Source organism: Gymnoscopelus microlampas, assembly GCF_963454915.1.
Source record: "Gymnoscopelus microlampas genome assembly, chromosome: 6".
NCBI lineage: Eukaryota > Metazoa > Chordata > Actinopteri > Myctophiformes > Myctophidae > Gymnoscopelus > Gymnoscopelus microlampas.
The window spans coordinates 21,121,793-21,225,184 of NC_139943.1; the positions used below are offsets into that span (position 1 = coordinate 21,121,793).

The window sequence follows — 103,392 nt, forward strand, 5'->3', positions numbered from 1 at the left end:
AGTTGATTTCATCACATTCAGTAGTATGACTGAATTTTTGACACTGTGTCCCACTTTATATGTGTCCAGATGATTTGTTTAACTAGAATACAATGCACCAAAACAGTCAAATTTATCTTATCTTTTTTTCAGCTGATTCCCAATATTGCTCAGAAGGCACATAACTGATTGAATGTCAACGATGAATCATCAGGCTGTTACACTGTACACTTATTTTGTCATGTGAGGCTCTTTGGTGGTACAAGCAGTGCTAATTGCAATGTTAAGGTGTTGAATTCAGCTCACTTGTGTTACTGCTGGCTGCCCTCATTCCTGTTGCTCTCAACAACAATCAATACATACCAATCTAAATAAAATAAAATAAATACAAATAAAAATGCCTTAAAACATTCTAATAAATAAAACAAATTAAATAAATAAATAAACTCAGTTACTGAGATGGGGAAAAGGGGAACACATTAAGTAAAAACTCAATTCAGGACTCATGAAGTGATTTGTGAGTACATGCAAATTTGAGCATCCAGGGAACATTCATCAAAAGTGATAACCCTGATACAGGGCCAGCCGAGAGGACCAACTCCCTCTATAACTGATGCTTATTAGCATTAAATTACAATGAAGATACATTCAGATAAGAGTCAGTTTGTGACAAATTGACACTTAGCGGATGGTGTAGCAAAACATTAAGCCTGTTTATTGGCCGCATACATGAAGGGATCAAATTGCGGACGCTGCTAAATCCCCCCAGCCAGCCTCTCTCTGGAAATACTGAGCTCCAAATGTAGCCGGCCCACTCTGAAAGGGTGGTCCCCCCCAGCATTATGATCAGAAATGATCTGTGCCGTAGGCACGCCGCTGCAACAAAGACATAATCACAATGTTATCAACGGACAGTTGGGCTTGCAGAGGGGAGAGGGGAGATTTTCGGCCCGGCACAGATTTGGCAGGGTCTTCTGTTATTGAATATTTCCATTGTCAGTGTAACAAAAGTGCCATGATCACTGTTGAAACGCTTACAAAGGAAATGCCATCTTGCAAACAACATGCTGACCCCGGCAGTTTTGAAGTGAAATATGCAATGATTAGAAAAGCACCATTGTTCGTCAGCAATGAGTTTTTTAAAGTAAGCTGCTGCTGGGAGTATTGTGTGTGGCCGGTACATCCCACTGTGCTTCTGTTATGTAGTGGTAACAAAACACAGACACACTAATGCAAATTTTAAAACAATACATGTGAGATGGAAAGGGCTGATGTCTGATTACATTCTGTAAATATCCAGGTTTTTCTACATGTGTGTGAACTTTCAGCAGTGAATATATGATAGGATAATCAAGGTGCGGGTATGGTGTATTTTTACTCAATATTAACAAAGCTATATATTTAGATGATAAAGTCAAGAACAGCTCTTTCAATGTTTATTACAATTCGTAGTAAAATGAGTCATGATTATTCAATGTTTGGTTATGGTGCCTTTTTTATTTTACTAAATATTAACAAAGAGATATATTTGGAGGGTAAAGTCAAGAACTGCTATTTCAATGTTAAATACAATTGGGATCTGTGAGCGCGTGTGCGTGCATGTGTAATGCATGTATACATAATATGTTCTGTATGCGACTGTACGTAATGCATTAACCACATGAACCCTTGCATCCCTATTCTGGGCATGTCATAATAGCAGAACGTTCTGGGAAAATAGATGAACGATTTGCAGAAATAGAAGATCTACAAGCTCACAACACATCGCAGCATGTTTTGAGCTTGTAGATCGACATTTTTGTTTAACTGAAAATAGCCGACGTATGTGGGATTTAAGTGGGTAATATCAATGGTCTTTGTGACTGCCTATGTAGGCCTATACATGGCTGCAGTCTGTCTGTATGAGATCTATATCTATGAATGGCTTTGACAGGGATTTGTTTTGGGCTTATCCTTGCTGTACTCCAGCTGATTACTCATCGTTCTGATGTTAATGGCAGACAGGAGAGATGGGTTCACATTTTAGCCCAGTAAGCTGGCTACTGGGACTGACAGATATGTAGTATAATAGGTTGTGACAGAAAGGGAGTCATTGCTCTTTGACCTGAGAATATGTGTCATGTAGTATATTATGGTTAACGTCTATGGAACTAAAATGTGTTACTGATTTATAAACAGCATTTCAAACAAGTCACGCATGAATACACAAATGATTACATTACAAAGGTTAATTAACATTTAACACAAGGTTGATTAACATTTAACACTTACTGAGTGTCTGGAAATGTTTTATTGTTTAGAGGTTATGAGGCTGTATCATATCCTGCAGGTACTGAAGGGGGAGGTCACCTATAGGATTTTCTGACTAGGGCATCATCAGTGTTTTGAATTTGATGTGACATAGATTTATAGACCCCTTAACAGACGACGTCACACTGATAAGAACCAGTATGCGTGCAACCAGTATGCGTGCAATGAAGCCCATTCTACCAGGTCTCGCTAGGACGCGCCTCACTAGCCAACACACAAGAGGGGGTTGGGGTGCGCTGAAACCAGCGCAGCCCGAAATAACAGGTTGGGAATTGATTGCGTGAAACAATCACCTGCGCATCCAGTCTCAATGTTAGTAAACAAATAATTGGTCTATACACTAACATTAACCTTAAAACAAAATGTGTCATCACTTTCTGTAGTTTTCATCCTCTTTCTATCCCTGTGAGGGCATTTGGTTCTCACAAATGTAGCTGTACAGTACAGTACAGTACAGTACAGTACAGTACAGTAGTGTACGCACGTATGCACGCACACCCACTCTAGAAACACCAATGGATCCTCTGGAAAAATATTATTTTATTATTGAAGTGTATAATTTGTATCAACTGTTACCAAACAGTATAGGGTGTCATGAACAGGAATGAGTGTAATTCTTTCCAAGTACAACCACAGCATCTACTATACAGATAATGATGGAAGAGATCATGGACTCTATCCTTTATCAAACCCTCTATTAGGACAAAAAGATTTTACAAGGATTTCACAGCTGAGCATTTCTTTCCGAGTTTCAAATTGGAAAAAGCAATGTTTGTTAAAAGTGTGTGAAATAAGCAACTTCCATTCGCTTTTGCAATAGTAAGAATAAGTTATAAAACTGTTTGGGACTATATACACGCGCACACACACACACACACACACACACGCACACGCACGCACACACGCACACACTGATATGCCTGCACCAACTAACTCCTGTGAACACAGTACGTAATCAAGTGGAATAGTATTTATTCATCCATTTTCATCCATAATCATATGTATGCCCTTTTATAGCCTACATTGATTCCATAGTCTTTATTCTTTTTTTCCCTTTTTCTTATTTTTTTCTGATAACTTAAACATGTAATTATTTGTTGCTGTTTACAGCAATATACCAAGTTATCTCACCAAGTCAAATAACTTGTATGTGAAAATATGTGAATACTGATGAACAATGCTACAGTAAATGTGATGGTTTAATTCTCCAGATTTTGCAATGGCATTGCTAACAAGAAGCTTGTGTCAATGTCCTGAATAGAAAAAAATACAAAACAATTCTGTGGCATATTCTTTTAAACTGAACCTGTTTAAAACGGATAGCCAGTTTTCTAAAAAACTGAGTAATTTGTTGATTACTTAATCATTTGTAACCCATTGGCTGCAAATAGAGTTGATCATATCTGTGTTTACAGGACAATGAAACAAGATCTTACGTGTGATTAATTAATTTATCTAATAATTATAATATTGATATAACAGAGCACCTCAATGCGGTTCACAAATATGACTAACAAAAATGTACGGTAGTAAAATCTCTGCATTAAAAAAACAACAGGTCATACACTTATTTCCAAAATGCATATAAATAACAAATTTTAGGACAATTTCAAGGTACTTTTACTTGAGTAAACTACATTTCAGAGGAAAATAGTGTACTTTTTACTACAATTATTTGACAGCTTTAGTTGCAAGTCACTTTACAGATTTAAATTATCATTACAAAACCTAATTGAACAATTAAGCCCCGTACTTATTCAAGCCCTGTAGCTATTAAAAAATACTAAATGATCTACAAGCTCACAATGCGTGTGTGACACGTTGTGAGCTTGTAGATCTGCTATTTTCATAAGATTTTGATACATTTTGAAAAGAAAAAGTGAAATGGGACATTCTGCATAATGAGTACTTTTGGTACTTTCATTTATATTTTGATGTCAATTCTTTTGTACTTTTACGCAAGTAAAATGATGAATACAGGACTACTTGTAACAGACTTTTACTTCTAACTACATTGTGGTATTGCTACTTTTACTGAAGTAAAAGATCTGAGTACTTCTTCCATCGCTGTCAGTAACAGACAGGAGGTTGCTCTTTCAACATTATCCCTACGCTGCACTGAGAGGGGGTTGCTCTGGTCAGCATTATGTAATGAACCTAAACCACCACTTAAGCCTACAGTGACATCTCCTTGAGTCCTATTGGACTGGACAGATTATGCTAGTCCTCTACTCTGAATGACAGAAATATCTGTAAATATCATTGGTTTTCATGGTCAAACTTGTGGAGCGGGCGCCTCCAGCGGCTCCAGTGATAAATGGACTCTCCAGTGTTGGCCATGACTGCTGCTGAATTCCTCTGTGGTGGTTCTGGGAGTTTTACAGGGCGGCTTCCTATCAGTGCTAGTGGTCCGTCTAGAGACAGTCTGCGGCCTCTCCTGGTGGGGGCGCTGTTCCACATGTGAGTCCCCATATGGACCTGTAAGAGGGTAATCAATAGTTATAGCTCCTATTTGATGGACCTTTTTAACCAAAGGAAACCATTTTCAGTTCCACAAGTGCATTGGTGACGTTCCGTGTTGAGCTAAATCCAGCTAGAAGATATTGGACAAAAAAGCTTATAACAGACAACACAATGGTGAACAATGAAGAAGAACCAACAACCCAAAACAGAAAAAACAACCAACCAAAAGTATTTTGTTATTCAGGACCAAGTAATTTAAAGGGAGCTAGCTTTTAACCTTTAGATGGCAGCAAACTCACAAGTGCTGAGTTTGCTGCCATCTAAAGGTTAAAATCCTCTAAAGGGCTGGGCTGAGCTTGGTGCACTGTGACGTAAGCAACACAGCTGCACCTAATACAATTAATAAAGGGTGTGTTAGATTTAGATTGACCTCTGAGCAAGTATTGATTTGAAAATACTATTGACTTGTCAGCTGACATTTGGCATGGTCACATTTGCACACCTAAGTCTAACACACCCATTATTAATTGTAGTAGCTGCAGCAGCTGTGTTGCTACATTACAGCGTAACCTTTAGATGCCAGCAAGCAAATACACTTTTTTTCTTAAATGTGTCTACATTTAATATCACAAATAATCCATGAAATATACCTTTAGATTTCCCTTAGTTGTAAAAGCCCGTCCACAGACAGTGCAGGCAAATGGCTTCTCCCCTGTGTGAGTCCTTTCATGTATCTGCAGAGCACTGGAAGATGAGAAGGTCTTCCCACAAGTGTGACAGTAGTGCTGTTTAGGTGTACGTCGAGGTGGTACAGTGGTATGGACCGGGGGCATCAATACTGAAGAGTTCAAAGACATGCTAGAAGTGACCCTATCATTCCCAAAGGAGGTTCCAAGGAAACCATTGACCTCCGTCTTGATGACTGGTGAGCTCATAGACAACACAGAATGATTGGGGTTGGATACATGGTTGGGATTTGAGGGTTCAAAGAGCAGTGATGGCAGGTCCCTCATTTGGTGGGTTAACATGTGCTGCTTGAGGTTTCCTTTTGTAGAAAATCCCCTGCTGCATGTCGTGCAGATAAATGGCCTTTCCTTAGTATGACTTCGATAATGGATGTCCAAAGCACTTTGACAGGCAAAGTTCTTCCCGCATATGTCACAAATTGTGTTCTTAAAGATGCTCCTTTCACGGAGTAGCAAGTTTGGGGTGTCCTTTAGGTGGTTAAATGGTTTTAGGTCAGGGGGCCCAACACTGGTTCCAATGAGCTTCAAAGCGCTTGTGATGACCTGCGGCTGGTGTGGTTCCAAAAAGCCAGCTGTCTTATTATTATTATTTGGAGACAAAACATTATTTGAGGTTAAATCTTGATGAATGGGAAGCTCTAATGGACACTGATCAGACAAAGCTGGTTGTGTGAGGTACATGGGAAAACCTTCTTTGCTGGCTTCCTCATTCCTTTCCATCTTAATCCAATTAGTCTGTGGCTCCACATTTGGCCCTTGGAAGGTGGCATTCTTGTGGTCATCAAATGGACTGTTATCACATGGAGATGGAGACAAACTGCTGGACATGGCATTTAACCTTGAAAAGCCACTCTTTTGTGAGCTCTCTGTGTTATCATTGGAGAAGCTCCTTGGGTCACTCAAGTTCTTTTTGTCCATGAATGCATCGCCACAACCAATTGAGATAGCATATTTTTGGTTTAAAAGTGGGGAATTTGGTAAGTGGCCATCCATATGCATACGGATGTGTTGCTGCAAGACCACAGCATTGGTGAACTTCCTTTGGCAGATGGGGCAGGAGTGCTGGATCCTCATTGGTGGTGTAGCACGGTGAACAGCTTGGTGCGTCTTGAGGTTTCCTTTGGTGGAGAAAGCTCTGCAACACACTCTACAACGATGGGGACGCTCCCCCGTGTGGGTTCGGTAGTGCATTTTAAGGGCACTCTGACAGCTGAGTATGCGGTGGCATATAATGCACTCATTTGGTTCAGATGACTTTGTGTCAATGTTCTCCACAAGTTGCTGGAGTTTTGAGGTCACAGAGGTTCGCAACGGATTGATTCCTTTGAATGAGTTGGATTCAGCACAGGTGGATTGAATGTCACCAGATGCAATATTGGTTGCTTCATCTAGCTTGGTGTTCATCTTGGAGACAAAGTCCAACGGTGGTTTGATATCTTCACATTTAAGGTTCACCATAAGTGAGCCTCCTTCCCCAGTTCTTGCCAAGTCAGATGTCTTTGTGGTTGCATCAAAGTGTTCCCTTTGATTACATGGTGTGGGTATTGATCTAGAGAGATTCTCTTTCTTGATGAGTGAATACAAACTGGTTGATCCCAATAGAGCAAAGTCAGTTAAGGAGGACAGTGATGGCTTACTATCTAACAGGCATGTGGATGTTTTCTCTGGTCGCATGATCATGCCATAAGGAATACCAGTGCTAGTTGGAATATTATCGAGGTGCTCTGGAACAGGGTAAGGGTTCATCTGGATGTGAGGATACCTCTCTTTGTGTCTCTGAAAGTGGACCTTTAAGTTCCCCCTGGTGGAGAACCTGTTTCCACAGATGTTGCATTTGTACGGCCTTTCCCCTGTGTGTGATCGCAAGTGGATTTGCAATGCGCTGTCACTCCCAAATACTTTTGCACAAAATCTACATTTATGTTTGAAGAAAGAGTCTTTGTTAGATGTATTTGGTTCAGAAAGGGGCAGATTTGTTGTCTTCTCTTGGGCCAAAAATGTCAATGCATCCAGGTCTTCAACGATGGCACTCATGCTTGGTATTGAATTGGAATCAGTTTGTTCACTGGTAGAGTTAGGTTGAGATAAGCATGAGCTGTTTGAGGTCTTGCCGACAAAGCTATCACTAAAAGCCAAAGAGGACATTTTGGCTTGGGACAAAACATTGAGTTGGGGATAAGTGCAGCCAGAATGCATGTAATGTTTTTTGTGAAGCAGTTTGCGAGCTGTGGACGTCAATATCTTACCAACACTTGGTGAGGGCTCAAAACTAGACGGCACATCTCCACTGCCAGGATGGTTTTCAGGTAACTGCTCTGCTGCTGTTAGATGCTTGAATTTAGCTATTTTAGCAGACTGGTTAGCCAGGCACTGAGCAATGCCAGAAGCTGCAGCTAGTTGCTGAGACAGGTGAGAACTGAGGAGAGTCAGCTGACCAACGTGTTTTGAAGACGACAGGTCTTGAGTGGAGCTTGAGGGACTCTCTTTTATCTCCAACTTCTGAGAGGCAAACATCAGAACCTGGTGACGAATCTGGTCAATCAGCTGTAGCTGCTGGATCTGCTGGATCTGCAGAGCCAAGAGCTGCTCTACCAGAGAGGAGATGCCAATCTTACCACTCCCACTGCGATAAGCATCCAAATTCATCTGTTGCGAAAATTGAGCCACGGCCACTTTTGTGCTCTGGAGGTTTTCAATGACGACATTGCTGTCTAACCATGAGCACTTTTCCAGTTCAGGAGATTGACCGAGTTGAGGAAATGATGCTGGGAGAGTTGAGGTGCCAAATACAGACTCGGCCCCATGGTCAGAGCCACTGCTTTTACCACTATCATCTTGGCTACTGCTGGTGCTACTGGGACTGTCTAAGCTGCCGTGGCTAGTCTTCCTACGAGAGTAATAAATGAAATCTACATGACCTTCATTTTTGTCTTGTGATAGATTATTGCTGTCTTCCATTTCAAAATCTTCAGCCATATCAGCATGTTCCCCTGTTGGGCTGGGCGGCGAGGAGCCTGCAGGAAATATTTGGCTATAGGAGAGTGGATTGACATTATCACTCACAATCACAACCACTGAATCGTGAGTGCAGTCCGTCTGATGTTGCTGCAGGTCTGCTGATGAGTTAAACTCAGCACAGCATCTGGCGCAGACATAAATACTGTGATCCATGATGGGGGGTGTATCCAAACCCAAATGGCCATCATCTGTAGGAGATAAGGATGATCAATTTACAGTCGTAAATTGGATAAAAAAATAATAAAAAAAGATTAAAATCCTTCGTACACAGTAAATTCAGAGAGTTAATTTAACTCTGAAAGTTACAGGGAAAGTTCTGAGTGAAATACATAATAATTGAGAAATTTTAGCAGGGATTATAATTATTCTAAAGCTACATTATAAAGCAATTTTGATAGGATATAATTATTAGACAACAAATAAACAACAATTTATCTCTTGTCCATCCCAGCCTCTTTATACAACAATATATCAAATAATCATAATGTTTCAGTTCAATATTAATACACTTAAAGGCATTTAAAAATCATAGCCTAACTGACATCACACCTTACTGGAATTAGCCACGTGACATGAATCATGATACAGTCATCATTTCATGCTTTATGCTGTGGAATGTGTAGAAATACCACACAAATAATCTATTAAACACACCTCTATAACATATATATATTCTATCTCATCGCTGAAAACTCAACTGCATAGTTGTAGGCTACTTCAAAACAAGGGTTTTCCAACTTCCAGTCAAAGTTATTTGAAAAACGATGTTCACATCACAGGAAACATTGCAAGTATTTTCTCCCTAATATACGCAGCTTTAGGAATAATTCTAAAACTTACCTCTGTATTCTTCCCCACAGGACAAATCATCAGATTGGATATTATGTTGCGGTTTGGTTTGCTTCCTGCGCGACATGCTTGTACAGTGTACTCTCACATGAGCGCTCGTAGAAAGAGAGAGGGAGGGTGGGAGGAATCGCGCTACATGCTGTAGAGTAGAGCAGTGGTTCTCAACCTGTGGGTTGGGATCCCCAGGGGGCTCCCCACATGATTTTGGGATGACAGATGACTTTTTAATACCTAAAAAAAAGCAAAGTAAAAGACCAGTACTGCATCAAAAGTAATCAACAAACTATACTATAAAAACTGGTCAAACATTGGCCAAATTGTCAAATAATATAAGAGGATTAAAAAAAAAAAAAAAAAGCTGCTATTTTCCACAATGTTTATCTGTGGAACCATGTCAAACTAAATGTAATGCCTCAACTCAAATATGATTATTTTGGGGGGTCCTCAGTTCAAATATGATTATTTTGGGGGATCATGGCCTGAAAAGGTTGAGAACCACTGCTGTAGAGCACCCAATGGGTCACGGACGCATTTTTATGGGTCCCTTTATTTTTTGGTTCCTAAATTTTGTTTTTAATTATCATTATTTCAAAACATTTTCAAAAAACATTCCCAAAAAAGCACAAAAAAAATGTTTGAAGACGCATTGTGAGTTTGTAGATCTGCTATTTTCACTATAGTTTGGGTCCCAGGCACACATCTAATTTCTCTTTTGGGTCTTGAGCTAAAAAGTTTTGGAACCACTGCTGTAGAGTTGTGAACGTTTATCCTCTGTTCTGTCCTGTTCTGTCCTGTCCTGCTCCCCTATCTGTTACCAGAGAGATGGTCAGCTCTTTCTTGTGATCTTTTAATTAATAGCCAACCATTGCACTGTGTGTGTATAGTTTTTAATAATCCACAGCACATTATTGTGTATTCTTTAAACGTTTGAAGCTGTCAGAGAAGCAGTTTTGCTATTTTTACTACCCTTTTACAGAAGATAGACAATAAACAGTGAACAACATTGTGATTTATAGACTGGTGGAGCTGTATAGGCTGAAAGCTGGAGAGATGTAAAGCATGATAATATACACAAATAGGCTAATTCAAAAAGTTCTTTAAATGAGACTTAAAGGCATAAGAGGAAATAAATAACAACATTGATAAAATAGAAGTAAAAAGAGAGGTTTAGGACAAAGAGGTCAAAGTACCAAATATGGTCTTATTTATTCTAACATTATCATCAATACACAGGAGTATCACATTGTGTTGGGCAACGATTCCCAACCCAACCTGTGGGCTGAAACCAATTTGTGGAGATTTTGCAAGTGGTCCCCCAAATAATTGGCAAAACACTAACGAAACGTAAAGGAAATTACCTTGTGTTTTCCTTGCTTAGTACTGTAAATTGCTCTGGATTAAGAGGGTCTGCTATATGCCTAAATTGTAAATTATAAAAGGTTGTGAATCACTGCTGTAGTAGCATTTAAGACTTGTGTGCAGAAGGATGCAAGTTCATATTCCTCTAGAACAGTGTTTCTCAATCTCTTTTGGGCCAGTCCCTTGTATTGTGTATTGTGTTGCCTATGTAATTTACAAAACATCTGGACTGTTAGTATGTGATTATTATTATGCAATATTAATCTACTTCCTAGGGAGTGAAAAAAGCCTGTTAGGTTTATAATTATAATTGTATATGATGTCAGGCCCTGTCACACCAGTCCCCTCTAACAGCACTGAATGACAGGGCTGTCATGGCCCTGTCACAGGCCCTGTCATGTTACCATGGTACATGTTAAATGTTACCCTGTTACCATGTTACCATGTTAGCATGTTACCAGCCCTGTCACAGGGATGTCAGGCCCTGTCACATGACTTTCAGGCCCTGTGACAAGGCCTGACATCCTTGTCACACAGTACTGTGATAGTGGCCTGATGTGACGGGGCCTGACATGCATGCCTGTGACAGGGCCTGCATCCCTGTGAAAGGGCTGTGAAAGGGCCTGACATCCATGTTACAGGGCTGTGGCATGCCGATACTGACCATGATACTGACTGACATCATCAGTATCATGTCAGTATCATGGTCAGTATCATGTCAGTCACAGGGGAGGGAACGCACACCAGCATTGATGAGGTGATGAACCATGGCAGATTTTAATGTTGAGAAGGAGGAAGCCAGTATCATGGTCAGTATTTTGTCAGTATCATGGTCAGTATTGTATCATATCGTATCGTGGTCAGTATCATGTCAGCATCATGTCGGTATTATGTCAGTATCATGTCAGTATCATGGTCAGTATCATGGTCAGTATCATGTCAGTATCATGGTCAGTATCATGTCAGTATCATGTCAGTATCATGTCAGTATCATGTCAGTATCATGGTCAGTATCGTATCGTTGTCAGTATCATGTCAGTATCATGTCAGTATCATGTCAGTATCATGTCAGTATCATGTCAGTATCATGTCAGTATCATGGTCAGTATCATGTCAGTATCATGGTCAGTATCGTATCGTTGTCAGTATCGTGTCAGTATCATGGTCAGTATCAGGTCAGTATCATGGTCAGTATCATATCAGTTCAAAACAGTGGGTTGCGCACATCCAGTTCGTTGCTGGTGCTGGACACAGAGTGACAGTTCCTAAGAATAAAAGTCTGCACAACAGCATTGCTCCTATGTGTTTGGTTTACTTTAAAACACAGAATAAATTACATGGTACATTATTTCGGCCACAGCTGGCCTTCATCAGGATCTGATGAAGGCCAGCATCTGATGAAGGCCAACTGTGGCCGAAACATTGTAGCATGTAATTTTTACCATCTAAGTGTTGTGCTGACTTTTATTCTTTTGAACAGTATCATGTCAGTATCATCATGGTCAGAGTTAATGAAAAAAAATCTTGGATGAAATGAAGAAAATGTGCTCTTGAATATATTAAACTGCAATACAAACTAAAAATAATGTGTATGATAGCCAAAGTCCTACTTTAAGTAGGCTTAAAACATATAGAAAAAGCTGTACTTATTATTTAACTGCCAAGAGTAATACAAAACACCCTGTATTGTTCACCCATGCAACGCTCAGGTCATTTAATGACCTGAGAGAGTGCTACCTTAGCAGGATGGAATTCACCTCCCCCACTTTGAAGTCGGGTGAAGGTGACAATTACAGTCCACCGGATCCTTTGATTCATGGCTGATTCATTTCTGGGCTCTAATGCACAAATACATATCTGTCTGGCTGGGCTCTTGCTCAGGTACAGAGGGGCTGACAGAGTGGGATCCAGGTGCGCTCACTACATCCTATGACTCACCCCCTCTGCCGTCATTAGATATGATGAAGACTTCTCATCGTACACAAACATTCCAGCAGGCCCTGGGGCCTTAGTAACAGACTGAAGGGCCAAAACCACATGGTGAGTCGTGTCAACAATAAAGTCCAGCTTCCTGTTGCCAATACTGGAATATGATATAATATACAGTAAAGGTTTTTTCCTGTAAGGACTGGTCACACTTAACATTACGCTGGGCTTTACATTTGCATGTTAACAACATACAGAGGAACGGTTTACACAGTAAAACTCTCTATATGCTTAATGAAAATCACCCTGGAACAATATGTTCACAGTAAAAGTAGAATTTCAAGTACTCTTCCTAAGTACTGTCTGTCTGTCTGTCTGTCTGTCTGTCTGTCTGGACTAAGACCATTGCAAAGAAAGTGTGTCCTAATCCTGATACACTGTGTATGGACAAAAATTACCATTTCTCTCAAACTGAGCAGAAAAAGAAGTTGCAAGAAATGTGGACTTCAGAAAACATTGCTGGTTCCATATAAAATACCCCTCTATCTTGTCAGTAAATGTAGATTTCATTTTATATTATAGACACATTGACAACTAACAGAGTTTTACAGTAATAAACATGGTACAATAACAGCAGGGCGTCACATACAGTGCAGAGGGATAGTGCAAAACATACTGTGGACAATAGACCATACATGTCACTCTATATGCACGCTCAACATTCTACAGTATGGCTTTGTTGGTTCTTACAGCGTGATGGGTTTCTCCATGGAGAAACGGAGTGTAAATTCAACAGCCTATGTTATGTCTATTGTTTTAAAGAGATGTGTGTCTGGTGATGCCAGATGAGTAATGCAAGACAATTATGCTTAACAGCAAATGTATTGAGTCATTTTGTTTGATTTTATTCCCCTGTCATCGCTTCATGTTCACATGACCCTTTGACCAAGCAGAACAATAAAAAGGATTGTCTGGAAGATGATGGTGTTCAGGTCATTTTTAGCTGATTAAAAATACTATATTGACGAGTAAAAAATGGACTGTGACGTACATGTTTTGTGACAAGTTTTCAAGCTAAAGTACATAACATGTTGACCCTTTCAGAAAAAGAAAACACTAGACTGCAGGGTTACATGGCGGCTTTCCGACATGTCGCCTTTCCGACGTTAACGAACCCTATACCTAACCCTCACCCTAACCCTAACCGCACGCGGAAGCCACTAGTCGGAGCCTAGCCTCTCCTAGTATTTTCATAACTGAGACATACATAATGTAGTTGAGGTAAACTAAGAGGACAAGGGAAGTTAGGCACAGGATTCAATCCTAGACCGAAAGGGATACATGTAAGTCCAAAGATGGATGTCTTCACCATTTTAACATGCACTACCGTAGTCTAAAAAGTTATATTTTACTATTTTACTCAATCACTGCCACAGTAAACTAGAAAGGAGGTTTGGTGTAGCTTCTACGCCCTGCCTCACCTGCATGCATGGAAAAAAACAAACGAAAAAACTTCTAAGGGACTTAGAAGACCATAGAGATGATGTCACCTGACGGCTGTTGATAGATGACACCTTGATCAGGTTCTGTTCCTCCTGTTTATGAAACATCCAAATTGAACCGTCCCTCGCAACATAAATGCCCCGGACAGCCATTGTGTAGCTCGCCTTAGCATAACAACAACACTAAATTTACGGTTTGTCATTTTTGAAGTGTAGACATGAAGTTTGTGGCATAGTAAATCATGCCTTGGAAATGAAGCATAGAGATGGCTCATAGACAGTGACAAACAAGATGTTTCCATTTCAGGAAACTCTGGGTTTTATACTGCGCTGTCAATATTTGATGGCGAGTCTTAAAATCGACCATGTTTACAGCATTAAGCTTGGGATCCATGCGCTGCTGGAGACAGTTGTTAACGTATGGAAACCAAGCTTTTAGGATTTATGAATTAGATGCCACTCAACTGGCCTGGTAGATTTACCTGTCCATATAACAAGCTTTCAATACACATGTTAAACTTTCATATGTATGCATGCAAAAAGGAAACAACTTGTAACTTTTGTTTGCAGTCTCTTATTAGGAATGACCAAAAACCCAGAGAAGTCACATCCTTTGCACAATTGTTTCCTTATATACAGTGTGTGTGTGTATTTTATTTTTTATTTTTTGTAGTCTCTGTACCTTTTGACATGCAGCATCATCTAGTGGTGAAAAACACAGTCAAGTCTAAGGGCATTGTGCATTTTATTGTCATAATGTGGTTGGTTGGTTTACAATGAAGAAATAGACGTATTGCTTGGTGAATTGAAATGAACAGATGATCCAGATGATTACAAGTCAGATGTAAAAAAAGGCACTTTCTTAACTTACACAGCCCGCCATAAAATATGTCTTATTTTCTCTTTTGTACAAATATATACAGTACAAACATTTGTCAAGGAGGTTAACACATAATACGAGTTAACAATGCATGATTGCAAGGGAAGTTTTAAAAACTGAGCATGTATGCAAGTATGAACCTACAATAATTACATTATCGGTCTATGGTTAAAGGGGTTATGTTTTTGTAAGAAACATTTTTTTAGTTAAAAGGTTAAAGTTCTACATTCTGATAGTAATCATTGCTATAGAGTCTTTGGTCAGTAACGGGGGTCTCCCCATCTGTCCAGCACCTCAGTAAATATATTTTCAAGTTATATCAGTTTTAACCAATCAGGACATTTACAAAAATCATTCATCAGCTTCAATTGGCTAGTATTCCAGTTCCAGTTTTGTCTGCTCATTTGTTTTTGTTTCATCATTTCCAATTTCACTTGTTTATCCTGTATGCTGTAAGAGTTCTCTCTCCTGATTGGATAAATCTGATATCCCTATCTGAAAATTCATTTTCTGTTTACTAAAGAGCTTAAAGGAGTAGTTAAAAAAATTACACACCCCATGAAGCCTTGAATTCATGGAGATTTATTTGTTTTTGTCACATTCCTGAGCCAATAATTTGATGACCAGGTCAATAGGAGTCTCAGTAGGAGACTCAAATTATTAGCTAAGGAATGCGACAAAAACAAAAAAATCTCTATGAATTCAAGGCTTCATGGGGTGTGTCATTGATAGAAAATAAGTATTTTTTGGGGTGAACTACTCCTTTAAAGAAATGGGGAGACCCCTTTTGTAGAACAACTTTATAGCAACAAATGGTATCGGAATATATAGAGCTATTTAATATTTATCTTAACAAAAAAATATCACTTACACCCCCTTTAAATAAGATGAGAGATCAGTTTTACTGTAATCACTCGTCTTGTTAATAACAGAAAACATAAAATTGGCTACCACAGCTACTAATTAAATATATAACAATCAAAGAAAGCATACCACACAAAATAAGAATATATAAGATTAAAAAAAGCATGTTGGTGTTTCCTGCTTTGTAAAACCAAGGGGGATGGGAGTTTTTTAAATGACTTCTTCCAGTACACATTCATAAGGCGACACTGTGTACAAAGTCGTTAGACAAAAGTAAGACAAAGTCATCATAGAGTGCTTTCAGTGAGCTACTTCATAACACCTTTCATTTAGTAAGGAAGTTGTTGTGCCAATAGTGAAATTCGAAATATACAGTAGCTCAATACTTCAGAATCAATACGGTATATGGAATGATGCATTTTAAGTTGCGAGAAGGGAGTCATTGTGAGATCGGTTCAACTGATTTAAAGCCGCTGAATTCAGACAATGGCATTAGTTTGGTGAAACATTTGATATTTTCAGTAACATTTATACAACACAAGATGCTTAATATTGACAGCTGTTGCCTATTCTGTTCATACAGCACATACTGCAGGAGAAACGACTAACGTCTATCTACCGCTGATCAATACTATCTGATCCAATACTTCCATTCAAACTAGAATTGGAGTGCAGTTGACAGCTTTTTGGGTCAAAACTGTGTTTCCTCAGTATTGTTGCTGTAATCAAACAGCACCACCTCTCTCTTGGTGGACACTTACTAGTTGAGACTGAACGTTCAAGTCATTTGAAGCAGACGGCGCACTGGATTGGACACTAGATGCACCGCCATCTTTATTGTAGTTCGGACTTTGCTGCAATGACCTCTCTCCCGATGGAGAGAGGTCAGACAAGACAACAGACAAAATGTATGAATCATAATTTTCCGTAAAATTGCTCTCTCTCTAGTCTCTCCATATGTACGTATGTTGGGTCAAAATTAAGCCAAAGCATCATGACCTTTTGAACTTACCCACTGACCCTCCTGTACATAGATAAATAAGAAATAACATTTCCACTGCCTCAGTTATGATGAATGAATGTTGGTAATGCCTGATGGTTCATCAAGTGCTTGGTACTGTATGTCATCTGTCCTGGCTATGTCTGTTTCAGTGGGTGTGTTTAGTCGTGTCTCAGTGGTTGGAGCTTCGGTCATTGGCCACGTCCTGCAGCCTGCGGAGGAGGGCAGAGTGGTTGTCTGGACACACCCTCTTGGGGGATAGCTCCTCCTCCAGAGGCATGCTACGCTTCCTGGGGGGAGTCTCTCCAGTGCGGATCATGCTGTTGATCTCTTGAAGACGCTAGGGGTCAGAGGTCATGAGAGATCGTTTAATGTAGGTTGTTGGTGTGTGTGTGTGTGTGTGTGTGTGTGTCTGCTAGAAATTACAAATGTGAATTTATGCAACTTACATTGGGTGGGCTGCTGCAGATGTAGTAGTAGATTTTGTCTCGAGGGGTGGGTGTGGGAGGTGAGCCAGTCTTGTGAGGTGAGATGTAGATGGAGTGATTGTGTGACAGCAGGAGTCTGCGTGGTGAACCGGACCTCAGGCTGGGGTACGGGCACAGCTTTGGAGACTCCATCTGAGACACGCAAATTAAATCAGTTGAAGCAGTGTGCCAATGTACCACACCCATCACCCTATGCAATATCCATACACACACAGGATATGACTCATAATTAAATCAGGCATGCACGCTCGCACACACACACACACACACACAATCCACCAGCACACGTACCCCTGCAGATGGTGAACTGGGCGAGTAACGAAGGGCAAAGTTGCGCATCTGTTTGATGTAGACCTGGTTGTAGAAGCGGATGAGGTCTCCCCTCTCCTCAATGCCTTCCCCTAGGGAGGCAGAGGATGCAGAGGTGGAGTTGACCTGGGAATTGTTGACGGGAGTGGTGGGGGCACTGCCAGGCTGTGGGACTGGTAGGGTGCTACTGGAACGCATAGGAACTGGGCTGTTGTCTTCACTCACTGGAGATTCAAAATAAAATCAGGTCCTTGTCAATGACAATGAAGAAGACAATGATAGAGGGACCAGTAAATGGATGATGAAGGACAGAAAACAAAGTTATAGTTTTTTTCTTAAAAGAGAGTGGCCTGGCTTTTGTGAGACAGACAGATTCAAAGTTGATATATGATCCTATAGGCTGGGAATGTGCACATGTAGCAACAAAGATCTATATAGTATTTTTTACCCCTTTTTAGTCATTAATGGCTATTAATTCCTCCCACTGCTTGCCAGTGATGTTGCACTCTACTCAGTGGCGTCGTTAGGGGTGGGCTTCGGTGGCTATAGCCACCAATGTTTTGTCCAAAGCCACCAATAAAAAAAAAAAAAAAATTAAAAAATTAAAAGTTTTTTTTTTTTTTTTTAATTATATATCTATCACCCTAACCTAACCCTACCCCTAACCCTAAAACCGAAATAAAGTAACAAAAAACGGGGAAAAAAGCACCCTAATCCGCGAAATCCGCGAAAAAAAACGCGCGCGCGCGCGGGAGGAGGGGCACATGCACGCGCGCTGCGCGCGCGTGCATGTGCCCGTTGCCTGCGGGGCTAAGCCCCCGACCTAGTAGAGACCTAGCGACGCGTCTGACTCTACTGGCTCAACTGCCAATAAGGAGCCCCCATCGGGAGGACGTAGAGCCTTCGTCCTACTCCTCCCGTTCAGTCTGGGGCGGCACCGCTGACAGGTGCCGCCCCAGACTGTAGGAGTATGTGCAATGACAATATAACCCTCCCCGCTTTCAAGAACATGCATCAGGACGTAAGTGCACGCCATGAGGATGGGGCTAGTGTTGTCAATATTACAATTTCCTGAACATATTTAAAGGGAAAACCTTTATTCCATATAGTCAGTGTGGTCCAACAACATACTCTGCGTCTACACAGGTGAAATTATGGAAGTAAACAAATCCATGTTTGTTAATATGGAAAACTCTGCCATTCAACTTATGAACAGATTTCATTACAAAATGTGTCGGTGCGTGTGAGACGTGTGTTCACCTGGTTCTTGGCTGGCATCAGTGGGAGAGCTCTGTCTATTGCCCTCTGTGTTGCCTGAGTTGCGTCTCTTTCTTCCTGAGATCAGCACACTCCTGTACACCTGGGTCATACAGGAACAGCAAATAATGCATCACACACTGACACAGACACATCAATAGACCAATTATTTGTTTACTAACATTGAGACTGGACGCACAGGTGATTGTTTCACGCAATCAATTCCCAACCTGTTGTTTTGGGGTGCGCTGGTTTCAGCACAGAGCACACCCCAACCCCCTCCTGTGTGTTGGCTAGTGAGGCGCGTCCTAGCGAGACCTGACAGAATGGGTTTCATTGCGCGCATACTGGTTGCGCGCACACTGGTTCTTATCATTGTGACGTCGTCTATTAAGGGGTCTATAGTACAGTAACACAGACTCCACACAAAATGCATAAAAACAGATGAATCTCTATACAACACAAACCAAATCTACAATCTAAGTAGTTTCTTCAATGATTTGGGGTTTCACAGATTTGGCTTGCTACTGTACACTGGAGGTAACTGTTGGTTATATCCAGTGATGTAAGTAGGGACAGAGACACGCTGACAGCATCACTAGTGAGTTGCTTATCGTCAGGAGGTAGATGGAAGAGGTGGTCTACACTACAGCAGTGGTTCTCAAAGTCTTGCTCAGGGACATTTCGAGACATACTGTGGACACAGGCACTCTCAACTTTCTGTTATACTTTTTGACAGTTATGTACAGATCAGTTCATGAATATGCATATTTGTCACATAAAAACTTCAGTCAATCAATAAATCAATCAACAAAGGTACTTACAGTGCTGCTGGCCTGAGGCTGTGTACGATAACACTTCATAATGTCCTGGAAGGACTTGTCCTCTTTGGTCACCTAGAGAACATGATGTACATACACATGTATTCAGTTTACCCAGAACATGGAAACTCACCGAGAGCAACCCTATTGCAGACAGAGATAATGTAGAAGCAAGAGAGGCACAAATCAACAATTGGACAGACAGACAGATAGCAGCCCACATGCACATAGACACATCTGTGTGTGTGCGTGCGTGTGCATGCTCACACACACACACACACACACACACACACACACACACACACACACACACACACACACACACACACACACACACACACACACACACACACACACACACACACACACACACACACACACACACACACACACACACACACACACACACACACACACACACACACACACACACACACACACACACACACACACGTGAGATAAGTCATGCCATGATAGAACCCTTTTTACAGCAGACATTTTGACATAGCTGAAGGTAGTCTCATTGTAGCCAGCTGATTAGATTAACAACTATTTTACAACAACTATTTTAGTTATTAAGCACCGCCCCTAAGACAAGAGCAAGTGTGACAGACATGAATTGGACTTCCCGTTACAGCCCAGCCAATCGGCTTACATGAGGAAAACCAGGACATACTGACTTTTGATTCAGACCCTCTGTCGCTGGAACTGATGACGTAGGATGGTGGAACTGACAACATGAGCTTCAGCTGAAAGTAACTTTAACTGTGGGTGTAACTGTAACTGTTAGGGCCTTACTGTGTGCTAGCATGGACAGCTCTTGTACAGTCAACACCTAATCTTCACCTAAATGAAACACACCTACAATGAATGTTATTACCCTCAGATCAAAATGTCTGCTGTGAAAAGGTCCATTATATTCCCTGCTGTGTTGTTTCTTATCCGACAGCCATGAGATGCAGGTACACTTTCTTACTAACAATCTGATATGCAAAGACACAGGCGTACAAAGTGTGCATGCACCTTGGTCATGACATAGATGGCGCACATGAGCAGCTGGTCGAGGTGTCGGTCCATCATCAGTTCGGTGCAGTGCACCAGAGAATACTCAAAACACGTCCATATTTTCCTCCGCAGTTCAGATGAGATGTCCAACTTGACACACAGGTCTCTCAGACGCACGCTGGCCAGGTGGTACACCTGCAGAAGAAAACATATTCCAAAATGTGTATTATTTTTTTATTTTTTTCAACAAGCAAAACTGTTGCACAAAGCCGGCTTTAGGGCTTGAGTGTACATTTCAGATATATACAGTTAGCTTCTTGAATTGTTGGGAGCAGTAGCCTAAAGTGGACCTGTCACAAGAGAGTCAGTCTTGTTAATAAAACAAATGCTCTCCCCTCACACAACAGCATCTGTTGAGCTATTCTTCATCGAGGTACTTAGACTCCAGTTGTTCTTGTACTGTTGCGTAGTAGACAGATTACAGTGTGTGTGTGTAAATGATGTAGATTTCAAGCAAGAGTGGCAAAACTCCATGATAAATCTAAATTAAAATGATGTAGTTGGAAAACTAAAAAAGAATCTGCCAGTGTACAGCTGAGGCATGCAGTATTTCCCATGCTTTGGTTCTCCCTTTCTATTTAGAGTACATTCATAATTGTCTAATGCCATTTGTACGGTATGTCATATGACTTCAACTGAACAGTCTTGTCTTACCTTTCTGAAGAACAGTGAAAGGGAGCCTTTTCTCAGTGGACTGGTGGCTGGCTTCACCTGTTTGGCGATGGCCGGTTGGCTGGTTATGGTGCCAGTCAGAGACTGGGCTGTTATGGTTTGCAGAGTACCACCTTGTACCACTTGGACTGGGATGAAAGTGATGCCTCCACTCTCGTTAGCTATTCCTGCAGGATGTCAAAGGGCATCAAAATGTACATCACAAGCTTTGGTGCAACATTCTAATGAAGATAGTTAAAGGTAGGGTAAGTGATTTTCTTTGGCTAAAATAAGTGTTAAATAGCTCTATATTCTGATAGTACTCATTGCTATAGAGTGTTTGTTCAGTAAAAGGAGTCTCCTTGTCTCTCCAGCTCTTTATAAAACAGAAAATGCATTTTCGTTTTAAGTTTCAGTTTCATTTCCAATTCTATCCAATCACTGGCAATCAGGATAGAGAACTCAATCAGGATATAGATTAAACAAGTGAAATTGGAAGTGATGACACTAAGAAATGAGCAGGCAAAATTTGAACTGGAACACTATAAAAATGAAGCTTAAAAATGGGTACTTTCTCCTGATTGGCTGAGATTTTGACAACACCTACCGGAAAATGTATTTTCTGTTTATTAAAGAGCTGGAGAGACGGGGACACTCCTGTTACTGAACAAACACTCTATAGCAATGATTGCTATCAGAATATAGTGCTTTAACCTTTTAACAAAATACTTTTTGTTTTAACCCAAAAATATCACTTACCCTACCTTTAAATGCCGACTGCTAGTAGGTCTATAAAGGTTCAGTATCTCTTCTTACATTGCAAAATCCTGTGCAAAGATTTAACACTAAAAAGAATTGTAAAAATTGACCAGCAAGGGACATTGTAGGTGTACGACTGACGGTCTGAGATGAACCCTGACGCTCACCTTGTACAGGTATGGTGACTGTCTGGCCGTTATTGGCGGTGACAGTGGCAGTTGCCATGGTGACCACGGTCTGTCCAGCTGGGATGGTGGTAACCAGGCTGGTGTGGCCAGTTCGGGCTGGGATGGTGGTTACTGTGGCTGTGGTGGTGTTGTTGGTGCTGCCGGTGGAGGTGGTGGATGTTGTCCCGTCCACTGGGTCTATAAACAGCCTCCTCCGAGCTGTGCCGGCGGGTGGGGAGCTGTAGCGCCCGAACAGGGTCGTAGGAGAGGGAGACACACCTAGAAAAGTGTGTCATATTTGTTACTTAAGTAAACATATCAATACCCTATTGCAGAATTAGTCTGTTCCAAGTACAAGTTCGGTATTCAAAATTTACTTGAGAAAAAATACAAAAGTTTTCAAATCCTTAGCAGATACAAGCTCGTAGATCGGCTATTTTCAAATGGCCAAAGTATATGTATACTCTGAACTCTGTGGTTTCGAAATAATCAAAATCTACAAAGTAACTAGTAACTAAAGTTTTCAAATAATTATAGTGTAGTGTTATAGAGTAAAAGCAAAAAAAAACCTCAAAATTGTACTTAACTCTCTCAGCGCCAAGCTCCTAGTTATCCCGAGTTTTTTCTGAATGCCCTCAGTGCCAGAACGAGAAATCCAGAGTTTTTACTTAATGTTGTTTTATAGACCGTCACGGTCTGATCTTGAATCCGAAGGGAGCAGTAAAACTGTAGCACAAACGGATACGGAAATAATGGATTTAACGTCATTCCGTTCCCGTCGACTCCATGTTTGTAGTTTTTTTAATCTTTCGCCTGTATCTCTGTTCTTTTTTTTTGTCCATTTTTCCGAGGAGACGCGTGTTTCCAACGGCCTGTAGCGAAGGGGACACTGGCTCCGGATGCAATGTTTTGCTTCCGGAGCAATAGTCAGAGACTATTTAAAACTACTAAAAACACGAAAATCGCTCGAAAATCGCTTGGCACTGGGTGAGTACATTATGACAATACTCTGGCAGTCAAAGAGTTAAGTACAGTACTTGAGTAAATGTACTTAGTTACTTTCCACCACTGGAAAAGGGAACAGGTCAGCTCACGCACGCACGCGCGCACGCACACACACGCGCACGCGCACACGCACCTTTGACAATACTGTTGGTGGTTAGGTCAGGCCCATGGGTGACGGGGGTGAGAGGGGCGCTGCCTGATGTGCTCGAGCCATCACTGTCTTCCAGATGCTGCGGAGGCATCACCTATATCACACCCACACGCACGCGCGCACACACACACACACACACACACACACACACACACACACACACACACACACACACACACACACACACACACACACACACACACACACACACACACACACACACACACACACACACACACACACACACACACACACACACACACACACACACGAAGCATGTTTAGCACTCAATATGTCGCATGCTTTTACCCACTGAGCTACAAAGTGAATGTAGAGTGTGCGATCCAGAAACATTCAGGGTGTAGGGGTGTGGATTTTTTTGACAGACCTCCTGGCAGGTGGGGACATGCTGCTCCTTGGCCTGGCGGAGGCTGTCCCAGAGCGGGGAGCCTCCGGTCCAGGCCAGGCTCTCCAGAACCTGCTCCTCCACCTGGTTCAGGTGCTTCACCACCTCCCGAAACAGACCCTGCTCTGCTCGCACCAGCACCTCTATAACCTGGGTACATACACACGCACACACACAAGCACGCACACACAAAGAAAAGAAAAGAAAATAGATGCATTGCACTGTGTTGTGAGCTTGAGGATCGGCTATTTCCGGCACAGGGCAAAATTCGTACAATGGAGTATAGACAGATTTCTGTGCAGCTAGGGGGCAGAATACAGCCATCTTTACAGCATATCTGGAACCATAGGCTGTTTAACCTCAGTCAACGGATCGGGGCCATAAAAAATAAGAGAAAAAAACATGCTCTTTATTATGGTATGGATAACTGTTGATACCATTTAGCTTATATGGTTGGTACACTATGGAAATGATCTACTGGTCAAAGAATCCTTTGTACCATAGGGTCATTTAAAGGAACTAGGTTGAGCATACAGGTGTGAGGTGAGAACAGGCCTAAGTTTGTGTGTGAAATAACACAAAATAAAAGGTGGTTTGAGTTTAACATAAATCAAATATCTATGGCAAAAGAAACTAACTCTGTCTGCAAAGTAGCATACTTAAACCAATAAAACAATGAACTAGCAGACGGGCCAAGTAGGCTAAACAAACAATGTAACATATTTCCATATAAGTGACTGTGTCACAGCTTATGTGTAGCCTACCCTATGTCCTTCACACATCAGGGGTGATTAACAGTCCTTATTGTACTTGGAAAGAGGGATAAAAAGAGGGTGAAAAAAAACTATGCTTGTTAACTCCTGCAAAATTGGTCAGAGCTGTGTTGGGAGATCAAAGAGAGAAAGAACTACAGTATGTGCATGATGTCACCTTATTAACAGCTTATTAAGTATACCTTAATAACAGGGTAACAGGTGACTAATGCATGTTCCAGTCGAAGCGGTTTTGCCCCCTTGAATTCACACACACCCAATAATGTTTGGGTAAACAAGAAACCCCTCCATAAATCAGGACTTGGGAGTAGTGGGCAGCAGCCGGGGACCAGCTCCAAGCTCTGTGGTCTGTGGCAATGGTCTGTGAGGAAAGCACTCTACAGCGCTTGCACATGTCTCATGTCAGAGTGATTTGTGGTGCGTGTACCTTGTAGAAGTGGTAGGCAGGGAGCTGGAAGATGCTGATGACAGTAGGGAAGTCTCCCGGTGGCCTATAGGAGAAGATGACCACCTCTAGGCAGCACGCCAGCAGGGAGCGATGAAACAGATCCTGTTCCAGAATCCCCTGCAATTCATGCACACACACACACACACACACACACACACACACACACACACACACACACACACACACACACACACACACACACACACACACACACACACACACACACACACACACACACACACACACACACAACAGAAATGAATATCTGAACACCTGCATTCTGAAACTACTGTCCAGGTTGAAATTATCCTTTCGACAAGTGTCACAAACAGTTAAAAGGATTGTGATTGGGGGAAGTTGGGCTTACAGAAAGGTCAGCATCTCCCAGGATTCTCTTCTCTCTCTCAATGATGGCCTCCAATATCTTGTAGTACAGCGCCTCCGCCAGGTGGAAATACTTCATTGCCATGTCTACAGCACAGAGCCCAGGAATAGATGGTTGTATATTAGAGACACTACATTTATCGTCAGTTCATCGCTTTCTTTTCCTTCTTTTTTTTTTCTTTTTGGTCATTATGCCAATTCCCCCCATGTGTATAATCCCTGTCCCTGCCAACCCCTATTGTTTGGTCAGGGGAAGGTGTAGACAACCATATGTTTCCTCACATTTATACACAGAGTTGCCAGCTACTTCTTTTCGCCTGACAGTGAGGAGTTTTTTTTCGGGAGGGCGTATATCTGTCTGTCTGTCTGTCTGTCTGTCTGTCTGTCTGTCTGTCTGTGTGTCTGTGTGTGTGTGTGTGTGTGTGTGTGTGTGTGTGTGTGTGTGTGTGTGTGTGTGTGTGTGTGTGTGTGTACCTTTCCCCATTCCCCTGTTCTCCTCCATTATGTCCTCGTGGTGTTGACTGAAGACCTGGAACATGTCCTTCAGTCTGTCTGAGACGGCCTCACTGGGGTCTCTGGTACAGGCACTGAAAGCAAACGGCTGTCAAAATTACCTCTGATGTCTGACAAAGGTCATGTCTTAGCCCCACTAGTGGCAGTACTCTAAAATCTACCACTTTGGTCTCAAACAACATATGTCAAAAATACTGGCTGGATTGGCATGAACTTCAACTTCATACTCTGTGGAGAATGAACTCTACTGATTTTAGTGACCCCATGCCCTGTCCTCTAGCCAGCATTAAGCCAAAAAGTCAAATTTGCACACAAGACAGTGTGTGCAAAAAAAAATCGAATGGGCATTGCCCTGAAACGTTTTTGTGTGGTGAATGAACATTTGAATGACGCTGAGCACCCTCCGGCCAAAACGGTAACTTTCCATGCAAGATATCTCATCATTAAAAGGTGAACCCATGGCCCTTGCTCTAGAATCTCCTTCAGTGAATATAGAATATGCAACCCCCCAATTCTTCCTTCTAGTAAAAATAACTTTTAAAATGCAGGACTGGACTATTCATTCATCACATTCACCCGCAAACAGTAGTGACAGTAGCCCTTTACTTAAGTAGTGATACTACTGGATGAACGTGTGGTTGAAAAATGTCACTTGCTCTATTAATAACTACTGCAAGCAATGTGCCCTTATGCAAGGCAAAAACCTTTTCATCTACCAACACTACAGTACAAGAGCAGCACCCGATTCTAAACTCCCTCCATACTCTCTCAGGTCATTGCTGTAATGCCAACATGGCTGTTAAAATACTGAGCTGTGTCTGAAAAGAAAGCAACTTAAAATACTGTGCATAGTTGAAAAGACTAGAGTAGAGTGCAGTAGAGAAGAGTAAAGCAGAGTGCAACTTATCATTTCAAACACAACTCAACACATTACAAAATCTAGTCAATATATACATGTATGTACTAGGTCACATGTCTCCTTCAGCCCCCTTTTACACAATAAAATGCTCGGTGTTTATTTAATTCTGATTGTGCACAAATGGACCCTTTTGGTTCCATTTGTACTAGGGTTGCAGCTATTATTCTATCTATCGATCACTTTATCGATCACTTTTACGATTAATTGAATAATCAAGAAGCATACTTTTTTGGATATTCTTCATTTTATATTCTAATAGAATTGTTATAATCATCCAAATCAATTAGTCTGTTTAATCACTTAAGCCCTATATTATACACAACAATTGTGAAAATAGCAGATGACACGCTTTGAGCATATAGATCTGCTATTTGTTTTAAAAGATTTTCTTTTTTTAATGTTTGCCTATAATGACATGCCCAAAATAGGAAAGCAGGTTGAAAGTGGTTAACTTAATGAAATTTCAATTTCTTTCCCAAAAATAATAATAACAATAATAACAGCTATAATTATAATAATAATAATTATTTTTATTTTATAATAGATTAAAATCGATTAGTTTGATTAACTGTTGCACCCCTAATCTGTGCACACTATCAGACTCAGAAATGAACGCTGAGTACCTGAGTATTTCAGTGAGTCTGGCGCTGGGCCCATGTTTGAGTCCGGTGAGCAGGCTGTGGAGTCGTCCTACACTCTGCATGGCGGTGGAGACCGGAGAGGCCAGGCTGTTATCTTGAATGTACTTCCTGCCCGTCAGGGGAGTGGACACCTTCAGGGCCGAGGCCTTGAGGGAGTGGAGAGAACACATATTTTTTGTTGCTGTCGGGTGGAAACCTTGTATGTCCAAAACCGTTCCTTTTTTTTATCATTCTATCAAGATTTTAAAATAGTGAAAATAGCCAATCTACAAGCTCACAGCGTCTCACATCGCAACGTGTTGTGAGCTTACAAGATCTACTGTTTTCACTACTTTTCTGCGACAATCTTGTATGATAAAGTAGGGCATTCATTTACGAAAAAACATAAAAAGTTGAAATATGGAGATATGAGGTTTCTGCCTGACGGCGACAATTTGCTGCGTCAACACATTTTCTACTGGTGCTGTTCATATCTAGTGGTCAGGTAATTTTGTATTAGTTAGCAGTATTTCAAAGTGACACAAAGAAAGACTTTAATGTACTTGTATAACAGAAAAGGTGGGGGGAAACTGTCAGGGATGATGTAAAAATAAGAGCACCCGTGTAGAGTTTGACCGTGTGCTTACACGTAGTTGCCAAACCTTTTTAGAGGTTAGAGGGACTTTCCACTTACACGCATGTCTTTTATGTTTCTTTGAGTGAGTGTAAGTGCTCCTATCATTTTGCCTGTAGCTTTATTCCATAATGTGTGGATGTCAATGTGTTTGCTTACATTCAGGTTACTGTGTATCCTGTAGGCTGAAGAGCCCTGGTTCTCCATCCCCTCACACAGACAGTGACCTGAGGTCCCAATGTCTTCATTGGCCCCCTCCCCTGTAAAGATCCTCTCATCCAGGCTGCCAGTGGCTAGTATGTGTTCCTCATACACACGGCCCAGAGATGCACTGGACATAGAGGAAAACACAAGAGTTCAATTGGAACAAAAGGAGCTAATATTGATTGAAAAATGATGGCCATTTTTGTATAATAATGAAGCCTTTCTTTTTTGACCGTGTAATATGAACTAGGTTTCTTTCCCTTAAAGTCCTCAATAGGTTGTGTAGGCCATCAATAAATGCATCCCAGATAGACAGAACACATGTGTGAACAACACCAAGTTAAGAAATACTACACTCACAAAAGTGACAAAACCTTTCCAAATGATTTATAATCATTGAAGACCTGCTATAATAGCAGATTTATTCAGTAGTGTGAAAATCAACTTCCATGACTTATCCATGCAAAGATGTCTTGCCAACATGGACGCAATTATTCAGATACGTTCAGCAATGTTTTAATGACTAACGAAATGTTTTTGATGCACATTTTTTAAATAAAACCATTACTGGAAAAATGGTCTGTTTATGTAGAGGAGCTGTGAATATACATAACATCTATTGATAGAGGTATGGTTTTGTAATCCTCATATCTTAAAAAAAACTGGAACTCAGAGAAAATGCATTTCTTTTTTTTTTTATAACAGTCACAAAATTCTAGTACGGGTTGAATGGGTTTCATACAACCTAGGCTCTGTAGTAAAAGTAAAGTACTGTAGTGATCCTCAACATTTTTTTTTCAAGGACTCCCAGTTTGACATGTATTAGGCCACGGAACCCCTATCCATTTGGTTCCTAACTATCAAACATTTAGCTGGGGACTCCCTGGACCCCAAACTGAGAAACATTGCTTTAAAGAAGCCCTCAAACCTCTATTCAAACATATCAACATTATGTAGTGATAAGAGATAACATAGAGCTGTCAAATATGACAACTGACACTTACGAACTATCTCCAAAGTTCATAGGATCCAGGAAGCCAGTCAAACTGTCCTCTTTGCCTTTAAGTATCTGTGAAATAAAAGCACATCAATGTCAGTGAGTTTGGTTGCAGAACATGTGTCATCCATCCGTCCCATCAAAATGTTTGAAACGCTTTGAACATTTTTGCCTATAATGTCATGCCCAAAATAGGGATGCCATTGAGAAAGTGTTTGTGGTACACCACCACTGTGTGTGTGTGCGTGTGTGTGTGTGTGTGTGTGTGTGTGTGTGTGTGTGTGTGTGTGTGTGTGTGTGTGTGTGTGTGTGTGTGTGTGTGTGTGTGTGTGTGTGTGTGTGTGTGTGTGTGTGTGTGTGTGTGTGTGTGTGTGTGTGTGTGTGTGTGTGTGTGAGGAAATGCAATTGTGCCTATGTGGTTTCAAATATACAACTGCCTCGGGCTATACTTGTGTATACTCGTGTATGTGGGCGTTAAAGGAAACTAACTAACTGACAGCCAAATGGAACACGTGTTTAGTGTGCATGGCTGCATGTGTGTAGTACCTTTTTATGGAAGAGCTTCTTGACAAAGGGTTTCCAGAAGTGTTCTTTGACTCCTTTGGCCTCCAGCACCAGGCCATCATGAAGTTCACACAGCTGCTCTATGAAACAGTGGGGACCCGGGGCCGGCTTGTAGTCCTTACTGCTGAAATCCTCTGGAAGACCTGGGAAGAGAGACAGGGAGATATTGGCTTTCTTTTGAAAAGGGTTCCAATCATTTTTTACAAGTTAAATTAAGCTCTATTTGGTAAGGGCTGGCCAGTTAAATCAGGCTCAGTTCTAATCTTAAATGAGTTGATTCATTGTAACTCCTATAATCTTCTCTCTAAGGCTGTCCCAAAATACCAGGGTCCAGTTAAAACCCAAAGAAAGAAATGTTGGTCCATTACTGCACTGCAGGTAAATATAGTCAAATGTTACTATGAGACATTATAGTATACATCTTTTCGGGGTGCATTTTTAGTTTATTGAAAATGCAGGACGGTTGAAAGAGCTACAGTATAATGGAGGGGAAACACTGAACATAAATCTCTGGCTCTCTGTACATATCGTTGCAGTCGGGTGGAAATATTGTATGTCCAAAACCAACCATTCCTTTTTTATTAGTGGAAATAATTAATCTACAAGCTCACAATGCATGGCGACGTGTTGTGAGCTTTTACATCTGCTATTTTCACTGCTTATGTTGTACAACACTCTTGTATTATGAAGTAGGGCATTCATTTACAAAAAAATATAAAAAGTTGAAATATGGATATACAAGGTTTCTGCCCGACAGTGACGATATGCTTTCACGGGGGCGGGGGTCTTAACCACGGCACAGCACTTTCCTTTTTAGATGGGCAGTACAATAGGCATGTTTACACAGAGAGGTTAAGGATGTGGCATGGGGTTCTTGAATCTTGAGGTGTAGCCTGTGAGAGGAAATGAGTGCCATAATGAAATAAAGGGCGGCCGCTTGGGAACTGAAAGGTTCCCAGTTCGATCCCGGGCTCCCCCAGAGTTAGTGTCAAAGTGTCCTTGGGCAAGACGCTGAACCCCTAATTGCTCCCGATGAGCATGGTTGCATGGTTTCCTCTGCTGTGTGTGAATGGGTGAATGTAATGCACAATCATAAAGAAAGCGGCTTGGATAATATATAAATGCACCATTTAACTTAATACTCATGAATGCATGTACTATATGTACATGGGGTAGTCATAACACAGATAACATGTTCTACAAGGCATTAACACATTTGTAGGAGTAGATTTATATGCTATGGTGTCACTGGAGAATTTGGTGGAACAAAGAACCTTTGAAAGTAGGGTTGAGCAGATCCTTCCTGGCGTTGCACAGGAGCGCATTGGTGAAGACCAGGTCCAACGCACACAGCAGCAGGTGGTAGGAGTTCACCAGGTCATCACTAATCATAGGGAAGTTACCTAGTGTGTGTGTAGTGATAAGAATTGGAGCAAATAAATGAGAATGGAGAAGTGGATTAAAGAAGAGAAAAGAGAAAAGCAGGGAAGAAAAAACAAATAAAGAAAGTAATATTTTTTTTCTAGATTCAAGAATTATAACATCTTCTGAAGTTGTCACGTACAACAAACATACCAATACTAATCCCAAATACACAGGCAAGTCCTAGCTTATCTAATCACAATGTGTTGCCAAGATAACGTGTACACACTGGACGTTGGCAACGTGTGTGCATGTAATTAATATTTGTTTGTTTTGCTGAGGCTAAGTTACTAAAGGAATAACTTCTGGTGACATGTTTGCAGGCAGACCTAAACAAATGATGTCCAGCTGATGTGCACAAGTCTGTGCATGCCCTCTCATTAGTTCAGCAGCCTCCCTCTCCCTCTCTCGCTGTCTCTCTCTCTTTCTCTACATCCCTCCCCATTTCTTCACTCCATTCATCCATGCTGATCCTAAAATCTCTTTTGGCCCCTTGCTGTTTGCTAAGCACACTGGCCCAAAGCCAGTTTGACTTCAATCACATGCTCTCCATAACCGCAATTGTTCCCTTAACCACAACTTCCTTGTGCCAAGGTATAAAGTCAGATTTGCATGATTTGACCTGATTTGTCTCTTTTATTCTTTCTGAATTATGCCGGGTTCAATTTGCTCTGGGGGATAATCCATGCCTCTGCTTTTGATATCCCTGTTCATTCCTTTGCTTTTAATCAGTGGTGGAGTTATGTTTTATTGTTACTTCTGGTCAGACTGAATTAAATGCATGCATTTCTTTTGGAGAAATGTAGACTGTGTGTTTGATATTTGTTTTTATAATATCACAGTTTAACTTAAGTTTTTAAAAGTTTTCAAAATAGCAGATCTACAAGCTCACAACGCATCATTATTTTTTGCTAATTCTTGTACGAAGAAGTATATAGTTTGTAAGTGGTTAAAAACACTTTTTTACAAATCAAACCCTATTTATTTGCAATTACCATGTTACGCTGGCAATTACGCTTGTACATTATTAAAGGAAGATGAGTTACCTTTAGCATGGACAAACAGAATCCAACAGAAGTTAAAGACCTCAGACACTGTGCATGGATGCCGTCTGCAAAACAAAAATTCACAACAAATTGTCATTTCTGTATAACATTGCTAAAGATTCAATACAATGCAACATACGTTTATGGCAGCCATACACATACAGTATATTGCATAAACGTATAGCATGTGATAAGATAAGGTTTGTGGCAAACTCAGGACAACTGTGTTTTGAAAACTTAACACTTACCTTTGTTTGCGGCTCCTGTGAAGTCGTGGAGGGTCATCTGAGGGGGCCTTGAAGATGACTTTAAATATGGGCACGTACTTCTTGAAAATGACCGCAGACACTGTGAAGTTTCTCTCCAGCTTTTCTGTGCTTTGTCTAAACTCTTGTGGCAGGTTGGCCATGTCCTGCCACTTCTTCATCTTGTTGAAAAATTCAATCAGGCTGGGGTGGGAGAAAAGTGTTAAAAAAGGCAAGCACGATTTTTTTTTTTACACAGAAAAGTTCTTGACATGACATTTGTATGTCATGTCGGTATGACATTTTTGCACACACAGTGAGAGTTAAACTAACATGCACAGGACTCATTGGATTAATGCTACAAAGTGTGACTTGAATTAAAAACCAAACAATAGGCTAATTCACTGATGTGGAACAATGGTACCACAGAATGTTAATTTACCCAGTGTACAAATGTAACCAAATTAAGGACCCTTGTGGGTCCATTTTGGTCAATTTGTACACTCTTAAGAGTTGCATGCAGGGTTTTATTGTTTATGATAGGTTTGAGGGTGATTGCGCCTGTGCCTGTGTATTGTGGATCTACCTCTGTTCTGAGCAGCGCAGGATCTTGGTCAGAGAGACGTAGTTCCCCTCTGACGTGCCCTTGCCAACGGTTGGTACCGAAGACCTGCACGCCACATAGAGGGCACAGGCCAGCCAATGCAGCTCACTCCCCTGTGTGTGTGTGTGTGTGTGTGTGTGTGTGTGTGTGTGTGTGTGTGTGTGTGTGTGTGTGTGTGTGTGTGTGTGTGTGTGTGTGTGTGAGAGAGAGAGAGAGAATAGAGAGAGAGAGAACAGAAGCAAGGGGAAGAGAGGGGGAGATACTTTATCAGCAGGTGCAGGTGGGGGTATCGTCTGACTCACATGAGGTCAAATGGGGTCAGCGTGGCTGCATGTGCACCATGTTGGAAATCCTCCCCTCTAGTGGTCTTTGTTCACCCATATTTATTATTATACAGTATTTACAACACACTCACTGGCAGTCTATTCATGTTAGAATACCAATAACAGGTCTGAACTCTGATCTGAACAGGTCTGACTCTACTGATTCACATGATAACGACTTAAACACTGAGAATGGCTCTCCTAGATGCACGTTACTCATAATAACATGAGCGTAAAGTGATGTAACGAGCAAGAAATACGTATTTAAGTATTCACGTATTTACCTCTAATGTGAAATTTCTACTAATGTTTTCATAGGTCTTCCATGCTTCAGTGCTAGCCTCCTCGTCCATGTTTAAAGCTCGACACAGATCTTCAAATGCAATCCTGGCTTTCTGCAAAAAGTCCTCCTCTTCGCTCATGTTGGATTCTAGAACAACAAGGAACAGGAAGAAACGCAGCGAACGTAAACAAAATAGAATAATAATAATTATTATTATAAAATAGAGGCCCGCGTAATGCGCCTGCTTACAAAATATTCACGTAACAACAGTGTTATTATCGTTGTATAAAAATACAGTCGTGTGTAGTAGTGGCCATTTAAATGTCCTTTGAGTGACAGCCAGCGTTGCCAGGTTATGTGAGAGAAATAAGCAACCGGGTCTATGAAAAGAAGCGACTAGGTCACATGAGCACTTTAGCCTATCTACTCGACTACAACATTATACAAATACATTGGATATATATATAGGCCACATGAGCGCTAACCCTATATACATTGGCTTTGAAAATAGCCGATCTACAAGCTCACAACGCGTCGCAAAAAAAGGGAACATTTAGGAACATTTTCAAATCCACAAAGTCGTGTGTAGCCAGTCTCTGCCACAAAATATTTTCAGAAGGTTGGGTCTACAACAAATATATATTAATTTCACATATAAATGTTTGAGAACCACTGGGTTTAAACACCATTAGTTAACAAGCTCAAATAAGCAACTATACGCTTTAGAAACAAGCCCAGAAAAACGCAACCCGCAACTACCAATATTTACAAGCAACAGAAAAAACAAGCCGAAAGTCGCTTATAATAAGCCGACATGGCAACGCTGGTGACAGCTACTATATTGCGCAGATATTGCGTAGCGGAGTTGCGCTCGAACCTTCTGATGCTTGAGTCAGCGAGAGAGTGACGTCATTTCTGAGCGCATCTCGTTTGCGGAATAGAAGAAAATGAGCTTAAAGCAGACCACGCCCACTAAATGTGCGTTGCAAAACATGAATGGGTGGGCCGCGAGTCATTCAGAGAGGAAGTAGTAGAGTCTAGATCCCATACCCCAGAAGGACGGCTAGCAGCCTGTGTTGCCATGTCTGCTTATTAAGCGACTTGGTCTGGGCTTGTTTCTAAAGTGTAGTTGCTTATTTGGGCTGATTATTAATTAAACCAGTGCTTCTCAAATGTTTTCATGTCATGGATCCCCAAATGAATATGTATTTGTCCCTATAACTATAACCCCCATCTGAAAATGTTTTGTGCCACAGTGCCAGGAAGCCCCACATACCATATTTGTGTCATTAGAAAGATTAAAAGATCTTCCAAATATTACACATTTTATTTCAAGATTTTTTTAAAATAGCAGATCTATAAGCTCAGATCGTGAAAGCTTGTAGGTCGGCTATTTTCATATATATAGTTTATACAGGTTTAAGTGCTCATAACGGCCTAGTGCCCTAGAGTTGCTTCTTTTGAGCTTGTTTTCATAGACATGGTTGTTCGTTTCTCTCACAAAATCTGGCAACACTGTTAGTAGCTCTGTGATTAGCTACTTGGTTGCCAAGCAGCCGCTGGGGTTTTAGGTCATCAGTTGTCCGGCTAATATTATAGTTACAGGCTTTCATTCAATGAGGGTCAACGATTTTGGACAATGGTGTCTCCTCCAAATGTTGAATTTATTTGATGTTGATATTGAATGAATTGCCGTTTACCAACTTGTTGCTAGACAACAAACTAGCCAGTCATAGTGCAATCCCTCCAGGCAATGGGAAGTAAATGACTTCCGGTTGTTTATGTTTTTCACTTTTGTTTTTGAAACTGGATTTTAGTGTGGGTTGTTGGAGTAGCTGGTTAAACTGATACATATAGCGACACATTATATTATAAAGTACGTAGCCTACGTAGTTTTGACCATCAAATCAACAAAGGATGGTGTTTCAATCAAACTTTTAGCAGAGAAATGCCATGGATACTACAAACTATTAGAAAACTACAAAAATACCCCCACACATTATCATTTTATTACTATTTTGACTGTGATTGTTTTTCATAATTAGCCTATAGGTTGTTCTTATTGTATGCAACATAAACTAATCTGTTTATTGCTAAATTAAATACAAAACAAAAACATCAACTTATAAAACAAATGTGTAACAGTTTCTATTCAAAAAACAAATGCTATAGTAAACAAAATTGTATTTCCCCCTTAAATTACATTCACAATATTCAAAATGGTAATAAAAAAATGCATCCTTCATATGGTTAAATTAAGTGGTGTGAAGTCTTTGAGGCTTATTTCCATCTTGAATCTAAATCTACATGTCCACTACAGCATCCTTTACTGCTGTATGATAGGACATGATCTGGTTCCACTACAGAATCCTTTACTGCTGCATGATAGGACATGATCTGATGACACAGAGTATTGCTTTTGAATTGCACCACATACACAGTAGTAAAACATTTAATTCAAAGTACAATGCACACGTCTAAAGTACATTTAGACTTTCACAAGCTGTAACCGCCGAATGCCATTTCAGGACTATCTATTATATACAGTACAGACAACTGCAATCCTGAAATTAAATAAACAACATTATCTGATAAAATACTTATATATATAAAAAAAATAACTATTACATCTGAGGATATACAGTATTCAACAGTTCAAGTGTATGTCTTACAAACAGAACAGAAGGCCAAAGTTATCCTGTGTTTTGTAAACTGCATTCCAAAAATATCCATTGTTTTTAAAGTTGTTTTCGATGTAGTCTCCAATAAATTAACAATATACCGTATACTCCTTTGACAGGGGTGCCCTAGGGGTGCCCTAGGGGTGCCCTACTTGGCCCCCTCTCTACCCTCCACATCAAATGTCTTCAACGAAAATAGTCGTTTTACAAGCTTGATGTTCGCTTATGAAAGGCCCAGTAAACAGACACTAGGGTTTATGTGGTTAAATACTTAAAAAAGGATTTGATGATTTTTAACTTGAATCCTATCATTCCATTTTGAGGGCCATGAAATGAGAAAATCTGACACTAACACTTACCAGTGCATTCTGTGTCTCAAGATCGCTCTCTCTTGGTGCTGTTTACACTACCAGTCTATGTAAAACAATGTGTTTTATGTGCTGTCAGATTTTCATGTGACGTCCCATAACAGAATAATAGGATTCAGGCCAGTTAAAAATCATCTAAGTTGCCCTGTAAATAATCATCAATTAAGTTATTGAACAGCTGCAGGAAGAAAAAAAAAGATTCTGATGTATTCAACATCAGTGAGTGTTAATTTCTGAAATTATTTTAAGACAATATCTGCAGAGAGGAGACAGGTGTGTAGTCATGGTCGGGGTCTTCCATGATGGATTGCAGAGCCTCCAGTCCCTCTACAGACACTGTTAGACTTCCTACCACTGAGCTGCTGTCCTCTGCATCCACCACTAGAGGGAACACAGGAACACAGTTTATTACATTATAGTCCACCTTAATACATACTTATTACATGGTAGTGGTTTATGTAATAGTTTTCTAATTGTGTGTATGCCTGTATCTCATGCTTTTTTACTTTGTAGAAGCTCTCAACAAAGTAAAAAGAGTGATATACAGTTGAGATACAAGCTGAAAAAGTGCACATGAGTGTGTGTATTTGACTGATTGATTGAATAATTTCTTAGACAGAAATGTAGACAGCACGGAGGTAAAGTAAGACATTTAGGCTAAAGGGACAACACAAAAAAGTCCTGGGGACTTGTTTCCATTGTGGCCCCATGTATTCAATTCATCAACACAACATAGAATATGAATACATCAATACATGTCATAAATAAATACTAACAAGTGAAACAACTACTCACCTGTTTCCTAGGCTGTGTTTTCCACTTCCTGTCGATTTCATTGGATATCATTGGTCATCTGACCAGTTTCATGGATTTCATTGGATCAAATCGACAGGAAGTGGAAAACACACAGCCTAGGAAACAGGTGAATATGTAGTGCAAAGGAGAAAAAGGGGTTTCCGAAATCAGAAATATATATAAATAATGTTATTGTTGGATCCAAATACTACATGTGTGACCAGGGGGGAAGAAAGGGAGAGAGGAACATTCAGATAGTAGAGAGTATACACCACTGCAGACATTGACCACCCCCCCCAAAGAAAACTATAAATCAATGACTGTTTGTTGTTTATTTGCATGTTTATGGTTTTGTGTATACTGTATACATGAGAGTGTGTGCACCAACCATTCAGATTGATTTCAATCAGGTCCTGCTGCTTCTCCAAGATGTCAGGGATTCTGAGATAGGCCACGCCCACATCCTCACATTCCCTTTCCTGTTCCTCCTCCTCTGGTGGCTCGCTCACCACGGTGAACCGGATGCTGGTCAATGAAAACAAACCAGAAGCTTGAAAAGACCAATCACGGTGGTTGACTGCTAACTCCATTCAACTGCCAAACCATACATGTTTAATTAACAATGGTATTTGTCGTGCAAAAGCAATAAGATGTCTTTCAAACATAATGGCATTCTTTGTCTTTGCTAGAAAATAACATATTTTGTGAGGAAAAAATGCCTTCTATCTAGAGCTTGCCATATGTTTGGGTCCGATCCCAATTTTGGAGAGTCCTAACCCACCGATTTTCAGAAAACGTTCAAAACTTTCTGATCAATTTGAAAAACGTATACATTTTATTAACCACTTTCAACTTGGCATGGTCAATGCGTTGTTAGCGTTGAATACTTATTTAAAAATCAGGACACATTGACTACATATTTGCGAACACCGATAAAAAAAGTAAAATAATGGCCGATATATCGGTTCTTCCTCCATTACTTACAAATACAGACAACAGCCTAAAAGAACATCTTTCAGAGATGTTGCGATCAGTCAGTGGGCATACTTCTCTTGTCAGACTACTTTCTACAGTACCTGTCCATTTGTGGGTTGCGTCCCTCGAGGACCGCCTTCAACAGCTCTCGTCTCGCCCTGTTATTCTCCACGTCCATGTGAATCACTGTGAAGGAGAAACAACGCACAGCCTGTTGGATCATTGACAGTCAGGACAGGACAAAGCAAACACACACACACACACACACACACACACACACACACACACACACACACACACACACACACACACACACACACACACACACACACACACACACACACACACACACACACACACACACACACACACACACACACACACACACACACACACACACACACACACACACACAGGGTAGACCAGGAAAATTAGCACGGCACTGGTGTGTTTTTAGCCAACATACATACAGTATGTGCTAGGAGGTGAATGGTGTTTCCCAAATATGACAATATATTGATTGGTCAGTAAATTTAGATTTGAATATTATATGCGTTTTAATCAGGGGTTAAATGGGTTGTGTAAAGAAGGGGAACCATGATTCCAAGAGCTTGGAGGGTATGTACGGTAAACATGCATTTCAGGTGAAGGTGCTACTATAATATAATTTGCTATTTTACATCAAAACACACTCTCCCTGTATTGATTCCGTCATAGAACTCCAATACGTCTTTCACTTTTCATCATTAACCTTCAAAGTAGTGGAGTGGTATTCACAGTACAGTATCAATAACTTTCAGATGATAACACTCCCGAAAGGACCATGAGGATTTCTGGTCATAACCGATAACCTGTCTTGGCTCCACAACTAGACACCACAACTACAGGCATAGTGATGATGGGAATCATTAAAGTTGAAACATTCTCAACTTTCCCAACACCCAGTTCTATACTGGTCCTAGCAAAAGACACTCCAAAGGACAAACTTATGAAAACAAACAAGGACAATTGAAGAACACCATACTTTTCTTTTTCTGTTTTATAATGAATCATTATTAAAGTCAACAGCAATATAATATTAAGTAAACATTTACAGACTATGGCATTAAGGATCAATAAGAGTTTCATACATAGCATGACAAATTCTAATATTGTAGTTCAAATGTTTTTTCCTCTCTTCAAGATAGAACCCAAAATTATCTCATCATAGGCATATGCAATAGTTGTTGAAATATTCAATAATACAACTAAAGGCAGAAATCATGGTGTAGTCATGGACTCAGACCTGAATTTCAGCAGCAGACAGCCACGGACATTTACAAAGTCAGCCTACCATGACCCTATCAAGGATTAAAGGACTTATTTCTCAGTACGATTTGGAAAAACGTGTCTATGTATTCGACTGCTGTAATGGGGTCTTTACAAGTCTCCCTAAAGATTGACCAGACAGCTGCAGACAGATTCAGAATACTGCTCCTAGAGTCGACTCCTAACCAATAACAAGAAAGTGGATCATATCACTCCAGTTCTCAGATCTTTACACTGTCTCCTCGTCTGTCAAATAATTGATTTCAAAATACTACTGTTGTAGTCCGGCAGCCAAAGGGCCTTTTTTGGCTGAAGTGGGAAATAAGGTATATAGTATTTTTTATTAGTCAAAAATATTGTCTATATACATACATACATGAAACCACATGCTGACCAGCTGTCAGCATTGAGATTTTGTTTTTATATGGGGGTATTTGTGTGACCATACCTCTCTATTATAAAAAAAATAGACTACTGGAAATGTCTTGGACCCTGAAATGTTGTTTTCCATTTACTTTTAATGTAATCACAAGATAAATAAATGCCTTTCTTGGTAAATGGCAGATTCTGCAGGTGCAGTTCTGCAGCACCTCCAAAACTTAGACTTTGGGGTGCATGGGTGTCTGGACTCAAGATAATTGGTTAACAAATGTAATCAATACTGGTTTGGCATAACGTTTGCTTCCAACTGCTAATCTCTGCTTCTGTGAATAATTTGCCTAATAATAAATATATGGATGTGCACCTACAATTGAATAACTATTATTGGGAGAATAAAAATGATTCAAGCCAGAAGGAGTCAGCGCGGAGCGCCGGCAGTGTACGGTTAGGAGGCAGACTTCAGTTCCAGCCCAGTTCCCTGTTAGTCTTAGTTAACTGGCTTACATCAGATTACATCATTGTTAGCTGTGCTGCATACGAGTTCCAGCTCAATTCTTAAATGCAAAATTGACTGTTATATTTCAAACAACGGAGTTTCCCATATCACCTTTCGGAAGCACTTACCGTTGCTGTAGTGATAGTGGCTGTTCTTGCCTGGTTCAGGTTTGGGCAGGGACATAGGGGTCTCCTCTGAGGGCAGGTCCAGGAGGGAGTACTCCACAAACAAACGTACCACACTGGGGTCCTGGGCCGCCCGGGATTCTGGCCTCAGGCTCAGAGACACTATCTCCACACGCAGGCACTGCGCCGGCTGAGGGAGAGAGGATGGAAGCAGCTCAGTCAAATTTCATTAGCAATCAAACCCAAGTCAAGACAAGTCCCACAAACAAGTCCTACATTTTTGGGTTTGAGTCCCAAACAAGTCATAATGCCATTTGAATTAATAGTAATAAAGACCATTTTTCAACTACAACAGAACGTTGACACTATACTTTTAATTTCCTCCTTGAGGACAGGGTTTAACCCAACTATTGTACTCTTAACATGTAATACAGTGTAGCACTATTAACCATTACAACATAATGAATTTTGTATGTTCAATCTCATGACACTAGGTGTCACTGACGGGATTTCTGACTAATAGCATTACTAGTTAGTTGATGAAGTCAAGTGGAGTGATATGAATTGATGTTTTGTGTGACACTTTTTAAACATATTTTAATATTTAAACTTGTGGGAAGGTATCCAGGATTTTCAAGTAAGAGGGCTGAAGTCCAAGTGAAGTCACGAGTCATTGGTGTTAAAGGGTTAGGCAAGTCTAAAGTTATCAAATTTGTACCTCAAGGCCAAGTAATTCAAGTCTCGAGTCCTAGTCTTGAGCCCACAAGACTTATATTTTAAGCAGAGCCCTATTGGACAACAAAACATTCCTCATCTAGTATAGCAATTTGCTTTATTTCATACTCTGGAATTATTTTCAACTCTGGCACTCAAACTACATGATATTTATACTTGTACTACTGTACATACTTAAAAAGTGCAAGTTGGGGTCGTATGAATATGGTGATTAATTTGTGTATTATCTTGCACTACATTAGCCTTGCCATTGTCACTCTCCTACCAGGCAACAACTTGCTTGGTTTCTTTTAGGTTTTGTTTTTGCACATACACTACACTTTAACACATCCATACATGCAATACACAACTGATACCACTGACTACTCACACTAAGTTGTATATTTTGTAAAGTTTGTTGTTTTTAGTTAAAATAAAATACCATAAGTTACTCCAGTGTGTCGTCTCCCACCTTTGTCATGTAACTAGTTCATGACACTTCATGACACTAGCCACACGGCAGAAACATGTTTTTGACTAGCTGACAATATGGCTCATTTTTGGCAATATTTGTTGCTGACAACTTCTTTGCAACAACTAGCACTATTTCACCAGTTAACCACATTTAGAATAATACCTCTATACAGATCGATCATAACCCTGACAAAACTAAACTAAAACTAAAGTTCAACTTTGTTTTCCAGCACCGAAGATCAACTCCCCTTCCCCTTCTCTTGTGTACTCCCTGGCCACCAGAACCGGCCCTGTGTACACCATGTACAGGGCCTTGATATCACAATACAATAATCCCAGTAACCTTGATTCCATCCTTGTACAATGCCTCGCCTCCTCTCTGAGGTCCGGTCGACTGCGTGAGGTAAATAGAGGCACGGCTTTTGAGTGTGTGCTCTCGCTTCACCCACCTTCCTCCCCGCAGACGCCTGTCCAGGAACAATGCAGTCATCACTGTCAGACTGGATCGATTCGCTCTGATCCTCCCCCTCAGTGGGGGCCCCCTCGATGTCTGGAGGGAGACAGTCAGAGGGACAAGAAGGAAAGGGGGTGGGGGGAGGCAGACAAGGAAGAGATAAGTCACAAAGTATTTATATGTAAAGAGACATGGTTAACACAGGGAGTAGCAGGTACAATGAACCCGGTTCTCTGTAGAAAAGGCAGAACAGAGAGACGGCACTGGAATTGGCAATGAGCTCTGTTTGGAAGGAGTGTCGGTGCAAAAAGCACACTGAGAGAATTGAAACAAAATGGAGTGTGATACATTGATTAGAATAGACAGTCTCTGCTTTAGCCATTAGCACCGGGACAGCTGTTGATATTGACCATTGTGCGTCTGGCGAATAAGATGTGAGCCTCGCCTCACAAGGTCAACGTCATTAACATTTATGAAGTCAGAAACATCTCGGTCTTAAGATTATTGGCAGAATCATTCAATATTTATGGCCGTTCTGGAAATATTGTGAGAAAACAAAAACATTGTCCATTTGCACAAACAAGATCTGTTTCCTAACCCACCCACCGCAGATTCAGGGGAGTACTGCAGAAGACCTGTGTGAAATTGATTTTTACCAGTTTAGTTAAGTGAGAAAGGAAAATGACAGCAAAATGACCAGGGAATTTCAACAACGATAAATAAATCCTGCTGCTTAATTACTGTAGTTAACGACACCTTTAGTTAACCACCTTTCACAAAACATCAAAATGTACTGGCTTACGTACCTTCTTCAATAATATCTTCTGAAATTTCAGAATCATCAGAGTAGGAATGAGCGCTCAGTCCGCTCACACTTGGGATGAGCTGTCCTTCGGAGAAGTGAGTCACATCCTCATCTTCATCCTCTACCTCCTCTTTTTCTTCTGTGCTTGGAGATGCTGGGGATACGTCTGAGCTAACCTGGGTTTTCACAGTGTATTATCACGTAAACCACCCAACACACAAATCTAACTCGTTTTACACAGAAGTTTTGTCAAGTGACACAACTAAGTTATATTGATTCTGACAGATCAAACACAGAATTGATTGATCATCATGAGGGTATATCAATTTGTAATGTTATTGTGATGTTAATTTTAAATTAATAAACTACTAAGTGAAATTTACATTTCAGTTACTCTTTAAATAAATCCTGCCATTCAAGTTCAATATGCCTTTTGAAATAAAGTTTCGCTGAGCTCAATCTTGTCACATTTTCTGCACCGACTCAAGTGCTATAGATTTAAGCCTAATTTATAATTTGTCATACGATAGTGTCACTTTCTGAAAATAACTGCTGTCAAGCTAACAATGCAACGCATTGAAAACAGTTATTTTCAGGGGGCCTCAGTATAACATTTTGCTTTAGTCTTTCAGCTTACCTTGACAGGTGGTAGCTTTGAGTTTCCTTCTTTTTCTAGTGGTACACTGACACTCTCCATACTTCTTTCTGCCACCTAACAGAGAGAACCAGCATGAACCCTGTAAACACCCATGCTGTGTGACCCAAAAATAGTGCATAATGAAGTCATGTGGCGTTATGTGTGAAGTTATGTGTCCAGGTAGCTCAGTCGGTGGAGCACACTACCAATAGCCTAACGATTTCTAAATTGTTTACAGAAATCAACAAATAACGAAAGCTAGTGTCTTCGGAAAGAATATTGCACCTATATTCCTTTCAGAGAACCCAATATTTTATTGTAGCCCCTCATACTGCCCAGGGTAACATGTTTCTTCAAGGTTCATTTGCAGTGTAATCTCACCTGCTCCTCTGTGGCTGTATTGTCAATGAATGTTACTCTCTTAGCAACAGGTTTTTGTTTCGTCTGGGGCTTCAGTCTGGGCTTTGGTAGCGGAGCCTATGATCACAACAGAGTCAGTCAAAAGGACAGGAGAGAATGCCTGTGTTGAACACTATCAACATAAAATAGCTGATGGACGTCTAAGATTTTGGAATCAATGTCCATGTATTAATGTTCCAAGAAGTTAAACTAAACGTTGTCTCATTCATATTTAATTCAGGTCCTCACTCTTACCTTTGCACTCAACATAGCAGGGAGCGAAGCGGAGAGATGAGGAGTTGTCTTGGTTTCCTTCTCCTCCTTCAGTTCAACTTCTTTCATTTTCTTCTCTTCCCTCTTCCCTTCTTTCACATCGTGCTGAGTCTCCTCAGCCTCATTAGTTAACTTGACTGCTTTGTCTCTCGGGATAAACTTGGCCTGTTCTACAGTCATAGTGGAGCCTGGTGGAGGGAGGTACGTAAACTTCCATTTCAGAGTGAGTTCAATATGGCCGACAGAGCGTCCAGATGGGTCGATCAACTCAAACAGACCTGAGGAACAAAAGAGAGGCTGTTAAATCTGGTATAAAACTGGGGTTTTAGTGTCAGGTTTATTGCCCACATTAGCCACTTAACCACATGAACCATAGCCTCCCTGTTCTGGGCAATGGGCATATCATAATAGGCAAACATTTGACGAAAATAGGCGAACAAACATACATTCGGCAACTATAGCAGGTCTATAAGCTCAAAATGTGTGCTGCTGCAATGCATTGTGAGCCTGTAGATCTGCTATTTTCACTGAAGACGTTTGGTGTACATGGACAAAAGGAGGGGATCAAGTACAGACCCCTGTGGGACTCCGGTCAACTAAATATGTATAAGTGGTGAAGCCCTATTTTCAAATATTGTAAACTAAAAAATAAATCAATTCTAACATAGACATATATCTACAAGCTCACAATGCAACATAGACATGTCTTGAAGATATTAGAGGATTTTCAGTTTCACCAATAATGACATACCCAAAATAGGGATGCCAGTTGTGGGGATCAAATCTGTGACTAACAGCTCAATGTAGCCCTCAGGCCACCTTGCCTGGTGAAATGCTAAATCACAATGCTGAATTCAAGTCAGTCAAGCAGTTGTTCTTACCGGTGATGCCCTTGTCATGGGCCAGTGACAGCAGTGGCACCCGGGCCTTGCCCAGGTACATGTCCACCTGCTCCTCCTGGTCATCAAACACGTACAGCTGCAGCGACTTGGCCTTCAGGTAGCCGTCCAGGTCTGCGTCCATGGCTACCGGGTAGGACATATGGTTGTCGAACCGTGGTTCGCAGCAGTCCGGGACGATACAGGTGTCGTGGTCAGGGAAATCGAAGAACTGATAGATCACGTAAGAGCTGGGTGGTCTGCTGCCCTGGACTGGAAGGTTGCAACAGCAATGGATAGTGATGTTGAGCTCATTGCAGCTGCTGCCAGGCAATGCCAGCTGAGGTGTGAGGCTCATGGCTGAGGCCTAAAGATCATGGCACAAATTAAGAGTTTTTACGCAATGCATGGGTGTCATATTATGTACTGTAAGCCAAGACTCCTCCTATATGAATACAGTTACACACATTTGAATTTGGCAGTTACCTGGAACAACCACACTCTTTTATGATTGGATGCCGAGCAGCTCAGCTGGACCTCTACGTTGTGCCTTGTGTGCATTAGAGCACTGTGATATTTTTTTGATCAATTGTTTTGTTGTTTTTTAATTTTTCCCCATTTCCATTTCACCCCATGTGTATAGTCCCCATCACTACCAACTCCTACTGTTGGTCTGGGGAGGGTGTAGGCAAGTAGCCTGGGATCAGACGAATCTGCCAGTGCCCTCTGCGATTTGAGTCTGGCACCGCTCCGTTGTGAATCCATTTCCTGCTCCCGAAGTCTGGGGTGACCAATCAGGGCCCAGTATTCAAATATGGGAGACTGTAATTGGTAGTTGGTTGTAGGTCTAACCAATTGCGTACAGAGCCATTGTTTTGATCCCGCCCCTTGGGGAAAAAAACGTCCTCATAGAAGTACCAGACTCATATCCACGCAGTGATATAGTCTGGCTACGCGAGGCTAGTAGACAAGCACATGTCTCCTCCGATACACATGGAGTCACCAGCTGCTTCTTTTCAACTGACAGTGAGTTTCACTGGGAGGTTGTAACGCATGTGGAGGAACATGCTATTCCTCTCAGTTCCGCTCCCTGTTGAACAGGCGCCCCGGACCAACCTGGAGGAGTCGCTAGTGCAACGACAGAGATCGTCCACCCCTGCTGGGTTCCCACCTACACGAATGCGGCCAATTTAGTTTGTTGGAGCGCCTGGACAAACCATAGACAACATGGAGGAAGCAAACCCCAATCTCGACAGTGGTGTGTAGGTGGTGCGCCACTTGATATTATATAATAATAATGATTATTTCACAGGTTAGGTACGTCTGTTGGTACAGTTACGTCTGTTGGTACAGTGGTCAGTACTTTACAATGTACCTGTTTCTCCTCATTGAGTGCAGTGCTGATATATCCCAGGGCCTTCACTCTTTCCTTATATAGTTGGAGGGCCTGTTCCATGGGTACCCTCAGTCTCGCCCAGTACTCAACAGAACCAAAGGACTGAACCTCACCATATACTCCTGAGACAGAAAGGCAAATATTACTGTACACATAATTCATTTCAGTTACTCCTTCATAAAATAATCAGGGACGATTTAGTGCACATATGTTCCCTTTACATTCCTAGTTAGACAGATTCACCATCTGACAGCTGCACAGTATGATGACAAACGCTGGCCATTGAGAAACTCATCACGGCAATAACTGCTGAGGGAGCTACTTATAGAGTTTTTGCGACAGTCTCAAGAATTAAACCATAAAGAATTCAACAAAACCTAAACTATCCACACCAAGTGACATAACCAAATTTGCAACAGAGGAGGAAGGATGTCTGTCTGTGTTGTACTCACCGACCAGCTGCACAGCACCATAAACTTTGCCGTCTTTCTCCAGTAACTGCTGCAGCTGTAGTTGCCCAGCGGCCACCGTCTGGAAGTCCATTCCCTTGGCCAGATGTAGCTCCACTGTAACCGATCTTGTATGGAGGTACTGAAGGAAGGCATCGTCCACACGCACCACATATTGTGACGTAAACCCATACGCTGGCCGTGAGCCATGCACTACCGGAGTGGCGTGCAGTTCAAAGTCATAGAAGGCATAGGTGCAGAAGGTGGAAGGTTCGCGATCACCGAGAGCTTCCAGGGCCGATGATGAAAGTGTGCCATTGCCTATGTGGATCTCCAGAAGGTTCTCACCGCGTTCCAAATTAACCGTTTCGTCAAACTCATCTGCCACATCCTCGTCTGTGATGTCCGGTTTGAAAACATAGGCTTTGGTGCCGTAGGCAATGTTTTTGAGCTGGGCTAGGAAGGAAGAGGGGAGTACAAAGTTACAATCAAACCTGTAAATGAGACAATTTACGATAAGTCAAGACAGCTAGGCCGGAACAGGAAAGTGGATATTTCAAAAGATTTTGGACATTGTGACTTTTTTCATTATTATTTTTCTCTTCTGCGTTCTAGGAATATTTTGATTTCCCTTGCAAATTGTAGCTAACTGGAATGAAATCTGAAAAATCTGACATATGACTCCAGAGATACATGGACATGCAACACACAAATGGGCGTGGAAATGTATGGGGAGTTGCGTAATTTGTTTTTACGACCTGACCTGTTATAGGCCACAACGTGGAGGGCCTGTTATAGCGGATTTGGAAAATTTGGGGTGGAGGTTCTTCCTTGGCCTACTGGGAATGTGCGTGCAAAGTTTCACACCGATCGGTCGAGCGGCTCACAGTCATACAAAGATAAACTTTGACATACCCTCCAGTTTCTTGATTTTAGCCGCCCTCATGTCAAGCAGCTGAGCCTGCTGGTCCAACCGAAGCTCATACTCAATCCTGGCGCTTTCCAATTTCTGTGTCACAGCTTCAACCTCTGCCTGTTGGGTGAGAGTAGAATGGATTTATTTAAGAATTACACACATGGGTCTGTATAGCCCTTGAGAAACCAGATCACTAACTTATAGAGAGCGACGCCATAGTTTCATGACCAATGAATGTAATGAGACTGTAAGATAAGCAAAATAAGCTTTCAGAAGATGTATTGCACTTATATGTCAACAATGTCAACAATGTCGACCAGGTTTTAAGCCAAAATGGGTCAATATCAAAATGTTAACCTTGTGTGCTGGTGTACTGTACATTAGTCACCTCATTACTGTTAATAACTGGATTTGTCCTACTCAATTGCAATATGTCTTGATTATAATATAATCAATTGCTAATATTATTGGCAAATTTGACAATTTCTGGAAAAGATATGAGCTTTATAGAAGAGATGGTATCCATCCAAACAGCGCACATTGCTTCTGGCAAGGAACTCCCTGAAATCTGTGCAAACTGGCTACCATCTGCTCCATTCCAGGTATGGCTTTAAAGGTCCTCCTTACACACCGGGAACGCTTTTTGCGATTAATTCGCCCGAAGAAATATATTTTTTAAGTGTTGGCTTTGATTACATACACACAGAACGCTATTACGCAGTGATAAAGCAACACATTTTTCAAAACAAGGTTGATTTTTGGTTTTCAACTCAAATAACATTATCAACCTGTATGAATGAGGCATCAACTATATCAATAGTTTGATCCAAAATATCCAGCAAGACATTTTTGGAATGTTTATTTGTCATGCAGCCGGAGTGTAAAGACCTTAACTTTGCACAGCCACCATACCTGTAGTATTTAATATTAGACCAGGATGCACACTCATCTGGGCTACGGGGGAAAATACTGTTGGTATAAGTTTAGGTCCATTGTGATAGCCTCTCTTAATTCTTGTCTGAGAGTTACAATATTCTTATTTCCATGGCGGAGGTAGAGCAGCCGCCTGGGGCCCGGTTCAATCCCCGGCTCCACCTTAAGTGTCCTTAAGTCCTGAGTGCTGAGTGTGTGAATGAGTGAATGTAAGGCACACTCTAAAGTGCTTTGTATAAACGTGTTATAGAAATGCAGACAGCATTTTGGTCAACATTGCTTGTTTTTAAATAGGCTCTACAAAAGGCGGTCGTGGCACAGGGGTAAAGTACCTGTCCACCACCACCGAGGTTTGATTCCACCACGATGCATGTGGCTTGGCCAAGTGTCTATACGAACACAATTGGCCATGTTCAGGGAAGGGAAGGTGGGTGATCCTTGCCGCTGTGCTAGCGACTCCTACGGGCTGGGCCGGCGCCTGTCAGCACTGGCAGGGGGTGTTGAATAGGAGGAGTATGATGGAGGCGCCACCGTACATCCTCACTCCTCACTGGGCAGGTGAGCCAGTAGGGTACAAGAAATGTGTGGGGAGGATTGACCACATTAATTCTAGCATCCCTATTAATAGGCAAACATTTGCCAAAAACTGTAGATCTACAATCTCACAACACGATGCATTTGCCATTTTCGGGAAAGGGATTTGATAAAAATGAGGGGACCAAATATAGACCCCTGGGGAACGCCAGTCAACTAAGTATATAGGGTGTAAGTGGTTAAATGACATTATGACTACATTTGAAGAAAAAAAAGGGGTAAAAATGATTGTCTACTCTAAATTGTAATAAAAAATAAAAAATAATCACACCCAGTTTGATGAGTGTGTGCTGCTATTATTCAGGCAGTACTACTCTATTTGATGTGTGGGCGCTGCTATTCAGGCGGTACTTCTTTATTTGATGTATGGGCACTGGTATTCAGATGGTGCTACTCTATTTGATGTGTGGGTGCTGGTATTCAGATGGTACTACTCTATTTGATGTGTGGGCGCTGGTATTCAGATGGTACAACTCTATTTGATGTGTGGGTGCTAGTACTCTGACGGTACTACTCTATTTGATGTGTGGGCGCTGGTGGACACTCGTGGACCACAGGATCCACTTGGGGAAGGCATTTCTCCAATATGGATCTGAGACTGTGCAATGTTGGACTTCATGTGGCCAGCCTGTGACGTCTATGACGTCAGTCGTATATGTGAAACAAAAGGTACTTCTGTGGCCTACTGGCAGCGTGCATACAAAGTTTGGTGTTGAGTTAAACAGCTGAGTGAAGCAGTTAGCGAGATAAGCTCCGCATGCACGCACGCACACACACACACACACACACACACACACACACACACACACACACACACACACACACACACACACACACACACACACACACACACACACACACACACACACACACACACACACACACACACACACACACACACACACACACACACACACACACACACACAGTCATAGACGGCTAGCCTCTTGCAGAGCCACGCTCTAAAAGAGCTCTATAAATAAACTTGACATGTGTTCCTCTACCTGGTAGTCTTTGTTGATCTTATGCTGAACAATCAGCATGTCTCTGGTCTTTTCCAGCTCCTGGTAGGTCTCGACATACATGGCCTGTAGCTCCCCCATGGAGCGCGCCGTACCTCCCTGCACCTCCTCCTCCACCTGTTCCAGGAAACCCAGCTCGCCACTCTTCTGTGACTTCCGTACCTGTGAGTGAGAGATTCTTGATTATCAATTTAAGATTTCATCAAGTAAAACATTTCTTCCACATGGTCACAAGTCGTATTCCAATCCATGACACTGAGTAAAACTATATGCATCTTAGCCTGCTAAGCCAGGGATAGGCTCCAAAATATTCTACACACAACAGCATGACACAAGAACACACTGAAACGCTTGCAGAAACGCACAGTACACATACAGTGGGACAAGACGTTTTATGCTGCCAATATATTCTGAAACCATAAAGGTTACATTAATAGAGAAAAGGCGACACCATGCCGGACATCTAAACTAAAACATGTATTTACCTTGATCAGCATCAATGCCTCGGTGAGTTCTGCCGCGTCTAACTCGCTCTCCTTAACAACATAGTGTATATAGACAGATTGTTTATTAGATATTATTACATACTGTGATCAATGATTTGAAATTATTTAAAATACAATGTGTGAGAGTTCAGACCTAACCTTAGTGTAGAACGCCAAACGCTCGCATACTTCCTCCAGCTGCTGTTTCTGCTCCAGGAACTGGATCCCAAGCCTCTTGTTTTCTTCTGTCAACTTCTCATTTGTATCTGAAAACAAAAATCACCTAAATAAGAACCCCATAATCAACCCCAACATTTTTATTTCTAAATACAGAAGTGGGAACTGAAACCAAATTAGATAGGGGTACTGTACCTCTTTCAGCCTTGATTTTATCCAGGATTTCATTTTTGTCTGTGAGGTCTGCCTTCAGAGCCACCTCCAGCTGAGCGATCTGGAGCTTCAGCTGCTGCTCTCGTAAACGCCATTTCTGTTCCTGAGATACATCAAAGGCACTAGGAACACACAAATATGTAAAGTTTTACTGGGTTGCAGAAATAAAACTGTGTTGATTGATCAACAACATCAAAGTGATCAATCTAAAATCAAAGAAGATGCAGTATTATTATTGTCCATTTTCCAAGTTCTTTTTAAAATTCAGCTCCACATCATTTTTGTCAAGCAGCCACAGCTAATGAAGAAACTGGACATCCAATATAGCCAATCCGAGTAAAAAAAAACTGATTTACTCACCTGTTAACAAGTTTATCACAATTATCCTTCAGCAGGTCCCGCTCCCTCTCAAGATCATTAATCTGCTCTTGTAACTGTAAAACAAAAGGTGTGAAAATGAATCAGCGAACAGCGAATTGCTATTAGTTGATTAGTTAGTTGTATTGATTGGTTAGGCCTGTATGGTTTGCAGCTGAAGTAATCGTTGATTCAGTGTTTTGAGGTCAGGGCGAAAAGTCACCTCCTCTGTCCGTCTTTGTGAGATTGAGACAGTCTGTAGCTGGCTCTCCAGTCCCAAACTCTTCAGTCGCTCGTCTTTCAGCTGGACTGAAAGCTCATCCACTTTGGCCATCACAGCATCATGACTGGCTTTCATTGTCTTCTGACTCTGGAAATCCCAGTATGGATTTAGATTTGAAACTGACATTTGTGCTATTGACAGAATCACAGATGGATTCTGACTATTGGCTTCATTGATGTCTCACCTCTTGCAATTGGAGGAACCTGCCCTCCAAGACCGTCATGGCATTAGCTTTCTCCGCCAAATGTTTCTGCAGTTTGATCATTTCCACGTTATTATGGATGGTGGATCTGCAAGAGACCACAACGCAATGTGTCTATATATTGATATACTTGATGATTTCTGTCTGTTTCTATGGTATTTGTTTACAGCATGGTGTTAATGACCAAGATGAATGTTGAATGTTTCAAACTTGTACCATGCCTGTATACTGTAAATGGTTGCTTTCCCCAAAATAAAAAAGTTCACTTTGAAACCTTCCATATAATACTTTGGATTAACATACTTTGTAGGCTTATTACACCAGGACAATGCACGTTAATTCTAGAAAAGTTAATTGATGAGGGGCTGAAAAAAAGAATCCTGTGATTATTAAAACTTTCTGGTGCAGACTGCAGAGGTATATGATATGATATGATATCATGCATGATCCAAAATAGAGTATATTGTCTAAATTCATTAGTCTTGTTGTAAATCTTGCAGATCAGTTGAGGATGGTTTGTTTACCTCTGTCCAGTGGTCTGTTGTTCCCTGAGCTGGAGAAGAGATTCTTCATACTCTTTCTCCTTCCTCCTCAGCTTGTCTCTGAGGAACTCTGACTCTCTGATCATGTCTTCTATGTCTCCTCGCTGTCTCTCGATCACATTCTCTCTGTTACACAGGTACACACAGAGAGATATAGGGCTGCATCTATCAATTATCTTCTTAGAGATTATTTTATTGATTAATACAATAATCGATTTAAATATTTTATATCAACAAATCAATATCAATAATTATATTAATCAGTCTGATTAACTGCTTGTAGATCTATTTACGCTACTTTTGAAAGTAATTTGTTTTATTGAAATTATTAATATCTTTCATAATTGATTAATAATAATAATAATGATACATTTTATTTAAATAAGAAAAAGAGGTTGCGCATCAACAATGGGTTTTCTCAGTGGAGTGCTAGACCCAAAGTCAGTATACATATCAAAAAAAGGAATTTTAAAAAAATTCCAAAAAGGTAGCACATCCAAAAATGTCAATTAAATGGAGGACAAATTACTCACATTTCCACTTTTTTATTGGCACACCAAAGCGTTCACTTTATTGGTGTGCCAATAAAAAAGTGGAAATGTGAGTAATTTGTCCTCCATTTAATTGACATTTTTGGATGTGCTACCTTTTTGGAATTTTTTTGAGATACATTTTATTTATAATGCACTTTACATTGGAAACAAATCTCAAAGTGCTACAATCAGGGTAAAATATTTGCATAAAACATGACAACGCTAAAAAGGAATTAAAGAACATTAAAATCACGTGAGAGCATAAAGCCTAGGAGGAAAAACAAATGTAGCAACAAACAAAAAAAGCAGCGCTGCCAAAGGGGGGGTTGGTGTTTCCAGAGCGGAGGTTGCGAGTGGAGGTTTGTGGTTTGAGGAGTTCCTTAAGGTACTGTAGGAGGGAGCGTTACCATGGATGCATTGATGGGTTAATAGGGAGATTTTATATTTATATGACATTGATTAGTTCAACTACTACTACTGTAACTGTTGCACCCCAGAGAGATCGAAAGACTGATAAATAGCACCGACTAAAAGAAGTAGATTTGCAATCTGGTGGACAGACATGTGGATTAATACTGTATGTGAAGAGAAAACATCAACTCTCAGGTTATGGTAATGTCCTACTTACAGGTTGCGTATCTCTGCTCTGGCTTCTTCCAGCAAGCTGTGTCCATATCTAGGCAGCAGGCCTGTAGGAGGTCTTCCACTTTCCTCTACCTCTACATTCCTGGTACCTGCACAGAACAAATTTATTTTTTACATGGGGAGGACGAGGTTTGGATGGCCACCGCACCGTTGTGCTGGAGTACTCCTCTCAATATCTCAATCCCCAGCATCCATATTCTGGGGGTGAACATTCTGCAACGCCTTGTGAGCTTGCAGATCGGATATTTTTGGGGAGGAGATTTGGTTTAGAGGGAAAAAGAAGTGGACCAAGTATAGACCCCTAGCTAGGGGACTCTGTCTGGAATGGATCACCGGTTTAGTGAAGCAATAAGCTATGTCTACTCACTAGTAGTGTTGTCAATGCTCTGTTCAAGGGAAGTCATTTGAATTTGTTCCAGTTGATGACAAATGCATTGTTAACCACTTAAACGTTATATAGTTCCTTGAGCGGAGTCCCCAAGGGGTCTATAGGCCCCATACTTTTTTCCTTCTACACCAAATCTGTTCGCCCATGTTTGCCTATTTTCGCATTCCCAGAGTAGGGATGCTAGGGTTCATGTCATGTGGTTAATATAGAGAAACAACATGCTGTTGTCTGTAAAATATTTGTGTCAAAGGTAGCATATAATGCTCATAAAGAAGTCAGAGTAGCATAGCTGTCTGACTTCAACGTGGTACACACCTCTAGGGGGCATCTGGGACGGAGTGGGCGAGTCATCCCGCTGCCTCTTGAGGCCTGTGTTGATGCGCGACTGGACGCGGCCATAAGGGCCGGCGGGCCTCTTGCTCTGCACCTGGAGCTGCTGCTTGGCTACCAGGAGGCGCTGCTTCAGTCCCTCGTTCTGCTGCTGCAGCGCCCGCACCTTCTCCTGCAGTTCCTCCATCATCTCCTCCATCTCCACGTCCCGGCCCCCTGGGGCGGGCCGCGCCCCACCAGCTACCAGCTGCTCCATACGACGCCTATCCTTGGCCAGCTTCACCAGCTTCGTGGCCAACCTGGAGGTTGGCAGTGTGGGAGGATGGAAGTTAGAATGGAGGAGTAGGACATACTTTTACTGATGCCCATTGTCATGGTGTTATGTTAGCATGAACCCTAACTTGATATAAAAACTAGACAGGGGATATTCCTGAAGAAACTGTGGGCTCAATACCGATATACCGATGATAATGTCAATACTGTGAAGTCAGTACCGCCACTGTGACGCATCAACTTGGGAGAGTTTGGAGATCACCTCAGAGCTAGTCTATGATGTCAGCCCGCCCGGGTGTACATTTTTTGTTTTACAAAGATAAAAATATTTTACATTTTGAACGCAGTTTTCTCACTATTCAGTATTCATATCCATTTTTCTCCTCAAACGCTGGAATCGCTCTAGCTAGTCATACTTCAACCAAAACTATGTTCAAAATGTCAAACATTTTTTACTTTTGAGCCCATTAACAATTTAACGTGATCAGGAATCTATTCCCATGGCATGTAGGAATGGTCTATCTTCAGTGATTTCATTTGGGCTTGAGGGAAGAGGCGTGAGTGAGAGCGCAGGTAACATCATTTGGTTATAGAGTTATATGTGGATTGTGTTTATCTCACCTCTTAATCTTGTCCTCCTGGTTGTGGCCATGCTGCTTGAGGAGCAGGTTCTCCTCATGGAGGCGCAGGAATTTGTCCTCCAGTTCCTCCCTGGACACCCGCGAGATGGCCTGCCTCTCTCTGGCATTTTGATTCACCAGTGACTCTGTCAATAGAGGGGTTTTGAGTAAATGAGGTCTATGCAATACACAGTATTGTACTCACAAGTGGTGCCAAAACAGACTCAAAGATGTAAGAAGAAGAAAATGGAAAAATAGGGAAATTATTGATAATGGCAGGTGCAGATGGCCTGGGTTCCATTACAGGGATTCACTAACCTTGTGCTCCAGCTTGGGAGAAACTCAGGTTAATGTCTTTGACTGGCACATCTGCTGCGGTCTCGTCAACAAACATGGACATGGTTCACTTCACCCTGGGAATGATTTAGTTCACATGTCCTCAATCCAACACAACTGTGGCGTGGGTAGCCTGCACTAAAATCTGTAAGTTGCCTTGCCTATTCTTCTCTTATCTATCACTGTCTCTTAATTCATTGAACACTCTTCTCCAACCTTGCACTTTGCAAATCGCTCTGGATAATCGCGTCTGCAAAACAAAATAATAATAATAAAGCATTCTTTATTTGTAAACAGCGCTGTTCCATCAACTAAACTATTAGTGTTTCTATCATCTTAGGTTGCTGCACACCAGTGTAACGGTCATGCTCATGCATAACGGTACACAGCAGTGTAACGGTCATGTACTGTGCTTGGCTAATGCCTTAGCATTATTTTTCAACAAGTATTAAACAAGCCACAGCTCAAACGAAACATAACAGTTATCTATAACTTACAAAAGAATCGTGTACTATTTTAGACATTAAATGTTTATTTATTTATCACGTTTTCTTACCGTTCTGGGTGCCAGTTATCATCTTACTCCACAACCACAGACTGACTGTAAAAGTCCACAACGACGGTTGCTAGTATAAACAACACATTTCCTGGATTCATCAACGCATGCGCGGTGCTGAATTCTGGGATGTGTAGTTCTTTCCTGACTGATCTGGCACTCTCTCTTTTTATTTTATTCTTTAGTACACAACATTCAGGTAATCAACCAGCACATATAGTTTAAACTAATCTGTCTCTCTGGGCTCTGCAGTAGGGAACCTCTGACACTTTTATTATTGTCTCAGAGCCGACATTATGTTTTCACCCCTGTCCATCCACCTTGTGTGTGTGTGTGTGTGTGTGTGTGTGTGTGTGTGTGTGTGTGTGTGTGTGTGTGTGCGCGCGCGCGCACCCATGGTGTGCGGGCATGTCCGTCTGTGAGCAGCTCCGGCACCAATTATTTGTTTACCAACATTGAGACTGGATGTACAGGTGATTGTTTCACGCAATCAATTCTCAACCTGTTGTTTTGGGGTGTGCTGGCCCAATCCCCTCTTGTGTGGGTTACATGTCGCCTTTGACGTTAACGAACCCTGCTATACCTAACCCTAACCGCACGCGGAAGCCACTAGTCGGAGTAGTGAGATGTCGGAATGGAAGGCGGTTACCCTTGTGTGTTGGTGGCTGGTGAGTTTGAACTTTATATTACTTTGTCCAAACATCAGGCAAATAGCTACACATTGATTGATTGATGTACTTTATTTAGTAAGACATGAGAACATCAGTACATGGAAGTACAAATTCACAATACAAGGTCTACTAAACTGGAAGACTCATAAAAGCACTGAGCTTGTTTAAGATGAGATCCCCATGCACACAAATCACGATGACATATAAGAGACAGACAGATATACACGTACGGAATGTCATACAATCAGCTTACAGGTTGGTATGAAGAGTGAAAAAATATGTACAAGAGAAGAAAAAGAAAAGGGGGGGGGGGGGTGGCAGGGGGGTAGGTTAGGACTTGGGGTACATTATCTCTATAGTCATGTGATGAAGACAGATCTGTCGGATTTTTCATATTCCATCCTGATTGGCTAAGATATGCTTCCAAAGTTTGCAGCAGTAGCCTGTTTTGTACAAAATGCCTCAAATCATGAACACAGCGTCAGATTGCCATGAAACTTTACACGCAAACTTTTGTTAAACACATTTCTTGTTACTACTATTACACAAAATGCCTCACATCATGAATGCAGCGCCCAATTGCTGCTTTGCATGCACATTGCCACTAAGCCAAGGAAGAACCTCCATGCCAAATTGATCAAATCTCCTCATGGTGGTGCTACAACAGCCCACTTCGCGTTTTGGTCTATAACTCTTTAACTGTAGGTCGTACAATCAACATTCTTTTCCCTTGGATTCCTAGGCCCTGTTTGTGCCATATTCCATTTTCTGCCATAGTGTGTTTTCTTCAAAACACACTTTTCGCTCTACTCCTACAGATTTTGTCCAAACCTCACACAAATCAGTACACATTATCTCTGGGGTCATGTAATCAAGATGTGTGTACGGTATAAGTTAGATTTTTCAGATCCCATCCCAAGTGGCTATAACCAAAGTTTGCAGGCCCTGTGTAGGCAACCCGGCCTGGCGGAGACATGTGCTCCGAAGAGCACACTTTTCTAGCGACCTACTGCAAACTGCAGTTAATTATCATTGCAGACAGTTGTTAACCATAATATATATGTTGGAAAAGAAAAGGTATTGTTCACTGCACCTATTCACCTAAATTGTAGAGCAGTCTGTTCAATGTTTCCACATATTCGCTTCTAAAAAATGAATTCCTTAATTTCCTTACCAATAATCATGTTCCTAAGGAGACAATGGGCCAATATATTCAGTGCTCCATCTGGCCTAACTTTACATGTGTAGGCCTATTTATGAAGAGGTTCACTGGTTTACATCCAGGGGAATTTGACAGGCAAACTGTCAGAGATGTCTTGTCTTTCATGAATTGGCAATGGGTCTAATTTAGTTGCCTGCAGTGAGATGAGCTGGCTTCTGGCTGCAGGACAGACAGAATGAGTTCACTACATGTCAGGCAACGGGGCTCTTGGCCTTGCTACATAGCAATCACTGGGCCGTAACAGTCTCTTCTCATGGCTGCTTCTTTAAGCCCTAACCTTTGACCCAGTCCCCCCACCCCCCCCCCCACTCACTCTTTAGCAGGAGCAGGGTTGAGGCGGGTCATGGCAGTTTGGTGCACTGGCGGTTGGCTGGTCGTCGATGAAGTAAAATGTGTGTCTGTCAGTGCTGGACTGTCAGGGAGTCGGCCTGTCGTTGAGTTCCATGATGCCTGCCGACCTTTTGTTCAACAGGCCGTGCCCACCTCCGCACGGAACTGTCAAGCACATGATCAGACGAGCATGGAGAGCCCCCACCCCCTATTTTTTTTTACCTTCTCCTCTCCACCCATTGTAATATAGGGAGATTTCCCCTTTCAAACATCTCCTGGCTGTCTTGTCTTGGCTTTTATTCAATTTATTCAGATGAGTGTCACTGGGGGCAGCGGGTCAGATTCTGTTGCTGAGCAAAAAAATCAGAATGGCTGGTTGTTACAGAGCTCAGGGTAGACAGGAGAGTCATGTCATTTAAGATGGTGTGCCATTTCAATACATTTCAGATGCTGAAATTATAAATATCAGACTTGTTCCCCCATTTCATCCTTCAGGCCCACAGTCAGGTTTCTATTGCCAGGAGCCAGATGTGACAAGACATGGTGGTTTTATTTTTGGGTTAGTATTGTACATGGTTGGGGGTAGGTAGGTGTATGAGTATTCTATCTTTGAATTTCAGCATGACACTAATAGCCTGCCATCCAGAGTACTGAATCCCAGAGCCTCACAGAATTGACACTAGGTGGCACTTGGTTAACACACACTGATGCTTAAATTGTATATTCAGTCGCATGATAGTGTCACATACTGAAAATAACAGATCTGTAAGTTCTGTAAAAGTATACATCAGGCTTGAAATATATCTTCTCTTCTTGCATTCCAACTTGGGGATTGCTTCGGGAACTGTTCATCAGTCGTTTGTAAAGCAACGATGGCACTGTTTTACTGCCAAAGTGATCACATTCTGCTGCTTATACAGAAAGGCCACTATTCTAATCTGGTGTGCAGCAGACCTGCTCAGCAAATGTTTCTGTATACTTTGATGGTAGCAGTGTATAATGTTTCTTGTTGAGTTGTCAGTGTTGAATACAAATTTAGACTATGAAAGGATTGGGCAATCTAAGTTTACAAAATCTTTAGGTCATAATATATCACTCAAGTGAGGAGAACATTGAGTTTTGTTCAAAGTCTAGTCATCAGTTTTACTGTAGTGTGTATAATGCACATACGTGTATACTGTACTGTACATCACAGTTTACCATTGTTAGAATTCACTAAATAAAATATTGAAAAGGGATTGGAGACATAAAATGCAGTATCTGAGTAAAAGAAAAAACACTTTCTCTTGTTCAAAACAAAACACTTGTAAAATCTAGGTGATCCGGTCTTAGATGTATGGTCATCTTTCAAAACTGTTGAGTAATTGCAAGCTGTCCTTTTGTAAGAGTGGAACAAACCTCACACAGAGGGTTAGAATAACAGGATGACCTATACAACACAAAAGACAGATTCACACTGACAATATAGCCTATACAATACATTGTAGGCCTATGCACCTAGTCTAGTCGAAACTTTTACAAACTTACACGCTATTGCTAATCCTATATATAATCTGAAACGTGGGTTCATTTATTGTCAGCTATTTATTTATCCAAAGATGTAAAGTAATTTAGCATACTGTATCATTTCGGGCAATTGACTTTAAGTGAAATGTCAATGTTAACATAAAGAGAGACACAGTAAAATCCTTGTGTTAATTTAACTCTGAGAGTGTAAAACTAAAAGAAATGGAACTTTATCTGTCCATTTGATTCCATTTGTACACTCTCTGAGTTTAACAATTAAAGGGAGCCTCCGCACTCTCAAAACTGCAAAATCAGATTTGAATTTGTGTTTATATAGCAAGCATTCTGTCATAGACTTTCTTCAGGCGTTTATGAAGAAAGTCTATGACCGAAAGCTTGCTATATATATAAAAAACATTTAAGAATCGGAGCTTCAGCACCTCACCACCAAGTCTACTGGCAGATGAGCGGTGTTTTTTTTCACTATTTACACTCTCTGAGTTAAATTGACACTGTGGATTTTACTGTGTAGGAATTCTGTGGGGAGGTAACAGACAATATAGGCCACACCACTCAGAATGATAGAGTGATCTGTCTTCATAGGAGTGATTTCACCTCGGCCAACTCTGCTGTTTAGGGCAATGAATAACACTTCCCTCTAGTCTAAAAGAACAATTAGTATACTCTTGTGTAGCGCATCATGGTGAGAAAGCAGAAGATTTTGTTTGACAGAATCATTTTTCATCCTGATTTTACAGTATAAACGCCAAGTTGATTGAGTAGTTTCTTTGCCCATGTAGGAGTATGCTTAAGAGCATTCCCTGTGTGTGTGTGTGTGTGTGTGTGTGTGTGTGTGTGTGTGTGTGTGTGTGTGTGTGTGTGTGTGTGTGTGTGTGTGTGTGTGTGTGCGCGTGGGTGGATCGCCAAAGGGCGTTATATGATTTATGGACATGGCTGACTGTGCTGTAACAATTTAGAATTACGTCTGATTCCGATTCCCATGAATTGTAACTAGGCCTGTAATTACTGTCTGTGTAGAATTAAGAATCTGTGTAGCATTAGCAATTTGTCAACACGGAAACAACTTATTCCAAACTTTTAATCAAATTAAAATGTCCAAATGTTTTGTTCAAATTGTCATCCCCTGTCCATTGCACAATAATTTTCCATCCATTGTAATCATTTTCATCCAATTTTTAAACAAGCAAAGGTATTAAAAATAGTCATACATATAAATGAATGAGTTTTAGTTTCATATTAGTTATAGTTTAGTATGTATAGTATTGTATACAGTCTACCCCTTTTTAAAAATTGACTTTTGAGCAAAACTCATCACTTCCCTTCTTTGTTCTACTGACAGACTTCTTTTCACTCAGCAAAAAGTAGGCAGCAACAAAACTATTCTGCTTTTGTTATTTTTAGGAGCTTGAAATGAATGCTTGAAATGGGATGTGTCTGACACAGTGCTGAAAGACAATGAAAAGAGAGATTTGACAGTGATGATATAACTAAAAGTGGTTTCAGCAGCTCCCTGCATTTTAAAATCTATTTATTTCTGAAGTCTAGACAGACGAGGGAATGTACACACACACACACACACACACACACACACACACACACACACACACACACACACACACACACACACACACACACACACACACACAAATACACACACAAATACATATGCAGTATATATATATATTATATACCGTATATGCATACAGTATATATCTATCTATATACGTGCGTGCGTGCGTGCGTGCATACACATACACATACAGTATACAAATGCATTCTCACGCACACACGCATGTGCATATACAAACACGTGTGCTTTGAAAAATGTGTCAGCACACAGACAGACAGATGAACACACACACACACACACACACACACACACACACACACACACACACACACACACACACACACACACACACACACACACACACACACACACACACACACACACACACACACACACACACACACACACACACACACACACACACACACCAACCAACACTAATTACTGATGGTTATTGACCTGCTCTTTAAGTGGAGAGGGACTGGGTTAAGGTCAGTGTCAATGTGAAATGTGAATGTTAATTCTGACTGCACTTGTCTGCCCAAGGCCACAGAGAGGTTAAGTATGTTGGTCTGCAGTTGTCACAGTTTTGACATCTGCTGCAGGAATGAATGCCGCAGGAACAATAGCCATGACAATGGTGAATCAGTGCATCTCATTTCTTGAAGACATTTTGCATCAAAACTGTGACAGCAAATGTCAGTCATGAGATTTATGACGGGGTTGATTTATAGGCTAACCACTGAAAGACTAACCACAAAGAGATTCTAAATTATTTTTAAAATAACCAATCTGCAAGCTCACAATGTGTCTCGCTGCGATGGAATGCCAGTGTTAAAGTGGTTAATGGCTAGATATTCTATATAAATTACAGCATAATGTAACATACAGAATCAATGTATGTTACTTTATGTCATTTCTAATTTGTAAATACACTACATTGCTGTCATCTAAGAACGTAAACTCATTTAACTTATTTAACCTATATGTACAAGCTCACAATGCGTCACGCTGCGATGGGATGCCACGATTAAAGTGGTTATATAAATTCCTACATAATGCCACATACAGAAAGAAGGCTTCAATTTGTCATTTTTCATTTGTTAATAAGAACGTAAATGGAAAACGTGCGTTCTTCATAGGAAAAGCCAAACTTCTCAACAGATGACCATAATATATTTTGGAATTGTACAACAGGTTTTAAACACTCAAGCTTCACTGCGTGGATTCATACTATTAATTTGGTCCACAAACTTTTCCAAAAACCAAGGGTTTTAAACAGTTTCCCAGAGCCCATGGTAACATAAAAAAAGTAAAAATCTATGTAAACAATCAATGTAGAACATCAGCAAGTAAAGTACAGCACAGTATCAAAAAGGCAAACATCAGCGCTGCACTGTAAAACTACAGCAAAGCAGTGAGCCTGCTCACCTCATTGTTTAACCCATTAAGACCGGGAACGTTTCTGTGTAATTTTTAGATTTCTTTGGCTACAGAAATATCAGATGTACAGGCTCATAGTGTGGCACCAAGTGTCGCGCTATGAGCTTGTAGATCTGCTATTTTTGATTTGTTTTTAAAATGTGTGCAAATGTTTGAGTATATATATTTTTTAAAGCGAACATTTGTAACTCAAATCTTTGCTTAGGGATTCTACAAATGTCTTCTAATCCTAACAGTTTAAAAAAAAACACACCCAGTGTGAAGTGAGCGGTGATATTTATGAGTTATCAATTTCATCATAGTGTAAATTGAGCGGTGCTTACATTTTTTACATTATTAATAATTTCATCATGCGTCTCGCTAGCCTATCACAGTGCGTCTGCAAAGTTTGAAGTTAATTTCATCATGTGTCTCGCTAGCCAATCACAGCACGTCCTGCAAAGCTTAGCCTATCGGCGTGTTTTCCACAGCATGGCGTCACAGCGAAAGACACATTTGCACGACGGAAAGAAAAACTTCCACCACGGATGGGTCCTAAACCCTCTTATAGGAGCGGTTGCACCGCTCAAAAAACTATTTTGCTATATCAGTGGTTCTCAAACTTTTTCATGTCAAGGGCCCCCAAAATGATGTGTATTTGGCCGCAGACCCCCATCTCAAAATATGTTGTTCCAGGGACCCAGGGAGTTTTCACGATAAAAAAAAATAGCAGATCTACAAGCTCATAGCCCGGCACTCAGTGCCGGGCTATGAGCTTGTAATTCTGCTATTTTTTAATAGCCCAAAGAAATCTAAAAAAATAACACGGATGCGTTCCCGGTCCTAGTGGATTAACTTGTCCCAGCTCATCTCATGGTGAGCATATTGTCTGTTCAAGGCTCCGGAGCGGGTCATAAATTATGTTGAAGGTGAACTATGACTTGGGGATAGGTGGTTATGAAAATTTCATCAATCTGGTGAGGGGAGAGGGGGGGCCGGGAGCCCCAGCTGCTGCTGTCAGAGGCCACTTCTGGTGGACGAGCAGGGGGTCAGATCTGGAGGAGCGTGTGTGTGTGTGCGTGTGCGTGTGCGTGTGCGTGTGCGTGTGCGTGTGCGTGTGCGTGTGCGTGTGCGTGTGCGTGTGTGTGTGTGTGTGTCTGTGTCTGTCTGTGCTTGAGTGTATTCATTTGTGTGTGTGTGTGTTTGTTTCTGTATTTTTGTGGATGTATGTTAATTTATGTGTGTGTGTGTGTGTGTGTGTGTGTGTGTACAAAGTGTTTGAGGTAGTACAGTATTTATTATTTAATGGTTCTATTATAGTCACATGCTTTTCACAGAAATGAGTTAGTTAGTTAGATTGATTGATTGAGTTTATTAGACTGTCAGACATTTGGGCTAAAAGGATAACACAAAAAAGTCATGGGGACTTGTTTACATTGTGACCCTAGAACGGTCGGTAAATTCAAAGTAGAGTGAATATAGAGAGGTGAGAAAAAAGTTCTTATACCTCCCAGTCCCAAGCACATTTTCAGTAGATATAATATTAAAAACACTGTCTGAGCAATGACGACTGCATTCCTAATTCAGTCATTTTGGAACAAATCTCCCAAGTTCAATCTTGCATTTAGCTAAAATGGCCTACAGGCCTCCAACGTCTTTTATGATGATCTCAAATTAACTTTTTACGTTAATACTGGATGCACTTCTGTGTGCATAATATTAAGATAAAGCAGCAGTGGAAAAGTGCTGTGTTTATTTTTGGTAAATCCACCTTATTGCTCTTCAGGACTCCTAACCCCCCTGCAGAGCGAGTGCCTTCCAAAGCAAGGGGACATATGACCTTATATATGTCTGGGGTCATGCACTCCACTGAAGCTGTGTCTCCACTCTTGAAGACGGGTGCATACTGGCAACTCTGACAGACGTGTAAACAGATGCAGCCGTTGTGTTTGCCGTGACAGGTGATTATAGTTGGCACCGGTGCCAAGGCAATTAAACCCGAGGGCTGACAGCGCCATTTGGTGGGCTGTTATTTCGACGCCAGAATAATTGTAGCAGCACATTTTCACCTGCTAGGCCGAGGCCTCGGAACATCATTAATCTAAGGCAGGAACAACGGCCGGCTGGAGGTGTTCGGTGTCTGAACACTAGCTTTGGCCTGTGTTGGTTTGATATACAGTAATGAGACGGCGAGTGAGGACATGGGAATGAGATTCTGTTTATGGTAATTAGACTCAGCGCGCCAGGGTGTGGTTCTTATTTGAAAGCTCCACGCTCCATCCGGCTTTGGCTGGTGAGGTAGGCCTATATAATCCAGTGCAAAGGCCATGGTCGTATAAATTCTTAATATTTATTGGAAAAATACGAATGCAAACCAAATAGCAGCGACACCAATGACTGATGTTTGTCAGTATAATGCTGTGATTTGTATTGACTTGACTTCATGTAAAGTGTTGTCACACTAGAGGAAAAGACAGTGGTGGAAAGTAACTAAGTACATTTACTCAAGTACTGTACTTACGTACAATTATGAGGTACTTTTAATTTGCTTCACGTATTTCTATGTTGTGGTATTGCTACTTTTAGTTAAGTCGGAGTACTTCTTCCATCACTGGGAAAACAGGAACTCATACATTGTGCATATACAGTAGTAATAATAGGCTACACCTGACATAGCCTACTATGGAGAATGAATACATATAACTCTAGATTTATACTCCACATTTTATGCTTGTGTCCTATACACACTAAATGAACCCATACTGGACACTGACATACTGAAGTTGCAAATCCACTGACACCGAAAGGAACATGGCGGGAAGGAGTCAGTATTCACACGCTGCCCCTGTGCTGATCTAATGTGGAAGAACCCCCGGCATTACAAGACAGTTAACTGCACATTCCTGCGACCCCGATTGGTAAATCCTCCACCGGTTAAGTGTTAGTCCCACTACCAGCTGGTCCAAGATGAGCGCATGACACCATTTGTTGGCACGGAATGATGCACGCTGTTTTTCTTTAATTACGGTGCTGAGACTCAGTTGGCCTCCGCTAACAACATTTAATCGTCTGAGATTTAACTAATAGGCAGACTTTGATGAGACTCAGTGCAGACCAAGTCATGACACCGTACGAGAAAGCTGTGCATGTGCATATCACTGCCCTCTCTCTTTTCTAAAAGTTTACTATCCTAAATATACAGTACATGTTACATGTTAGATTTTCCTTTATTGCCTCTTTCTTTCATCCTGAGGGGCAAGTCAATTACTAAAGGCTTGTTAGAGGTGAAAGTTTGTTGCATGCATTTCTTTAGTGGTATTCTTGGGCTGAGGAGTAGATATACAAAAGTGTGTCAGTTGTTTTTTCTTTTGACCCAGGTTGTGCCAGAAGTAGAATAATTAGGAGGTGGTGGTATATACTGGCATGTCTGTTTTTATGTGTCTGTGTTTATTATTCAATGTCTCAAAAACATGGAGGATCCAGTTTGTCAGTGTTATGATCTTGTCTTCAACTATCTTTCGAAAAGTACAATAACTTTTAAAATGTTGTGATGTTGTTAATTATTGTATAACAGTAAATAACTCAACAAAGTATAGATTGGCAAGGCCAATTTATACTTTATACTGTTGAAAAACTCTTTCGGCAAGTGTTGCTCGACAAAAATATGGTCAAAGATGCAACTGTAGAAGATTGTTGCGTGTGACTTTTTTTATACTTGTCGTAAGGGTTGGGTGATAAAGTGTAAATTAACCTTAGTGGGATTTATGTCGCTCAGTTTTGGGAAATCGACTCTGTGGTCAGAGACGACACCTGTTCTCGAAAGTGTTACCCGACATATCTCACAAAGCCTACTTGAACCATTCAGATCCACCCCTCATCATCTCTACACTAATTGGATTAGTATGCTAATGTCAATTGTGTCTTTAAAATTAGATTGTAATTCTGCGTATAACTGCAAAAGCGTATTGTTTTACTTAAAAGAATGTGAGACATGGTCAAGTGTTGTGGTATTGCTATTGTTGCCCACCGTAGAAACATGCCAATGCCAAGGTGATAATCTTAACTGATACAGTTCCATTTGTCCAAAGGATTACTGGCTAATAAGACAGTCTGAAGCATCACAATATGTCTATAAGTATCTCTGGGAGGGGCAGAAGTAAGTGTCTGGACTAACAAATGGAAGTTAAATGAGATTATAATATTTCTTTGACTGAACCTGTCACAGATGGAGCAGTGTGACATAAATGGGTTGTGGCAGTCATTGCCTTCGTAGAAAAAAACCTCCTCTGATCATAAAAGATGAATGAAGTGTAACTGTGCAAAGAGCACACATTTTGATTCCTCTCCAAAAAAGAGGATAGACATTTTGTCATTTCGATAAGTTATTGGTAAGGTATTTTCCTTTTCAAGTTTTGATGATGAAGTCAGTGGGTTACTTTTTTGCTTTCTCATTTCTCAACTATCAGCTTTCAAGTGTGTGCTCAAACTCTTCAAAGAAATGCCAACAGCTAAAACAATGTTTAATCTCGGCCTCCTGGGGAATCGTCAAACAGTGCTTTAAGTAGATGAAAGTGTCAATTAAAGAGAAAAACTTCAAAATAGAGCCGATTAAACTTTGAAATCTTTAAATCGCTCCCCACTGAATTGTCTCAGCTGTGGAAAAGGTTGCCTGAAGTGCACAACTTATTTTGAATCACGCAAAAAAGAAAAGACAAGTGGTATTTATTTACTATGCTTTAGCTGTCAACATGCCTTTGCCTGACTGCATCTCATGCCTCTCTCTGTCAGGGATCTGTTTTCAAGATTTGGTATGAGATGTCAGGCTCCAAAGAGACTATATCTCTTGTATGTGAGCAACTTTAAGGAAGAAGATGGATGCAAGACACGCACACGCACGCACGCACGCACGCACGCACGCACGCACGCACGCACGCACGCACGCACGCACGCACGCACGCACGCACGCACGCACGCACGCACACACACACACACACACACACACACACACACACACACACACACACACACACACACACACACACACACACACACACACACACACACACACACACACACACACACACACACACACACACACACACACACACACACACACACACACATACACACACACACATAGACGTACATGTGCGTGTCTCGGCAATTACCTCCTCAACTTCACTGGGTTAAAAACTTGTACCTGGTTGGTGTTCAAGCAAACAGTCCCCCTATACTGGAATTTAATGGGCTGGTTTCTAATTGATGTTTTATTTACAGCGACAGCCTGTGTGTGTGTGTGTGTGTGTGTGTGTGTGTGTGTGTGTGTGTGTGTGTGTGTGTGTGTGTGTGTGTGTGTGTGTGTGTGTGTGTGTGTGTGTGTGTGTGTGTGTGTGTGTGTGTGTGTGTGTGTGTGTGTGTGTGTGTGTGTGTGGAATTGTGTAGCAGACCTCAATTATCAGCAGCAAGCAAGAGCTGTATGCTTGGCAAGTTAAAAGGACTGTCATTGGAAAAGACAATAAGAAGGAGACAATAACCCACAAAAGTGTGCCCTGAGAGATGACTGAATACATACAGAGAGTAGATAATGTTGCCATTAAATTGAGCCTGGCTGAATCTGAAGGCAGTCGTGGATTGCTATAATGGATTTAACTGTACATTCATTGCCAGGGAAAATGTTACTCAGAGATGAGAGAATTTAATTGATCACCAAAATACTATATTTGTGTGAATCAAGTGTGATTCATCTAATTGGTATGCTACTGTAGCTTGCTAGGCCTGTTTGTCTAATTTGATATATTTACTATACTCAAAAGAACACTCTTTCTATCAGATAAAATCACTTTAAAAATAATATATAACAATAATAATTCAAAAATCCAGTTATGTTAATAATGCAATGAAATCACACTGAAAAGTCAAATGGCTATTTTGCTCTTTCTTTTCTTGTATCTCCCTTTATCCCTTTGTGTTTTACCTGCCGTGTTTCTTTTTGCTGGGGCCCTTTTGTCATTTTTATTTCTTTTGTTCCAGTGTCACAGTATTCAAATTCCCAAATTAATAATAATGTGGTGTTGAGATAAACATCATTCACTTATTTAGTTCGGTTTGCTAAACTGCCATTGGCGATAGTGTCTCCCTACTTGAGGGCTTATTCAACCGTAACAAATTATTTAGATCACTATCAATCTGTTATAGCAAATGCAACATTATTCAGAGGCATTGTTAAAATTCTATAATATGTAAATGGATGAATAATGCATTTTAGCATACATTAATTTGTTTAAAAAAACTCTTGCTTGTTTTCTCTTTCACTCGTTCATTTATAGTATACCTTCATTCGTTTGTGCATTTGTTTACCTACTTAGCTCCATGTAATAGCTGTAAATAAATAAATAAAGTTGCACATATAAATTGCTCAACACAACCACATCGGGGCCACCTGCATTTTGCGGATGGCTCCAGCACACCTAGCCTAAGCACAAAACTTTCACACCCTTTCAACTTTAGTGGTCCTCTAAATTGCAGTTGACACCGTGGAGAAGCGTCTCATATCAATCTGTAATGGATTCTGATGACAAACTACATGGTTGAAAGACCATGTAATCTCCCCTCCAATTAATTAAAGCACACAGGGCTTTCCAGCCCATCTACTGCTGGCCACACTCGAACCAGCTGCCACTAAATGGCTTCACTTGCACTGCTGTCAAGTGGAAAAGATTGAGCTCCTACGAGCTAAGGAAGGTGCTTAGCTGAGGCCAGCAGATGCTGTGTGGGGGTATTTGGTTATATGTGTGTGGGGGGTGATTGTGTATGTATGGTTATGTTTGTGTGTGTGTGTGTGTGTGTGTGGGGGGGGGGGGGGGGGGGGAGGGGGTCACTTGCATGCAGCAACACCATGACTTCTTAGCAACATCTGCACTTTCAGTAAGTTAATTACCTGCACTACTTCCCCAGTCTGACACACACACACACACACACACACACACACACACACACACACACACACACACACACACACACACACACACACACACACACACACACACACACACACACACACACACACACACACACACACACACACACACACACACACACACTGAAAACTGAAAAAAGAAATGTGACACAATGTCACAATAAAGAAGAATAGCACGCCAGAAACGGTGAATGTTACATTTCAGTAATGCTATCAAAACAGTTTCTCTCCAAATACCCCATTCTCCCTCTTTAAAGGTTTATCTTCTTCTCTTCTTCTCTCTATCTTACTCTTCTTTATCTTCATCTGTCTGCTATATCCAAGACTGCTAAACTGTTGAGACAAACATCTTCATTTTTTCAAGCAGGCCAAATCCCAGTCCCAGCTTTCTACTTGTAATTAAATGAGAAAAGACTGGAGCTTTACTCAGGCTTTGATAAGAGCTATCAGTTTGGAGTTACTTTGGCTATTGATTTGATTAAGAAGCTTATACATTGTTTAATGAGTTTTCCACTCCACTGCACTGTTTCTAATCAGGCATATTGCCAGGCTCTCGGATGCGATGCACTCTCTCTCTTCTCCCTTCTTGCCCCCCTGTCTCGTTCTCTCTCTCTCGTTCTCTCTTTCTCTCTCTCAGGGTCTTCTAGAATGTGCCACACAAAATGCCCAGATTGAGGAGGCTGGAGGAAATCAATGGAGCAATTTACTTTCAACGTGAAGTTTAAAGAGAGATTTATGTCCCAATTGTGTGAACTTTCAATTGCATTATTTATAACTTGCGGTGCAAAATGATACAATCGTCTAAGCTTTGTTTAGTATTTACTGTATACTGATGTAGTTTTACATCAGACGAAAAAAAAGCTACAACATTTCTAATATTCAGAAAATATTAAAAGCTAATGTGAATAATATGTGAGGGCCAAAGGCTCAGTGAATTTTCTGTGCATCTTAACCAGTTATACCGTATATACAGTACTTCGTTAACCGGAGTCCCCCATGGGTGGACAGAGGACACCTCCTTTTTTCCCTCTACATCAAATCTTTTTTCCTGAAATAGCCGATCTACAAGCTCACAACACGTCGCAACGTGATGAGCTTGTGAGATTTTAGATATGAACGTTTACCTCAGAATAGGGTTCATGCGGTTAAAGAAGTACAGTATATAGCTGCCCTCAGCCCTACCGTGAATGATGGGTATCTGAATGCGATTTGCTATACAATATAAGCTCTGTTCCACTGTGTAGGGTTAGGCCCTAAGATTGCCCTGGGTCTAGCCAAACACTAAGCAGATCACCCCTGTCACAGACGGTGGGTGAAAAATAATATGAATATTATTCTCATTTGAGGCATGGTTATCTAAGCATATATATTTATATATCTATAATGTGGATATCATTCTCATTTAAGAGGCCTCCCCCCTTGCCCTCCACGATAGCTCTAAGCACCTCCGTTATGAAAACAGCCCTCACTCTGCACTCAATCTCAGCTATGATTGACAATTATAGCTGCATAATTCTCTCCCCCGTCAACCTCCTCATCTCCTCCTTCATTCCGACGGCGGCGGTGACAGCACCTCAGATATGGCAGACAGATAAATATGTCATAAATCACAGTGACGGGGCTCCTAAGGCTCTCTGGGGAGTAATCTCCCTCTGCCTCGCTGGGCCCACTATTCATCATTAGATGAAGAGTCACTCACAGCCTCTTTTACCGGCGCTGACAGAGGGAGCCAGAGGAGCCATGGACTCAAAAGCCACAGCAAATGGCGGGAACAAAGCCCCACTCGCCAGTTCCAATAACTGAGCATTAAATATGAGATTGCCTGCTTTCTCTCTTCCTTCCTTACTTCTCTCTCTCTTTCTCATTCACTCTCAGTGTCCTCTCTCTCTTTCTGTCTCTGTCTGCACCCCCCCCCCCCCCCCCCCCCCCCACCCCCCACCAGTAGTGAGATAACTCGATTTGATGTCAGCAGCGTCCCTTTTTTCTTCCTGGCTTCCAAGTGAGGCTGGTGTCAGCCATTGTTAGCCTCTTGAGTTATTAGCAGCCTTCAGCTGCTATCGTTCCTCGCTGTCACTTTCGTTAGCCGCAGCTAGCTTGACAGTTGCAAAGTTAATTAGCCCAACTAATGGGGAGCTGGTGTTTGGCCGGATGTGACATTTGAGGTCTGTCGTGAGAGAAAACAAACAAATCAAGCATTTCATTAGTCGATTGTGACAGGTTCCCTTTTTTTCCTTTCTTTTTTTTTTCTTTTACCTTCGCCGTGCTCACAGGGCCTGCATTGTTTGTTTTGAGGCTATAATGAACTTCACACACCAACTGGTTTTCTGCTCCATCCTCCCAGCAAACAGACTGCAGGAAAGTCTCTATTCCTTCCACTTATTAATGCCAATACAAATAAAAACACACCCGCGTCTGAGTGTAACAACGCACACATTAATAATTTATCGTTGTAATAGTTCAGCACGGCCCCCCTTTTCACCAGGAAGAGAACGCCTGAGTCGATTTGAAGGTAGATAATGATCAATGGAGCATGAAGACACTGTGCTGTGTGACGGTCCTGATTATATTTACAGAGTCTTTTCACCGCTATAGTCAGTACCTGTTATTTGAGTAGTAATGAGTGCTGGAGGCCTCAAGAATATTATGTGCTCGTCGGGGGTTCAACTGAGAAAAAAGATCTGCTCGAGTAATTAGACGCCATGGCGGTGACAGGAACTGAGTGGCGTGACCATGTTGAGTTAACGTCTTTGACTCGGAGTTGGTTGGACTCAACGCGGTCTCATGTTCCATCGTCGCTCGGAAGAGATGGTACCTACAAGAATCTGCTGACAAACAACAGTGTCAGAATCTTAAGAACTTACGTACACTGCCTGTGAGCATCGAATCATTACCACCATCTAACTTGAAACACGTAATTATGCAAGTTTGTGTCAGAGTCAGGGTTGGGGTTCTTTTTCCTAGTTCTTCCAATGCTTTTGGCTTACATGTAGGCTACCGTGTAAGCTCAAAATATACCTTAGCTGATTGAATACAAAGCCTTTAATGAAGGGATAATTCATTATAGAACAATTATAAACACATGTTTTGGCCTTATACAATCTTCATCAGAGTGATGAATCAGTGAAGAAACAAACACTAGCTAACAAGCACTATGAGCTGTAAAAATAATTTGTTTTGCCACACATCATTATGGTATTAGAATTGGACATTTGGATTATGCTATGGCTGAACATTTTAATGATAGTCACAAAGATGAGACTGACTCTTTCACAGCTTCAGGTCTAGACCACATTCCTTTAACTAGTAAAAGAGGTGACATAATTAAAGCACTCAGTCAGAAAGAGACTCGCTGGATAGCCCAACATAGCTTCAGGTCACTATATCCTGGCCTTAATTAATCTTGCCTGTTTTGTTTAGATACTTATTGTGTAATGTTTGGTAGACATGTGCAGTATTGAGATCCTGTACATTGTGCTGAATCTGTTTTAGACTTTGCGGTTAAGGACTGCCTTTCTTGTGATGATCAGCCCAGAAACTAATTTCCCCTTATTAAAGGGTTTTTAATCTATGAAGGGACTTTTCCTCCCTGTTTTGCCAAGGAGCACCATCAATCACTTCCTCATTTATAGATGCTGCAGCCCTCTTCACTTGTTTATAATATCACTTCAGTTGAAATTAAGATGTGTACTGCAAACAAAGTCATGTTTAACTTCCACCAATGACAATGAGCCACTTGTCATCTACTGTACAATATAAACTCAATTTTCAAAGTGGTAATACGTCCTACTTTTAATGTTTGTTTATTTCAACACCTCTGTTGATGTTACCATTTCCTGTCCATCCAAAAATGGTATCCTCTTTCTCACCCTCATTCCTGTAATTCTTTTATTTTCCCATTTCCTCATTGCTTGTCTCCCGTAATAGTTCTTCTTGCCCCATTTCACTTATAAATCATTGACTGAGATGCCACTCTCTGTCAGGCAGCAGTCGCGTCGCTTCTGCCTTCTTGAGATAAACCGCTGCATCTTTGGCTGAAGCATGGAGATTTATAATGCTTTGATAAGCACAACCTAGCCATCATTCTCTGCCAAATAGACCCATCAGTGCTGCTTGCATTTATGCGTTTATGTTTATTGTGTTTGTGGGTTCTTTTTCAGTATCCTTAGAGGCCCCACATCACTTACACAGGGGGCCAAAAAGAGTCCGTCTGCGCCATTACTTTCTATTAGATAAAGAAATAAATGGGCCACAATAGGTTTTCGGCTTTGATAAAGAAGAAAGAGGTGATGGACTTATCGCCGGAGACGTCTTTCATCACTGCTGCATTCTTAAAGGCTTGATGCCTGCTTATTGTTGGCTTGATATTTGTGTCGTTTGAGACCTCTGGGAATGGACACCTCTCTGCTGTTTTGGTTTTCAGCTTTGGTTTCATACTGTGTGCATTGTTTATTTGCTCTGATTAACTGGCCGTCAAATGAATTAATTAGCTTTGGACATTTGACAGGCAGCCATTCCACCACGTGCATTGGTTGTGGTCACATAATTTGTCTATATTTTGATGGTGTCATACACCAAGGTATCACATACAATTACGATGGCGTCTGAGCATTTGGCCGTGGCTGCATATGGTGGGGTTATTGTGTGGCGGTCCCATACATCCGTCAGAGCTATCATCTCTGTTCACAGGAAGCATATTTAATGCTTACTGTGTTAATAGCCATTTGTTATCAGTGCACACAGATGTCTGTTGACATCTAAATGGTTCCACGGTGAGCCCTTTACTGGGGGGCTGAGCTGAGGGATCAGCAGTTAATGTTGCATGAAGGGAGCGTATGGCACAGCAGAGACCAAGGGTGTTATTTACATTTGAAAGATATATGTTATGATGGTAGCCCAAAACCCCTCATTTCCACTTATTATCATGTCATCCTGTTAGACCCCCCTCTTCTCTCATTGCCCCTCTCTCGCCCATGTTGTGTGTATGTCCTGCTCTCTTTTCCTATGTCTTTCTCTCAAAGGTAAATTAGCCGTCGTGTGATTTATTCCCCTATTGCAACGGTAATGTCACACAAGCCAGCAGCTTCATGGCCAATGAGGCAGAGTCACTTTGGAGTGGTTAAGTAGTAAATCTGAGCTGTGTTCATTCTGTGCTACAAACTGAGGCAACACGATTAGGAAATTGTGCTAATTATCATGAAAATACGCACCACTGGCACAGCGGTTTTTCCACGCATTTTACTCCAATGCATTTGCCTGAGACAAAGTATAACATTAATGTTGGACTCGACCAGGGTCAAGTGACCAAGCCTAATATTACATACTGTACATTATCTCTCTTGATAGCAATTTAAGATAATATGAAAATATATGGCCTATGCCTGGTAACAAAACATTACTGTTATTTTAGTCTGTGTTCTTTGGCACTCCTCTGATTAATTTCTACTAGACACTGAATAACAGAGTTGATTTGGAATCAGTCTGTTGAAAACTACAACACAGTACACACTGCTTTTGTTGAGGTTATTATGCTGTCATACATGAAAACTGTGTTCGCAGTTTTATTGTGTTGTCTAACCTTACCATTCTCAAGCAAGATCTTGAGTTTCATGTTATTAGGAAAGTTTCTTCAGAGATGCCATCATGCCAAAGGTGTTCAAAGGCTGAAGAGACTCCCATCTGTCTACCTCGATCCGGACCAATATCACCATGCTTATTAGGCTGGGAAGAAACAAGGCAATTCAAAATTCCTTGCCTCCGAGTGTCTCAATATTGTATAATCACATAGAAATGCCTGAACATGTGTGCCTCAAAGGAACAACGTCGGATAAACATTTGTTTTCCTCTGACAACAATTATTCATCAGATGCTAATTTCATTCGACAAGTTCCTCAAAGGGAATAGAAATGAAGGGAACATATGTCAGCTTTTTGATTCCCTCGGTAAGCACATTTGGCTGTCAGCAATATGTGAAGACCACCGAGCTGCGATTGATCATGAGGAAATTGGTTTGTTTTCTGTTTCATATCGGACAGCGTGTTTTCACCAGTGCAGATGACGAGGCTGGAAGGTCAATCTGTTCTTGAAAGTGCAGCCTGCCAAATCAAGGCCTTTTTCAAAGGGAGATGTAGAGGCAGTGTTCTTTAGTCCTCATATAGGCAATATTGTGAAATATCTAATGATGCGATTGATAACAAAACATAATATAATTCACTTGGCAGAGGCTTGTATAAATGTAATGTAAAACACAAGTGTGAAGGTTAGCATGTTATAGTGGATATTCAACGGTCAGGCTCTCCTTGTTCTATACCATCTGATTGGTTGTGGGTCGCACACACACACACACACACACACACGCGCACGCATGCACATACGCACAATCTCTTATCCTGTCTGTTTCAATTTAAGATTGTGATTGTGATCACAGTATGACAAATGCTTTTAACTTCATGAATAATTGTGCGTGTCCTGCTGGTCAGTGGTAGTGACTACCTAATTATCAAACTTTCTTACCTCAGCTCAGTCAACCTTCTGTTCTCAGAAGTTCATTCAGTCATTGGCACATCAGGATGAGTTTGATTAAGTCTCATGCTACTATCATCATAAATATCCCAGTTTTCCTGTTTGTGAGCAGGTTTGCATTGGGACTTAGTGTTTACTGAGTTTGACAAACACCTTGCGATAGTTTTGGACTTCCTAGAAGGGTATGGCACTTTTTTCTGGACTGGTAGTCTTTATTTGGTTGAATATTTCATGGTAGTTTCAAGACTGCACATCCGGGTAGTTCGGTTGGTAGAGCACTCGCCCTTGGGACACAAGGTCATGGGTTTGATACCGGGCACTGCCAACTGAGCGTATGAGTAGCACGGCTTGGGTGTGGCAAGTCGTGCGGGAGGTAGCCTACTGGGAGCTGATGGTAGGTGTTGCGCTCCACCTCAGCATTCCCAGGGGTCTAGCGCATTGAAACTGATAGACTGCGTTCATACTGTAGCTAACACTGACAATAAGCCTCTCCGACTGATAGCTTTAAAGGATCTACACCATGAATTTAAAAAATAATACTAATATTTAATATCATATTTTTTATGTCCATAAAACGTTTTTCAAAAGGTTTGAGCCTAAATCAAGCCTCAGATATACTCATTCCAACTAACTTCTCTCTGGCTTATAAAGCACTTTCACCTGCAATACCACATTGTCCTGTTTGGCACGGGGCGCTATTGAGCCAGTTTGTATACATGTTATCTCCTGGTTCTATATCATTTTTATCCCTCGATTTTGGAACCCTTTTTTCACCCGGTGCCAATTTGCTAAGTGATCCTGGGCACTACACTCCCCCCACCAGCCTAGGGAGGCCAGGGCCGAGCTCATGCCTCCTTCAATGCATGAGAGCCAACTGACCTTCTTGTCACCTGACAGGGGGGAGTTTCCCTAGTTGGACGTAGCGCGCGGAAGGAACACGTTATTCCAACCAGTTCCCTTCCCCTCCATCAGGCGCCCCGGCTGACCAGGGGGAGGCAGTATAGTGACCAGGATTACTACATGTTTTTTGTGAGGGTATTAACTACCCTAGGAGACACGGGGAGAACATGCAACTCTCCACACAGAGTGGGCCCTGTTATCTCCTGGTTCTGAGTGGAAAAAGTTTTTTTTGGAACTGAAAAACGGGAGGGATTGTACCCTGACGTGACGTCACGTCAGTTTGGCCTGTTTTGAGACCAATTTACAGAAAACCCCAGATTAGCTGTGAAAGCCCGAGTGTTCAAACTGGGGTATTTTTGGGGATAGAAGAGAGGTAGGGGAGACCAAAAACACCCAAAAAAGAAGAAAAAGTTAAAATTCATGGTGTAGTCCCTTTAAATTCTCTAATAAGCTCACTGTCTCTCTGTGAAATATAAATTAATTAAACCAATACAGAGATGAAACTTCTTATAAAAAAATAGTAAAGGATTTATTCTAGAGAAAATATCTTACAAGCGTCGGAAATGCTTCGAGAGAGCTTCCAGTAAAGAGTTTTACTCAGCGAGTACAGAGATTTATACACATTTCGTGATAAACGGTGGTTCCTCCTCCTCATCATCACGTCATCGATCAGCTGTGGTCCCAACTATCTTTATTCTTTTTAAAATTAAATTACGTCATCTATTATTTCTTGATTCTGACATCATTATAGTTTATAATGTAATAAAGATACCATATTGTTATGGTAGCAGGTGCCTAGCGATATGTAAAATGAGAGAGCATGATGCAATAAGAACTTATTTTCCACTATAAATATGCAGTACATTCCCAAGAGAGCTTCCACAGACTGGCAAACAGGCAACACAAATTGTTCTTAATTAAGCTTTTAATCATCTTTTCCAATACTGACTTAACTGAGCTATGCTGATGCTCTTATTTGTTGTCAGATAGTTGTCATGCTTCACAGAAATAATCTCTAGGGTTGGAGGTTTCTTGGATAAACTAAGGATCATGTAAACTTTCAAGGAATGAGGTCTCTTGAGAATTTGTTGAGGACTTCTGTTAATTTCAGCAATTACATTCCAATTTAGCCGTGCATCTGACATTAGATATGCAATTTCTGATGATGGCATGGTGCATTCCGTTCTATTGTCTCTTAATCCTTTGAGAGATGCGTAAATTCAGTTGGAGGACATCAGCCCATGTGCTGTGGGAGCTATTTCACACGCGCACACCATCTAAATGTGCACATGCATGTGCCGCTCCCCATACACAAACACACAAATATCACATAAAAGTTTACACACACTGTATGCACTCGTGTGTGTGAAATGTATTTGATGTAAATGATTATAAAATATGTTCAAATGTATATAAAATGAGAGGTTTTGTCGGTTTTAATTTGCAATCCTGTTGCAAGACCTCTATGTAATTGAGGAAGATTTGACCTACCTGTACAGCCAGTACGATGACTGCTGCTGGGAATGTACTTAAAGCACTTGAACCCCAGCTTCTCTATTCTGGTGGGAACACTCGCCAAAAATGTACGATCGGTTATTTGGGGCGAAGAGGTTTGGTGTAGACGGGAAAAAAAGGTCCAAGTAAAGTTGCAACTCAAGTCCATTTCACTAAGAATAGAGGGTTCAAGTGGGCAAACACTTAAAATACTATACACCACTGAAAAAAGATTGGAAAAGAAAGCATATGGAGGCTGAATGAATAATTATAGCAGCTGTAAGGGAGGAAAGGGATTCAAAATCTGATGAGTGTTGCAATGAAAATTACCTGAGAGGAAAAAGGGCCCCTCTAACAGAGATTTTATACCACTGCTTTCATCTTTTGAGGAATTAAGATATTAATTAGAAATTGATAATAGATACAGTATATATTTGTTTCATCAATGGGTTTTAAATGGGTCTCAGAAGGGGCATACACTTTTCTAAACGTTAGCCTAATTAACATACAACATTATATTTACATGGAATTACATATTTTTAGACATTATAATTGTCCATTGTTTGTTTATCACTCTTTATCACAAGATCTCTTTTACTTTTAAGTATGCTTTCGAGTATCAGTAACAAACATGACATTGATTTAGTGGTAAAGTGACTTTGCAGTGAGAGTGACTCATACATGAGCCACGGTGTCTTTGTACTACACAGGAACAGGCCTCGGTACAAGATGGACATCGATTCTGTGGTATGCCTGATCAATATCAGAATAAGTAGACTCACTCTAGAGGCAAATTAGAATGTCAGCCACTGCACCGTATTTTGTCAAGACAGGGTATCAGTTTTAACTGAGTTGAGTTTACTCAGTTATCTTATATCTTAGTACTAGTAGAACCTTGGGTTGTATAGGTACCTTGCCAAATATTTTCAATCATCTTTATGTTGCTTCTGTCTGCAGTCCTTGGCCGCAACATGGTGCAACTCTGGTGACAGATATGTCACCACTGGTGTAATGCACGCGAGCACTACTGCTGTGCGAAATAGGTAGCTATTCTTGCAAACCACGAGCATAACATTTCTTGTGCATGCTGCCAGTAGGCCACATTTTTCATAACTATGTTATTTTTGTAAATGTATAACCTCAAGCCCACCATCCCTCCAAGCTATGGGGTATGTGTCCGCAACAGTATGGAGTAGGACTAGCCATTCGGGTGCAAGCTGTTCATCTGGCGTATGGGATCTACACTATGCCAATTCGCTCTGCCCTTTGGCTGAAGCACTATTGCCTCGTAAATGATAATCCATTAATGTAAAAATATATTTTACAGCAAACCTCTTGTGTTGGTCTCATTGGTCAAGTTTATAAAGATAGCTGCATGCATCTGTCTCTTCCACACATCGCAGCGCACCTACATACAGTTGGACGCACACATGCACATGCTCCGCAGTCCGCATACAGACAGTCACCTATGATGTGTGCCCTTTTTAAAATTAAGAGTTGCCAAATACCCCCCCCCCCCCCTTCTCCTCATTTGGTCATTATTCCACTTCCTGGAATCCCCATTCACTTATGTGTGTCGTTACTGCCATTGATCCCTACTGGCTCACCTGCCAGTGAGCCCCTACTGGGAGGATGTAGCGCCACCACCCTAGCCTGTTTTCAGACGAATCTGCCATTGCAAAAACAAATTGCCCTTGACAGATTAGGTCTGGCCCCTCTCAATAGAGATTTTATTTCTCTCCCTCCGAAGTTGTGAGGGACCAATCAGAGCCCAGTATACAGATATGGGGTGGGTTTACCACCAGAGGGATTTTTTTTATCTGCCCCTCGGAAATGCAAGTTCCACACAGAGATTCCAGACTAATATCTACGCAGTGATATTAGTCTGGCCATGCCAGGCTACCACCACCCTACTCCTCACCGTTCAACACCCCCCAGCTCATAGCTAATTGTGCTTGTATGGACGCTCAGCCAAGCCGGATGCACCATGGAGGATTAATTGAACCCCTAGTCTCTGTGGAGTAGGGATTTATTGTTTGAATGCACATTGGCATCATCTTTGTGAACAAACACAATGATTTAATTGAATGACAGAAGACCCCACCCCCCCTTAAAAAATATTTTTTCTATCATCAGAGTTAAAGTTATTTCCTTAACTGTTATTGTATCACATCAAAGCTGATGACACGTTGATGAATTATTGCTAAATAAAAACCTTTGTTGTAAGTAAATAGTAGCTTTAATCTTGAAGTGGTAACAGATCAATTGAACTTGATACCTTTGCTTTGTTTATGAGCAAAGTTTAGATAAGGAGTCAGCTCAACCAAGCATGTGATTACAAAGTACCCGAAACAAGCCAAGCCCTGACTCTGTTGATAAATCTCCCCATCCAATTACAAGATGTAATAATTTTGCACTCAAGCTGGTAATGAGGTCTAATACTGGCCGCATATGATAATTCCCCCACCGGATGCTGGCTTGATCAGATGTTGAGCTTTGTAATTAGACTGGCAGAAAATCATTATTTGGTGTTCAAATAGAAAATGAGGTTGGTGGGAAGTCAATTTGGCTTGGCTCTGTGAAGCGTAGACAAGAATTTAATGATTTAATTACAGTTGTAAGCTCCTTGGATGAGACTTCAATTGAGCTGAGACTTTTGCCAGGCTGTTGTGTGGAAGAGAGGGAGAGACAGGGGACGTCCAGGCCAAGTTCTTGACATCAGTTTGGAATAGTGTCACCGTGGCCAGACAATCATTAGATAGAAATTTAACATTTGAGGCACAACTATTGAAAAGTGGTTAAGGACTGCCCCCTAAGACAAAAAATAAGTAGATAATGCATGACAGGCATTATGAATTGACCCTCCTCAGACCAACTACGGACCAAAAACATGTTACAGCCCAGCCGGCAAATCCCGGACATGCTGACTTGTGATTCAGACCCTCCATCGCTGACGTAACCAGTGCTTTCGTGAACCGCTCCCACAGCCCTATCCAGCGTTCGCCTGTACTCCGATGACACGGCCCCCAGCGGTGGATCAGAATCAGAATCAGGTTTATTGTCACATCACAGGTTTACAAGGTAAAAAAGTGGGTGAAATTTGTTTTTGTACATCATTCCCATCGCAACGTTAGTTCCATAGAAAGAAGAGTGGGGAGAGAGAAGAAGAAGAAGAGGGGAGGGGGGCAAGTGGGAAGTAGATCGAACAAGAGAACAATAGAAGGCCAAACAAGTTATCTGGATGAACCCCACAGGGCCAGGACCATCGCATCGCCGCCGGCTATCCGGCTGGCCCCCGCTAGAAACTGGCCCAGACACCATTGCATCACCTCCGGCCACTTCTAAGACAGCAGACCCCACCAGAGAGGCCCCTGCTGTCAACGCCAGGCTACTGCTGCCCCAGAACTCACCCGGACACCGCAGAGCGAGCCACCACGGAGACCAACCGCAGGATGAAGCACGGCCGTGGCCGAGGACTCACCTCGAAGATCGGCCGCAGTTTTCACCACGACCGGCGCCCCAAAGACCAGTGGATGTGAACGGAACCCTGTCCTCCCCCCTCCCAGTGAGCTGCAGCGTTCCTCAAGGAAGCATACTATGGCCTTTACTGTTCCTAATTTACGTTAACGACATGACATCAGCATGTGACTGCAATTTGTTCTTGTTCGCGGATGACTCGGCTTTCCTGGTCTCGAACAAGAACAAATTGCAGGTTGAAAAAGCCCTTAGCTCCGAGCTCGGTAAAATCTGCACATGGCTCACTGATAACAAACAGTCATTACACCTAGGTAAAACTGAATCCATTCTTTTTGGGTCCAAAATTAACCTCAGTAGGCCACATACTTTACGATCAGAGTGGGTGACAATGTTATCACAAGGAAAGAAGAGATTACCTATCTGGGTTGTATTTTAGATAACAAACTTTCCGGTGATAAAATGGCAACAAGTAATCAAGAAAGTCAAGTTCTCCTTGTTGGACACTAGCTGGAGCACTCATCCAATGTCATTTTGACTATGCATGAACCTCATGGTACTCTAGCACCTTAAAGGCACTAAAATCTTAACTACAGACCTCTCAAACCCTTCAACCCCTGCTCATTATGCTAGGTTGGGATGGCTCACGGTAGAGGACAGAGTATAGCAACTTGCAATGGGCCTGGTTTTCAAGATACTCAAGGGACCAGTGAGAAACGCCCACGGGCACAACACCAGAGGGAGCTCCACTGATCTCATTCCCCCCAGATTCGGCACAAACATGGGGATGAATTATTTCAGCTATTATGCCACCAAAACCACCATAAAAGAGCATCTGTTTGCAAGTCTTAAATAAATTACCGCCGACTGTTTTTCTGTAAATATACTTTTATTTCTCCTAGTATTGATGATTTCTTGTATAGTATTGTATGTCTTTATGTCTTGATATATAGGACCACAATGGAAACAAGCCCTCAGGGCTTTTAGCATTATTGTATAACTGTACCTCTGTACTTTTTGCAAACTGTTAATAACGTATTCAATCAATAAATCAAAAAACACAATGTACTTAAAAGTAGCTGGACACCCCATCTCCATGAAAATATATTTTTCACCTTTCTCTTTAATACGTCAGCTCTTAGGAAGCATGTTATTCATTGAACAAGTTGCAGGCACTCATCCCGACCCAGTAACTGTGACACACTCGCTCACTCACTATATCCGAGGCTGTCTCGACTCAACATCAAACGGTACACACACACACACACACACACACACACACACACACACACTTACAATGTGGAGGTAAACACAAAGACCGACAGTATGTATAATCTACTGTACGTGTTAAATTTGAACAGTATGCATACAAGAGCTTTGTCCAGAAAACCTCTAACACCAACATAGTTTTTATGAAGCATGTTGTTGACAGTTTGTTCATAGAACTAACATCTCATCATATAAGCACTGTCGTCGTGATGCACTGTCATGGTGGTACCGATCAAGTGACACTTTTCATTGACACTCACATGCTGGGATAACAATGCAGACATTTTGACATTTTGACTTTATATTGATGGTACTATATATACCATCATGAGAAATCAGGGCCCAAAATGAAATAATCCAGTAAATTGTATCGATCTCAAGTGAGTGGGAATTGAAGGAAGATGGTCTGACTGTGACCCAGAGTGGATGAATGTCATTTCTGATAAATGCCAGTTGATATTTTCTGCTGTTGATGGCTGGGCCTGCACAAATCTCACATTAAGTATTTAGTAAGTGCATATGAAGGGTTACAGAGACAATTCCACTCATTCCTGTTGATTGAAACATTGGCTGGTGTGGAGATCAAACTTGTGACCAGTTACAGGATGTATTTATATATATTTTCTTTTTACACCACTAAGACTTCCCTCTATACCAAACACACACCAACCTAGTTATTGTAATGCATACAGTTTGTCGCTATGGGCAGGATCAGTGGAGTGCTGCTTGAAATGGTTATAATTGTGAGGCACTATGCATGACGTGTGGATGTGTCACTCAAAGTGATTCACTGTTCTTTGCAATTCAAAATATGAAACCCTCTCTTTCTGTATTCTGGCAGAAATGCTCTGGAAAATATGGGTTGACGTTTTGGATGGTTACTATATGTATGCGGACTGCTTGGCCTCTGATTTCAGCATCATTATAGTACAATTTATGCGTAATGGTCTCGACCAGGGCTTTTCTGCATGAAAATGGTGAATACTCCTGAATAGCCCTGACAGTACACAGCCACACACAGAATGAAACCGTTCACTTCAAAAACAGCAGGTGAAGGAATCAAATTAGCCAAATCAGTGACACAATTACATATAGCATGACAGAAATAGCAGTAAAACACTGTCATCTGCATACAGTTGCATACTATCATCATATTTATTCTGCTACTTTGCTTACACAAATAATAGGAATCCCTGGTGAATTTACATAAAGATAGCAGATTTATTTTTGCATTAATCAATCCAACAACAGAAACCAAGCAGCCATATCCAGGCACTTGAAATAAATCTGGTGGCATTTCACTGAGCATTATCCAGGTGGGGCGAGCTAAGCATAATGGAGCTATGATTGCTTTCCTATTGAAGGCATAAATGCTTTCATTTTCCCCTGTCATCTCTCATAAACATTTACTGCACTTTGGATGTTTTTGTGTAAACCGGGGAGTCTGGGCACGTTAAGTAGGCTAACCATTAGTAGTCTAGTCAAGTTAGGATCCAAATGGTATCTATCTCTCTTACACCAGCCAAGTGTTTGGTGTGAATGGAGGTATATTTCAGTACTGCAGTGGCTAAACCTTAGTGTGCATAAAACATTTAATGGCATTTAGACCAAATGGGTTTGAACCTTATTCTCTCTAACCCCTCTAACTGTAGTATGAATATAGAAATAGGCCTACTTAAAAAAATATCATTACAAATATTTCACCCCACTCATATGAGTTTTTTCCCCTCTCTTCTTTTTATAGTGTGTGTAAGCATTGCAACTTACCTTGACTGGAAAACCAATTTCCACTCAGTTTTTGCAAGCTAGTTTAGAATAATAATAAATAACCCTTCTATCTCGACAAGTGTCTTCCCATTCACTTCACTTCTTCTTCCCATATGATATGACAGCAGCTGAGAGCGTCATAGCGCGCGCTAATGGTGTCCGGGCCTGGTCGTCCTCTTTAATCAGCGCTGTCTGTCAGGCCGATGCCTGCGGCTCGTTAAGAGCTGTACTCCTGGCTCTCTGCAGGCCTGCTGGGCACACCTTTACATGCGGAAACAGATCACTCCATGACAGCGGCAGGCTGGAGCTGCCATTGCCAATGATTGACACTCGGTTGTGTACATTTTGGGGTTTTCCCTAATTTAGCTCATTGGTGTACTAGTGTAGCCATAGTCAGAAACAATAATTGACTGAAATTATCAACAAGAGGTTACTGATAATTTGTAATACCACATACAATTGGCAGAGATTTGTTATTCACATCTGCTACTATGGACAGTAGATTATAGTATTTATAACCCTATACATTCTAATATAATCTAATTACTTAAATACACACAAACTGATCTGTAGTATATCATAAGGCTACATTTGAACAGCCATTGCAATTCAATAGAGAAACTTTATTACTGCTGAGACCCTACAGCCCTCTCATAGGCCTCTCCTCTTTATTATTCAAATCCACTCAGGGTCTATTATTGCAGTTTTATTGCATTAGATGGTGATGGTGTCTCACTGTGTCACAGCATGAGTGAAGTCTTCAACGCTGCTATGTAAATCTTTCTGACATTTTCATTTGGATAAAACTTTACTCTTGGCCTGTGTGACAAATTAGATGCAAATGATGGGTCTTTGTGGACCAATAGCAGGCCTCCCTATATGTCTCTGTGGAAAATCCACAATGACATAGCTGTTCATGCCTGTCGTAGAGCTGCTGCCTTTGCTTTTAGCTTTTGACTGTTCAGTCAACCAGTTTACCTATAGTCTATCATTTTTATTTTACGTTAATCCTGCTTATGTTGAGAATTTCTTGCATGACGAAAATTCTAAACGTATTGGCTGGAAAGGTCTTGCAATCATCATTCAATAAATCAAAGACTTTTTTGAGCCATTTCTGTGTGTGGGTGTGGGTGCGTGCGTGCGTGTGTGTGCGCGCTGTCTGTGTGTGCGCGCGCTGTCTGTGTGTCTGTGTGTGAACAGGAGAGAGTGAGAGGTCAGCATTGTAGATAATACAATAAAGGTATAGAAGTTTTCATGGCAATCACATTGACGTGAAACAGGGCAAACAAAGATGTTACCAATTATTACACTAATTAAGGTTCCGTTTCAAACCACTTGAACGCCAATTCTGGCGGTTTCACTGAGAATAGAGGTTTTAAGTGGTTAACACACCTGTGTTATCCCTACTATTTTGTGTCAGCGTGGCTGCTGTGAAAAAGGTCTATTGTGGGGCATTATATTGAAGTGTTGTGCAGGTCTCCTTACTTCAGGGATCAACGAGGAACAAGTACTCTTCACACCAGAGAGAATACAGCGAGCCCCCTTTGTGTCCTCATAATCTGTCATTTCTGAGGGATCAGTCCTTGTCTTTCTTGTCATTCACCCGTTCACCCCTCCTGCATCTACAGTAAGTTATACAAGCATGTCTCATGTGGATTGTTTGACAGAGAAACAGTATGGACATGACATGAGTCAATCGTTTCTCAGCTGGGCATTGACAAAAATACGGGGAAATGTATGGCAACTGGGAATGATGCTAAGATGGGGTAAAATGCCACACAGCATGTGTGGCATTCTCTGTTAAAATGGGATGTCACCTCTTTGTGATGTTTGGTTTGGGTTCATTAGAGCTTTTTCCCCCAAAAAAAGATGAGTTGTTACATCCTCTGACTTTTAACAGTGTGGCTCTGCAGGAGTTTAGCCATCTATAAGTGGATCGGCGTGTGTGTGTGTGTGTGTGTGTGTGTGTGTGTCCGGAACAATCTCGCAAACCGCAGGACCGATCAACGCCACATTTCTTGTTCACATTGCCAGTTGGCCACTAATTCATTTTTGCAAATGTTTTATACGTTTTAAAAGATTTAACTTGAATTTTATCATGGAAGTCAATGAGGCTGTTATTATACAACTGACATCATAGATGACTGATGTCACAGGCTGCCCGAGATACACATTTGGAGCCATCCCGAGATTCGATTTTTTTCTTTCTTGTGCATGCTAATGGATCAATATTCTTAAAAACACACACACACACACACACACACACACACACACACATACACACACACACACACGCACACGCACACACGCACTATCTTCACCATACCACTCCGACCACGATCACCTCTGTCTGAACAATAGAGGCTTTCTTTGCTCGTCTCAGAGTAACACATAAGAGGGCTGCTAGGATTGGCTTCATTGTGCACGCCTTTGATGTGGCTTTTCACCTCATTAGGCTCCGTTTCCCATTGACTGAGGGCCGAGGTGGCAGCCATTTTGGGGCCAACAATGACCCCAGCCGATGAGTTAACGCCTCTGTTGTCATTCTCAGGGTTTAAAACACCCAGTCCTCAATGGAGCATGGACACATCCTTATTGGCTAGCCCGTTAATGGCCATTGTGAAGGGTGACAGCTGTGGGAAAACATTGGGGTCAGAGGTCAACCGGGTCACGGAAAAGTTCAACGGTCGCAGCATTGTTGTCTCATCCACGAAGGAGTGCATTGAAAGACCCATAAACGTTACTCATCTCATTGGTTTTCTACAGCTGGCTACAGCTCGCCTCTTTGTGTCGAAACATGAAGGCTTTCCAGTGCCCACTTGGCTTTTCAATAGGGTCAATTTTGACTTGTTTTGTTGCTAAATGGTTCTTGATTGGCCGAGGTCGCAAAATTAATGGTCACACAAGGGCTGTAAAATGGTGTTTCATGTTGGGAAATGAGCTTGTAAATGCGGATTGATGTCCATGGTCCTATTCACAGAGATTTAGGTAATGAATCTTGGCAAGGAGGTCATGACCGTCCATGGGTCTGCAGTTTATGGTGGAACTCCATTGTACCAAGATACCAGTGGTTTTCAAACATATTCATGTCAAGGAGTGGGACCCCCAAATAAATATGTATTTGGCCGTGGTCTCGCATCGGGAAATATTTTAAATAAATAAATCACAATTGTTCACATCTTTTCAAGATTTTTTGAAAATAGCTGATCTACAAGCTCTCAACGCATCACAATGCGACGCGTTGTGATCGGCCCACAACAGCCTCATTGACTTCCATGAGCTTGTAGATCGGCACATAGTAAGGGGCCGGGAGATTCACCTCCTGACCCCTTGTTGTGTGCCGAAGTGTCCCTGAGCAAGACACTTAAACCCTAACTGCTCCCCCCAGCACTCATCATAACCATCTAAGTAGCTATCAGCTGGGTGAAGCTGAAACTGAATTTCCCTCACAGCATTAGGTATACACAGAGTCCAATGCGATTTCTTTATCGGTCAATTCAATATATCAGAAAAAATGCAGGAATCAAACTGAGTTCAATTGAACTAATGACACACAGCCACTCGTCAGAGCTCATAGAGAAGTGTGCGTTCTTTTAAATGTTTGTCATTTTTTCCCCTTTGTTTGAATATAACAGATAATGTGTACAAGGAGCTTTACTGTCATGCTCTGCTGAGTCAATCTACACAGTAAAATCCTCAGGGTTAATTTAACTCCAAGAGTGTATAAATGGAAGGAAATGGACCCAAAAAGGGTCCATTTGGAACTCCCTCAAGGATGCCCGTGGGCCCCCAGTCCCTACGTTGAGAACCACGTTGAGAACCTGTCATGCTCAGCTGAGTGATCTCTACAGCAGCAGTCATAGATGGAGAGATACAGATTTAGATTTAGATAACAAGCACTCTTAAAAGATGATCCATCTCCACCGCACTGCACTGCAAAATCCTGAGTGCTAATTTAACTCAGTGTACATTTGGGCATGTGAGGGTAAGAATGGACCCATTTCCGCACTCTCAGAGTTAAATTAACACTCAGGATTTTGCAGAGTATGAAGCAAAAAAAAAGAACTTGATTGACAGAAGTTGGTACTGTAATCCATAGACCAACCCCAGTGACATTGCTCACATGGTTTTGACAATGACCACATAACACGACACAAATCTCTGACTGATACACCTGCTCGACCTGTCCCTCTCACTCTACTCTCTCTCCTCCTCCCCCTCTCGCTCTCTCCCTTTCTCTCTCTCTCTCTGTGTCTCTCTCTCTCTCTCTCTACTTAATCTTAAATGAATCAGGCTGATGGAAGGCCTTGACACTGAGAGAAAGGTCTCTTTTCTCCACCTGTCTCTCATCAGCTGCTTGTCCCATTATTCACTGTCTGCCTCAGATAGCATCACAGAGGAACATCAGATAGCTGTGGAGTGTGAACCCCTGAGCTCCCTTTAGAAGGACATAGACCCTCCAGAAAAATGTGATTATGCGATCACATAATTTATCGCATAATCAGCCAAATGGAGCAGATTATGCGGCGGTACATTTTTTTAAAAAGATATTTCCGCACAAACTTCCTGCATATTTGTTTTTCTTTCTGCATATATTTCGCAACTTTCCGCATATTTCGCAACTTTCCGCATATTTCGCAACTTCCAACATATTTCACTGCATAAAATCAAGGATTTTAGCCTTCATAATCAAGGACCTTTGCATACCATTTAACTTTTTAGCAAAATTGCAGTTATAGGTCTATGCCTTTTTCATGTTATTGTCCTTGGGAAATGTGTGTCTGTTTTCTGTTATGATGTGTGTGTGTATGTTTTGCATTTGTTTCGTGAAGGGTTTTGCTTTTTTCCCCTTCCCCCTCTACATATCTCTTTGCCGAATATAGCTGATATATCCAAGCTTGTAGATCTGCTGTCTTTGCTGAATGTTCTACCTAGAATAGGGATGATAGGTTTCATGTGGTTATATCAAGCCGTTCACGCATGTTATCATGTCTTCCTACTTTGATAGACATACAGTAGCAAGGAAGTTAACCAGTCAATACCACCAGTGTGCTATCTTCTTCTTGCTATTGTGTGTGAATGTTAACTTATTCCTTTCCTTGCCATTGGTTATCATCTTATTATATCTGTAATTCTTGCTATATTTAAAAAGGAAAACAATTGCAGAGAGGAATGGTGACATGTCTCGGTTCAGAATTACATAGTCTGTTGTTAACCACCCAGTATGCCCATTCTGGGGGAACATATTGAACATATTTGGTGTAGATGGGAAAAAGAAACAGTTGTACTCAAGTCTGTTTTTACTAAGAATAGAGGGTTTAAGTGGTCAATCAGGTTTTGTTAGGGGAGATTTACGTCCATTAGAAGCGCATGGTGCATTCGCAGTGCATGGTGCAGTGCAGCAAACCTTTCGGTCAGGTGACCCATCATGAGTGAATGTAGAACAGCGTTTAGTCACACATCAATGCTACATCACAGCCTTTGATGGCCTTGGTGCTTCACTAATTTCCACATTATCTGAAGTCAGCGTTTATTATCAGTGTCGAGTGTGTCTCCCCTCCAATCGTCTCATTTCCTGCTTATCATTTACACAAATGGCCCTGGTCTAGCTTATTAAAGCAGGTAATGAGCTTTATGCTATGAGCCAGCCAATGGTGTGAAAGTTAATGAAGACATTTATAGGATTTAGGAGGAGAGCAAGAGGGTGAAACATGTTTCTCTGTGTCAGACATTCACTACTAATTCTTAATGGACATGACTATGAGCCACTGGCAGAAGTCAAATGTTGTTTTTCTACTCAAAGTCGGAGGGTCTAAGGTCACGATCAGATGAAAACACATATGGGTCCAACTTTACATACAGTTTCAGAGTTAATTTAAGATTTTACAGAGCCCTTTGCAGAACACATTATTTATAATAGAACCAGGCCTATGAAAATCTTTTTTGTTCTCTTCAGCCTAGTTGAAGAACCATATAAGTGGGCTCACTGCCACGTCGGCACAACTGTAATTTGGGCAAATCATTTATATAAGCCACAGGAAAGTAAATGTAGGGTCCAACCACCACAAAGCCAAAACATGAATTGTAATTTGTTCTCCCATTTATTATTATTGTTGTTGTTGTTGTTATTATTAGTATTAGTAGTAGTAGTATTGGAAAATATCTAATAATAAATATCCATACTAGTTATCCTTAATAATGTCTTGCTTTAATCTGATCGCTACATCAAATCCTATTCAATACAACCAATTGAGCAGGCTACTATGTCTTTGCAAATGATCAATCACATTGATTCCATGATCAATAATAATCCTTAACCATCATGATTATGTTCATCATGCTACTATAGAAGTATAAAACAAGTTCACAAAATAATTGATTGAGTCATTACTGGTTCAACCTGGACAAGTATGAAGTCCAGCAAGACCTTAGAAGGTCACACATGGAGGTCAAATGTGTCATGGCTGGGGGACAGTGGCATCCTTCTGAAGTCCGGGTTGAGTTGACCTTGGCTCCGCGAACGTGATAGACGGAAGGAGGGCAAGGAATACCTTTGTGTCCGTCTTCCCCAGGACAACGTCTCACCTGTGAACAAAACCAATCAGATAGTGGCCCTAATTTTCATTCAGGCCTTCTCCAGAGGAACCCGTAGCCAGAACACCACTTACCTGACTGTAATTCAGGTTTATTGAAGACATCTGTGCTCCCACTCCAGTAGTATACTGCCTTCTTTCCATGGTAATCTCTCACATTGGTTTTAGCAGCTGGTGATGATGCAAAAAGTTAGAAATGTTAAAGGCCCAGTTAGAAACTGTGAGAATGACACCCATTGTAAAAAAGAATGTCACTGGCTTTGTTCATTTAGCTCCAATGTTTCGTGTCTGATCTTCTGATGGAAGATCTTACAGTATGTAACAGCTATTTATGCATCTGTAATAGAATAATCTATTACAAAAAATCGGAGTGAAATTCCTTCTTAATTTTACAGAAATTAACAATACTAGACCATACCCGGTCGACGCATCCGTGGGGGGATATGCGCACATGATCTGGCAACCCGGGAGGCAGTTCGTCCCATAGCTGGGCTGCCCCGTAACCATGGCGACAGTGTTTGACACAAAAACGCTAATAAGAAGCTGAGATTTGGTGAAATTGAAAAACGGGCTTCACAGTTAAGTTCAGATGGTAATGGTCAATGGCTGTGTGCAAAATCAGAGCAATAGGCTCTATGCACAGCAGCCATATTGGAAATAAATTGGGCCTCTTCCTTACTTCCTTCACAGGTTTTACAAATGATACTAATTAAGACTCTGTTACATTTAGTGTAGCACAGTGGACCCCCATAACTCTGAGAGTGTACAAATGGAGCCAAATGTACCCTTACGGGTCCATTTGGTTCCATTTGTACACTCTCAGAGTCACACACCCGTAAGGGGCAATTTGAAACCCCCTCAAGGAACCATGAGGGTCCCTGGACCACACTTTGAGACCCACTGGTGTAGCAGAGTGTTTCCAGTGAGCCAGCATGCACAATATCAGCACCCTGACTCTGTTTGACCAGAATGGAACACAGCCTTCATTAGTATCATTGGTAACACCTGTGAAGGAAGAAAGAAGAGGCCCAATTTATTTCCAATATGGCTGCTGTGCATAGAGCCTATTGCTCCAGCCACTGAGGAGAACCGGGTAGCTTCACCTACTCACTCACTCACTCACTCACTCACCACTACAGACAGAGGTTACTAGAATTATTACTAGAATTATAGTAGGATGCACACCCATGAAAGACTCACGCCTGTATGCACACACGCATGCCTATATGCATGTACGCAGACTATACACATACGTATGTTAGCCAAAAATCTAAGTCATTTGTGGCAACGCAAATCTGTACACATTATCTCTATAGTCATGTGATCAAGACGGATCTGTCCGATTTTTCATATTCCATCCTGATTGGCGAATTCCAAACATTGCTGGCCCACAATAACCTACCTGGCGAGGAGCACTTTTTCTAGTTTCATTATTTTCCGAATATAAATCAAAATCAGCTATGCAGATACAGTATAGCTGGCTGCTTAGCAAAAATGTAAATACAACAAAATTATGTAAAGATATTTTAAGATATATTTTCGTGAATGGAAATGACAAACAAATGACAGGTTCCTGTCTCGGATTTTGATCTAGGTGTAGTTCCAGACTCTAGCATTCGGAGATTGTGAAATAGTTGTCTGGCTATGCGAAACAGAAACTAGGTGTCTTCTGTCCAGCTGCCATGAAATGAATGTACCCATCTGGGTCAGAAAAAAGAAATGGAAAAAGAAGATGGATTAGCCACAGCTAAAATACTTAAAGATTTCATATCCACTAGTATACAGTATTATAAATATTAGGCTTACACTGTATGTATGAAATATTGACAAAGAAGGACATTTTCTCTATGATTTCGTTTGTTTTAGTTAGTATTGTAAGCACACAATACAGTTTCAGTTATATTTCAGTTAACTAAATGTTTTTTTTCATATCTAGTTTTCATTATTTTTGTTAGTTTTACAATAATAACCATGGCCTCAACATTAACAGCCCTGTGTTAGCCATGTAAAAGTGTCAAACTGTGGCGGTCAAGGACACACAAGTGACCACTTCTACCATCATACTGTATCTGAGTCACAGAGAAAGAAATGCTCCACCGCACCTAAGGGGGTCATTAAAAATAATATCCTCGCACTATGATAAGCCACAGGAACTGCTATGCATCCTGGGTACTGCCCCGGTATTCTCCCCCACCATCATCATCATTGATGCTGTCTTCACCACCACCATGCCATCAACTGGGGTCTTCACCAATACCAGGGTGGCTAATTAGAAAACGGCTTGCCGGCTACAGGACAGAGAGGTCTGCTAAATCCCTTCGCCCCCACCACCACCTCACCCACACACACACACGCATGCGCACGCACGCACACGCACACGCACACATCCCTTCTACCCCGTCTATTCCCCTCCCATCCACAAACAAGGGGCCCCAGGAGACTCCTGGAGAGAAACGGTGGGTAATTATTTGAGATAACATGCAGTTGAAGGGAGGGGATTGTGCTTTTGAGTGGCGAGGAGAGAAGAGGGGAGGAGAGCGAGGGAGAGGGAGAAAAGAGAGAGAGAGGGGAGAAAGACAGAATAGAGAGAGGCAGTCTTAGAAAGGTCAACAGCTCCCTACTCTTACTGAAGGGGAGTCAACAGCCTGTGATGCCTCTTCAGAATGAATGACACCGTATGCACTGTTTCCAGAAAACGCCTCATTCAGTATTCAGACTCTCTCTCTGCAGACGGTTCACATCTGCCATTCCAATCTGAATGAGTGAGAGCGTTGTGTTGTCTGTTTTGATTGCCATTTTCGCCCACTTGATGAAAAAGAAAAGTGGAGGTTAACTCTTTCGGGGCCAGGGGCACTGTGGCGAGGAATATGTATACGTATATCTTTGGGGAGTATATTACATATACACAGACTGTACAGATACATACAGTATATATATATGTGTGTGTGTGTGTGTGTGTGTGTGTGTGTGTGTGTGTGTGTGTGTGTGTGTGTGTGTGTGTGTGTGTGTGTGTGTGTGTGTGTGTGTGTGTGTGTGTGTGTGTGTGTGTGTGTGTGTGTGTGTGTGTGTGTGTGTGTGTGTGTGTATGTATGTATACAGGTATACAGGTGTGTATATATATATATATATATATATATATATATATATATAAATTAAGTATATACATACACACACGCACACACACACGCACACACGTATGTGTACGCGTGTGTGTGTAAAGAGATTGTCACGAGGATATATATTACACACACACACACACACACACACACACACACACACACACACACACACACACACACACACACACACACACACACACACACACACACACACACACACACAGAACATGCTATGTGTCTGTGTGTGACTGTCACTAGGAGTTCATAGGTTTAATTGCATCGTCATCGTCAGCAAATGTGTGCCCTTCAACAGCCACGTGTCGTGTCAAATTCTGTCTCCGAGTACACTGAACCCCTTTCTGCTCGCTCATTGTATGTCAAATGTAATCTTTACAGTCATAAGCATCAATAATTTCAATGTTATAGTCACACAATTCAGGAGGTGGGTGTGCAATAACGTAAAGCCTGAGTAAATTCAACAAAAATGCCATGATATTGTCCCAAATATACCATTTGTGGCTGATGAGGCTGGCGCTCATACAAAGTCATCAAACCACAGTTTAAGTGGAAGACGGTGCATGTAGATGGCTAGTTTACTCACTCTGACAAAAAGAAGCTAATGGTTACAGCATGTAACTAACTCTGGTCATTACTGACAGCTTCCCTCCCACTGACACCCCTGCATGTGTGTGTTAAACAGAGTTAGGCTACCACCCTGTGAGTCTTAAGAGACTACAATCTCACCCTTGCTTCTGTGCAGAGAGGGTAAAACAAACAACTCTGGTGTAAAGGTATCTTCACTGCAATTCGGATGCAGTTAAAGCTGCAATCCATAACATTTACGCAGGAGACACATTTTCTACCAGTGAGCTACCAGTGAGACGGAACGCCTGATTGGGCAGGGGAGATATTGCGCTTTGAGCCTCAGGCAGTAGCCTACCACTTGTCAAACACCAGTGTTGCAACATGGGCTAAAGCACAAAACGAAAACGTGCATGTGTGTTCTGTCCCTTTAAAAGACGCCCCACAGAGCAAAAGACCAGAATGTTAATTTAAAAGTTAAATGAACACTCCAGATTTCCCAGTTGCACTTCTCTTTGAACTTTTTCTCAACAGAAAGTGGGAACGCTACAGGAAAGTAGACTGCAGGATTCAATCTTCTCCTCTCGCATTCCTAGCCTTGCTTTTATTCTGTGTTATAGGCCTACACGTTCAAAAGAATATGAACCACTTAATCCCTATATAGCCTACTTCACTGTATTCCATGTCAAATAGTGAAAATAGCAAATGTTTACAGAATGTTTGCCTATTTTCACCAAATGTTTGTCTACTTTCGCATAATTCTTGCCTGAATGCTCAGAATAAGGGATGCTGTGGTTCATTCATGTTGTTAAAAAGCCCTAGCAGTAATCTCGGAGGGCATAAAAACTGCTACACATAATAAAGCGGTGCAAGAGAGCTGCAAAAACATCTGTGTCTGTCAGTCGCTGCAGAACAGCCCTTGTGCTGCGTACAACTGAACTGGCACACAGCAACGGCAGGGCGAGCACACCTCATCTCCTGCTCATTCTTCATGGACTAAGAAAGACAGAAAAAAAGTCTCTCTTTTCTTCTTTTCCTTTGGCACGCCACAGCGTTTCCCTCCTCGTTGACCATATGGAAACATGCTTTTGTGTACAAAAAGAGTGTCTAGAGACAGTGACCCTGAAGACCATGTGTCTGTGCTGAATAGTCCATGCTGATCCCAAGCATATGGCTGTCTGTAGTGGTGTGTGTGTGTGTGTGTGTGTGTGTGTGTGTGTGTGTGTGTGGTGTGTGTGTGTGGTGTGTGTGTGTGTGTGTGTGTGTGTGTGTGTGTGTGTGTGTGTGTGTGCGCGCGCGCGCACGTGTGTGTAAGTGGGGGTTCAGACGGAAGGCTAGGGACCTGCCAGCTCTCTGCAGGGATCATCAAGATTTGATCATGAATTGCCCCATTGGTTTAAGCTTGGGTGTGCCTCATTAGCAGCAATATGCACTCCCCGCCTCTCCTCTTCCTGGGGAGGCAGGATTGAGGATCGGGGGGTCGAGCTGGGAGGGTGGGGGTATGGGGCTGGAGTCGTCTTTTGTCAGTGAGTTTGGCGAGGACCGGCCTTGTCAATCTGGATGTTTTGGGTGCTCCGTCCTTTGTCTGGTGAAGGCGATTTGCATCGCTGCTTTCTTTTGGGGGTGCAGATATTTTCTGAGGCCACAAGAGAATTTCACCCCCTGTTTTCTTTTTCTTTTCTATTTAGAATAAATTATTATGGATTTGGAGCCCAAGTTTTTTTTTGTATTTTTTTTTTTTACATCTTGAAGCTTATAGATCACTGTGACATGACAGCAATGAATAAGGAACCAGTGCATCACTTTCATAAATCCTTATTTTTTAAAAAGATTATTTAATACATTTTCAGCTCAAGACAACACTTTAATACACCTTGTGGTAATTAATTGACTGACTGACTATAGATTAAGCATACAGTTTGTCCACACAGTAAATCCAGTGTTAATTTAACTCTTGAGAGTAAAAATAGATCCATAAGGGTTTTACTGTGTAGTTATAAAGCATTAATGAACCGCAACCACAAAATCAGGAGTCAGGAGATTGAGGCACAATAGCTGTGTAGAACTTACAGTAAGTGTTGACCAGGGCTTGTACAACATGGAGGTGACCATGAATGGAAGCGAGATGGAGTGCTGTGTAACCCTGTGGAGAACAGGTACAATCAGTACAGTGTGTATGTCAGTCATATACACATATATTTTGTAAGCCCCAGTTTGATATGCATTAAGTACTTAATGCAGTCTACACTGTAAAATCCTCAGTGTTATTTTAACTCTGAGAGTGTATATGGGTTCCATTTATATACTGTATTCCATTCATATAGTCCATTTGGTTCCATTTGTATAGTTATAAACCCTGAAAGGGTCCATTCGGTTCCTTTTACTCTCAATTATTTAGCCGTGGACCACCTGGACCTACACTACAATGACCCTTGGGGGTTCCCTCAACTTCCCTGACCACACGTTGAGAACCAGTGCTATATAGTACTGTCTAGGGATTTTGGATGAATCAGGATGGTGGGGCAGATGGAGGCAGAGATACTGAGTATTTCTAAGTACAAAGTAGATCAGATACATGGGTCATGTAGTTCTTTTCCCAATACAGAGAAGACAAGCCCTTAAACAGTACACATACGGTATTATTATGGTTAGATGAGGATGCAGAGACCTTAAGGTCAACATCTAAAAACACTGACCTTGTCAGATTTACCACTACAGCATTTAAGGGAGTAAGAGATCACCATAATATATGTGGAGGATGTACAAGGTTAGAAGAGGTTACAAACAGTACGCACAAGTGGCATGCAACACTTTACATAATATCGCCTACAGTATCTAGGCAGGATTATTATTCAAGATGTTGTTCTACACTATGATATGATATGATATATGATATGATATGAGACAAGTCTAGACCACGTCAATTCAGTTATACACAAAATATTTTTAAGGACATTGCTAAGGAAGTCACCATTTTGTGCCAGCATTGATGTGATGTGATGTTGTGAGCTTGTAGATCGGCTATTTTCGGAGCGTGACACAAAGTATAAATCAGTCTTTAGATTTGTATACAGTAAGGAAGCAAGTAACAAGGAGGATAAACATTTATTTCTCCTTTGATTGCCCTGTCTTTCTGAACACATCCGTCAGTGTCTCTGTCAAGCTGCACAGTCAGACATCACAACCAACTTGACAGAAATGTATACTTGACACGTGAGTGGGGTTTTTATGTGTCGTTTTGCAGTGCCCGCTGTGGGGCTAGCATGCCAGTCATTTGTACGCATTAACACCGGTCTGTCCCAGCGGATCACCTGCCATTCATTTTGAGTTCCTTCAACCGTCACTATCCAACACGCAGTGCAGTCAACACACTGTCACTGGGGCTTTTTTTCTTCTTCAGTTAAGGTGCAAGTTAAGTGACAGTAAAGAAGTGCAGGAGACATTTTGATGTCTGTGTTCATTAAAGAAATGGGTCTATAGTTTACAGAGTGTTTTGCTGCGGTGCTGCCAGCGAGCTAAACTCTTATCAGTGACTTTAATGGGCCCTGGAGGTTCTTTGATGTACATTACAGTAAGAAGATATCTAACAACGCTGAAACACTACACTGTCACGTTTCCTCCTTACATGCATATCCCCTGTCTTGTCATTTTATTATACGGCGACGAATAAGACATAGATGTTGTTGTTCTTTTTCCGTCTCTATATGTCAGAAATAAGGAAGGAGAATAAAAAAAACAATACTATATGGAAACATCTATAGGAAATATGGATGTCTTTACTTGAGTGAGAACAAAATTGAAATGATTACAAGTGGTGCGGTACTGTATGTGTTTTCCATGTAAATAATGTATTGTGGTGTTGTGGCAGTAAATGTCAACTATAGTGTCTTACATTGGAATATTATGATAAAAACAATCACTATCAAGCACTTCATAACATTTTGCAGATTACATTATTATTGTAATTTAATTGATTAATTAATATATAATATATAAAATAAATAAAAAAATATTATTCCAATTCCAGCTAATATTTTTCTATCAGTACTTCACAAAACTGGTCAACAGAAACACACCTGTTCTTTAATCATTTTTTTTTTAAACATTCAAATTTTTTATATCTTATGAACTTTTGCACTAGACACACTAGAGAGTATAAGTTTTAAGTATAGGTATATCTCTGATACATCACGTTGCTAGTGAAATAGAGACATCCCTGAACCCATAAACTGAGTATTTGACATTTGTTGAAAGGTTGAGCTCCTTTTATGTGTTCAAATGCACTTTGAGCTTCATATCAGAGGTAAAGGCCATTTCACCAGGGGGTGTTGAGACTGAAGATCAAGGCATGGCTTTGGTTGTGATTCAACCCTGTCTAAGATGTTAGGATGTTCAGTACAATACCCACAGAGCTGACAGACAGGTACAGTACATAATTTTAACCTTCCTGAAATGTTCTGTCAGTCGCATAAGGTTGCTTCCCGTGGTACTGGATGCATTTTGAATTTTGGGAAGTAGATTTTCTTTTTCAACAGATTTTTCACAGAATTTCCACCATGGGATCAATAACAGTACATCTTCTGCATTCAATGGAAATCTCTTGCAATAGAAACTATAATTTGCTATGTGAATTGCATTTTTTATTTGCATCATGAATCAACCACTTTAGCCCTATATACTTCACTAGAGTTTCGGGGGGCTACGCCCCCCTCAACCCCAGCCGCGCACGGGGCCCAGCCGTGTGTATATTGGGGGACCCAAATCGCCGGAGTGAAACTGTGGAAAAATGTTTTTGAAAAAGGAAAAAATTTGAAGAAATAATATTTGTTATGTTTCAGGGGGTCCACAGGGGGTCCGCGGACCCCCTGATGGTCCACTGACCCCCTGTGGAGTGTTGGGACGCGCGGGGACACCCCTGGAACATTGCGGACCATTTCGGTGTTTTTTTTTTTTCATGAAGGTGGTTGCTTGTTTCTGGCGCAGGCTGTGCAAACCTGGCAACCCAGCGCATGCTGCCGCACGTTTAACTGGCGTAGCGTCATGAGGGTCAGTGGGGCCGTGGCTCGGTCAGTGAAGACCCTGTAGTGCGGATGATATGTGGCATAGAGGGGCAGATTGTAAATCCACAGACGAAACATCCGTGGGCTACCATTGGTTCAGCGATGTGTGCGGTCGCCCTGCGGCCCCTCCTCCTCCACCAATGTGCAGTATTGAGAGCCCTGACGTCACAACAATTGGAGCGATGGGCACTGCACTGTGGTTGGTTAGGGTACACCTAGGGCCCAGGTAGAACCCAGTTAAAGCCTGCATGGGCAAACCCAGTTAGGACCCGCCTTGGTCCCACATAAACATGGCTAGTTGGGGCCCACCTAAGGGCCAGGTAGAAGCTACTTATAGCCTGCATGGGCATCGCAGTTGGGACCGAAGTGGATGCCGCTGACATTGCTGACATGGGGTCCATATGGTTTAGCCCACCTTGAAACCATATGGGAACTACGCTGGCATGCTGGCTGTAATGCAAACGCTGCATCATACCTGCAGTGTGTAGTTTGATGTTGTGTGTGTAGCAGATATACCTGCAGTGTGTAGATCAATGTCCATAGGAAAGTCAATGGCCAGCAGTTTTTTTTTTCCCCAGCAGAGTTTCTAGTGTCTCTGTGTCTCTCTGGAAGAGGTTGCACATGAACTCTGCAGCCGCACTGAGGCGCTCCAACACAAACACTCTGACATTAAGCTGCTTCACACAACAAACATCAGCACCACGCTGCTGTTTGTCCAAAAGACACAATATCTGCTCTCCCACCAACGTCATGTGTTCATTTATCGACAGCCGTACAGAGTCCTTTTGACACATTTTACGTCGTTTATCCAGCTCTCACTGACTCTCCACATCGGGCTGTTATTTTGCTGCGATCAAGTCAACGATGTGAGAGATTAGCTATCACAGACGGACGGACAGGGGGTGAAACATAGTGTTGCGCCATGCCTTTCGGCCTGGCGGAGACAATGAAAAACCGAAAGTAAAGGAAATGGCCATTTCTGCAACAGAAGTAGTCAATAAACTATGCTATGAAAACATGGGCCACATTGGCAAAGAATGTAAGAAAGAGGCAATCATGTAGAAAATAGCCGATCTCCAAGCTTACAAAGCCTCTGAACGTGAGGCGTTTCGAGCTTGTAGATCGGCTAGTTTCACAATATTTACTTGTGGAACGGAGTCAAACAGAATGGGGGGGTCCCAGATCAAGTACGTGTATTTGGGGTGGGGGGGGGGGGGGGGGGGGGGGGCGGCGTGAAAGGGTTGATAAACACAGCTGTAATCGGAGCGAAATTATCTGAAATTACTACATGAGCATAATGCAGCGTCACATGCGTTGCACGGGGCGGTCCTGCCATTACGTTAGTTACTGTAGTTGCTGTGGAGCGACATAGTTCTCCAGAAGACACACACAAACATACACCATCTACAATGGACGAACTGAGCAGCAATATAGACATTGACCACACGAACGTGCATTGTTGACAAAGTGATTGCACAGGCGCTGCAGGCATGACAACCAGGTTAGCGTTAGCGACATGGCAGCTATCACAGCGCCCTGTCCGTCGTGCTGCAACTGCCTGTGATGGCTACAGCAGTAACAGCAAGCTGTCTGCGATGCCATTGTCTGGAGACTGCTCTTAGCGTGACACGACCAATGAGAGTGAGCGCGGTAGTTGTTGCTAAGATACGGTGGCGTCTCTGCCCCATAGCTTGTAGATCTCTCACACATGATTGGCGTAGGCTGCGTTGCCAGGTCTGACTTTGTGTCTAAGCAATGGTCGGCTGATTTTGGCGCGCCTTTGGGCTCGTTTGCATTGTGCGCACGGCAGCGCTTGTTTAGCGTACGTCAGCGCGACGTGGCAACGGACGTGGCAACGTGAAAGGTGATTGGCTGGTGAAAAGAAACACCCGACGTTACACCAGAAATGGTGCCTGGAGAAAATGGTGAC

General features: G+C 41.5%; 3 protein-coding genes across 3 annotated transcripts; all 3 read right to left on the reverse strand.

Annotated features, from left to right (window-relative positions):
• Nucleotides 1-4,548: 4,548 nt before the first annotated feature.
• On the reverse strand, nucleotides 4,549-8,144 carry sall1b (spalt-like transcription factor 1b; the record flags this gene model as incomplete). The annotated part of the gene is made up of 3 exons (XM_084059479.1): nucleotides 4,549-4,767; nucleotides 5,403-7,435; nucleotides 7,745-8,144. The coding sequence occupies 3 exons, from the start codon at nucleotides 8,142-8,144 to the stop codon at nucleotides 4,549-4,551; spliced, it is 2,652 nt and encodes an 883-aa protein (XP_083915605.1).
• Nucleotides 8,145-14,880: 6,736 nt separating this feature from the next.
• On the reverse strand, nucleotides 14,881-34,282 carry rbl2 (retinoblastoma-like 2 (p130)). Its single transcript, XM_084060319.1, has 23 exons — nucleotides 34,204-34,282; nucleotides 33,956-34,101; nucleotides 33,331-33,461; nucleotides 32,748-32,948; nucleotides 32,500-32,564; nucleotides 31,306-31,434; nucleotides 30,014-30,174; nucleotides 29,475-29,539; nucleotides 28,426-28,597; nucleotides 27,636-27,799; nucleotides 26,055-26,167; nucleotides 25,564-25,667; nucleotides 25,176-25,313; nucleotides 23,958-24,125; nucleotides 23,552-23,663; nucleotides 22,414-22,692; nucleotides 21,491-21,675; nucleotides 20,795-20,971; nucleotides 19,775-19,846; nucleotides 18,954-19,053; nucleotides 17,676-17,917; nucleotides 17,346-17,516; nucleotides 14,881-17,236 (listed from the first exon to the last, which is right to left on the reverse strand). Exons 2-23 carry the CDS (start codon nucleotides 34,091-34,093, stop codon nucleotides 17,069-17,071), a joined length of 3,255 nt encoding a protein of 1,084 aa, XP_083916445.1. The 5' UTR covers nucleotides 34,094-34,101; nucleotides 34,204-34,282; the 3' UTR covers nucleotides 14,881-17,068.
• Nucleotides 34,283-36,405: 2,123 nt separating this feature from the next.
• rpgrip1l (RPGRIP1 like) lies at nucleotides 36,406-57,038 on the reverse strand. Its single transcript, XM_084060462.1, has 26 exons — nucleotides 56,968-57,038; nucleotides 56,394-56,488; nucleotides 56,077-56,221; nucleotides 55,168-55,481; nucleotides 54,448-54,553; nucleotides 53,269-53,412; nucleotides 52,727-52,832; nucleotides 52,483-52,629; nucleotides 52,263-52,336; nucleotides 51,885-52,024; nucleotides 51,672-51,778; nucleotides 51,513-51,563; nucleotides 51,010-51,189; nucleotides 48,478-48,595; nucleotides 47,566-48,018; nucleotides 47,093-47,235; nucleotides 45,721-46,084; nucleotides 44,822-45,117; nucleotides 44,549-44,644; nucleotides 44,168-44,242; nucleotides 43,532-43,706; nucleotides 42,721-42,821; nucleotides 41,087-41,273; nucleotides 38,875-38,959; nucleotides 38,187-38,323; nucleotides 36,406-37,384 (listed from the first exon to the last, which is right to left on the reverse strand). The coding sequence occupies exons 2-26, from the start codon at nucleotides 56,473-56,475 to the stop codon at nucleotides 37,248-37,250; spliced, it is 3,963 nt and encodes a 1,320-aa protein (XP_083916588.1). The 5' UTR covers nucleotides 56,476-56,488; nucleotides 56,968-57,038; the 3' UTR covers nucleotides 36,406-37,247.
• Between the last annotated feature and the right edge of the window lie 46,354 nt (nucleotides 57,039-103,392).

Excerpts from the sequence above, each read along its gene's own strand:
- rbl2 (XM_084060319.1), bottom strand. The coding sequence starts at position 34,093 with ATGAGCGAAGAGGAGGACTTTTTGCAGAAAGCCAGGATTGCATTTGAA. Across the intron at positions 33,462-33,955 it reads GTAGAAATTTCACATTAGAG|GGGAGTGAGCTGCATTGGCT; the intron begins GTAAATACGTGA and ends ACACACACACAG. Across the intron at positions 21,676-22,413 it reads AGTCACCATACCTGTACAAG|GAATAGCTAACGAGAGTGGA; the intron begins GTGAGCGTCAGG and ends GACATCCTGCAG.
- rpgrip1l (XM_084060462.1), bottom strand. The coding sequence starts at position 56,475 with ATGTCCATGTTTGTTGACGAGACCGCAGCAGATGTGCCAGTCAAAGAC. Across the intron at positions 51,564-51,671 it reads GTTTGGCGTTCTACACTAAG|GAGAGCGAGTTAGACGCGGC; the intron begins GTTAGGTCTGAA and ends TATGTTGTTAAG. Across the intron at positions 38,960-41,086 it reads CCACTATCACTACAGCAACG|TGATTCACATGGACGTGGAG; the intron begins GTAAGTGCTTCC and ends TCTCCTTCACAG.